This window comes from Falco peregrinus, chromosome 3 (assembly GCF_023634155.1).
Source record: "Falco peregrinus isolate bFalPer1 chromosome 3, bFalPer1.pri, whole genome shotgun sequence".
NCBI lineage: Eukaryota > Metazoa > Chordata > Aves > Falconiformes > Falconidae > Falco > Falco peregrinus.
The window spans coordinates 55,513,001-55,657,179 of NC_073723.1; the positions used below are offsets into that span (position 1 = coordinate 55,513,001).

General features: G+C 44.1%; 1 protein-coding gene across 7 annotated transcripts; it reads left to right on the forward strand.

Annotated features, from left to right (window-relative positions):
- Positions 1–11,950: 11,950 nt before the first annotated feature.
- On the forward strand, positions 11,951–118,498 carry KCTD1 (potassium channel tetramerization domain containing 1). Of its 7 annotated transcripts, none has more exons than XM_027795180.2 (5): positions 11,951–12,064; positions 79,860–80,038; positions 107,702–107,846; positions 110,176–110,481; positions 114,334–118,498. In XM_027795180.2, exons 2-5 carry the CDS (start codon positions 79,875–79,877, stop codon positions 114,490–114,492), a joined length of 774 nt encoding a protein of 257 aa, XP_027650981.1. In that variant the 5' UTR covers positions 11,951–12,064; positions 79,860–79,874; the 3' UTR covers positions 114,493–118,498. The 7 variants fall into 7 exon arrangements, with proteins under 7 accessions (XP_027650981.1, XP_055655402.1, XP_055655400.1 ...); XM_055799427.1 differs by lacking the exon at positions 11,951–12,064 and adding an exon at positions 12,146–12,218; XM_055799425.1 differs by lacking the exon at positions 11,951–12,064 and adding an exon at positions 44,689–44,794.
- The last annotated feature ends 25,681 nt before the right edge of the window (positions 118,499–144,179 follow it).

The following is a 144,179-nucleotide window of genomic DNA, read 5'->3' on the forward strand; positions in this document are numbered from 1 at the left end:
AAAGTGGCAGGCATCTGACAGGGACAAGCTTCCATTATGCACACTGAGCTGTTTTCTTACACCAGGAGAATCCCTTCTTTTTTGGCTTGATTGTGCCAGTGCTTAGTGACAGCTGATGGTGCTGATAACCTTGTGCCATCATTGACATGAGCCAGGCATGAGGCTGTTCCATCCTGCAGGACTGTATCTTGTGCTTGCCATTACCCTGGAACATTTACCAGGTAGCTGGATCTTACTTTTATTTTTGGCATCCTGAAAAACAAAGTCATCTCATCACTATATATACATTTCCATGGAAGCAAAGTGCCTGTGGACATACACTGGTCTCGAGTTCAACTAATGCTGCTGTCCCTTTCACTGTGTTAGCTCTCTGCCATGTGAAGCTTCACAGTGAGTTCACGATGATTTTGTTGATTCCTGGAAGATATCATCAGTGCAGCTGTGGCAGTGAGGGAATGAGGAATGAAGCAACATTTACACATTCACATCAGGTGTATTAAACATCCAAAATTAAAGGTTGTTGACTTAGTAAACAAATCTGCTGAAGTCAGCTGGGTGTAATCAGATGAGACCTCTTCTCTCTCTTGAAAGCTTTGGTGTCAAAGGCACTCCAAGAGGTGTAGATCAAATTCATCCAAGACAAGCAAAATTTTCCTGCTTGCACCTTTTTCTCTTACTCTCTGTATCCACAGAGTTCAGATCTGTTTGTCCACCTTTTAGCTGTTTTCAGCTCACGCCATTTGTAAGGGGGTGTGGGTGTGTGTAGGTAAACATAAGGAGACAAGGATTGCCACTCAGGATACTCAGTTAAATAATGAAAAAAACAACACTCCCCATATAGGAAGTGTGGCAGAAAAGCAAAGAATTACATGATTAGAAAATCAGGTGAGCCAGTTAACCTCCCATCCCAGTGAGGTGGAAAGGATCAAAAGGCCTGCCCGGGTCTGCAAGGGACATGCAGTCCCCAGGAGTCCTGGAAATTGTGCCAACACCTGCCAAAATATGCCTGGGGTGGCACAGTGTTGCCTACCTTTTGGATTCCTCTCAAATATGAAACGAAACCCAGCAGAACCAAAACTAAATAAACCTGGAGGGTTTAGGCATTTGCTGTGTGAATGCACAGAGTATAACCAGGCACTAAGAAACTAAACAAACCCCAAAACAACAAACCAGGTAGGGACTGTATTTATTTAAAAAACATAGCTAAGGGATTTATGAAACTAGGTGTATTACAAACCCCATGCTCAAATGATGTAGCAAGTGGCATCAGGAAGAATGCTTTTCTGTACAGTGAAAGGTAATCTGGTACAGAATTACCTGCAAAATTCAATATAGCAGTGACAGCAACTATTTTATCTACTCCCAGATTATTTCGCCTGTTCATACATGGCTGGCTGGGAGAGACGTTCTTCCAGACCCTCGTGATACAGACATTCTGGAAACACCAGCATCCCCACAAGCAAGGGTTTTCCCTTTTGCTGCTGCTTATTTTCACTTTGTGCTGGGGGAACGTAACATGCGCTTCTGTCAAGTCATATGGTAGCAAGTATGCTCAACTGAATGCTCATCCTAACAATAATGTCAGAAATAACTCATTTTTCCAAACGGCAAAGTTTAATTGCTGGGTTAATCTAGTATAATAACAATATGGAGGGTTTAGGCCTCACTTCATCAAAGCATTTAAACATGTGCTTAAGTATCATTGCACTTAATGAGACTTAAGTCTCTGCCTAAGTGCTTAGCTAGTTCTGTGACTTGATACAGGGACTGAGGAGTAAATGGTCGCTGGTTAAGTCAGACCACTGATAATATGATTTCAGAAAAAAGTCTGTATAAAAACTTCTGAGTGTAAAGTTTAAGAGTGCAAGGGAATTAAAAGGCTGAAGGGCAAATTAAACTCTTTAAAAGTGAATAAACTTGTTGCTATTACAAGCAGTCTCTCAAAGGAGAAGCTGATAGACATATTCCCCATACAAAACAGCAACAGTAGAAAATCAAATACCATTACACAGCAGAATCCAGCAAGTCAAATTAAGAAAACAACCTTTGAGAAGATGAGATCATCTCCAAATGGCAATCAGGAAACAGGTCACCTCCCGTCACTGGAGTTCCCATTGCGTACATGGATGGCTGCCGTCTGCAGTCACCCAGAAACACCCGTTGGCTGAGCAGGGAGACGGGCACCTGGACTTCAATAGAGCCTTCAGGCAGTCTGTGATCCCACCCAGCAATTTCAGGGTATGGCATTTACATATCTTCCTGCAAATCTCTCCACGGTCTGCCCAGGGATCTCTCCAATTTTCCCTCTTTTTCTCTAAAAAAGAAATTATTTTAGGAAACTCAGTAGGAGAAAGCCATTCTGAATAGAGCGCTGATTGTATAGCTCATCGTTTGAAAATTAGGAAATACAGAAGTGGTTTGTGCATAGCTTTGACTCTTACTCACAGATAGATAATGTATGTGTATACATGCACACGCAGATATAAGCAGAAAAGTATTCAGTACTATTACTACTCCTGTAAAGGAGTTCCTGTAAAATAAGTTAATGTTTAAAACCTGAAAAAAACACAACAGATTTGTTACCAGTAATAAAGGTAATTTCAAATTGCAGTATATTTGCTTCCACAAGCTTACACTTTGGATCTGTGATATGATCCCCACAGTAAAATTAATTTAGAGATCAAAATAGAAATGAGAAGTACAAACCTGGAGTATTTAAATCTAGAAGAACTTTGCTATTGACTTCAGCTTGACAAGGGGCACAGTTAGCATGAAAATTATTTGGGGGGGGGACACATATAAATCACAGAAGTGCACCAAGTAACTCTCTGAAATATCCAGAAGAGTAGTGTGTGGGACATATCTATTTGTAAGTTCCCCATTCCCTGAAGTGCTATGATTAAAAAGCCAAGCATTCACTGCAAGGAAGTTCACAACTTAAATCCGCCAGTCGGTAAAGTTTTGCAACTAAATTAGTTACAAATAGAAGATTCAAAAGACATGTACAGCAAAATCCTGCAGCTGCATAGCTAAAGCCATAGAGGGAAGCTGTTGTATTAACTTTACTTGAGAAAGCAATTGTGCCTTTGTGATCTTACAACATCATCTCTCACTGAAAGCTGGCAAGCATGCAGGTTCCTTTCACAAGCATAAGTCATCTGCACCAATATAGGATACTTAAGATGATTTACTTGGTCTTCCTTCAAGCTTTTGACAAGATCCCTCACTAAAAAAATTCTGTAAAAGCTGTACAGCAGAAAAGTAGTGTTGCTCTCTGTTCTAAAAAGTGGACTGGAAGACAGGAATTCCAGAGTTCTCATTGTATTTCCTTTGATCTATATGCCCTGTTCACAATAAGCCTGACATTTATTCCTTCTGTGGCTTTGGGCAAGTCATATAATCTCTCTGCCTCATGTTCCTATCTTGGGGGGTATTGCATGGATTAGTTAGTCAATGTCTGTAAAGCAGCTGAAAGAGTATTGACCCGATTCTCCCAGGGAAGCAGGGACACAGCTTCTTGGGAAGTCATGACCAATATATTCTAAGGCGTGCCACAGAAAATAAATACCAGAAGAAAAATGAACCTAGCCTTGACACAGACTACACCTGGTTTAGTTCAGCTTGTTCCTGAAGAAGGCTGCACACACTAACTTCCCTTCCACAGCTGTCAAAGGAGCCCAGGACCTCCCCAGAAGTGTTTGGTAACCTTCAGGGTTTGAGCTGTAGCTGCTGGTAAGAAGGGAGGGAGAATGGCATTGAAACCTCTCTCAACAAGTGTTTGCAGTAGTGAGCTACCAGAGGAAAATAAATAGTGAGTGAGTGACAGTTGCTGATGGTACTCATTGTTCCATGCAGTTGAAGAGGATTGTGAGAAGCCTGACATGAATTAAAAAGCATTGGTGTATCCTGAATTCAGGGATGATTGATGAGCAAATGAAATTTATCTTGGATGAGTATAAGGTAATAAACATTGGCAAGGTTCTCTCTGTGACCTCATTGATTTTACTTTAAGTTTGGCTTGAATTTGCTCCACAGTCACAACCAGTATGCTTCTGTGTCTATCTGTATGATACCACAGAACAATAACTGAGAGAGAATTGCTCCTGTGCGAGGCATCAGTGTGGATGGTTTAGCTGACCATTGAGTTAAAAAGGCAAATTGAGAACACCATTCTTTAAAACAAAGAGAGAAATCAAGAGAGACAATATCATGACCAAGCCATTGATAAGTGGCAGCAAATCCCCAGACAAAGGCAAAGGCATATTTTGCCAGTGTTTGTGACCTTTCCTGATCATTTTGGAAACTGTTTTTCTCTGTAGGCTGATGTCAGGAGAGCAAAGATGTCTGCTGCCGCATTAGCAAAACTCTGCATTTACCGCTGGGGAAGAGAAGTACAGGAGACAGAGGGATAAGCCAGTTTTGCCAGTGTGAGTGCATCCACAATAGTCACTTTTCACTTTGGAGTAGCTATTTGTGTGCACAGGTAGCGTAGCTGCAGAGAGAGGAGAAAGCAGACAATTGCCTTGACACAGGGTCCTATTCCTTTCTTTGCACCAGCAACTATGCCAGCTACATCAAGCCACTGACTCTTTGCCAGGACTGTTTGCTATTATATCTGTCAGGGGAGTATTCCTAGCATATATGTGGCCTTGGCAGCAATGCTCGCTTGCTGGTGTGTACTTCCGAGATGCCTCTTCCATGCCACCTACCCTGAATTGTCTTTGGATTTATATTTGGTGATCGTCATGTCCTTTCTTTTGTAGGGACTCCCCTTTACCATGTACACTCCACAGTTCAGCCACTCACAAGAAGACTGGAGACTGGAAAAAGCACAACAACAAACCCAAAAGCAGTCTAGCAAGAGGTTGGTTGGCAAGGTAGGACTTCTCTCAACATCTGTCTTATGCTGGTTGGGATAGAGAAAGGTTGCCTGGAGGTATATGTAGGAGTACTGCCTTTGCATGAACTAGCACAGCAATTTTCAGTGACTGTGGCATGAGAGGGAGAGTTTTGCCGGATGGGCGTTTTTCCCTGGCAGACATTTTCAGCCTCTGCCTGAGGAGATGACTGTCTGTTTTCACAGGCAGTCAACTAAAATCCTCTTTAAACTTGTAGGTCTCTTCATGTCCCCCTAGCAGCTGTGACAGGACCAGCAGGGCATGGATTAAAATATCGACGAGCTTCTGGCAAACCACTATTTTTGACCAGGAAATGAACAAATAAGGATTGTGATGAGGCTGCAGGATTCATACCCCTGACTGCTATCGCTACCCAAAAAACTACTGTTGTCTATCACTGCTTAGTGTCCACAGGTTCCTTGTATGAAACGAGGTACTGGGACATTACTAAAACTTAAAACTTATAACTGCATATATATGCTACACACGGAACCAGGAATGAAGCACATTGTAGCTTAACATTTATGCACCTTTCCTCCTTTGCATAAACTCATCCATCAAGTATGGCCAGAGTAGCCCAGCTCCTATAATTCCTTGCAAACCTGGGAAATGACAGTGATGTAAAATCGGTATGAGGTGAAAACCTGCTGCTTTTTAGGAAGTGGCTAGGAGAAACACATCATCGATTTGAAAGTGGATTTATCCGAATTATTCCAAACAGAAAAGTACAGCTGCTTTCTGTGGACTTGTGTTCCTACAAAGAGAGAGCAAGGAGATGTTAGCAACATCAGTTTTTCAAAGCTCATGCATAGCATTGAAAGCATAGGTTAATTTCTGTCAAACAGAAATATAACAGAAAGTATAATACATTTTTCCTTTGGAAAAGAAACGTTCCAGACTGTTGCTGCTTCTTTAGCAGAAAGGTAGAGAGTATCTCTTTCAAATACCCTTTTTAAACAATATACTTGCTCTACAAGTAGTCTAGAAAATTAGTCTGGTTCCAAAATCTGCAAATCACTCCTTGCAATCAGTATTTGTAGGTCTAAAACCTTGGAATGGCCTGTTTCTGAAGGGTGGACGTGTTAACAGCCCTGTTCAAATTCTGCAGTCTGCCCTTCTTTATCCCAATGTATGACCAACTCAGACCAATATATGCACTCCCAGACTTCGGGCTATTCAAACACAGACACAAATCCAGATTTCACAGCCTGAGTTTCTCTTGCAGCTGTATTGTGTACCCCTCTGAAATATTCCCTCAGCTGAATAAGATGGTTTATTGCGTAGATCCATGCTTCAAATAACTGCCTTGTTGTATTACCATATTATGCTGGTATCTCACATTTTCTGGAAGAGTGTGTTTAGAAATACAGCTATACTGAAAGAGAGTACTGTAACATCAATGTCAATTTTCTCTCTGAAAACTCATGGTACAGTTGAGTAACACTTTTGAGAATGATGGTTTTAATGTTAAAAATCCAGGCAGGAAGGTTGTTGGTGTGTTTTGTTATTTAACAACACCAAATACCTCTGCTCGTTTTCTCTGTGTATATAGGTGTGCTCAGGGAATAGTTTTTATAGGTAGGAAAGCAGAGATATTCTGACACCCAAAGGATGTGCAAAGAGATACACTAACATAAATTTTTGTGGTGCCCTGAAGGTACTTCTATTGTATTACAGGGCTTCTCATGAGTACTTTTGGCTCAGGCAATAGGACCATGAAGTAAAACTGAGTGGTTTTGGACTAGATGAACTGAGAAACTAGAAACTGTTGGTTTTGTTATAGGATATTGGAATATAAAATAGCAAAACCAAGTTAATCAAATGCTTATTTTTCTCCTTACTGATTTCTCTTCTCCCACAACATACGCACACATACACACACATGTATACTTTACCCTCTTTTCTTCAGTTTAGTCTTTAATTAGAATGAGTTGAGCAGTAAAACTGGAACAATCTTAGAGCAATTTGTACAATCTCATGAGGTACATTACCAGTTATGCCCTGAATTCTGCACACTTTCTCTGAATGCTTCTGACCAACTGAAGTTTCTTCCATGCTCAGCCCTGCTGTTATTTCACATGACCTAGCCCAGAAAAGCTTACAGAGACCGTAAGGGTGCATTAGTCTTTTTTGCAAAGTGTACTGACTAATCCAAATAAAACATCTGGCTTGCCATGGGAGGAGAGGTTTCAAATGGGCATAGGGGAAATCCAGTCAAAGTAAAAGACAGCAGGACCAGAGGCAAACTCTGATCTGTTCTCTGTTCTTACAGGTTGTACAGACTTGGTCCTTTCCCAACTGTTCTGCAGCAAAGACAGATTTTCTGTGCAACAAATGTCTGAAGGCAGGAAACAAAGCCAGCGTGGTACTGTCCCATTGTGCACCTCAGAAAGCCTCTGCAATCACCAAGCAAGCAAAGGAGCACTTCCCAGGGGAAGGAATAACTGGCAAGGGAAAAAGGAAGCAGAGAAGATCATCAGAGAAATGTAGACAACTTCCTAAAGTCCATTATAAGTGCATATAGACATAGGAGGTGATGACATCAGGGTTCAAATATTCAATCCTGCATGCTCAGAGGCAATCTTGTTACGACCTCTTTTCTCACCTGTCCACAAGTGTCATGATTTCCTAGAGGTCTTAGCATCTTCAGCTCCCATTGTTGGCAAAGGGATTTAAGAGTGCCGAAGGCTTCCGAAAGACACCCATGGAAAAGCCCCCAAACCCTGAAGAGAAGTGTTTTGTCAAACTACTCTGTGATCCCTTGATTACCTCTACAGTCTGCAAGATTATCCGTATCTTCACAAGGAACCCAGAAACACCCAGAGGATTTGACTACACTAAAAATTTATATTTCTGGAGAACAACCTAGTTCCATCTGGGAGTTTTCATACAATGATAAAATTACATAAATGAGCTTCATGTCCCACTCCAGTGATGCTGTTTCTCCTTAAAACAGCTACCCACAGACTCTGGTCTTATTCTTTGAAGCTGGCAACTGAGTGAGCTCAGAGTTGGAGAGATTTTGGTGACGTTATGCAGAGAGAAATATCACCTCCTCTGCCTCTCTGGGCAGCTGAGGGCAGACCTAAGGGATTGACACGGAAATCCATTACCACATCTGTTTTCTGTGTGCATTTGCATTGCCTAACACAGAGACAACCTCACAACCAGGAACTGTAGTGGGATATGGAAATACTCTTATTCAGCTTCTGTTTTTTAACTAAGAGGTAAGGGGTGCAGGTGGCATTAAGTGCAGGCAGCACACAAGGACTACTTAGAAACAGAGTAGGAGTAACTTGTTAGAGGCATTAGTTCAGCCATCTTCCTATAGTAGACCTGTGTCTTGGTTCCTCATTATTCTCACAAATGCAGAAGGGATGCTATTGCTTAGGCTACTTCACTTTTTGGTTTGGTTTGCACTGTTCAATCCATTTCACAGCTAAATAACAAAATCTATTTCTTCAAATACTGCATCAAAATGTTACTGGTAATAAAGAAAAATACATTATTTTTAACACTCCTTGGGGAAAACAAATCTGGAGAAACTGTGTTCATAAATCTTTCCCTTCAAACACAATGTAAAACCCTTTCTATTTTTCTATAAAGAAAAAAAAGAGCCACTGACAAAATATCTAATGCAGGCAACTGTTGCTAGCTTTTATTTCCATGCTGAGCTGTTCTTCTTAATATTTTTGAAACAAGATTGCAGCACATACCAAGCCTATGGACTGCAGGAGGGAACTTTCAAAAGAAGGTCAAGCTGACATGAGGGCCTTCCTGAGAAGAGCCCCTGTACTTGTTTCCAGACAGGATTACAGCTAAATCAGAAATAATGCCCTTTAGCAAGTGGACACATATGATCTGCAGCCGTTGGAAAAGCTGCCTCTTCAAAAGCCACAATTTTCCAAACTGTTAACATTGACAATGATACAGAAAAACTACTATAGTTTTCCAGAGGCTAATTATGAACAGGTGATGATTTGAGGAAAAATTCAGAAATCAAATATTGAGCTCAGTTTGAGCTCATTAAGGTTGCTATTCAGCATCAGTAAAATATTCATAATGCACCAACACAATGTAGTTTTATGTAAACCTGTTTAAAAAAGGATAACTCCAAGTAAAAGAGAACAGAATTTTGTTTAATGTGTTCTCCTTTGTATGCAAATCACCTCCAAGCTGTTAATAAAGGTAAACCTTGCTAACTTATTCAGATATATGTGACAGCCCTCATGGGTTATATTGATACCTTGTGAACACTACCAATGTCAAAAATACTTCCCTAGATCAGAGTATGGCCACACCAGCAGTAAATTCAGGCCTGAGTTAAGGCAGTGAAGGCTGCGGATACTTAAAGCTGTGAGGAGGCATAATAAGCAAAGCCAGGGTCTTTCTGTTGTCTCCTGGGGAAGTACTATGGAAATGTTTAATTTGCATGTGAAAGGAGATAGTACTTCAGTGTAGCAGTTAATATCGACTTCTTTGAGAATACCTCCATTTTATTAATTTATATTTTGACCACCGTGTAAAGAGAAGGACTAGGCAGCAGTCCCACCACGATATGGCAGTGGACAAACAGAAGCAACAACATCTGCCCAAAAGGGTCTGCAGCTACCCAGGTGGGCATTTGCCCTTATCTCACGAGTGTGATGTGAGACTTAAGCCCATGATTTTCTGACTCGGAGACAGAAGTGTAAAACTTAGTAAATTTGGTAAACAAATAAGCCTTCTTGAGGTAATAAATACATTTCCTTACTTCTTAAGAAAATACACCTTTTCTTATCTAGTGCTGACATCATTTGATAAACCCTTTGCTGCAGGTAAAATAACAGCACAAAGGTATTTTCCCACATTTTTAAAGGATGCTACATTGCTATTTTTCTTCACCTTTCTCCATAATAGCCACTTGCTAGCTTGAAATTAAAATTTGTTCCTTTACTGATTTTTGTTCTCTGTATTATGCAGGTCACTAATGAGTGCCAGGCTGCTGGCATTGCTTTATTTATTTATTAGAAAGAGAAAAGCAGTGAACCATTTAAAAGTCACATACGAAGAGCCATAATTTTTTTTTTTTTTTTTTGCAGGGACACACTGTAAGACAGAAATAAAGTTAGGTCAAGACACAGGTCTGCTGAACTTGGGAAACCATTCATTCCATCCGGATGGAAAACTGAAAATTTTCTTGACTGTGTTTTAATTGACAAACCATGAGATTCTTTAAGTTATTAAACCAGATTTAGGTACTTAAAAATTACTCTGTTGCTAAAGCTGCATGACATTAGTAAGGGTTGCAACGACCCTGTTCCACACAAACCCACCCCGGGAAGGCACATATTGTTGAGGGGAGTTTTTCCTCTTGTGTGCTACTAATTTTTGGAAGAATATTGAAGAAGAAATTTGAAGATGAAGCCATATTGAGTGTTTCTTGGGGCATGTAAAGTGTGTGGTTACTTGAACTTTCTCCTTTTAATTTGTCAGCCATTCCTGGTTAATTAACCTAACATACTTGTGTTCGTTATATGGTGATGACAAAGCATTTGCAAATGGTGTGATTCCTACGTGAGAAGTCCTACCACCTTATTATGGTTATCGTTTAAAGATAAGAGGAAAGACAAAAAGGATGTCTTGGGTTGGATGTATTTTTAAGAGAGAGAACTAGTCATTCCTTAGGCTGCAGCAACTGCCTTAGGAGAAAAAGGCAATTGTTGTATTTTGCATTACTTTCTTTAAAATACCAAAACCATATAATAAAGAGCTAACCATAGGTATTTGCTGGACACCTCTGGTTCTATTCAGGGGCTTTATTGGGCAGTTTTGGCCTCACAACCTGGTCTTTTTCATCAGAAGTGTCAGCAAAGTCTCTGAATTAATGGACTGTGAAGTACTTAGAAACATACCATTTCACAAAAGTATACTGTGAGGATGTGACACTAATGGGAGATGACCCATGGGTTTATGACAACATAGTCCACTCTAACAACGACAACAAAAAATTAATACAGCTTCTGTAGACAGTGGCTTTGAACAAAGCAGCATACAGTGGAGTGGGAGGTGAAGAATGGTAGAATAAGGGAAAACTGATCAAGAAAAACATTTGTAAAATATTTGGCTATCCCCTCTTTTGTTTTCTTCAGAAGAAGGGAGCTGCAGACTCCCAGCTGAAGAAAAGAAAAAGGGAAGGCTCCATTTCAATTGGAAAATTGGAGAAGGAAAGTTAGTAGCATTTGCGAGCAATGTCACATGCACCTAAGTGGCAAAATCCTGGATTTGCTTAGATGGATTTGTTTTCTTTTAATTTTCCTGCTTTAAAAAAAAAATAAAAATAAAAAATGCAGCGCAACTCCTTCAATCTTTTTGCAATTCTGCATGGCTGAACATTTGAAATGAGTTTGTGTATCACCCCCAGGCATTGATTCAGACTTGATTGGGGCAAAGCAGGCTCCATGTGCTTATTTTTATACACGTCATTTGGGAAGTTATATAGCCAAGGGAACAGAAAATGTGTTGCTCCACTGCCAAATTATCCCATATCCCTCGATCAAAACGGGAGGTGATTGTAATCAACAAGTTGTGCGACCTCAGTGCGATGGCAATGTCAGGTCAACTCGGGAAAGTGAAGAGACAGATCTAAATACAAATAAAAAGAAAGAGAGGCACAGAAAGAAAGAAAGAAACAACCAACAATCCTTATAATTATCATCATCTGCTGCTTTTCCCTCTTCTGGCAAAGAAACACTCCATCCATTTGCAGAAATCGCCCGCGGAAACGTTACATCAAAACTAATCACAACGATTAAAATCAGCTTTTCTGTGCAAGAGGAGAGTAAAAAGCAAGTTGGAGGCTGGAATGAGACTGTTTTTTCTACCAAAAAAATCCTAAAAAAAAAATACATGATATATATATATATATATATAAGCACGTTTCGAAGGAGATCAATTTTATGCCCGTGTGATCAGTTAATTTAATTTAACTTTTATTTCGGAGATTGATTCAGACTGGAGGTAGAGACATGAGCTAATTGTATCCTGATCCTTGCCTTGAGGGGTTTCAAAGCCCTGGAGCAACTATTCTCTGTATTTTGCTCTGTCTACCTTAGCCAAGCTATTGCATTTCTCTCTGGTGTAGCGAGGAGAGCAGACCGCTGCCGGGAGAGAGAAATATCGGAAGTGTGAGTTGGGGGGGGGGGGGGGGGGGGGTGCGGGGGGGCGGGGGGGAAGGGGAGAAAGGGAGAAGGGGGAAGAAAAAAAAAAAAAAGGAGGGGGTAGGGGAAAAAAAAAAAAAAAAAAAAAAAGAGGGACACTTTGGCGGCTCCGATGTTCCAGGTAAGGGCTGCTCGGGATTGTTGTTGTTTGCAGCGGAGGGTGCGGAGGGACTCGGGCGCCGCTCGCTTCCACGCATGTGCCGGGCGCTCGCACCCCGCGCGGGGACGCGGCGCGGCCGCCTCGCTCCCCCGCGCAACCCGCGCCCCCGCGCAGCGCCGCGGGGAGGCGGGAGGGCGGGAAGGAGGGAGGGGGCGCGCGGCGGGCGGGGGGCTCCTCCTTTCCCCACCGCCTCTCCGGGGGGGCTCAGGGGGTGGTGTGCGCAGGGGGAGGGGGGGATTTATGTATTTTAAATGTGTGTATTTTCGCGCGGGGGGGTGTGCGGATGGCATTGTTCTCCGCCGGGCTGCAGGAGGGGGCCGCCATTGTGTGTATGTGAGGGAGGGAGGGCGAGCGGGAGGCACCTTACCGCCACCCCACCCCCGCGCCGCCGTCCCTCCGCGGCGCGCCCCCTCCGGAGCCCCCCGCGGCGCCCTTTGTTGCCGGGGCGGCGAAGGGAAGGGCGGCCCCGCGGCCCTTCCCCCACGCGGGGTGAGGCGGCGGGGCCGCGGGGCAGCGGCCGCCCTTCCTCTGCGCCGCCTGTCTGCCCGCCGGCCCCCGGCAGCCGCGGGGGATGAGCCGGCTGAGGCGCCGCCGCTGTAGGCGGCGGGACTGCGGTGGCTTCCCCCCCCCTCACCCCGGGGCCCCGCCGCTTTGCCCCGTCCCTCAGTGCCCGCCGCCGTCCCGGAAGAGAGAGAGCCGCGTCCGCCGTCTCAAAAACGAAAAAAAAGGCGCGGTGTGTGTGTGTGTGTATGTGTGTGTGTGTAGAAAAAAAGCCGTTCGCTGCCTGTTTCCAATCAGCGAGATACAAGTTTATTCGAGCATGCCCCGCGGGCAGCGAGTGCGCTTGGATTGTTCGGGCAAATTAAAAATGGGCGAAACGCTTCTCCCTCCCTCCCTCCCTGCCTCCCCCCTCAGCGGCGCGGGCTGCGATACCCGCCGGCCCTGCCCGCCGGCCGCCGCGGAGGGACGGGGCAGCGCCTCATGCGGTGCGGGAGGGCGCCGGGGCCGGCAGCGGGCTGCGCGGGCGCTTTGGGGCTGGGGACCCGAGTTGCTATTTTTGTGCCTCTGTCAAACAGCGCAGTGGAAAGGCTGCGCCTGAAACGCAACTTTCCATCTTCATCTTCCTCCCCCTCTGCCCAGCGCCGGGGCGGGTCGGCGGAGGCGGCCGGGGTCTGCGCGCTGCGGGAGGGGGCTGGGGGGCGGGCGAGCGCGGCGGGAAAACTCCGGGATGATCCGAGCAAGTTGTTGCTTTCCGCAAGCCGAGTCCGGGAAAAAAACGGTGGCAGTTTAATGGGTGCCGGTCGCGTTCAGCAGCGGCCGCGCAGGGATGCTCGCCCCGCAGGTCGGCGGCACTGGGCGAAACTTCCCCTCGCCTATTCAAAATGACTGCGGTGATTTTGGTGTATTAATTACGCCCGCAGCACAACACAAAATGTTCTAGCACACACTAGAGGTCCCTCTCAGAGCTGTCAGACGCCCGGGTGTTTTCAGGTTGCGTTGTTCTAAATTTATTATTTTTTTCCCTCCCGGTTTCACTGTTTGAACGACGTTGACTATTGCTGCCAATACCAGCGCCGTGTACGTTATTCAAATAAGGGTGAGGAAGGATTTGCGACGTTTTTGTTTGTGCCCTTGTTGTTGGGGCGTCAGTGGGTCAGTTAATAACTGCGCTCTAAAAAACGAATGTAAACGGGATTCATTTCCTGCAGTGATTTCTGAGTTTTGTTTGAAATATTCTTGCAGTTTGTTGTTGTTGAGGCCAAGTTCCAAATTTTGGACTTGCTTTTCTCATGTGAATCCTGCCATGGAAGTAAACAGTGTAAAACTTGAATAAGGATTCTAGGCTATGGCTCATGGTTTTTAAAAGAAAATATGCAAGGAAACAAAAACCCAAGTATGAAGATCATAAAGAGTCAATAAAGGTGGTGGAGGCAACCAAAAATGATTGATCCCCAGCAATTTTTGTATCCAAACCACGTCAGGGAATTAAGTAGTCCCCCCAACCTTCATGTATTACAAGCAGTATTATCACCATTTTATGGATGGAGAAACTGAAAAATAAAAAGAAGGTCACTGACTTGCCTGAAGCCATATAGCAAATAAAAGATAGATCTGGAATCAGCTAGGACAGATTTAGATCTCTTGCTGATTTGCAGTGCTGTAACCACTGATTTCAGTGGAATTCTTCTGGATTTAAGTCAGATTCGGACTTCAGGTGTTGCTCTGTCCCTTAGAAACACTGCCTTCATCTAAATTCCATTTTGAACATAACTGAATTAGATGCAAGATTTTGGGAGTAATATTTGGTGTACCTCTAACTTTTAGAAGACAAATTCCTGTGAAATTTTAGTGACTATGTTGCTTTTGATTCTTCTTCCCACCCACACCCCCACACACCACTCAATTCCAATTTCATCTGTCACATCAGTTCCCTAGTTGGTTTTTGCTATTGTTATTTTTAATGAACAATTTCCTCATGCTTAGTGCAGCTTTTGTTACTGATTTCCAAGAAGCACTTCTTACTATATGTCTCTGAATGAAGCCTTCAGTTTTATGTAGGAACAGCCTGAGAACAAATGATTTTGCATGAGGAAGACTTCCATTCATTGTAGATGTCACCCAGGCAGAAATGAAAAATTGCATGACCATCGTGTACAAAAAAGCCAACCTTTCCACTGCATAGAGGAAAGGCTGCATGTAGATGACTTGCTCACATATGCTTTTTATTGGATTATGATAAGTTTATGTATGGAGAAAATGCGATGTGAAGGGAAATACTCGGTGATCATAACAAATGTGAGTACATTATTCAAAGTGGGGTCTCTCACAATTAACAAAATATCAAATCTGCCAGTCACAATCAGACAGCATTTCACATGAGTCCAGCTGGGAAGGAATGATAATTTCTGCTTTCTGTATTCCAACTACTTTAGAAACATTTTCAGGATACCATAAAACAGACACAGATGCACAGATTGTGATTATGGTGCTTTGCTGTTCATTTATTAATGTGTGCTGGTATATACAAACTGCCACCACTAAAGCATAATAAAAAGTTCCTGCTTTTGTGTAAGTAGTCATCAGCTGGATTTAGTAAAATGCTGGTACTTCAGCGAGTTGATAGTCCCTCAGTGTTGCTAACACTTCTGCAATGAGGGTCTGACCCTGCATCTTAATGTGTGGGGAAGCAGACACAGAATGTGGGTGTAATTAAGACCGCCCCCCCCCAAAAAAAAAAAAAAAAAAAAAAAAAGAGTTTATATGTCTGAAATGGAAAGGATTTGGGTGGGAATTGGCCCCACAAAGTGTATGTGATTTGTCTAAGACCATGTACTGATGCCCTGGCTGAGCCAAGTTTTAAATGCCAGAGCTTTGGCCCCCTTTCTCATGCTCTGTGCAGTTAACTACTGTGCCTCACTTGGAGTATGTGTTCAACTCCTCTCTGGTACCAGAGGAAAAATAATGTTGATCAGAAGCAAATTTTAGCGGAGATGCCTGCTGTTACTTATTTTGGATCCTGTTACACTGCTGCAGCAGAGCCAAGTTGGATCTCCTTCCAGGAAACAAATTTAGTTAGTTGGTGGTTTTTTTCTGATAGAAACATAATTCTTACTTTAAATGGAATCTCTTCTGTTGGTCTGTGTTGCACTTATGTTTTCTTTTTACAGCCTGGGTAAAATTCATCTCTGGTATAGTGCCATTGACTTCTGTGTTGTTTCACAAAGAATTCATTTGCCTTTCTGTGTTACAGTACAGATTTCTGTTGTTCTACCTTCCACAGAATACATTTTCATGTTTTTAAGTTTGAAGGAGAAAAATCTAAAAGGCACATCTTCATTTTTACGTTGTCCACCTTTACTACTTAGGCAGGCAAAGGTACCTTCTTTTGCTACTTCCCTGGTAAATTAAGTTGAAAAAAATATGTACACGTCTGGAGAATGTCTATAGGTGGGAGGAGGGAGTGACTCCTATCTTCCTAGCTGATAACACCTTCAAAAAAAATTTTATGTGAAAGCCATTAGCACATTCCATATTGATGATCTATGTTGTGGCTTTAATAATCTTGGATGCTCTAATGTGCATTTTAACCATGCTTTTGATCCAGAAATCAAATAAACAACATCCCATATCCAACTGAACCAAAGTTGATGCTGTTGCGTGTTCAGTTGTTGTAAGCCCATGTTTATGAAATGAATGGCTCACCTGATAACCTTTTCCTGATAGCTTTTCATCTGGCTGCCTACCCCACTGGCAGTGGAAGTTACCGGTTTGATGTGGTTGGCAGGTTAGCACAAATGCGGCTTTGCAGGTGGTTTCTATGTAGCCAGAGTCTATGGGTGAGGGAGGGATGCAAACCTTAGCAGTGCCTGTTGGGGCAAAGGACAACTCATCCTGACAAATTATTTAGTGGCTTTTACTCAACTGGTTTTCCTTGCCCAACACACTCATGAATAAGGAACAGCCATTAAAAACCCAAAAAACTAACACTGCACAGCAGGGTTGCCCCAAGATGATAGGGAAACAAGTTCTGTCTCACCAAGGTTAATGGCTCTGCTGCTCATTCTCAAATGAGACCTTCACAATTGCGGTCCTTCCACCTTAGCCAGCATTTATGACTCAGTTCTGCCTCAAACCTCAGGTTCAGTATAGGCATCTATGGGTTTTTCTTTGTTTTCTCTAGTGTAATTCAGGGTGATTTGCAGGATAGCTAACATGCAGGACAGCAACTGGTAGTATGTAGGCTCAGGCGTGTGCACCCCACTCCTGACTGTGATTGTGGTTGCCACTGTCAAATAGGCAGCTGGTGTGGAGACAAAACTGTCTGCTGCTGCTGTAGTAGGTTTTGCCAGACCTCATGTGTCATAGCTTTTAGTTCTTATGGAAGAACTGTGAAGCCACATGATTGGGTCAGGCAGAAATGATGGAAGGTTTTCTTAGGGGAGGTATTTCTAGCAGTCATGAGGAAATGTTAATACTTCTGTGTAAGGCACGGGTGAAACTTCATCTAGAGCAATGACTGTTCCCTATAAATGCACGCAGGCATTGAATCGCAGAGAGAAGAGAAGAAACAGTTCAAGCTAGATGACAATAAACATGGACGTAAACTGGCCCTGTTTAGGCAATAGTTGCCCAGGACACTTCGTGATACATTGTCTAGAAGATTCAGCATTGAAAGTGAGACCTTGAATTTGGTAATACTCTGCTTTGGGCATGTCTTTAAGATCTGGGCTACTTGAAGAGTGTTTACAAAAAAAGCACTACCAACCCTTTACCTCAGTGCCCTTACCTGCACAGTTCCAATAGACTATGGTTGACGAAATTTTTTCATCAACATTTATGTCAGTGGAAAAAACATTTAGTTTTTTAAAGAAAAAATACATTTTATTATATATTTAAACAAACAAAAAACCAAACAAACCTGCCAGAAAACAATTTGAGATTCTTTTACAAAATTGAAACCAGATCTTTTTCACACTAGAAACCCACTTTTTATTTTGAATATTCATTAGATGGAAATTTGAAAAAGACCATCCTGACAGAAAAATAATTAAAAAAAAACCCAACTGATTTTTTCCCATAAAACAATCCTCAGTCAATGTCCAGTTTTATGATCAGTGAAAATTTTGTGTGTTTGTTAGTGAGATGAATTTCCAATTTGCTTGTTGGATAGGATCCTTCACTTCTTCTCATTTCCAGCTGCACAACTGTTACTCTTTCTATAGTTGTTCATTTTCTCCAAGTTAGAATTTTAAAGCTTACGATTTTCATCAGATTTATTTAGTGGCATTCACTTTATTTTCATCATACTCTGTAACAGGGAGAGGAGAGATTTAATGGAGAAACATGAGCAGAGAACTCTTCTCTCTTTTCCTCACCTTCTTACAAACATCAGCTTAAAAACATCCTCTTCATCATCCAATCACCTAGCAAATTTTCTGTGTACTGGCTTACTTGTATACCTAGCTTTTAAATCTTGGTGGGGAAGGACTGTGTTTCCTGCTGCAGCAGAGCACTGCAGGTATTCAACAAGTAATTAATAATAGCTCCTGCTATGAGTGTTGCCAGAGGAGCAGGGGAGCGGCAGACATTGAGAACATATAAATAACTGTTGGAAACTAAAGTATCTGGGGGCTGCTAAAGTAGCTCAAAGTTAAGGCAAAGTGCTCTTAAGAAATAAAAACAGCTTTATTGCCCTGTGTGAACTGAACTTGGCAGCGGTGTTAGGTGGAAGAGGTACTGTGCGGGAATACAGGCCCATCAGCATGATCACAGAGCCAGAGACTCTGTAGGTGTCAAGGAAGGGAGGGAGGGAGGGAGGGAGGGAGGAGTGTTGTTGCCCAGACCCAGGGCAAGGAATGAAATGGGGGTCTCCCCACAGTGTACTGCTTTCTAAGTAAGCCAAGAATCACCTAGAGGTTTAGTTAAGGTGTCCTGAGAGAGGTTGATGGTCCATCCATTCCGCACCAGGGACCAGTGCTGAATAATTCAGAGAATCATTACCATTTCTGTAGCCCATTATGTACCCATTATACCAAACTTCTCTAAACACTGAAGAGAGATAAGCCATGCACTAAGGACCACTCACACAAGGTGAACAGACCTTGCTAGCTTGCCAGTAACAGGCAGATTTGACACCAGCCTGTTTCACTGTAAGTGCTGTGACAGGGAAGGGGTTAGACAGGCTTACCATCTGTATCAGACTGGGACTTATAGGTGATGTCAAGGCAGCTGTACCAGCTGGTGACTGTAGGTGAAGGCATGAAGGCCCTTACAGGAGAAGATGAGAAAAGGGCAGGCTAGATTGACAGAGGACAGTTAACACCCTGATTATCAAAGAGAGCTCACAGACGCAGGGAAGTTAGGGAGAGCCTTGAAGACTGGTGAAAATTGGCAGATGCAGCACCAGTGGAGGGATTCAAACAGAGTCAAAAGGGAAAGCTGGACAGTTAGGGCTCCATTCTGTGTAGACAAAGAAAAGGCTGATGGATTTACCCTAGACATCCAAGAGGTGGTCACTGATGAGATCCAGGTGGGATCTTATATGGATCTGCAGCTTGGCTCTGGAGAAAGAGGGAAAGAAGCAGTGGAGTTTGGAGGTGACTGCGGATGGGAGTTGAGGGGGAAAGAATGGAGACAGTGCAATCTTCCACATCCTCCAGCTTTTCTTTACATTGGCCTCTGTGGTGCAGACAGCTTGGGATTTCTGGAGGCAAAATGAGGACATGATTTTTGGTATTTGCAGAAAACTGAATTTCTAAGGCTGTTGATGCTCTTCTGAGGAGGAGGATTCCTGAAAAATGTGTAGGCAGGAGTGTTCCTGTTTTGGGGATGTAGGAGAAAGCAGCTGCAGTTTTTACTGGGCTTTCTGCACTCTGGCAGGTGAGACTCAATCAGGAATAAAAAAAGCGTCCTTTCTTAAGTAAGGAGTGGTTCTTTCAGGGGAAAACTGTAGCTTTGAAGAAGTATTTTCTTAAGCTCAGAAATCTGTATTACAATCTGTATACAATCTTTCCTTTTTTCCTTAATCTTCTTGAGCTATTTACATCCATGTCCTGCAACTGAGAGTTCCGCAGATTGCTTAGAGATAAGCTGGAGAGTGATACCCTTATCCATTTATAAGCTAATGCCTTTTGAAAGTCTGTTAGGTGCCCTCTTGTTTTATGAAGGGCATCTGATTTCTCCTTCACACCATTCATTATTTTATATACCTCAATTCTATCATCTTTTACTGTTTTCCTTTCTAAATGAAATAGTTCTGGCCTTAATCTTTTTGTTTAGAAATACCCCCACATGTCTCTAATAATTTTTGTGGCCTCTGGCTATCTAGCGTAGCTATCTAGCACTCCCATCGTTGTGTCTCACTGGATCTTTTCAAGCTAGTTCCAAAGTCATCAGCGTGAAGGAGACTGAAGGATGGTCTTGTGATTAAAGTACATCACTGAGAGCGCAGAGTTCTGCTTCCAGATCTCCTGCCCTATGACCTTGGGCTAATCACTTAGCTGCAGAGATCCACAGTTCCCCTTTTAGACCCCGGAAACGGTATGGGGAAATTTTAAGCAAAATATGTTAAGTGTTTCTCCATGGCTGGATGGAAATTATTATAGAAGCACAGCAATATTAAATGCAGTAGTTTCAATTGGTTTTCCACAAGGCAGCTGCATGTGTGTTGAAATTTGTAGCTTCTCCCTAACTGTTTGATTGTATGGCGTTTGACTGTTTTCTATTTGCCACGCCCCTGTCGATACTGGGTTCCAAACAAATTCAATTAAGTCATTTCACTTTGTTATTCTATGGTGAACTTCATATGGAAAGTATGAGTTAGAAACAATTTGGGCCAAACAGACACATGACTTCCATGTGTCCTTGGGGACTTTCAAAGCCAGTGCAGACCTACTTTAAGTGAAAAACAGAATCAAATTCCGACCTTTTACATGTAGGACATGGCCTATTCCTGCGAGGCACTGGGTACCCTTCATTCCCGCTCATACTCCCCACATGTGGGATCAAGACCGAGGTATTGCTGGCTTGTCTAGTCTAAATGAACTAATTAGCCACAACCTGTCAAGACTCTTACAAGGAGTGTAAGACTCACCCATCTGGTTCCCTCCTCTGATGTTTTCAGCTAGGCCTGGCTGCTACATATTTCTAGCACCTCTGTCACTCCCCGAAAGCCGGCTTCAGGTCTGGGGCACCTCACTGCCTTGGCATCTCATTCAGTGCCTCGTCGTTTCTGGCACACAGAAACCCACAGCACTGCAGCTGGGTGTGCACTGCTGTCACAGCCCCGTGCTCCAAGGGATCTCACAAGCAAACACGTTCCCAGTCATCAGTTGCTGCAAAACGGCCATGTCTCAAGCACTGGAGATCTTTGAGGTGTCTGAACTATAAACCCTACTTTTTTAAAAACATCTTAAGCCACCAAAGGTGCTAAAAGAATATACTACGTTGATAGGACACTACTCCAGCAGAATAGCAAAAGCAAGCTGCACAGATATTTGTAGCATAAAACTAAGGATAACTAAATTCTGGGTTAAACTGCATTTCTTTGTCTGCTTGTTATCCCCCTAGCCCTGCACCTCCTTTTTTGCCTGATGTCCCCCTTTCCTTTTGTAAGCAGATAGTCAGCTACTGCTCCCATGAATACCCAGATGGCACTGCCTGCTCCTTTTGCTGGCTGGCTCAAGCCTCTGCACACATTCCCGTGCAAGCCTGGGAAGCCTGGTGCTCTTCTGGTCTCTTTGAAAAGGGGCCAGACCTACAAGACTCTCCCGATAACACCGATCATGTCAATAGGCCTGTTTGTGCCGTTAAGGATAACACATAAGGATGCTCAGGAGTGCTGGAGCGTCAAGCATCTTTGCAGCTTTAAAAGAGGAAAAGGGTGGTTTGGCCTTTGGTGGGGCTTGGAGGGCTTTGTTTCCCTGATGCCTTATAGCTGGCATTTTGTCAGAGCCTTCTGCTCACTAGCATTCCCATGACACATGAACATGCTCAAAGAAATATTTCCTGTGAGAAATCAGTGGGCTTCATTAAATTTTCAAAGTTTAGAGCTTTGATCCTCTTTGCCCCTCTCCACGGGCAGCTGGCCCTGCCAGATTCTGATTGCTTGTGTGAACATTTGATAAATCTCACTGTGGACTACATTTGCTCTTTCACCCAAGCAGTTATCACATACATTTCCCTAACACTTTAAAATTATGCCTGCCAAACATTTTCTGATGTAGAGTTAAAAGTCATCTATTACTGAAGTGATTTTTAAGCCCTTGTGGGCATGTTTTTCTTTTTTTAATTTTTTTTTTGTGTGTAGTTCAGATAGTTTCAAGCTCTTTTAAACAGGCTGCCAAGGGTCAGTTTCAAAGTATATGTATTTTTTTTTCCTTTTCTTTGCCCTAAAAATATGTTGGTGCTATTCTTCTCTTTTAAACATATCCTTTTAAAGCCGAAGTCAAATGAACATAATGTTGCCTTGCTGCCAAGGCCACAGAGAACTTAATATAAGACTGGAGGGCTGCTTCATCCTTCCCATTGAGGTCTCAGTCCTGCACTTACATCAGGAAGGACACTTTTCCCATTGACTTCAGTTAGCCACAGCCAAATATGCCCCATACCACTATGTTGAAGTCAACGACACTGCTGAAGTGACCTCTGCTCTGTGTGGTGGCACTGATGCTTGCTGTTTTCCCAAGACATCCCAACCAGGAATGTGGCTCGAAGGGTGCGCAGCTGCCACCTGGCTGCTGTGCCAGCTCACAGGGAAGGGAAGCAGGTTTTTGCCCAAAGCAGAGCTGGGGTGGGATTGGGTTAAAACATCTAGATTTGAAACACTCCCAGGTCCTCTGCTCTAAGATGGACCTGCATGGATTTGGTTGCAGCTGTGCAGTCCAGATTTGGTGTTGTTTATGGCCTGCCTTTATATGCAAACCTTTTGTTTGTATTCAGAGCCTTGTCTGACCCTTTCCTCATTTTTCCTCCTTTTCACCTCCTGTACAGATCATACTCTGATTTTCAGTGTGTGAGCAGAAGGCAAGATGTCACTTCTTTGCTCCTAGATCCTCTCGTTTCCCCCCTTCTCAGTGATCTTGGCATTTTCCTTTAAATGCCTCTTCTGTTCCTCTTGGTTCCAGAGCTGTGCATGGTTTTTGAAACTGATCAAAGCAGTGTGTCCTACTATGCCAGGGAGATGCTAAAACAAAGCATGTGTGTCTCTTGGGTTTAAACCAGGATTTTTCTTACTCTTTTCCCAGTTTCTTGTTTAGCAGATTTGGTTAAACAGGATCATGGTGTAAAAAAAGCAAAGCAACTCCTCCCTTCCTGGAAAGCACCAGCCTGATAACACATCCAGCTTTTTTCCAAAACCCTGCTAGTGCCCTTGAACTTACTGAAGAATGCTTCAGCATCAAATGGTCTGTCCAATCTGAATTTGTCATTTCCCTTCAAAGTGCTTTGGAAGGACCTTTATTTGAAATTGCATTTGCCATTTTGTTTGTGTCACAACTGCATTTTATGCGGTTTCTGGAAGCGTAGACACTTGGGTCTGGGCCAGTCTTAAATAAAGAAGCTAATGCAAATACCCCCACCCTGGTAAAACACAAGAAATGCAAAACATCATGCAAAGCCTCCTAGGGTGGAGACAGAAATCTAATAGCTATCTAACACTTAAACTGCACTGCAATTAATCCTTTAAATTCCTTGGATTTGGAGGGAGGAGAGGGTTGGAAAGAGGTACAGAGCAGGAAACGAGTCAGAAGTGAAGACATTACAATCCTTAGCTTCAACATGGAACTACTTAAGCATACCATAATTGCATCACAGAAGGTATGCATACCCCGAAACCAAAAAGGAAGCAGGAAGGCAAGAAAAAACAAACACAGTAGGATGATCCAAACAGGTAACCTTCGGGAAAAGGAAACCTGGCCCTGGCTAACCCAAAAGAAAGGAACGTAAACTGGCAAAGAAAAATGAAAGATGGAAAACAGGAGGACTGAGAGGAAATTTCAAGTGCAAACAGACATATTTCTGCAAACAAATGAGAAATTTAAATATCTGAAAGAGAATTAGTGGATCAAAGGGGCAGTTAAAAATGACAAGGGTATTACAGGGACTGCATTTTATCCTCCCATCTGTCTTTGCTGATCGGAAATAGATTCACTCTCTACATATTTTATTTAATTACTAATGATGGCAGCCTGTCAAACGAGGTATCCGAACAGAAACTGCAAGATTGACATGCTAAACTGCAGGGGTCCTCAAACTACGGCCGCGGGCTGGATACGGCCCCCCAGGGTCCTCAATCCGGCCCCCGGTATTTACAGACCCCCCGCCGGGGGTTGGGGGGGAAACCAAGCAGCCGCAGATGGCTGCCTGCCACTGCATCCGCGCGCCGGCCCCCTGGTTAAAAAGTTTGAGGACCCCTGTGCTAAAGTAACAAACCTCCCAGAGCAGATGGCATCAAGACTGATAGCTGTTAACAAAATCATGCAAGTTTTCCTTAAAAATAGACTATTCTGCTATACCATATCAATGGAACATGGCATGTATTTTACTTCAAAATCAAGGTCATCTCAGTCAAATGAAAAAGAAAAGTTGAAATATGAGTTAAAATGTGCACATGAGCTTAATGCTAAGCATGACTGATCCAGTAACAGAAAAACATGCCTCTTTTAACTTCCTAAAAAACCTTGAAGTATCTCAATGAAGCCATTTAATGCAGAACCATTTAATATAAATTCTAGAGGAAAGTTCAGAAAGTCTTTGATAACTTTGCTCAGAAGATGCTGTAAGAAAATCTAGCAGTCATGAGGTGACATGCAAAATTCTGCCTTAGCATCTGTTTTACCAAAGAAAGCAAGTGTTGCAGAACAAAGAGTGAAAGGTTAGAAAGGTAGGCAGTAGAATACCCACAGATAGATCCTAGGGGTGATTGTTAAAACATTGATTTATTATCATATAACAAATAGCTGGAACATTTGGAGGTAACAACATTGTCAAAATTGTCTGGCCCCTTGGTCACCCAGGGTGAGACAAGACTGGAAAACTTGGGGACCCAAATGCAGTTATGTGAAGAAGAAAGTGGCATTGATTTTGTTGCTTTACCAACACAGAAAATGGCAAATGTGAGAATAAATATTTTAAGTTCTCTGCATACACGCTCAGGTTATGAAAAACCTCTTGAAGCCTTGTTTTATGTGTCATGTGAGAGCAGAGCAGCAGTGGAAAGGGCAAACTGTGGCTGCTGAAGGGCTGCAGAGGCTCCAAGCAGCACTGGGACCTGGAGGGCAGTGAGAGGGGGAGCTCCTGTACCGCAGCTGGGCTCCTCGCCCTGTGCTGGGGGGCTGCCCAGGACCAGGGGGGTACAAAGCCTGGCCTGCAAGGAGAGAAGCTCCGACCTGAGTGAACTGGTCTGGTCACTCTTGTACAAAAGTCAGAGTAAGCACAGAAGGGACCCAAAATGCACAAAAACAGAGAGGCTTGGAGAGTCACCATCGGGCTGTGTGAGAGCTGGTTTGTTAGAGAGGAGGCTGAGAATATGGTAAAAGTAGATGATATAATGAGTACAGAAAAGAAATTATAAGTTTCATTTTACTCTTTCATAATATTAGGAAAAGGTTTGTCTGGCAGTGTTACTTTGTAACAAAGAAATTGGTGTTATTCCTGGAAGACGCAGCTTTTCTAAATTTTTGCCCACAACTGGCTGCAGTGTCACTCCTGCCTATTTCCATGTGTTTCCCTGACTTCACAAACTGAAACAGCCAAGGCAATGTTCTCACAAAGATCCGAAATAGAATAAAACACAAAGCCAGCGAATCTAAAGCTGGTAAGATGAGTTACATTTTGATACCAAATGGAAACTCCCTGATGCAGGATGGACTAGATGACCATTAAAAGTCCCTTCCAACCCAAACTATTCTGTGATTCTGTAACTGACAGCAAGTACCATTCAGCTTAGCATGGGCTGGCATAGCAATGCTCACTTGGGCTGGTCCTTGGGAGAGAGACAGGAGAAAAGGCTGTGCAAAGACTGGACTTCGTGCTTTATAACAAAGCCGTGATTAATTTTTAAGAACTATACTGGACCCTTCATATTTTTTGTCTACAAAATTTACTAATTTTTGTAATACAAAGGTTCCTTTCACTGTTCTTGTGTGTTTTCCTTCCCTTACTCCTGCAGTGGTCGTGTTCTGCTGCAAAATTACTAGCGAAAAATGTTCAGTTCCTTGTGGGTTATTTGAAATGTTGTCAGTCCTGGGGTGGGCAAGAAAGAAATAGAGATGCTTGAATAAGGAGAAATTCTAGTTTATGGAAATGAATAGGACATGATTAAAGCACAGAATAAGCTTCTTTCATCTCACAGCAAATACAATATTTGTGGAATGTCAAGGTTATGAGTTTCTTGTGAATGACTAGAGTTCAAAATACTCCTATTTGTAATTTTGTGGCTAGTGGCACTTCAGGGTTTGACAGTCACCAGAGGAAATTACAGAGAGGGAAATAATTTAGGGAAGAAACTAAAAGTTTATTATGACACAAATCACAGTGGAGAAACGGAAGATTAATTTTGTTCCAACACACAGTATATGGTTTAGTCTGCAAGCTAAGAAATGATAATACAAAACCTCTCTGCCTAACCTGGTCTACAAATAAAATCAGTTTAATTCCTCCACCTTTCCCTGACAATAAAGAGTGACAGTATAGGTAAAATGTAAGTGACTCCAGGGTGATATTGCCATCACTCATTTTTTATGTTATTTAGCTGGGGAAAAAAAAAAAAAAGAAGGTCCCGTTTTGTCCTTTGTAATCAGTGTCCCCAGTGGATGCTTCTGTTCTTGCTCTTACAGGGTATTTTATAAGAAACTGCATTTGAAAGCCCAGTATTTGACTTCTGTTTTTGTCTAACAGGACTGGTAACCTTAGGTGCAAAATTGCAGCCTGTGAGAGTGCAGAGATGCCAGGCCTTACAGAAGCCACCAGAAAATAGGAAGCATTCAATATGTGATGAAACTTCCCACAAACTGATGAACTTCCCACAAACTCTTTTACAGAGACTCCTAGGGTAACACCTATTGCTGTGTGTACGTGAGAAGGGGAAGGGAGGAAAGAGAACAAGCTAGATCACAGTTTTCTGTTCTCAAGGCCAGATTGTGTAATCTCCATAGGTAGGTGCACATCTTTAAATACATTCTGAGTATTAATGAATTTGGCATTTGTATCTGCCAGCCACAAAACAGCAATCTGCAGGCTGCTCTGAGCCTCCCTCTCTGTGCCAGCATTTCCGTGGAGATGGTCAGAACCTCACAGGATTAGACATGCTGGACCAAACCTGCTTTATTTAGCTATGCATAGGGAGTTCCCCTGTTTCCTTGGTTATCTATTACATTTGCAAATAAATGTTCTGCTGAAGGCAAAAATAAGTGCTATCAATAACTTTTCCAATCCGTAAACTGATCACAGAGCAGGGTAAAACTAGATAGAGAGTGCAACTATGTCCCAGGAGACTGGCAAACAGAACAGCAGGAGTCACTGTCCTAAGGCAAAGAAATGAATACCAGCATCTGTCCAGAAGTTAGAACTGAGCAGGTGGAGCATTCCCTGGTTACCATGGAGGAGGAAAGGGTTGCTTGGTACACCACGCATTTATGAAAGGTTAGGGTCAGCCGTTATACAGAAAGTGCTTTTTGTGCTCTATTCTGAGTGAAATGAGAGAAAGAACTTCCTAGAGGACACAGATCAACCTGGAGAGGCAGCCATGGAAGTTGTGGACATGTTTCCACTGTGCTCAGGAGAGCCTCTCTTTTGCTATGAGCAGATGGACACCAAAGGTTAATGTAAACCACTGAATATTTAAATAGAATAACCACAAAGTGAGATAATGATAGTAATGATAATGGCCACATCTTCCATTGCATTTTTTATCAGAAGATTTCAGAGTTTATATCAAAAGAGGTGTTTAACTTTGGATGCATTTTAAAGAGACAGAAAGTGCAGCACAAAAGATGGAGTGACCTGTCCAAATTGAGCCAGGAGGTATTTGGCTGAGTCAGGAATAGAAACCAGAGTGCCAGCCCAATGGGGAAGGCTTCCTAAAACAACATGGAACCAAGGAGAAATGGGAACAAAGGCTCCACATTTCATCAGTGAGAAGCACCAGCTGCCTTATTCACCATTTCTTTAGAATATTAGTACACACATTTTTTTAAAAAATGAGTATTTAATTAATTACTGAGCTGGCTCTGCTGTTCCTCCACAGGATGAAAACAAACACTTAAACAAGCCTCTCCTGCCAACCCCACCCAACACCTACTCAGTTACAACAGATGGATGGGTGCCACAGACCAGATGTCAAAATGATACCAAATTTGACACTGCACAAGAAACTGTAGCACACTGCAGAAAAGAACCACTCCCACGGTAACATTATTTAAATGCCAGATTGCACTGATCCCTGTTAGAAGTGATGTGCACAGAACCCAGACAGCAAAGCCTGTAGTCGTTGTCACAACCTCCTGAAATCTTTCCATCTCTTTTAATACTCTTGCCTAAATTTTGTCGTCTTCCAAGGATGGGAAGCTTTGCTGAAAAAGGATATGGAGTGCTGGCTGGAGTGCAAGAGGAATGGGATGACTGTCTCCTCTCGTTGGAACAGCTTTGATTACACATGTTTTTGCAATGCCTAGTAGGGCCAAGGGCCACTCAAGGTGCTCCTTGCAGCCCTTGGACACTGGCCTTGAAGGACAGGTGATCTCTCTTCTGAGAGATTGTCTGTTCCTGGAAGATTAAGAGATTCAGATGTAGTGTGGACAGGGTCATATATATATGAAGGTATAAAGCTTTGACATTTACAGAGGTGGCAGCTTCATTCAAATGGTTTGTATGAGGTTGTACCAATTGACTACTTTAAGTCTGAAGCAGTGTATCCTTCCGAGCAAATCTGAAAGCCTTGAAGGTTGGATAGATGGCTGAGAGTTACAGGGCTTTCTAAGGGGATTGATCACCCTCTGTGTCTGCGTGGCACGATGGCCTGAGCCAGGTGAGCAACCCTGGAGCAATGGAGCATCTGTAGTTGGTACAGCAGAGTTCAGATGTAAGAGGTGCCTTTGCAAGCCTAATTTGACTTCACCCAGAGCAACAACCTTTGGAAACAGAAGTTTATGCAGTGGGACTGGTATACTCTTCCCAGAGAGTCCTGCCATAGTTTTGGCAGTCCAGACAGGAAACATGTACAAAACAGTTGTCTGACAAGAAATGTTCTGTAAAAATTGAAGCTTTTTGCTGGAATTTTTCAGTTCTTATGAATGTCAGTTCCCCTGACTGGGAAAGGTTTCTCAGTTAAACTGAGTGTACAAATGACCTAGAAATGCTGAAAGTCTGCTGATTTGAGCATCTACATAGAACAACCTGAACACCTGGAAGTTGTATGAGAGATCCTCCCCTCAGAACTATAAGTGGTTTTCTTTTTGTCCTAATGGGGATTTGAAACCTCAAAACCACCATTTCCCAAATACGTACTTGTAATTGTCACACTGTCCATATGATGCAAGAAGTTTTTTGCATACGGGAAAGGAAGTCCATGGAGATCATGGCTAAAACTGTCTACTGAGTTTGTTTGAGCTGCTGAGTGCCTGTCTTTTTCAGAATATTTAGCATTTTTGCAGCATTCCACCCCAGTTGCATGCAATGAGTGCTTAGCTCTTTCACAAATGACATCTGAAGTGATTAGAGTCAGGTGCCCACAGCATAAAAAAGAGGTTCTTGGCATCCACTTTGGTTTGGTTTAAGTAACTGGTCCAGTATCTTAACATAGGAACTTTGTGGCAGAGCCAGGGATAGAATCAAAGGCTGTATCTTCAGCTCCAGGCAAATCTGCAGACAAACTGTCAGACTACGGATGCCTATTCAATGAGTTGCATCCATCCTGGGCACTGAATGAGGCAGAGGCCCTGTAGAAAAAAGAGGATGTGATTAGATCATTAAGTGCAAAAGAAAATGTGGCAGTAGGAGAAGCATAGCCATGCTGACTTTAATGTAACTAGCAGGGAAATGGTTTTATTGTGGATGTGACTGCATGGAAGACTCGTGCTGGGTGACTTGCATTAATGTCATATCCTTAGTTTGCTGAGCAAACTTACCATATTGTCTTTGGTGCCCATGAACTCTTAGCAACGTAAGAGAGTCAGGATCCATCCTCAGATCAAAGCTTAATCATGTTCCTGCTGCCTTATCACGTTCTCTTTATTTGCAGCATGCATGTGGGATCACACAAGGCAGACATGAGCTGAAATGCCAAGGCACTACATGTAAAATAATGGCTTGTCTTCAGCAGCAAAGTCAGGAATTATACACATTTTTAATATTCTGTAAGGTTTTTGCTTTTTACCACTCTGTAGCCTTATCATCTATTTCAAAATCCCCGCAGTATATCTGTGTATCCCTGCATTTTAGAGAAACCCTGATACTATGTCCGTAAGGCACAGAAGTTAATCCGTGTTAATCATTAACTGACTCCAGAACAATAGCATGTGAATGCAAATTCTTTGTGGATGTTGGACCTCATTACTGTGTTCCCATTGGAGCACTGACCTCACCATTTTGGCTTGTATTGTGTTAGCGCTGTCTAACACTGTCGAAATGGAGGTACCAGGGGTTTTTAAACATGTTTATTGAATTCTGTGTACTTTAACAGAGGTTTTTTATGTCACACAATTTTGTAAGACAGACGTTTGTAGCATGTCGCTCTTAATTCCTAAGATTGAAAGCAGTGTCCATGATATATTCAAGATCAAAGAAGTGATGCCCACTTGTAGCTGCACAGCACTTGGGTGGTGGTGTTCTTATCAGAAATGTGGCTTGTGTAGGTCATCTTTGCAGCAATGCAACTGTGATTACGGTGATGAGACACTATCAGTACAAATGTTGGTCAAAATAAAATGAAAACTCTTCCATTAATCCGTCACACTTGCAAAACCGTCAAGGGTTCAGACAGTCCTGAAATGGTAAAGGAAGCCTAGTAACAGAGAATGGAAGGGACCTGGGAGGTGTTTTTGAATTCTATAGTTGGTCATTTTGTACTAGTTGTTTAGCAGATTGTTGTAATTTCTTGTAGTAAATATTTTCTGTGTGACAATTATGTTTGATGAAGTGTTGGCAAGGACAAGAGAAAGAAGAGCACCAGGCAATGGATAGTGATTCTCCAGGTCTTGGTCATAGAAGTTGAAAGAGGAGGCAGAGAAGAAGGATGGTCTGAAAATAAACAGAAGGAAGAAAACACAGTGGAAGTTTGAGGCAGAAGAGAAAAAATCAGGGAGTTGCTTGACAGCTGAGGTAGGTGAGAAGTGCCAAACACACATCTCTAAGACCGCTCTGAGTTCCCAGTGGAGCCTCCAAGTAAGGGTGCAAATCAAAGTTTCAGATGTTTTGCATCGATGAACTTTCCATCCCATAGTCTCTGTCCCCAGAGCCAGTTATCTACCCCCAGTAATCCAACAGCCCTTCAGGAGCCCTGGTAGATGAAAAGGGGAAGGAGCATCTGAGGCTATGGTTTCTGTGGCTGAGAAGACTAATTTATCTTCATTTAAGGATTTATCTTTTTCACAGTTCTAAGGATGACTGCTCAAATGTTCCTAATCGTGTGTGTGCTTGCCTGATGGGAAATGTACAAGAGCATTTGGGGACTGTGGCTTTGGTACATGGCAAATGGCAATTAACAGAACAAAATCTGCCTCTGGCAAATTAGCCTTGCACAGAATTCTAGAGGTTTGGGTTTTTTTTTTTTCATTGGTTTTGTTTTGAAGTGACTTTATTGTGTGAAATGCAGGAAATCGAGGTTAGAATTTAAAACGTTTGTGGGGATGGGGTCCTTCTTCCCCACCACGTGTGCTTATTTTTCAGTCCTTCTTGCCACTTCTATTTGCCTAGGCATTGGCCTGCGTCCTTTCGTGTGTATTGCCTCTGATGTCTGACTCATTATGGCAACAGAAGTGTTGATGCCAGGCCCAGAAGCAGTATTTAAAAACCTGCTAGTCTGTCTCCTTCAAGCTCAAAGCTAACCCAGTTTGTGGCAAATGAAAGAAATGCAATCATTTGGCACTTTGTTCATGCATTGGTTTGGAAACACAGGACCTTTCTCCTCTGTTTTTCTGAGTCTTTTTCTATATGACTAGGCTGTCGTAAAGTCCACTAACTCTAGGGTGCGGAGTTTAATGCTTTGAAAGGAAATGACTGGTTTATTGCATTCTTTCTTGGACTGTCAAGTCCCTTCCCGCACCTCACCTCCCAGTATACTTCCCCATGCTTCATATACAGGAATGAAAGGATTCTTGGATTTCAAAGGGAGAAACAATCATCCTTAGCCCATATGTTTGGAATGGAGGGTGAATGGATAGGGCAGTGGGAGAAGAGGAAGGCAGAACAAGACTTGAAAACAAATGCGATCTGAAAACTTAAAACCAGAAGTTAAGTGAATATTCCCAAATACACTGTTTAAAAAACAGTCAAGGCTTTTTATCTTTCTTCATGCTTTGTTTGGGAACATCTTGTGGTCATGAATATTTGAGATTACCCAAGGCTGGGCACTGTTGTACCCAAACACTTGGAAGGACACATGGCTGAAAGCACAGAGATTTCCCTACGCATGGCTAAGGAGGTCAGTCCTGGGAGACAGCTGCAGTGATTGGTGCCACCTTGAGTAGAGCATCACAGTTGGTTTGTGCCATGTGCCAAGGTGAGGAGTTGGAACCTCCTGAGGAGGCAGGCAGGGTTACATAAAAACGGAGGAACTTGGAGAAAGGGAGGGAAGATCATCCTGTCTTTCCCACAGATACTAGCACTGTTCAGCTGTTTGTATGCCCACACAGGAGCAATGGAGCAGCCAGGGTTTCTCCCAGAGAAGGTGGGAAGTCATCCATCCTGAGATATAATCACAGCTCAGAGGGGAAGGGGTTTTTCTCTTCTCCTGCTTTCAAGCTAACAGGCATGCATTTTTTTCCTGCCACTTTTCAAGAGACTGGAAAGGAGAAGAGATAAAGCAGAGGAGGAGATAGCAGAAGAGATGTTCAGGGTAGCTTTGCATATCAGCTCAGTGTATTTTCTGCCCCACCTTTCCCTGTCTTTCATCTTCCCAGTCCCCACTAACAGAAATCTAGGAAACAGTTCAGGCATGTACCTTTGCTCATTCCCAAAGGAAGAATAGGTGGTGAAGGAGAGGGGATGGGAGAAAGAACGAGTTGGTTTGGAGAGAATGGAGAATAGATGAGGAAAGGAAGCACTGTCTGAGCTGGGACTGATGTGCAGCGTTTCTGTTACCTGGGTGTGATGCACAACAGAGAGGGGGAAAACTATGGAATTTCTCATGGAAGAGTAACAGCATAAAGAAGAGTGCCAGGCCCAGGATGTTTATCAGCCAGTTTTACCAGCCTGAGACTGGTCTGCCGAGAGTGACATCAAAGGAGGAAAAACAGGAGAAAGGGCCTAAGATAAATTTCTCCACAGTTGCTTTTAATTGGAGTGAACACAGAGGAACTAGTATATTTTGTGCCCCTTTGGGGGTTGCGGAAAATGCTATTGCAAGAAGCCTTGCTATGCCTCAAAACCAGACTTCTTGTTTGCTTTCAGCCACCTTTGGGGTGAAGTGACTCTGCCAATGGCAACAGTTGCATGACCTCTGCAAGGTATGTGCTGCTTGGCACAACTGTCTAGAGTCTTTATCAGTGTCCAAGGAGAAACCCTCTCTTGCCTCTGCAAGCACGGCAAATTTACTGAGGCTTTGCTTGTGATTCCAGCAGTTTGACTTGAGAGAAAGTTGTTGGAGGTTGTGAACAGAGCTGACCTGAGGCTCGAGTAATGCAGAAGCTGCTGAGGGCAGCAGGTGCGTTGAGGAACAAATCAGCTCTGGCCGTAATTCTACGTCACCAGTGCCAGAGCCCTAGAAAATTACTTTCTCCTCCTGCTGCCTTCACCAAGGGAGAGTCACTGCTGGGAGGGAAAGGAGTCAGATGCCACCTCTTGTCAGCTGTGGGATGAAGGAAGTCTGGTTCTACAGCACCCTTTTTCTGGCTCTGTCACATCTGTACCCTCTCTTTTCTGTGTCAAATGTGCTCTGGCCCTCAACCTTGCCCACCACTGATCCTTCGCTAGAACAGCAGAGTTCAAAGTTAGTTAGGTTACTGAGAAGCGTTCACCTGTTCTGGGTATAGAGCTCATGAATATGCCTTTACGTGCCCGAGGATCACAGATGGGTAAGGGCTATAGGAATATTCCCACAGTAACTCTTTTTGTCCCTTGGGACTGCTGATGGGAAGAAACTGCGGGCAGCCAGACCACATCTTCTGTTAAATGCTCCTGTCAGCAAACTATAGGATGAATTGCACACAGTTTGACAACAGGATGACTTTAGGGCTGTAAAGGTTCGGATAATTGCCAACAGACTCAGGGGGCATGCAGGGATTGGTTGGAAGAATACGCAACCTGAGTGGAGTGATTTCAGAATGATTTCGTATTCTTTTATAGTCCAGCTCCAGCCTCCCACCTTTTCCTGTCATTCACCGTTGTTTCAGCTTATTTTCCTTGGTTGCCCAGCCCTGACATCCTGGTATCAGATCTTCTCTGATACAGCTGTGGCAGTGGTTCAAAAGGAGCAAGACATGATGCTAGTGAAGGAAACAGCCATCTGTTTGGTCAGGATTTTTGGTGGGTTTTTTTTTGAGGGAGGTCTTTATTCAAGAGGAATGCCTGTGATGAAATTGTACTTCTATCTGTTATGACTTTGCAAGTCATCATGTGTCGGACTGGTTGTCCCTGAGTCCAAGATGAGCTCCCCCTGATACTGTTAGTTTTGCAAACGTGTTGGGAGATCTTCTAGAGTTCCTGCTGTCTCCTAGAAAATCTTCATGACTCTGAGCTCTGTATTAACAGGGGAACATTAAGGTCTCACATATATCATTAGGGCACAGCAGCAGTCTTGTCATCCTTGCTGTTTACTGACAATGTCCTTTAAAAATATAATAGTAAGTTGAATGACAGTTGATTGCACAGAGCAAGGGGGCTTCATATTTCTTCCATGAGGAAACTAAGCCAGATATGTGATGCAGATTATTCTACCGGAAAGTCTTTAGCTTTTGTGCCCAGATTACTAATATTCTCCCCCAAGGTGTATACATTTTGCAGCGAGCACAAACAGAGTTGCATAGATCACCACAAGCTCTCAGATGACTGCAGACAGCTGAGACTGAATTCTCCTTTCCGCCGTCTATTTGCTAAGCCTTACTTTGTTGGCAGATTGAACAGCCAACCCAGCCTGTGTCAGCTCAGAACAGAAGGATACTCCTCGTGGTAGGATGCAAAAGAAGAGGTACAACCAGTGGTCTTAGATTCGGGGGTTTCTCTTTTCTTGCTTTTGGGGTGCTTCTTGAAGTACTTTGCAGTATCAGGTTTTATAGGTGCTTTGTAGTAATGGGTGATTTCCATTAATAACATATGTGTCCTCTTCATTATCCAGACATTTGTCTTCAAATACAATACAGTTACTGCCCATTTCTGCATACTGTTCTGTTGACTCAGTGACATTTTAGATACACTTGAGGGGAAAGATCCTCTTTTAGCACTGTGTAAAACTCTTGTGTCATGCAAGCCAGAAGTTTTATTAACTGTTTTTGTTTCCTTACTTACATTAGTCTGTTTTCAGCTTAGGTGATCTTTTTTTTGTTTAGGTTAGAGGTTTTTATTCTGGTTTAAAACATATCCAAAGTTGTATAACGTTAGAATCTGTAGAAAGTGTAGAATCTTTTGATTGTTTCATGTCCTTTCTGCAAAGCAGAAGAAAATGAGAGGAATGGTGTTCTCTCTGAGGTTAAAATGAAAGGTAAACCTGTCATACAGGCAAGTGCTAGCTTGTCTATTGCCTATTAAAATAATCGTTTATGCATAGGATTTTAAGAAACTACTCTAGGGCCAGTATTTACCACCTTTGATCAAAAAATGTATTATTACTGATCTACTGTGTATAGGAGACTTGCCTAATATAAATATCATGGTGCTTACGTTCAAATTATGATAAAAAATGTTGTTTGACTTTTCTGAAGCTTTCAGAGGGTGACAAATCTTCTTTCTTTTTTATTTCAAAATTTATTCTCCTATTAACCAGCAGATAAAAAAGTACAAATACTGTAAGGTTGCAGGTATTAATCCACCAACATATCAAAAAATACTGAAAAAGTATTTGGATTAGATATATTTGTTGTTTTAACAACCGTCACCCAGCTCTAGATAAAGCCTAAGAGATGGGACAGCCCTTCAGAGAGCATCCGTAAAACCAGAATTCAGCAGCCTGTCCCTCGGGTGGGCTTCTGAGCAGGACAGCAAAGAGGGGTAGTGACATTTGGCCATGGCATTAGGGAGAACCTTCATGAAAGCTCAGTGTTCATTGCCGGAAAACATGAAGAAATGAGGACCTGACAGACGTCCTCAATATGTAGTTGGTTTTGTAGCCTTTGTGTGTTACTAGTACTGCTGCTGAGACCTGAAATTCACAACATGACTTCCCAAAATAGTGCCAGGCTTCTTGGACCTCACATTGCTTAAGAACCGGCAGAGAGATACCCCTGCAAGGGGCAATCTTGTTCTTTTGGGTGGCCAAAAAGCCTCTGGGCTTGTACTCTCTGTACAACAATATTTCAGCTATGCCAGTAGGTGAGAATGATTATAAAAATCCTGGGTGGACAGGTTAGCCCATGAGCATCCCATCATGTGTTTCTGCCTGATATAGCACCAGAATCATTTTCCCATGAGGTTTTGGATGTGGCCAAAGCCAGGAAGCACAGCAGGCAGGTTCAAGCAGATTTCCTGTCCATGAGTGCTAATTAGTGCTGCTGACCTCAGTGGGACACCAGGATTTTTCTAGTTTATTCAGCAGCATGTGAGGTTCTCTCTACCTGGCCCTAATTAGTGCAGGCACTAGTGGCCAAACTGGTATTCAGAAGACAAAATCCTGTCCCTCCCTGTTTGGGATCTGACGAGCTCATTTGAAGTGATGGGTTAACAAATTGAATCTAGAACTTCCTTTCAAATACAGTGCCTGTCCCAAAAACATTACAAGTTAATCCAGATACTTCGATCCCTTTAGCTTCACAAAGCTCCTGCAATCCTGCCTCTCCACTTTACATATGACTGAGATTCCTCAGTACTTAAACACCAGTACTTTCTGATGGAACTTTAGAGAACATTGCTAAACATTTTAGTGTAAGCCAAGCCCAATATATCTTGCCGAACAAAAGTAAAGCTTTAAAATTTGGGAACTTCAGTGAAAATAGAGCTAAAATGATTAAATGCTGTATCTAGAGTTGGGCAGAACTGCTGCAAATGCAGTGAAATAGTGGGAGCTTTCAGAGAAGGATCCTGAAAGTCACATCTAGCTAGTTTTAGAGGGAAAAAAATGTGGTACAGAAGATGTAAAGCACAGAAAGGATGTATTTTCCTTCACTCTTCTACCAGTGTGCCAGAAAGACCAAAGGTCAGGTTTTCAGGAGAACACTGTGTTCACTAACTCTAATTTAATTATCTACCCAAGCAGCCATGTTTGCAAATGGCTAAGCACCAAGCTGCTCCCATGGAAACCACATCAGGTGCAAGCATGTTTAAAGGCACATCTGGCTTAAATACCTATACAACAGTTTTCGAATGCAGAGACCTTCTAATATTTGGAATTATTGGTTCTGAGAACTCGAAGAAATCAGCATATGAATTTCTTGCAGCAGTTCCTAGTGGTTCTTTGACTCTTCTAAACTTATTGCCAAAGAGGTGGAAAAACTGGCTTGCATAAGATTTGGATGGTGATTTTTTTGATAAAGAAATCTTGAGAGGAAAAGAAGTCAGTAATTTAGAGACTCATCCAGAAACCCAAGTCAGGTTACCAGCTCAGCGCTCATAGACAAGTTTTTTCTGGGAAATCCCAGGAGTGACAACCACCATCTTCAGAATAAGAAGTCTATCTTAAAAATCACAGGGATTTCTTCTTCCTAAAATTACAAAACTGTGGTTCTCCACCTGATTTCCAGGTTTTTACAGAGCAGTAATTCAAGGTTTCAAATTTGTCTTCCAAACACTCATTTCCAACCCCTCCATTTCCAGCATATGGAGGAGGAAACTCCAAACGCACTGAGTATCATGAGGCTGTGAGAATTGGCAACCCTGTTATCAGGGTGTTGCTATCAAGGCCAAATCCATAGGAATGACCTTGAAATAAAGGCCCTATTGTCTCTCACCTGCTCTTCAGTCTGTCCAACCCCCCCAAAACTTGACAATTGGAATAGGATGCTGGGCTGTTTGGAAAGAGATTAAATTGTTCACAGCTGCCTGGGAATTAACAAACTTCCTCCTCTTTCCGGTGGAATGCAGCATATTTCTGAGCCAGGTGAAGGATACCATGTGAGGTTCTTGGAGGACCTGGAGTTGGCACAAAGAACAGCATTTTCAAGTCTGCACATATATCTGAGTTACCAGGGCTCAATAATAATTTTCTGGCAGATTAGTCCTGCCCTACAGCAGGTTTCTATGATCACTAAAGCCAGAAAGAAAGCAATGGGTCTGGATTTCACACTTTATATCCTTCCACACTGAAGCTTTGATTTTATAAACTGCTTTTTTTCCTTTGACATCAGTCAGCAAGAGCGAGTCAGAGAATACACAGGTAAACAGCAGAGTAAACTGTAGGGATGGGTCATTAACAGGCCAAGTGACACACTCATAACTTGGAGGATATCATTCAGAATAACTTGATAAACCTTTGCCAAGATTGCTGATGGAGAGACTGTGCACTGCAAATTGCAAATGTGACCTTGTTTTGTCCAAGGCAAAAGAAGAACTTACAGGGTTTTTCTTGTTTATTTTAACAGGGCTCATTGATCCTAAAACCCAGGGTCTTTATTAGCAAATAACTACCTGCTTGTAATTAAATAATTCAGTCCATGAATGTGCAAAGTGTTGGCTCTGAGGGCTTTAAAATGATTTTTCTTTATTTGATGACACCTTTAGTTCTGTGAAAAGAAACTGAATTTTAGCCTTGATCTTCAAATAAGGAAACATTGAATGAAGCCCAGCTTAATCTTTCATGGATGGGAAAAGGCAAGGCTATTCAAAGCAAAGTACAACTCGGGGATGGACAAAAAATTTTGCACTTAAGCATTCTTAACAGTTGTAGAAGAGTTTTTTTTAAATGCCAAACTCTAACAATATACTGATGCTTACAAGCTGTTAGAAGGTATTTTTCATCTGTTTTAGTATTAGCTGCTACTGAAAAAACAAGAGGTACATCCAATGCATCCAGTCTTTCACTAAACTGTGTAAGTTTTCTTTATCTTAACTCTGAACCATTTCAGGTTTTTCTACTTCTCCAGGCTTTACTGTCTATAACTTAAAATACAGGTGCAAACTGCAAAGAGACCTTTCAGGTCTCTTTTACTTCATGGCCTCTGGCTTTAAACCTCAAATGAAAGTCCTGACAATATCCTGAAGATTTCCCCACAATTTTTACCTGAAATCCCATACACTAGCAACATTTAGTTTATGAGAGGCCTTTTGCATAAAGGACCGGTCAAATAAAAATCAGTATGCAAATTTTCTTTATCTATTAATATTCTACCACATGTTCTACCACTTTTTTCTTGCTATGAATCAAATCACTCTCTGATAAAGGATGTGACAGGGGCTGGCAGTAAACGTGCTATACCTTTTTATCCCTGTACTCTTCTTCCATATGACCTATGAATTTATTCCCTTCTACTCAAATGCTGCTTTACAAGTGAGTGTAACCTGTGATGCAGATCTCATTTAGACGGTTTCTGTGTGTTCAGATCTCAAGGGATAACTAAAGATGCTTTAGCATCTCACACATAGAGAAGGGAATGTGGCATTCTATTACTAGGGCCAGAAAACATCATGACCAGATAATGTTTGAAAAGAAAATAGGTGCAAAAATTGCACAGGTCAGATTTGCAAACTTCATATGAAAGAAAATGGAGGGAGAATGAAGGGGAGGCGTACAAAAATTAAGAAAGTTGTGTTTAATTTTAAGTACTGCTTCAGCAACAGAAAGGTGGGTCTGGGTGACAGCCAGAGAAGGGCTCTGACACTGTTTTAACAGTATGGTTACACCCTCTGTGGGCTTCGTTTGAACTCACTGAGTTTTAAAGTTGCTTAAACTGGGTTTGTGTCAACCCAGCTGAGATAACTCAATTGAGAAAAGAAAATCCAAGTAGACAGACCATTGGTACTGGGGGTTTTGCTACATAAATACCTGAAAAGGAATTTCCAAATTCACTATGACACAGACATAATACTGGTGGAAAAGAGGAATAATCAGTTTATTTCAGTCACTAAGTCAAAACAAAAGTATATTGACAGTGAATTCATGGTATAAAGAGGCTTTAAAGCCACTAGCCGATGGTCAGTGGAAGATTCCTTTTGCAGGCTGCACTGAAGGCCAGCTGTTGCCCTATCCCTTAAGGACCCCCAGCTCTGAGAAAAGCCTGGTGTGAGTAAGTTGTGCGTGGTGTAAAGCCCTACCTCTGGCTCTACACGGCAATGGGCGCTCAGCATACCTCATGGCAACACAGAAGCTTCAGGTCACGCAGTGGGGACAGAAAAAGCAAACGATAAAATCATGCAGAACAGAAACAAGGTGGAAAGTGCATTTCTTCAGAATCTCATTACATTACATTTTCATTAAATTGTAAGAACTCCGGTTTTTTTCTTGCTTTTTTCTTAAAGGAATGTTTAAGGAGCCTTCTCAGCCAGACCCTGTTGTCATATAACACTCACACCTCCCTGCATTTCTAAACTTCTTCCAGGCCAGTGTGACTTCCAGCCTGAACTTTTAGTTCAAAATAAAGTTTTATAGGAGGATTATGGACAAAAAGTAGGATTTCAAGAACTACATATCCAATACAGCATTAATTTATGTAGTAATTAAGTATTTCGTAGTACTAAAAACACTGTATAAAGTGAAAACTTGTACTTACACAGACCTACACCACCTATAAACAAGGCTTTGTGGTTTCACAGGGATCTCTCTTTGGAGGTTCCCTTCTTGAGTTACTGGATTGGTCCTTCTAAATTTCCCTCCCCTCCATGTAGAATTTATGGACCCAGCTGAAAAGAACTAAAAACTAACTTAAATTGTCAGCCTGGATGGAAAGAGCTCTTTCTCTCCACACAGGATAAATGTTACGCAATTAACATGCCAGGTTGCTCAGTGTCAGTAGTTCATAGAAATGACGACAACTGCTACAGCAACTATAACCAGCTACTGCTGTGCCACCCGGACCAGCCAATTTGTTTCAAGTGCCCTCATCACCACAGAAGCAAAAACAAACATAAACTGAAACACAGCTAAATAAAACATTAATATATCTCCTGGCAACTTACCTCCAGCACATTTTAAAAGACCCTTGAAATCTTTATGCAGTGCAATGCAATTTATTACCTGTCTCTCTCCAAGCTGTCTGACAACATAGCTCTTCTATATTTTTGGAAGCAAAAATGCTCCAGCTGCTTGACTCTGAAAATAATGATAATTCCTGAAGTCTTGACTTTTAATTTGCCAAGCAGTAAACGCATGCTTTCTTACAAAGATGATGACTCAGTTTTTCTCTGGTTTGTTTTGAAAAAGGAGCAATCAGGAAACAAATCATGGCCTCAGCAACAAAAATATTGCTTTTGTAAAAGAAAAAAAAAAGCAGTCAAGTGACTAACGGCAAATACCTGTGGGGAAAAAAAGTATGAGCATACTTTGGAAATGAGCTTTCGATTGGCACTGTGGAGCTTCATGAGGGGGCTGGTTTGATGCTACCTTCACGTTTCACAACTTGTCAATAGCAGCTGGTGCTTTGATATGAGCAGTTACCGCTAACATTTCATAATATGACAATCTAAGAGGTGAAATAGCTTTTGTATTTTAAAATTCATTAAGAAGAGCTGCAACTTAGCACTGATGGATTACTTTCCTAAATCAATGTCTCCTCTGTTGAGTTATATAAAACCATTTAATTGCCATGCAGACAGGAGATGCTAACTTGAAAAAGCAAAATTTAAAATAAAAGAGATTTAAAATCTATTATAGCACATTATATGTCAGCATCAGCTGTCCCTAGTATCAAGAAGTGATGGAACAACTAGAAATATCATATACACAAGTAAAGGAATAAAATTAAAATTGAATTAGCATTTTGAAGCCACAGTTCTCAAATGCTAAAAAAGCTTATCTCAAAACTGCATGTTTCTGGGTGGGAGAAGGATTTCTAGGACATGCTTTTTTCCTAAGTGAATTTTCCAAGAGTCCTAGTGTTATTTGCCTTCTAGTTCTGTAGTGTCAATATAGATTTCTCATACCAATTTCGTCATAGCCTGCTTCTACAGCGAGAATATCTTGTGTTTGGAAAACATATTAACACATTTTAAGAACATGTTTATTGCATTTAAACTAACAGTAAAAGTATACATGGAGAAAATGTCATTTTCTTAAAAAGATGCCATGTGGTCAGCCTTAGGGTTAACCAACAAGGTTGTTTTAAGCACTGTTTTTAAAAATATTTTCTAGGTGCCTAGACTGGATCCTGGGGAGCAACTGGGAGAAACCCAGTGGATTCTCTTTGCTTCTTGGCTTTTGGGGGATATTCCAGTTTACTTCCTAATGAAGCTTCATCATGAAACACCTACCAAGAAACACCAAACCAGGAAGGCTTAGGTGTCTGTAAGTGAAATAACCTCTTATAGAGGCTACAGAAGTAGCCTATGTTAGTCTGAAGGAGAATAAGGCTGTGGAGACCTTTAGCACAATAGTCAGGTTGTCAAAGAGCACAGCTCTAGCAGGCTCTCTGCTTGCCAGGAAAGAGATGAAGGGCCAGGGGGAAGAATAGCTTAAAAAAGAAGTGAGGAAAGGCCTGAAATTATTTGGTAACATGGTTACAAGCATTACCTCTATTGTAAAACAACTGATTCATGGAGAAGGTTTTTTGGGTTTGGTTTTTAAGCTGGAATGTTTATTCTGTGGTGTATGAACTGATCTCCAGGTATACAGAAGGAAGGATAATCCAGTCCAGGGTTGCAACCTAGTGGGGCAGGTGCATCATTAGTGTTCTGTGGGTATTACATCTTCTTTACTGACAGCAGTAATAAAATGTATTCTCCAAGTGTGGACAGGACCTATATGAGAATCAGCCAAAAACCTTGAGTCCTAGAGGAGAAGCTGTCTATGTCTGCACGGAGCTCTCAGCAGGATAAAACTTTGATTAGTGACATGGAGGGTGGAGTGGATGTAAGTTTAATGTTATTATGCCAGCTTGCATTAGACAGCCTTGTGCAACTCTGGCAGTTTCGGAATGCAGTTTGATTACCTTGTCTAGCTTGAGAGCCTGAACAATAGGATTTAAACTTCTGGAATACACCTGACTAGGCTAAATCTTATCTTTAGGAATGTAGGCAGGTAAGTTAACATATATATATATGATTAATTTTCATATACATATATATACACATACACACACATATATACAGATAGGTTATATAGGTATATATACACCTTAAGCGGGTGGCTTCCCAGTTCTGGGCACCTGCAGCACACTGAACACCTCACTTGCTACTCTCTGAATTCCCCCTGGCTGCTGAGGTGCTTCCAATTGATGTGTGTAATATGGATGCTTCGTATACATTTTTCCCCTCCAACCTCACTGCAAGTTCTTTATGTCCTTTATACTTACTAGTAGTATACTGGGCTCCATATTCATCTCCAAGTCTGTCAACATAGTTCACCTCCTGTAATCAGGAAATGGTGATTAAATGAACATCCAAGTACAGAAGCTGTCAACCTGGTGTTCATCTTTTCTAAAGTTAAAAACCCCAAATGTTCAACTACCTTTTGCACTTATGTGGCTCTGAAAAGCTCTTCTTAAAAAAAAGAAAGTGGCTTCGTCTCTCCTATGATCTGAAGACAGAATCAAGTTCAAAGGTCAATACCAATCACGTCATGTTTAGCATTTATGGGAACAATAAAGAGGAAAAAAAAAAAAAAAAGATCTCCGTTGAGAAGGTGTGTGCTGCAAGCTCTGCGGTTCTCTGTCTTCTGGGGTGGGTTGCTACAACTCCTAAAAGGAGCTTGTCTGGGGCGTTTGGATTTTAACCACAATAAGGCTTTGCTGCTTTTAGCTATGGTTCAGCATCTGGTCCATCTCGTTGGAAGCTCTTTGAGACTTTGTTTCAAAGTTGCAGATAGGGTATGACGGGGGAAAAATGTTATTTATATCCTCTTTATGTGCATAGGAAAAAATTATCTAGAATGAATATATATATGCCATTGACCTGAGCGGGAACATAATCCGCTCTCAAACTACAGAGTGAACACAACTTCTTTAGTGCGTGCAGCGTCTTTGACCTCCGTGTAATTACTTCAGGCTTACATCAATATAACAGTGCCGGGTTTCTTTTCAATTATTTTCTGGGAGTGGCAAGCTCTCTGCCCGGAGTGCTTATTTGTTTCGAATTGGCCTAATTTGCTGAACAATTTGCGCATCCTTTCTCCGGGATCCCACGTTTGCCCGGACGGCAAGGGCTGGGGCTGGGGCTGCCCCAGACCCCCGGTCCGTGGCCGCCGGCGTCCGCCCCGGGGGGCAGCCCGGCACCGAGCCCCCTCCAAGGCAGCCACAACGGCAGGGGCCCGGCGCTGAACTATTGCCTACGGATGAGTAAGCAGCAAATGTGGGTTATAACTCCGGCCAGCAGCTCTGCAATTAAGGCGATAATTTCAGGTGTAGCCAGTAGTTGTAATGAATATTTATTTCAACGTACCAAATAAAAGAAATGGCCCGGTTGGGCGGCACGGGGAGGTCTGTGGGTACTTGGTTTGTGTAGTGCGGGGAGCTGGCAAGGCACGGCACGGCACGGCACGGCTGCTTCGCCCTGTCCCGGGTGGGACAGGGCTTGTGCCCTCCGTCCGGAGCCCATCCCGGCAAAGGGCCCTTCCCGGGAAGGAGGGGCGAGGCGGTGGGCTGCGGCACCGCTGGGTACGGCTTCCCCGGGGCAGAGCCGGGCGGCGGGCAGGGGCTGTACGGCGGCGCGCACGGGGTGGGGGGCGCGGAGCCGACGGAGGGCAGGGCTGGGGCTCCGCGCCGGCTTCCTCGGGGGCTCCCCCTCTGCGAGACACCCCACAGAGCGGCCTCGCCGGGTCCGGCGGCTCCGGACCCCGTGCTCGCCGGCGTGGTTGCGGGAGACCCCTCGGTTTTCTCCCCGCCGCGGAAGGGGCTATCTGAGGGGGAAGCCGGGCGCCCGGGGAGGCAGCGGCGGCACGGGGGGCCGAGGGCCTTCCAGCAGCCCTCAAGGCTGCAGCCGCAGCGAGCCAGAGGGCCGCCCGCGGCGCCCGGCAGCCCCCCGAGTGCTAATTTCTCCCTCTCTGCAGCCAACCTCGCCGGCGCTCCCGCAAGCGGAGCGAGCGCCGCGGCTACCAACTGGCTCTTCCCGGGCGGGCTCCGAGCCGCACGGATGCAAAGCCCCGCGCAGCCGCCTCCTCCCGAGCCCCTCGACCGAAATCCAGGCGCCTGGCTAAAGGTGCGAGGCCGGCGGCGAGCGGTGCCGCGGGAGCCGGGGCCGCCCGCGCTCCGGTAGCATCCTGCCGGGGTAGAGCCGTGCTGCCGGACAAGCACAGCCCGAGTTTTTTGGGTGGGGTTTTTTCTTTCCTATGCTTGTTTGTAAGTTACTGTGAAATGAGGACGTGCGAGGGTCCAGGAGGTGCGAGGCGTGCCGACCTCTGTCCCAGCTGCTTGGTGGCAGTCGGTCGCCACCGAGAGCGCCGCTCCGCACACAGAGTGCCTTGTTATTTTGGGGTTTTCTGGGGGGATGGAGAGGCGGGACGGGCGCCAGAGGCGGGGGGGAACCGCCGGGCCGGGCCGTCCGCCCCGGCCCGGCGGGTCCCCCCCACCCCCGGCGCCCATCTCCGTTGCTCGACGGGACGGACCCGAGGTGAACGGCGGGCGCGGTAAGTACCGCTCCCTTCCCCGCGGTTCCCCCTTGGCGCGGCGCAGCCTCCTCCCCATCCATCCCAACCCCTCCCGCCCCTTCCCCGCCGCCGCCACTGGGAGCGCGGCCCCTTTAAGAGCCCGGCTTTGCCTCCCGGTAGCTGAAGGTCATTAAAACACAAAAGCGCTCCAGCGCTGCGGTCCAATATAGCGCATGCGCCCTGCCCGAGGACTGGCAGGGAGACGGCAATATGGCGAGAATGCCTGGCAGCGGCGGCGGAGAGTGGAGCGGCGGCGGGGGAGGCGGAGGCGGCGGTGGGAACAATGCGGGGGACCGGCCGCCCGGCCGCGGCGTCGCCCCCCGCCCGCACCGCTACTGCAGCGCCGGCGAGGAGGAGGAGGGCGAGGAGGAGGATGAGATCCAGGAGGTGCAGATAACGGGGTACGAGGAGGAGGAGGAGGAGGAGGACGGAGCCGATGGGGGGCTGCTGCTGGACGAGGAGGAGGAGGAGGAGGAAGAGGACATGGGTCTGGAGTGGGACGGCGAGGAGGAGACGGAGCCGCTGCCGCCCGCCCCGGGCCGTACGCCGGGCGGCAGCGGCGTCGGCGTCGGGGCGGCCCCGGGGGGCGCTGCGGCGGCTGCCCCGGGGGGCGGCGGCGGCGGCGGCCCCGGGGGGACGGTGGAGGACGCGGAGCTGGAGGCGGCCCTGCTGCTGCAGCGGCCGGAGCGGGCGCGGCTGAGCGAGAACACGCGGCTGGCCACCCGCTACGCCGTGCGCATCTTCCGCGAGTACCTGAGCGAGAAGGCGCAGAGCCCCGACTTCGAGACGATGGACAAGGGGGCGCTCTGCCGGGTCCTGCGCTCCTTCTACGCCGAGGCGCGCTCCAAGAGCGGGCAGCTCTACTCCAAGTCCTCCCTCATCAGCATCCGCAGCTCCCTCAACCGCTACCTCAACGAGCCGCCCTACTGCCGCACCCTCGACCTCACCAAGGACCCCGAGCTCCGCGCCGCCAACCTCACCCTGGCCGCCGTCATCCGCAAGCTGGAGGAGCAGGGCGCTGGGCCGGTGGTGCAGAAGCAGGCCATCACCCGCGCCGACCTCCGCAAGCTCTACACCTGCAGCGTCTTCAGCACCCAGAGCCCCTTCGGGCTCCTCAACAAGGTCTGGTTCGAGACCTGCATGTACTTTTGCACCCGGGGCCGGGAGAACCAGCGGGAGCTGGAGGAGGACTCCTTCGGGCTGGCCGTGGATGAGGATGGGCGCAAGTTTGTCTACTTCAAGGCGCTGGGGCCCTACCACAAGTCGCGCTCGTCCTCCTGGAGCAAGAAGCGGGCGGAAAGCAGCGACGAGGAGAACCTGCCCCGAATGTATGAGACTGGGACTGAGTTCTGCCCCTATGCCAGCTTTGTCAAGTACCTCTCCAAGCGCAACCCCCTCTGCAAGGCCTTCTTCCAGCGCCCACGGGACCACTGCAGTGAGGGCGATATCACCTGGTACGAGAACAAGGCCATCGGCAAGAACCTCCTGGGCACCCGCATGCAGATGCTCTCCAAGGCAGCCAAGCTCTCCAAGACCTACACCAACCACTGCATCGGCGCTGTCTCCATCGCTACCCTCAACAGCATCGCTGGCATCGGCACCAAGCTGGAGGGACCACAGCCACCACACCACCACCCCCCTCACCACCACCACCACCACCACCTCCTCCACCACCCCACCGGCGGGGGCTGCTACACCCCTGCTGCCCTGAATGGTGGACCACGGGCCCGGCCACCCGCCACCAACCCCTATGTGCTGCCCAAAGACGGTGACGCTGCGCCAGTGAAGGCAGAAGTGGCCGCGGTGGCCCCGGCCAAGCGGGCACTCTACGAGGCAGTGTTCCCGGCGGGGGCCGCAGCCGGTGGTGACGCATGCGGACCCTCCGCCTCCCCCAAAAGATTCTGCCGCCGCCCCGCTGAGCCCCTGGACGCTGCCGCGCCTGCCGTGGTGGTGGTCTCAGTGAAACACGACCCCCTGCCTCACCTCCTCCCCGAAGCCAATGGGCACAGAAGCACCACCTCACCCACAGTAGTTTCACCTGCTATTGTTTCCCCCACACAGGTAACTGGAAAAAGAAAAAAGAAAGAAGGAGAAAAAAACCCCAAACAGGTGGCACCCCTGCACCCTGTCCCACATAGCCCCCACTGCACCCCTCCTTTCTTCCCCACCGCTCCCAAGGCTGGCCACCGATACACACTGCCAGCCCCGGGGTGCCTCCTGGGGTGACTCACTGTTCAGGCACCCGACGAGCCCTGTTGCGAGTTATCCAACTTCCTCGCCCCCCAGTTTCCTCACCCCCCCCCACCCCCGCCACCGGTCTGGTGGCCACTGGCTTGCCTGCGTGCCAGTGGGTCAGATGCGAGAGGTGCCTGGGTGCTGCCATGCGCCCCCTCGGCGGCAGCACTGATGGCTGCCCTGCAGGCTCTCTCTTTCCCTCCTTTTTCTTTCTTTCCCCCTTTTTTTCTTTATCTTTTTGCGGGCGATGTGAGTTACGGGCCAAAATCGTAGATAAGGGCATCAGGTATCATTAGTGTGTGTGGTGTTCTTGATGTGCTAATGAACTATTTGAATAACCTCAAATGCAGGAAACAGCCGGGAGAATACTCAATTACACACTAGTAATGAGGGTGTAATTTTAAACTTCAGAAGTTAACAAGAGGGTTAATATGGCAATTGCATTCATCTTGTATTTGTTTATTTAAAATTGCTCTGTTTCCTGGCAGTGATCCTCTTCTTTTTTTTTCTTTTTTTCTTTTTTCTTTTTTTCTTTTCTTTTCTTTTTTTTTTTTTTTTTTAATAAGGCAAATTGGCTTTAGTTGCGTTAGTTACCATAGTGGCGAAATATACAGTAAGAGCACAATTAAACGGGTTTAGGTGCAGCTGAACTGTGGAACGAGCCCAAGTTCATTAGATGTGTTGCGTTGAGGTAAAGCAGTCTTGTCAAAAACGCGGTTGAGCTGTGCCTTAATGCGTGCCTTGGGGACCCCTTCTGCTGTGCGCCGGCACAGTGCTGGTGCCTGCTCCCCATCCCCTCCGACAGAACCTTCATTTTGGGGTGTCTGAGCGCCGGAGCTTAATCACTTCAATTAAAGACTCGCTGCACCTCTGCAATTGGCTTGAAGTTTGGATGTCATTCTAACTCAGTCTGTGAAGCGTATCCAGTTGCGTTGCGCCCCATAAAATACCACGTTTCAGGCAAGAACTTCACTGCTGGCTGCCCTGCACGGTTACAAAACTCTCCTGACATTCTTGTGTCAAGTAATAACAGGGATCGCGGCTGTCAGCCCCAGAGCGCGGCGCTGGGCGGGCACAGGTATATGACATGCCTGAGCTGTTTCCCAAGTGGAAATACCAGTTCTGGACAGACTGACCCTTTCAAAGAGTTTGCCAGCTAATCAACCCGCCTGAAGGCTGATTGGGGGGAGGGAGAGTGAGGCTTCCAGTGAATGCCTGCATAAACCTCTATGTTCTTTAGAATACCTGTGACCTCTCCTTTCTAGCAGGGGCTTTTTTTTTTGGACCACTTCAGTGCAGTACTGTAGTTTGATCTCTTGCTGTGCGTATCTGGTGTCTCTGAATGGCTTAGAGGCTTGATTATGTGCAGATAATGTTTTTGTTCTAGCTCATTATTTCAGGTATAAGCTGGCGCTCTTCGCTGTATTTAACCCTAGACTCCTCTTTGCCTCACTTTTAATGACCTTGAAAGTAATTTTGAAACTTCAGGCATAGTTTAGCACTTTTAGGGCAGCAGTGCACACGAATATGGGAAGGGGAAGAGCAGTTCTGATCCAGTTAGCGGTAACGGCGTATGCGTGCCTTTAACCTGTTAAATGAGGTGTCTTGGTACCTTCAGTCACCAGGCTGGAGACCTTGATCTCTACCCCAGCCCACAAATCTCTTCACACTTGCATAAAGCTTAGGCGACGAGAAATCCAGCTGCTGTACTGTTTGTTGCAGAGCTGTGCTTCCTATGTGAAGCATTCGGAGCTGTAATTCTCATTAGTGGCGGACTATGGGGAGAAAAGGAGAAATATCTGAAATAGATTACAGAGTACACAGGCATGCGCTGTTTTCTTAAGTGTATCAAGAAAATGAGCAATCAGCAAGGATACTAGACAGTGTGAGGTTTTTGCAGCAATTACATGGAAGTGTTCATTGCCGTTCACAGTTTAATGAGCAAAACAAGCTGCCCAGCCACTTTTGTAGTTGAATCTTGCCTTTTCTTCAAAACTCATTAATTTAAGTCTTTAGGAGAAGGAAAATTCTCTAATTTTTTTGTCTTTTTAATTGCCGATTCTTGTCATCAGTTTTAACTTACACACTTTTTCTGGGATGTGACAAAACGAAAAAAATACAGGCTGTGGAACAGATTTCCTTGGGAGAATGTTAATGCTAAACTTTCTCTCCTTAGCTACATTTTATAATAGTTACACTAATCGAGGTTCAGGGCATTTCCTGGGGAAATTAATGACTGGCTGGGGTTAATGGCCCAAGGCATTGCCTGAAGCCATTGACTCTCCCAGCCAGTCATTAATCCCCAGGAAATGCCCTGGCCTTCAATCGTTATTGCTTAATTATAAACAAAGACTTTCCAGGCCATTTTACTGAATGCATCTCATCAAGTAACGTGACACTAAATTCCGCTGTTGACAAATATTACTGATTCCTGGAAGACATGAAAGTCCTAAGTTTGTCGTTTATTGGTTGTCTTTGTAATTATTCTTCCAGGGAAGGATTTTGCTGACCTCATGAACTTGGTGAAAAAATGGTAGTGTGATGAGTGGTTTTCTTAGCATCTCTATACTACGTGCATGCATGCCCCCCCGCCTCCCCCCCCCCCCCCTTCCGTTTTTATAGCATTGATAGCATTAAGCAAGGTATGGAAAAGGTTAAATGAGGGCACCAAATGGGATATCTTCGATTTGCAGTGGCTACAAACTTTAGGTGTAAAGAGTCTGAGCGAGGATATCAGTTTTATGCTTGTCTGTCGTGGTTGCTGCCGCCTTTTGTTTTAGCAAGATGTCTTTTCAACACTGGGTTTGTAGGAGCCTCCTCCAGAGCTAAGGAAAGGTACATTTAACATACTGTCTTGATCCAGCTATTGTTTTAGGTTGCAACCTTGAGACCAGCATTTATAGCAGGGGTCCTCACACTTTTTAACCAGGGGGCCGGCGCGCGGATGCAGTGGCAGGCAGTCATCTGCGGCTGCTTGGTTTCCCCCCACAACCCCCGGCGGGGGGGGGGGCAGGGGGTTCTGTAAATACCGGGGGCCGGATTGAGGACCCTGGGGGGCCATATCCAGCCCGCGGGCCATAGTTTGAGGACCCCTGATTTATAGCGTGTATTTTAGAGCATACAGCACTGTGCCACCATGGCACAACTTTCTTTTCAGTCCTTATTTGCTCTGAACTGTAGCAATTTTCCTGCTACTGACAGCAGTACTTCAGTTCAAGCTGATGACAGAGGGATGTAATTTGGCTGTTGTTTGTCTCTCACGTTACTGAAAGATGAACAATAGCTAAAGTTTAAGCTTTTGATGCTACAAGGTGATGGTGGCTGTTGAGATTTATAGATGTGGTACATGCTGAACTTCCTACAGTAGTAATAACCAAAAATAGGTGTAGGAAAATACTGGCAAATGCCATGAGTGAGGAGAGTTGGCATGTCATGTGAAAATGCTTCTGTTACATTGGTTCTCTAACTCAGTCAGGTTTCTCTGGGCTGCTTGTGAAGAGTTTCATCAGCTGTTATCTACCAAACACTCCGTCATTAAAACATGAGCCACGTGCATTTGTCTTAGCTGTTCCAGGGAATCCTTAATTTTTTCACTCGTGCTTTAAAGTCAGAGCTGCCCTTTCTGTTTTCTTTTTATCTGGCACATGTCTCTTCATTGCCTTCTGCTCTCTTTGAAGGGCTTGCTTTGACCAGAACCAGAAATCTACTTCTGGCTGCAGGTTTTGCAAAAGGAGGCAAAACAGTAGCACATGACAAATACAAGTAGACAGCAGGCACAACTGAGAACAAATCAAAGTAACTATTAAGTTACTCTAGCTCTTTTTACTCTTTGTTTTTGGAGGTGGATAAGAATCTTTCTACTTGATCCTTGATCTGGGGACATCCTGCACTTCCATAAAATGGCCACAAAAAGGGCTTCCGTTCTGTACAAATATTTGTAGTACTCTGATCAGAGTCATCGCTAGACTTTTTCCAAGTATACAGAGTAGGAGAACTCATCAGACAGCTTCAGGGAAGGGTGCTTAGGATGGCAGCTTTAGGATGCTAGGCTTTATTTCGATACAGATAATAGATGGGGCAATATCCTTATCTTAAAGGCTTAAAGTACAGTAGCTATTAAGACTGATGACTGCTAAGTGCCTTGTTAGTTCTTGTGACAGTACTTCTGTTGATCTAGTTTCAGAGGTTAGTACTGGCTGCCCTACTGCCTAGTTAGTGCCATCCTCTTTGATTAATGGATTATCCCAGGCTGCGAGAAAATCCAGGATTTACTTAGTGTCTTATTTAAAAGAATCACTGAGGCTGAAATCTTAAAATGTGAAGGTTAAAAGAACTTTTAACCTACAGTTAAAGAAACTGTACCTACCTTAGAGGCTACTGTTTGTTTCTTTGTGGTTGTTTGTGGTTTTTTTTTAGTGGGAAAGGTTTTAGTCTTCTGCTAAGTTAGAGATGTGTAAAGTGATTAACTGTAGAAGGGACCTATTGTACCTGACAGACATCAGAATTGCTTTGAAATCATCGGGAGGCAGGGGATAGGTTAGCAGGGGTGTCAAATATGGTCCCCAAAGACAGCTTTCTTATCAATCTCCATAGCGAAACACATGAATCCTGGCTATTGCTCTCTTCTGTAAAAGTCAGTGTTGTTTGTAACTAAGTGCTTCTAAAGATCATTGAACAGAGATGGGTGTTTTTTTGAAGACAGTAGGATATCCCGGGCTATGTTCCTTATAACTAACATGAGGTTTGGTAGGCATGTGAATGTTTCCCAAGATGAGTACAAGAAAAGCAGAACAGAGATTAAGCTTAGTGATCTCGTATACAGCTTTGGGAGCAGTGTATGCACTGGAAGGAATGAAGGGAACTGCTTGTTCTGTCCTAGACTGAAGTTTGTCCATTTTGGATCAGCTGTTGGGGAGGAAATTGATTTAATGTGACTCAGGAGAGTGTTTTACAGATGTGAGAATGGTGTTTCGATACACACGTTTAGAATTGTGGTTATGAAGTTTAAAGTCCAATACTGTCTTTGCAGGTCCTCTTAGTTGCATTGGCATGATATATTGGAGGTACCAAATTTTGTAACTATTTCAGATGGTGATTTCTTCCACTATTACTTTCATTTTCAATATATTTTTACTTTCTAGAAATTAAACTCCTTTCATTTGGTTGCATCATGTGAGCTAGTCTGAAAATTTCCTTGGTCCAGCCTTCGGTGACGGTAAGAATGCAAGAGGCGATCCATTTTGTATAACTCAAATGAAGATGACCTTTTTAGTACAATTGGGAGGAAAAAACAGCATCATTGAAGCACTGCTGTATTTTGACACTTTAGAAAATTCTATTGAATCTGAAATGACTATGTTGGTACTATTCCTCTGTGCACATCAAAGATAAAATGCACAAATGTAAAGGCAGCAGAGAGCTGCTTTTTTTTTTTTTAACAGAAAGTCTTCTGTGTATCCTGTAAAAGATTTCCCATTGCCCACTGCTCTCCTTCTAGAGAGCAAGAGATCAGAAACTGTTCAGTCTAATTGGTGAGTCTGTATGACAGTGAGCTGCCTTATTTCATGTATGGTGTAGAAATAAATGAGTGCTTAAACCCTTTGAAACACACCACTACTGCAGAAGCCATAGGCTGTAATTAAATTGAATGTGGGGTTGTATTGTCTTGTGCCCTTGGCTATAAACTTGATAACATACCATGGTACACCCACTATTGTGTTAGAAGCTGGAACCTAATTAGCGATGTTGTAGATTTTCAGTCACTTTCGAAGCCCTTCTGTTCATCTTTTTCCCCGTGTCCTCTCTTTCTTATTTTGTTTTTCTGTTTCTGAAGCAATAAATGCACCCTTCTTTTCAGAAGGAAATCATTAAGGGCATGTAGCCAAATATGTATGTGCAAGATAATTTTTTATCCAAGGGACAAGTGTTGGTAACTGCATTTTATCTGATGTAAAAGAGATTTATTAGTGTTGTGATAGTAAAAATATATAATCATGTTTCCAGGGAATGCTTTCTAAGTTTCTTCCAGGCATTTTTAGGGGGGAGTGAGGAAGGGGTTGAAACGTCTCATAATACCTTGATCTAAAAGTAACATTGGAAGACATGGGATTGAATTCTGTTGTGGTTGTTTTTTGGGGATTATCCACAAGGAAAAATGGCTCTTCTGGGCTTTTAGAAATTCACATGCTTTTGCACTCAGCCAGTTTTATTTAGTTGATCTGAAAACCTTCAAACTTGCTAAAGACTTAATCCCTAATGAGAACGAGTGCCTTTGATGTGTTCTTAATGCCATTTTTAGTTTGGGAAATAATCAAAGTTGTGGTGCACAGATGCAGGATACACATTTTAATTGCTATGCTTACCTATGCATCTCTACACTTTAGGACAGATCATTTTAATTGAATTGAAATTTAGTGAAAATTTTAAGCCCTATTCGCTTTACCAATGTATGAAAACATTTTTTTCACTGTGTACTTAGGGTACATCTGCTCCGTATAACAGTCCTGTGCATGGATACCTGAGCTAGCACCTCCTCGGGACTTCTGACTTGCTTCATGTGGTAGCTGGAGTGGTGCACTGTGCTGATGTCATTTGCGGTGTTTGTGGTACTTAAACTGGGTGATGTGTTATCATGTAGCTTTTGGCAAGGGGTATTTGCTTCTCTTCAGTGACACCAGCAGTGTGAAACTGATTTTTCTCCTGTAATACTCTCCTGGTTTTCCATTGGGGAACAACAGGAGTCCAGGAAGACAAGGCTGATGGGATCTACAGGGAGGAATGGACTATAAATCCTGTGGTGAAGCTTCCCCAGGGTGAGGGTAGGAGAGGAGGTTTGAGAGTAGTTTTTTTGGTAGTGGGGGTAGCTCATGGGGGTAGGTAGAATGTTTGGTAGGTGCTGTTCAGGTAACACAGGCTGGAGGACTTGTCCTTGCAAAAGGAGGGCAGAAATCTCATAGGAGGTGAGGGGTGAGGATGAATTTTGGCTTTCCTTCTATTTTCTTGTCCCAAAGATCTTGTGGAGGTGCCAGGGTGATTTCTGAGCTGGCTTCTCTCTAACACAGTGCTTCATTTCACCCTCTTCTTAAAGTGCCCAGGAACTGGGTCTGATGATGCTGTCATTTGTTTTAGTTTGGTTTCGGTATGGAGACTGAAAGGAAGAGGATGCTGTGTAGCTGGGACTCATACTTTGTAGCTCCAGTGAAGGTGCCACAGTTCTTGGCTTCCCTGCAAATCAGCACCTGTGTACGCTGTTAGTACTTTCGCGTGTCTGTCAGAAATGTGATGCATAAATGAATGACTTCCCTAAAACATTGTATTTTAAGCTCTTTTTTTTTTTTTTTTCCATATGTGTGTTTATGTTTAAAATTAAGGCTTGCTGGGGAAATTTCAAGAGCAATTTCTCAACACCCTTCAGCTGAATCCTGAGCTTTTACTCACCGTAGTAGTATATGTAGCTGATTTTTTCACCATTGTTGGTTTTTCTCTCTGTGTTTCTGGAGGCTTCAGAAGTGGCAGGGAGAGGTTGATCTGAAGTGAGGACAGCATACTGTGTCTGATGCTTTGACTATGAGTTATTAAGGTCCAGTGTAGTCATCCTGAGCTCTCACTCTGATCCAGGGTTCCTGGTTGCGAAGCCTGTGCTCGCTTTGCCAGTCTGAGCTGGTTGCGTGGGTGAGGTATCCGCAGTGCACCCGAAGGAGCAGCGCCGAAGCTCTCAGGTGCAGTAGGAAATCATCAGCAGTTAATTACCGAGCATCCTCTGGCTTAAGTCTCCCCTGGAGAAGCAGCAGTGGAAGCCTGTGGTGTGTCTGGCCAACGTGGGGATGGGAACATGGGGTATGTGGGTTTAGCACGAAAGAGGGGAAATCCGGTCGTGTTGCCCTTCTCATCTCAGCTCTGCTTGGGGTGGGTTGAGACTGTTTCCTCCTTGTGCCTGAAATGTGAGGAAGAGGAGGAGCGAGGAAGGTGAAGTAGGCTAACATAGCTTGCTTCCTTCCTTCCTTCTTGCAAGGGCTGGCTGTTACCTGTGACGTGCCTGATAAATTCCTTCTGTTGAAGTCACCCTCCTCAGAAGTATGTGAGTCATCCGAAGTGCTGTAATTAAACCCGTATAGTTTTGATGCCAGATTAGGAGGACCTAACTGTGAGAGTTGGATTGACAAATTGGAAAGTGTAAATGGGAACACAGATGTAACAGGCAAACCTACAGGTGTAGTATGAACAGTGTGAATGTCAGATAAAGAGGGGAAACTGCTTGATTTGGTTGCCTTTCTGACTGTTTCCCAGTGTTTCGAACAATTTTGTGATGAGCGGTGCTCACGTAAAGGATGCTTGTGTGCTCTTCCTCCTTTTCTCAGATACGACAGTGATAGCAGCTGCAGTTGTTTATTACAGGAGTTAGCTAGAAAATTATAGCAGACCACATTTGTGGTGATTGGGTGATGATGCCTTGTGTACGCTTTCATCAAGTTTATCAGTACTAGTTTCCATCTTGGGTTTAGAAAACATGTTGTCTTTTTCTTGTCCTCATAGCACTAGTTTCTGGAAGCTCTCCCTGGACTGTTGCAAGAGCAGGTTCACAATTCTGTTCAATTCTTCAAAATGCTTTTTAAAGAGGGGGAAAATGTAAGATGCTCTAAGCATGTGGATTTTGGCAAATAACCTGTTCAGAAAGAACTGTTTAGCCTTTTAGTATATTTTACACTTTTTCTGGTCTCTTAATTTGGTAGTGCTGAATCTTGCTGGGTTTCTCTCTTTGAAAATACAGTTTATCTGAAAGAAAATTGAAGCCCCTCTCCCTCTGAAAATGCACACTAATCAGTGACTGGCAAACTTGGGAGTGGAAAAATAACTTCTTGGAGGCAAAAGGGATAATGCGAAACTCTGTGGTCCATGAAACCACGTGAGGAGAACTAAGTTCTCTAGAACTGGCTGATGTTTGTAGGAATATGATTTCTTTCCAGCACAAACACTTTAGAAAGTTACATTCTTTAGCAGGGATGGCAATGCAAATCCGCCAGCCTTTCACTCTGACTCTTTTGCCCGAGTACTGTTTGAAAATAAAATGGGCAGAGTGGGACAAATGTGGTTTCAGTGTCAGACGCAAAAAAAAAAAAACTGCTGCAAAATCGGCTTTCTGAAGCTGCTGCCAATCCAAAGCAGTATGTGTAACACAGTTACAGTTTGATTTTTAAAAAGCAGAAACAACTTTAATTCCTTTCAGAACTTTGTAGTTTTGCCTTCCTTTTAGGGTTTTTGACACACTTGCAAAGCAGCCTTATTTCTGGTTTTATCTTTGCAAGTTACCTTTTTGGGGAGAATGTTAATGTGTTAATTTTGAAATGCACCTGCATTTGTCAGCTGGTTTGAAAAAAAAAAAAAAAAACCCCAAACATTATCAGTCTTTCTGATAGGGCATTCAGAAGACCTGAATGCAAATGTTTCCACTGAAAGTACTTTCAGATACAAGCTTTTCCCTTCAGTTTTATGTATTGAAAAGCATCAAAAGTGAGGAAGTAAACAAAAATAAAAGCTAAGGAAAACCAGGTTCATTGTAACTAGCAAGTACAAATGTGTCAAAATGGATTTTGAGTTTAAAATGTACAATGAATGACTCAATACTAAATACAATAATTGATATGCTGATGCATTGTACTGGTGTATGGACATAGCACTACACTACTATGTAAATGTGTGTATGTACACTACTACGTATCCCCATGGTACAGAGGAGAATTCAACACGTCTTTGTTTTTTAAAGTTTACTATGATAATTCAGTAGGAAAAGAAGCCTCCTGTCTGTGCTAAAGTGGAATTTTAACCAGTCTGTTTTCCTCACACAGTATATTCATTTCTGAACGGCTAATAGATATCTTCAAGATCATGAATATAATAGTAGGCTACATTTGTAGAACAGGATAATGATGTGGTAGCAACTGTTGCTCATGTAAAGTGTACGGCAGACACTTTCAGAAGTTTGTGTAGTGTTTTAATTGTTGAGAGGTATCAAAGCATCAAGTCAAATCCATATCTTTCTAGGAAAAGATATAATAGCTGATAATTTATATTTTTTTTTTAGATTTTGCAAGCCCATGTCTGAATTTTTGCTAAAACAGCAAAACACACTTACCCCCTTCTGTGCTTAGTAACTTAGCTGAATATTCTTATTAAGGCATTTCTGTTTCTGTAAAATGCTGGATGGATTCCACTGGACACTTGTTCTGCCGCAGGGTTATGATCTTACCGGTTTTACTTGCTGTAAAATGCTCTGGTGTGGTGTTTTTCTGGCATTCTTCTGTGAAGATTTCCAGTGACAGCTGCAACAACTACGCAGCTACCCTTACCTTCACAGCAGCGTCCCCTCGCACTGCGCGTGGGGTGGCAGAGTCCTGCGTGGCCCTGTCCTTCTTGCGAGAGGTCGGTTCGGGCTTCAGCACAAAGGAACGGTGCCGCTGGAACCGTGACCGTGCAGCGCTGCCGCAGGAACGCTGGGCACTGCTGCTGGCAGCCCGCGCCTCTGGGCTTCTTGGGTCTTCTCGGGCTTTTCTCCAAACAAGAAGACTGAATACTGCAAGGCAAAACTGAAATTCCTCATCCGTTCCCCCCCAGTTCTTTTGAAACCTAAAAGCTTCAACACAAGCCCCAGTCTGAAAACCCTTTGTTCTCTTTAACATTAATGACAGTGGTCTGAAATAGCTGTTGCCTCCTTTATCTGAAGGGAGTAGATTTTTAGGAGGGGAGGAGAGGAGAGCAGAGATGGGCTTATGAACCTATCCAGAGGTCAGAAAGCAGGGGTTAAATAACTGTAGTAGCAGGGTTTTGAAGGCAGAACATATGAATTTTGTGAGAAGGAAAAGATGTGGAAATAAGTTGAAATGGAAAAGAAGGGGAGGGAAAGCAGGGTGAGCAAACTTTACCAGCTATCTTGCTACAGCACATCAGTTTGGAAACTAGATGAATTTCTGTATACAAATGTGCTTCTGCCAGATTAGTTCAATGGATTCAAGGGGTGGGAAATAATGCTTCTGTTTGGAGAGGGGCTAAAATTGGAAGAAGAAATTAGGATTAAAAAAATTCCTTCTCTTCTAATGCTAAATAACAAATGTAGTAGGTACACTGAAGAAAGATTTGATCAAGGAACAGACAGACCCAGAGGGATGGCAAAGAATAATTGTGGTTTTTTTTTTTTTTCTTTAGAGTAGAAATGCTAGAGGAAAATGTAAAAGAACACTGAAGGGGTGGGGGGGGGCAGGGAGTCTTGGTTTTCTTCAACTTTAAAGTTAGTTAAAAGAAAATTATTATGACTTAATTTAAGTACGTTGTATTATTGCCTCATATGGAAACGAAAATCTAAAGATTTTTTTCCTTAACCTTAAAAAATGTGACATTTAAACCAGTGGTTTCCTGTAGAGTTTTGTATCAGAGTAAGCATTGGTTCTTGGATATGTATCCCAAAAGAAAACCATTTCAGCGCTGTGGTAAAACAGCCTCTAAGCATTGTGTTTATTTTTATGCCTAATGGACAATAAACTGGTTTCCTCAAGCTACTTGAAATACTCCTTGTAAACTAAAGTGTCCGAATCAGTTTCTCATTCACATCTTATTAAAACTCAGTGAGGAAGTTGGGAAAACATGTTTTTGATCAAAGCGCTGTATAAACTAGTCATCTACTCCATTAATTTTCAAGCTACTTCATAAAATTTCTGAGCAGAACCCCGGTGGATTCCTGCTTTCAAAGACAGCTTCATCCCACCTGGATGCTAAACAGAGAGAGCAGCTCCGCTGCGTGATGGGGAGGCACGTGGGAAGTTTTCAGGGTTTAGAGGAGAGGAGACAGTTGGAGAGTCTTTTTTTTTTTCCCCATGTCTATCTGACTCGCAGTTTCCTAGTGGAATCCTGAGTTTGTTGAAGTATTTCCATGAATAGCTGTCTGCATCCGAAATGACTTGTGTATGCTAGTCTATTCTGTGTGCACTAGTGCCTGTATTTCTATTGTGTGGTCAGTTCATGTTACATATGACGACCTTAAATGCCATAGTGGCGTGTTTGATCAAAACACATCTTTTTCTCTAAGGAAACAAATATAGGGTCATATCTCTGAGAAGTCAGGAATTTCTCATTGGTTCTGGTGGTAGGTGGCTGGATGCTAACTTTCAGTAACCCATTCTTGAGAAGAAGTCGTGCTGCTATCATATTGTACCCCACTTTTTCATAAATATATTCTAAACTTCTATACAGGCTCTTTTCAGGTCTGTTTCTATGAAGTTTCTGCCTCTGCATCTTAATGATAGGAGACCTCAGATCAGTATTTACAGCGTCTGCTTCCAAGCTTTATATATGCAGCTACATCAAGATACATGGTTACGCACTTTATAAGAAACTTATTCAAGAAGTGTTCACCTGATGAACAATATCTGCTTGTTGGCAGTGGTAGGGGGATACTTTGAGCACTGTTGTAAAAGCAGTAGTATTGTGTTTTGGAGAAACGGTCAAATTTGCTGGCTTTGTTTTGACTTGAAAATTAAACCTCTGTTTTATTAGGGGGTGGAGGGGTGGGGATGTATGTGAGAAGTGGCCACCACAAGATAAAGCCTCCCTGGAGCAAGCACTGTGCAGCCTGCATGCCAGCGGGACAATGCCAGTAGCGTAAGAAGTTGTGCTGCAAGAGATAGGCGATGGCAGTGTTGGAGATGAGGTACCAGCTGATTAAAGGCTATAAGGAGGAGACAGGCTACATGGCTGAAAAAGCTAGTAAAAGGTGTTAGTCTGGTTGCACCAGCATTCTAACCTGAGACTGGGGCAGAAAGTCCTCATCTTAGTAATGGAGAGTGGTTAGCTGTTCTTAAAGCGTTTGCTGTTTGGTTGGGTTTTTTCGGTGACTTGTGCAAGAATTAGTCTCAGTCTGGATCCTAGTGGACAAGTATCCTGGCAGTGCAGGCCACCAGAGCTGACACTGATTGTCACTCCTGTTGGCAGTCTGAGTGATGAGGCGGGGGAAGAGCTGCCCTCACCCCAGAGGTGAGCTCCTGACTGTCAGGACAGGCTGATGGCCACGTGAGAAAGCTGGCTCTGCCAGTGGTGCACTTGCTGTCTGGATGGTCTGCTGGGCTGTGGATGTGATGTTATCTAAAAGTAGCAGACTCCTGTATCAATTTAAGTGGAAAAACAAGACTAATGGCCAGTTTTGCACTCTCCGTGGCTCTCAGTGATTGTGAAAAATAGCAGTTTGCTTCTCCATCCTCCTGGCTTTACCGTCTTCTTCATATAACTGAACTGACTTTTACTGATGGCATGTTGTGTCTAATCATTTCTTAATGAAGCAGATGAGTATATCTTATTTTATCCTGCATGAGCTTCTTTTTGTCACTCGTTCTTGTTTCCCTCCACTCTGTTTCTGCTCCAGGCAAAAATTATTTCCAGCTGAGAAGGGCTGGATGCATGTCATTCCAGAGCAATTGTAAATGACCCTACAGATTCGCTACAGATTTCCCCTCAGTGCACACCCCCGTTTCTCACCTAGAATTCATGCAAGAAAGGTCATATGGGGCCAGACCTGAGGGGTGTCTGTCTCCGTACCCCATCCCTACATCAGTGGCCAAGAGCAGATGTCTGTTGAAGAGAATAGGATTGGACAAGTAGGTGATGCTTCTCGTGTGGGTGTTTTAAAGATGTGTGCCAAGTCCCCCTCTGAAGTGTAAGTGATGTGGCAGAAGGACATTAATCATTAAAAAGCAGCTATTAACACAATCACGTTGGGTCTGTGGGATGAATGGACCTTTTTGCATTTTCCTCTCAAACTGTTTTGATGGGAATGTTGATTACAGACAAGGTAAACTTGTTTGTACTTCATTCATTAATAACAAACTATAAGCTGCCCTGCCTCCCCTCCCCACAGGCAAGGCACTTGAGGAGATGCCAGGCAATTAAAGTACTTAAGACAGTAATTACAGTCAAATATACAACAAAAATAAAATCACTGCACATGATTTTTTTTATGCTTGGTTTTGTTCTCTGCATTTATTAAACCACAATTCTTGCCTCACAACTGAACAGGAATCTCTCAACTGGTAATACCAAAGTGTGTGACAAGCTTGCTTTGGTTCAACAGGGTATTTAATAACCTCTTTGACGGTCTTATTGCTGAATTCTTCACAGCTCTGAAACTCCTGCTTTTTAGATGGATGTTGGTATATAAAGCTCCTCAGTCTTGGCACTGATCATTTGGGAGGTTGTACCAACGCTCTCTTGAAACTGTTCCTTTCTTGCTAGTTTTCTTATTGTACAAGGAGTAGCATCCCTCCAGTTACCGTGATGCTTAGGAGGGGAAAACTGAAGTAGGCTGAGGTGTTCAGTTAATAATCCATAGTTGGCTTCAGATATTTAAATATTTAAATTTAGCTGATGCATTTTAAACTTCAGAAATAAGTGTACACAAACTGGACTGGTTGTGAACCTATTTAATGAGTTAGCATCCTGCAGTATAAACTTGTGTGTATGCCAGCTCGACACATTTTTAAGTGAAATTCACAGTAACTTCAATATTCCAGATAAAGTACACTTTAAAAAGACAGAAACTTAGCTGTAATGAGATCCAGCTGGTGCGCATAAACCTTTCACATTACATTACATAATTAAGTTGGTAAGTAATGTATGGGGAAAAGTTCTTGTTGCTTATTCTTTTGTGTTGGGAGTTTTACAAGGCTGTATAAATACTCTAAGTATGTAATGGTGGAAATGCAGGATTAAAAAGCAGGAGACGTATGGTAGATGTATGGTAGAAAATGTCATAAATGAAATGTGTAATATTACCCTTTCATTATTTAATATTAAACAACTGAAACTTGACAGTGTTCTGCATGTCACCTGCATTGCAATAGCTCTCCTAAGAACAATTTCCAATTGATTGATTTGATAAGTGGGACTAGTTTAAAGGTAGATAGTTTCATGCTGTAGGATATCAGAGCATGGATTCCTTCTGAGTAGTGTTTTGACTGGTCTTTTTATTTGGTAAAATCTACATCGCTGTGGTATTCAAAGCAGGGTACGGGCTCACGGACTTCTTACCATAACTTAACAACCTGTTCTCCTTTTAACAAGCTGTAATTACAGAAACATAAACTACATCTTCATTTATTTTGATGGTAGAGTATGGGAGAGGAATGTGGGAAGGCATTCTTCGTGCCACCATCAATTTAGTTGCCTACCTTGCAGTTGTTTCATAAACATCCTAGAAAGCTCCTGAAAATACCAAATGTGGAATGTGCCAAAATGGTTAAAATGCAAGACATTGTCCTCTGACAGACAAGCCCTGGCAAATCTCTGCTTGATGTTACTGCCCTCAGCTGTCCGCCTCCTTTGCAGAAGGCTTTTGCTCCCTTGCAGAGTCAGCAAAAGGTACCATGTGCCTATGCTTCAGCAGCTGCAGCAAACCTTGGTCAAGGGATAATTAATTTTTGGGTGCTGTCCTCATCACCAGCAGTTTGAGTTGCCATGTTTAGTCTGCGCATTGGAACACAGAAGGCATGGGCATATGGTCTGTTCTGCCAGCTCTGCAATGAGGGTGGTAGCCTTGGGGAGAGGAGTGGTTAAAAAAGAGCAGTCCTAAATGGCACAGCTATTTGCTGCATGATGGTGAGTCTGAGCCCTCAGCTGTCCTCATTTAAAGGGAACGGTCAGGCAGGTATCATAATGTATTTAAAGCTTAGGCTGTTGTTCTTGTCTCTGCCCACTAAATGTTAAAATGACAGTCTAATTTCAAGATGTTGTTACCAATGTAAGTCTATTGACCTTGGGCTTTTCAGGGAGGGCAGGTATTGTGGGGTGATTTCCATAGCAAAGGTATATTACGCTTAGGCTCCCTTCTACAGAAGGGAAACAGAATCTTTAATAGAAATAAACTTTCACTTGCCTGAGATTTATTCAATGAGAGGTGAAAGGAACATTCAGAATGTAAGTGAATAACAAATATCTTTTGGTTTTGTGGGTTTGTAAGTTCCCATAAATCAGTCAGCAAGTTCCTAGTTGTGACAACCACATGTCCTGTGTTCAACGCTGCAGCCACCGCAAAACTCAAGTGAAGAGTGGAATCAACCCATAATAAGAGTGGCAAGCCAAATGAGTGGCGTTAAAAAAACAGGGTGCTGTCTTGCAGATTTCTGACAATTTTTGCAGGCTGTCAGTACTCCGACAGACTCTTTAAAATCACCTCCCTTTCCCCTATGGGTCCCCACCTTGTCCCTTGCTACTTGGTAAAGCAGCAAGCAAAAATCCATTGTGGGACTTTGCAGGAGGAAGAATGGGCTGAAGGCCTTTGAGGGCTTGTTCATCAGGATTTGACTTGGCTCAGTATTTTGTGATCCTTGTTTTTAGGGAAACACGTTAATGAGCATTTCTTGTAAAATGTGGAAAAGGAATGGATTAAAGGTTGAAGCAGTGTTGATGAGTGATTTTCTGTTTTTCTCTCTCTGCTCGGGGGGGCTGAGGTCCCCGGTGCTCCTGGCCAAGCCAGCACAAGGAGTGGGGCTGCACTGCTGGGTGACTGGTCTGTCCCAGGGTTTCCAGCAAGGGTGAGCCCTGGACACGCAGCCCGGTGCCACCCAAACATCCCAGATTAAAAAAATTAGGATAGGAAGCATTGCTGCCCAGCAGCCTCAGATTGCTTGACAAGGCTGCGCTTCAAGACAGCTTCTTGCTGACTATAGGACTTGTGAAGAGCCGACGGACCTGCCAAAGCGGTGGGAGCAGTGGTTGAAGGTGCTGGCAGTCTGTGAGCACCCAACACCTTGTGTGCTCCTACTGGGTGAAGTGGCCTCACTGGGGGCGAGGTGCGAGCCCCCCTCGGCCTCGGAGCAGCCCATTCCAGTGCTCTGCCGGCCTCTCTCCAAATGCTGGCCTGAACCAGCCCTGCTTGGCCTGAGATCCAGTGGGCTCACAGTGCAGCAGGAATAAGAGGCACTTTGTTCTCCATTGTAGATACACTGCAATTAAACTCGGTAGTCATGAGGCTAGACTTACTGCTGTGCTCTCGCTGTTTTGCATTGCACAACAGTACAAACATCCAGAGAGCAAGTGAATTTGATCTGTTTCCTAAGGATTGTGAAATTCTCCTTCTGTATAAATTTGCTGGCTGAATTTTAAGCATGATTTATAAAAGGAGCCTTTCCTCTTACAGTAAACATGATTTCCTCTCCTGTAGGATTGTAAGACAAATGTCCTTAGTCTGCAAGGTAACTTTTTCAGCGTTCTATCCTTAACGTGGTTTTGGCTCATCTTCCGTGCTGTACGCTTACTAACTGAAGCTATTTAACTGAGATGCAAAAGAAAAATACTGTTTCTTCAGCATTTGGACCAAATTCTGGCTTATGAGAAATGAGGCAGGCATTTGGTTTGCACTGTTCAGAAGCTTTCTAAAATCCTCTGAAGTGTGCTGTGGTTCTTATTTCTGATTCTTTTCCTCCGTCTGCTGTTAAGTAGACTTTCTTTTGCTAATCTGCTGCCTGAAATACTCTTTGTTCAGGAAAGCAAGTCTCTTTCTGTTGTAATCAGGGCTAGGAATTCAATTCAGCTGCAGGGTCACTCTTGGTGCTGTAGAGTTCACTGACCATGTTTTGCTTCTGGCAGTCCTAGCTTTGGCCCCTTTACACAGATCAATGCCAGGCTAACCCCATTTATTGCTACTACTGAATCAAAACTCTGCTTCTCCTATTTAATTTAGCTCAAAATAGACATAATGCAAACAAGCGTCAGCAGGGCAAAAGAGCCAGAAGAAAGGGAAGAAGAAAAAAATGCACTCAGGTTGTTGTTTTTTTTTTTTTTAATTAAATATACCAAATGCTGCCAGGCTTCAGATGGGATGAATTAGTTTGCACTGTATTGTTAGACCCTTTATAAAAATCAATCATCATCATTGATTCTCATTTGCACATGAGTATTAGAGTTTATCTGGTTGTCTTCAGTTCCTTTTTTGTGTTTAAAACCATTTCTGATGTAACTGTTACTACTTAAGGTGAGCCATGCATTCAGATTTCTTCTGGGTTTCTTAGTCCCAGATGAATCTCCTGGTTTGCTTCACTGTGTCCCTACTAGGTGAACCTCCATCCTTATTACTAGACGCTTTCCACCAGTTACCACAGCGTCAGCCTCCGAGAAACTTCCGGATTTGCTTCTGGTCAAGTAAAGTTGCTGTCAGCAAGAGTGTATTGTTCTCGGTGAAGCGACTTGGTGCTGACCATTTCATAAGGCTCATTCACCGTGAGATGGGTTAAGAGGTTTTGTTACAGCAAGTGTGTGGCAGGTGAGATTCCTGTGGCTATCAAACCCTGTGGCTGCAATGTAATTTCTTTCTTCTGTATCTGTGGCACACCTCAATATGAGAAAGTGTCAGGATCCTCACGAGTTTACTTGCAGTTTAGATGACAAGACCTTCATGGCGTGGTTGGCGTCCAGCCACCTTTCCTGACCAGGGCTGGAGTTACAAATTCCTCTCGCCACACCTCATTCCACACTGCTTGTCAAATATGTGGAATAAGGCGCACACATACCCTCACCTGTTGTTGTCCTCTGGGCTGAAGCTCTGTCATTGTGCAGGGCAGCACAGGTGGAAATCACGAGGTTTAGTGTTTCTATTGAAAAACAAAATGATCTTGCCATGCATCCCTCCACTCCACCCCTTCTGTTCCCAAACTATTCCCCTTTGGTTCTTCAACTCCAGAGTGGTATCCAGCAGAAATCACTCAGTCGAGTGTGTCTGTAATGGCATGGAAGATGGCTGCCATGAGACAAATCTGTAATTCAGGAATTGTTGCTGAAGCAAATATCTGCTACCTTCTACTAGATGATCACCATAAGATCCTCAAAACCTTTCCTGTTTGTTTCAAATGCTTTTTTATTTCTGACATTACAAGTCATCTGTTCCTGAAGGCAAGCTTTTTGAGTATTTGTTCCAGAGGGGAGACCAAAGCCTGTCATCTTAAATGTTTGTTGTTTTGTGTTGGGTTTTTTTTTTAATTTCACAACCCTTCTCCCCACTCTTTTAGATTAAATGCTGCCTTCTTCTTCTGTCTGCCCTTTTTCTTGCAGAGCTTTGTGGTTTCAACAGGGGATGCTTCAGTTTCCCATTCCCAATATGTGCTTTGCATCTCTGTTCCTGCCTTCCCTTGCCTCTTTCAGGAATGGTCGTGCTTCAGCCTCTCTGCTTTCCTCCCCTTCCATGCCAGAGAGGGAGCTGATGGTCTCCTGCACTGCTTCTCTGGGCAGGAGACAAGCACCAAGTTAAGACAAGAAGCTCTAAGACCTTCCTGATGTTCTCCTCAAATTTACCTTGTTCCAGATAAAATCCTTTGCAGATGTTATCTTCCCAGACTTTATCTGGAATTGGTTTTAAAGACTTGGGATGTGTCCCTGTGTATCATTGTCCCTTTATCTGCTCCTTTACTTGTCAGTTCCGCCTTTTGTGATGTTTTCTTCCACTTTTTAGGTCTCTACTGGCATGTGGTGGGGTTTTTGCATGTGATTTTTAAAATTGCTGTGTCATCATAGTGGATATTTTCTCTACCTGACATCTTCACCTTCTTATACTTTTGATACTCAAATTCCTCTTTAAAGAGTTGTTTGGTTTTTTTAGATACTTCCCGATCTTGTAGTCTTGATCCTTCTTGAAAGTTGTTTTTTCTCCATTGCAGAAGTCAGGTGTAGTTCAGAGTAGTTAGTTTGGACCTATAGAGGATGTTTCCCCTTATCGGCATGGTCTTACTGCTTATTACTACTCAAGATACTCAGTGGGTTTATTTTTTCTAGCTTTAGTTAGGTGAAGTCTTCTGCCCCTTCCACACCAACTCAACAAAATATTTCAAGTATTATTTTCAATGACGATAATTTCATATAAAGCTTGCTGCCTCATCAACAGTTAAATTAGCCAAGCCTCTTGGCAAGAGCCCTGTTAAAGAACAGCCTACCGAAAGAGAAGTTTCATACCTAAATGCTTATTCCATAGTGGTTGGTCCAGCTGTGGCAAGTGACAGTGTGTGACTTGGGTTGTCTCATTTCTCTGTGTTTTAAAAATGAAATAACTGTATTTTGTTTAGCTTTCATTTTCTTTGTGAACCTGCCGTTTGTCTTTTTAATTTTGAGCTGTCCCTCGGAATCATCTAATGATGTGACTCTTCTCTGTCGGTTTAGGTGTCATAACACAACTATATATGCTATCAGTTTATCTTAATGCATCTTTATTTTTTGCTTTTCAATTTTACTGAAATGTGTTGTACATTAGAGGTAATAAAAGCCCATAGCTAGAAAAAGTGAGATAGAAGTTTCTTGTTGATTGACAGATGTAGTCTTTTCTGCTTCTTTAAACATTTTTTAGGTCCTTTTGTTGTCCAAGCACTGGTGCTTTGCATGGTAGTAATGAAAGAGAAGCACAAACGCAGACTTAGAAGCAGGTCATGCCATCCAGAGAAATGTATATTGTATAAGATTTCATCCACTAATTTAAGATTATGTGTGTAGTCTGTTGTGGTGTTGGGTCAAGTAAAAGCCTTCTAGTAAAAAATTAAGAGTTTGCTGAGCTAATTAGCAGAGGTCATTCTGTCTACAACTAGATAGTGGATTGCTGCTTCGTGGGGTTGGTGGTGGCAATGATAGCTTCTGTTAGCATATAAGCACGTGGTTACATATGTTCAGGGTTAATCCATCCTTGTCGGCAGAAAACACTAAAATTAGCTGCCAAATGGATGTTTTTATCATCTGAGGCACAGTGACTATTTGGAGATACCCCTACAGGTCTGAAAATAATAATACTAATACTAATAATCACAATTGTATTTCTTAGCCTTGGTTCCTAAAGTGTCTTTTACACATAATGGAATCTAATGAACCATATCTAAAATATGCTTTGTTCATGTGCCATACGGTCATCGTCTTGCCAAGCACTCTTCTTGCCTTCCAGAGCAGACTCCTGTGTTCTCCTTTCCTCAAATTCTGCTCTTCACACTAACAGAAAAAAATTGCCATCGACCCCCACAGTTCCTTTTCTCCCTTAATCCCTAAAAGATTTCCCAGCATTTAAGAAAACGTCAGACACCAGAAAAAAGGTAAAACGAACTAAAAAACCTTCATGTGGTACTGCATTGAAGGAGCCTTTTGAATTTAACCACAGCTGTATTTAGCTTAATTCAGGACTTCAGCCCCTTCGTACCAGCCACCAAAAAGCATACCTACTCCCCTGAGGGATTTAAAATCCAAAGATGGACACTTTTTAGTACAGGGCGGGGGTAAGGAAGTATCTGGGTCACTGATAGTTTTCGGTTCAGGTCCTGTGCGCCATGTGGATAGCCCATTTCCAGAGCTCTGGGGAGGCCCCTGTCATCGCGTACTGCCTCGTGTGTGTATTTTTAGCAGGAGGCAGTATCCTGTCCCCGCATAGGGAGCACCTCTGTGGTGTTATGCTGCCCGTCCTGAGGTGTTAAGTAACCCATGTGTGTTTTGAAATAGCTAATGATAATGTGATTTTTCTCATGATAGTGTTCAGGCTTTTTTTGTTCTCCTGCTTGTTATGAAATCTGTAGGCTGATAATTTTAATGGGACTTACAAGAGGAGAAGACAAAGTCCCAGCTGGCCCTGGAAATGCATGGGAGCATGGTAGAGCCGAGTAAACGCTCCCTATTGCAGTCCGTCTTAACAAGGTCTTCAAAAGAGCCTGTCATTTCAGTAAGTTCAGCTTTTACCCTTTCCTCACGCTGTCCTCCCACTTGGCAGTCTCTGTCCCTCTGGTGGGGTTTCAGTAGATGATAATTTTTGAGAGAGAGGGTCGTTGCTTTGCTAAGTTCAGCTTGGGAGTCCTGCTGAGAGGGAAGGTGGATGGGAGGGAGGAGGAGAACCCAGCAATGATGCAGGTCTCCTGAAAGTCAGTCCTTTTTGCCCACAGTTGCATTTATACTGGATCAAGGGATGTATAATTTAAGATTACGATTTCACACCTTTCACACCATATTTCTGATTCTGGACCAGCCTGAACTGTAGCTGTCAATTGCAGTTCTGTTTGCATCTTCATCATAAATTAGGTAATTACAAATGTATGGCTTTAAAGCCCCTTTGTGCCTTTTTTCTGCAGTTAGGTTATAGATGAAGCTGTCTATCGGTTTTATTGTCTAGTCTCATAATTACTAAGTGGACACAGTGTCTTCGAAATGATGATTCTGTCTGAGAATATTTTATTATTGGTTGCTGCAAGAAACATCCGGAGAGTGCTTAGAGCTCTTGTGTTTACAGCATTTCAAAGACAGGGTTTTATTGGACCCTTATAATTTGTCCCTTTTTCCTCTTTATGTGGCAGGAAGAGCTAATAGAGGCTTTCTTGTGTCTGTCTTAAGCCTGGTAAGGTAATTCCAGATATAAAATTCTTCAGATAGTCCAAAGGTGGGTTTTTGGTTGTTTGCATGTTCAGTCTGAAGTAGATAACGTTCTGTTGATATGTCCAAAAACACATCTTCTCTAGATGGGCCAGTATTATCTTCTTCTGCTCCCAGGCAAATTAATAAACCAAATTTTAAAAGTGCAGAGGAAAGCAGGCGGCTGGCTGATTCAAAGGGAGAGGCTATGTTTTTCATCACCACTCTTTCAAAGCCTCTCTGAATCAAAAGAACCATTGGATTGCGAAGGCAAGACCTATGCCACACCAGAAGCTCCCAGTTCAGCAATTTTCCCAGGGTAAAATTATAACTCATGTTTCCTCAGCACAGGCTGTAACTGGCAGCGTTCCTTCTACTTCTAAGGGTGAAATTGCTGGGGGGGGAACAGACATCTAATGTGCCTCTGGAAGTTTTACAATGGGTGTTAGCCTCCCTTTGTGGAAAGGTAGATGTTCTTCTGGAACATACCCAAGGGCAGGTGCTATTCAAACTGGAGTGTAAATTAACTTCAAATAAGGCAGTACAGGCTTATTTTTGTTCAGTTTGTGAGTCAAATCTAAAGAAGAAAAAACCATTTCTCAAATTCTGACAGTTCATGATGATCTTCCAGTTATCCCACTGAAGTCTGCATTCTTATGGGTCTTTAAAATCTTCAGATAGGACTGCAATTCAAGATGTTAATCTTTATTCATGTATTACTGATAGGATCTTAACTCGCAAACAAAACAGACAGATTTTAGCAATGCTTTTCTTTTTGGTGTTGCTTCTCACCAGAAGATTGTTGGACAAATTGCAAACTCGGTCCAAGAAGAATGTAACTAGTTGGTTTCTTTCCCACTCAAATTTTGACACCATCTTTAAGGATTTGTTTAACTTTGCATTCAAATTGTACCAGCATGGTTCTGGCAAACAGAAGTCCTTTCCTTCTAAGCTCAGGAGGGAGTGGTGTTTTTTTCTTGTCCTTTTCTTATGTAAAAACTCTTACAAAATATGTGCGGAGGGCCTCCTAGAAGTGGATAAAAGGCAACAACACTTGAGAGAGAAATCCGACTAAAAATCACCTTGTTAATATATCTCAACCTACAAGATGTCCACCTGGGAACAGCTGGAAGATTGATTCCATTGTTCAGAGCTCCCCGATCCCTTCCCGTGTCTGTTCCTGGTCTGAACCCCAGGTACGTGCATGGGGTGGAGGTGGCTGTTGCACACCTGCCTGCACTGGTGCAGGAGATGAGCTGGGAGATCCCCCATCCCTCACGGAGGCAGCAGGAGCTCTTAGCTGCTCTGTGCTGGGCGATTCCCAAGGACTGGGGAAGCTCCCCGAGCAGCTGCTTCTTTTAGGGAGAAGGTATAGACTCTGGATGCAGCCCTGGAGTACGTAGGTACATTTATCTGCAACGGTGCTGGCAGGCCACACCTCTAGCGGCAGGGATGAAGTGGTCCAAGGTATTTGGATCAGTCGCTGGAATGAATGAAGCTTTGTACAGAGGAGAACTGGTCTGTCACCTCTGTCCCTTGCCAAAAGGTGAAACTCCCTTTGTGTGCTTGCTTTCCTGTGAAGTACAGGTAAATTCATGTTGTCTCTGCTACCTGAGGTTTGATAGAGGTAAGAGACAACGAGTGACCTATTTTCCAGGTTTAAAAGAAAGTAAATGAAACTGTCCTCGGGGCAGCAGAAGCAAAGACTTCTGTATCAGCTGTAGTGTTGTAGGCAGGGCTGCCAGACTGCTGAAGGTTCTTCAGATCTGGCAGCCGCTTTCCCAAGGACTGCTCATCTTTTTAATAGGGTTTTGGTTTTTTGTTTTTTTTGTTGGTTTTTTTTTTAAAGTGTCCACAATGACTGCAGCAGAAGGAGTTATGCTTCCTTCTGGTCACTCCTAAATCAATTTTATTGCTAGTTTGAGTAGAAGCTGGTGCAGAACAGACCAGCTTCTGGTGGAGAAAGTAGCCTGAAATGCCAGGTATCCAGTCCGCTCCTCTCGTAGGATGCCATTAAAGCAGCACAGCAGGTCTGTTGACCTTTGATCTGATGTCCTGCGTTTAAACACTGCGTCCTCCAGCATGGTTAGGGGATGTTTTTGCCTGCTGCATCCTGGGGTAAACACCCTGTGATTATACAGTGTCAGGTGGGCAGTGGTGTGCTGTGCGGTAATTGAGAGCAGCTTTCAAATCCAGTTTTGCTTGTAAACTAAATGGCTGCTTTTACCAAGCGAGGATCAAATCAGCACATCTGAAGACCATAGAAGTCATCTGTTTCCATTGTGAAACCCAAAGTGGCTAGTGGAAGTGTATGTGTTTGGGACTAGTGAATCTGGGCTGGACCCCCAAGTTATGTGTAGAATTTTTATTTTTTTTTAATAGTGCAATGGGTTGGAAATACACCAAAGATCCTGCTTGTATTAAGGGCTTAAGTCCGATCCTGTGTTAGCCACATTTACCACTTGCTTTACCAAAGCAGATGGGATGTGTACAGCAAGAAACGGGTAAGCAGTGCAGAACAGAGCTTCACTTGCAGGACTTGATTGTAGTAAATGAAAACATTTGGGCTGGCCTCAGCACTGCTTTCCCAAAGAAGCAAGGGGCTGAGTTAATCTCCCATAAAGAGTACAAATTTATAGGATATCTTGGGGGAGGTATTAAACTTTTGTCTGCAGTTTCAAGGCTTAGGGGAATCTCCAGAGGAAGTTTATAAGGATTTGAGAAGATACGTCCTGTCTCTGTCAACTTGACCTATTCCAGGTTTTGGACTCACCTTTACTGCTGTAATGGTATAAGCCAGGTCCTCGTTTGACTCCTCCCTTACCCCTAAATCCTTTTTCTCCAGGTAATTAGACATTTTTCTTATGGCCTCAGTGGCCAGTTTCTGAGGAAGGTATGGTTAATGCTGTTCTGCTGAAGTCAGTTGTGCCCTGCAGACTCAGCTACTGGGCACTGGGATTCTCAAAGTGTCTTCAAGCTCTTGTCCCAGGGCATTCTTAACTGTCCTGCATCTCCAGGTAGGCAGCTCTCTCCATCCAGCACAAATACCTTGCTTCCTTCAACCCCTTGCCTTGCATTTGGTTCTCTGCACCTGTGGCATTTGTTCTAGGTCCTGATCAGCTCTGATGAAATCCCAGCAAGGCTCATTTTACCGAGGAAATGCAGCGATGATCTCTCCAGCACTTGCAGTGCTGAGCGGGTGTACAAGCTCAGCAGCGCCAGCATCAAGAAGAGGAGGAGGCTGTGAGTAGCCAACATGCAGGATGTGGAGCAAGGGACCCCCGTCTCTAGGGGCTGGATCAGTGCTCCACCCCGGGGCCAGTGCCTCTGTGGGCCAAGGAGGATGTAGCAGTTAAAATTGTCCTGCAGGTAAGTGCTCCCATCACCACTGCTGTAGCCACTCTAGTGTGACAGGAGGTCCATTACCACCTTTGTAGTCTTGATCTGTGTGTGGACTATTGCAGGATACAGAAGACAGCCTAGCACTGTTCCTGGCACTTCCAGGAAAGGGTGTCAGCCAGGTTTTAGCCAAGGTTCTTTTTCATGATGGCCTATACCTTACAAACTGACTACAATGGACCCCTCTGCGTACCTCTGCCTCTCTCAGGCAGCCTTGTGGCACCTGCCTTTCTAAAATACGTTGCTGCATGTGGTTCTGCAAATAGCAGAGTGCTGCAAGCATGGCACTTGTGGTGGGCGTAGTTAGCAGCTGCTTGGGATTACTAGTAGGTCTTCTGCTGTGCTTGACTGCCTCAGCATCTCAAGAACACCTTCCTACTTCTCAAGCTCTCAGTTGTATTTGACTGTCTTGCATAGGATTATTTGTCCTTCTGTCACATATTGACAGGCATTCAGGATTTAAAATGAAGCTTTTCCTCCAGAGGTCTAACATAATAATTGTAGTACTACTGCTGAGTCTCAGAGGACCTGGTGTCTTGGCTTACTGTGGCACTGCATTGCAGCTGATAGTGTTTTGGGCCTGTTTCTCATATGGCACTCAAACACAATTGTTTTGGAGTTTTCCTTTATAAACATAATTCGTAATGTTTGGAGTCAGTAATCCTAAAGCTTGCAGCTGCAAGGGAAAGAGCAGTCGGATTATATTGATGAAAGGCAAAACATGACAGTGCATCAGCATGTTTTCACTGGGGAAAATGATGTGCTATTTCTTTGTTTTGCAGACCCAATGGCACCAGCACCGCCATGTCCTCAGAGAGATATTGGCCATCGGTGTATGGGTGAAGAAGCAGAAGAAAGGGCACGGATGTGCTCACACGTAAAGACCTTTTGCCAAAGATCTCAGCAACTTCTTTGTGCTTCTGGGCCCTTCAGAGCAAAGGAGAAGAGAAGGCATCACAAAGGCACGCATGTCTCAAGAGACCAAAATGCAGCTTGCATGCTCCATGTTGTGCACATGGTCATCTTCAACCACCTTGAAGGGCTCTGAGGGGCCAGCACAATGTGGTGTCATCTGTGGATGGAGCATACCACAGCCATAGCCAGAGAATTTGGTGTGAGGATATCACCAGCCCATAGAGCTGCCAGGATTTTCCCCTTCCAGCAGGACGAGCACCTGGGCTTCCTGGACATGTAGCTCTGTACCTCTGCCTGCTTGCTGCACCTTCCAGAAGTGCTGTTTGTACTGTACTGGTGTTGTTTATGTGGAATAAACACTTTCTCCAGCCTCTTTGTTGTGGCGACTGTTTTTGCTGAATTGAAAAAAAGCAGGGGGTACTTGTTTAAGCATTGTGGTGAGACATGATCGTGATTATTTTTTTAATCTTTAATGAAACGTTTGTTTTGAAAAAGTGCATCCTCAAAATGGGGACACTTCTATAGGAGCCAAACCTTAGAGTAGTCCTAATGTTCCTGGTTTGGATGCGGGACTTGAACTGGGCTTGCCTGTATCCCGCAAGCACCCCTAAGCATCAGTCTGCTGTTTATTTCAGTCGGGTGCGTAGCTCTCCGTGACACTTGAGTGATTCTGCTTTGTACTGAAGGGAAAGGGATTTGTCTCCAACTTCTGAAGTTTTTTCACTGTTTGGATTCATGCCCCATCTAGTGGGATGTATGTGGTCATAGGAGACTTCTCTGCTGGAGGTGGCTGATGAGGGTGTGCTAACTGCTGTTGCTAGCTGTTTCTGGGCTCCAAGGTTTTGTGAGAAGGAACATCTCCCTCATGGCTTTCTGTTGTGAAAAAAAGATAAGGAATACAGAGAGATTTTATGCTTTAGAATGAACAACTGCATGATTATTGTTTCTAATGTCTCAACTAGGTAAGACAAGCTTGTCCTCACCTCCCCTCCAAAAGTCCAGGAGAGTGTGAAATATGTAACTTTGAGTTTCTCAGCAGTAATAATTGCTTGGACAGTGACAGGGAGCACCTGGTTTGTTTGGAATTTGATACAAAGGGTAGAGCTACAGCATACTGAGTAGCGCATATATATCTATATATACATATATACATATATATATACATACATATATATCTATATCTATATCTATATATATACTCCTGCTTGAGCTGGACTGGCTGACAGGGAAGATGTTGGCTATAATAACCCTAGCCAGCAATGTCTTGACCTGCAACCTAAAATGATCCCCACAGTCCAGTGAATCAAATAGATGTTTTGTACTTGAACATTGGTCCTCCTGTGAGCGAGATGGGGTTGTCTTGTAGTGACGTGGTTTTGTCAGGGTTTCTGGCTTAAGAAGGGAACTGAAATGACTTTACTCAAGACCGCAGGGCTTGCCTAGAGCAGAAAACGAGAAGCAGGTTCAGATATACTGGGAAGGCCTAGGCCTATAGGCTGCCTGTTGTTGAAAGGCTCCTTCAAATAGCAGCAGCAAAGTGGAGGAGCCCCGAACTTCTCCAACAGAGCTGTGTTTCTGTGTGCTGAACAAAAACTGAAGTTTTATGTGACCTAAATGCCTTGAACTTGCCTAGAGCACAGATGTTAGCACTTTAGAGTATGTAATCTCCGTAATGCATTCATTCTGATTGGAACTCAGAACTCATGGAGTTTTTTAGAAGTTATTGGGGGAAAAAAAAGTATCATTGAATACTAATAATGATATTTTTTTTACGGAGTATTTGAATTATTTTGGTGCACAGGAACTGTTGTAAAACCTGGGATTTCCTGTTCCTATTTAATTTTTTGTAGGGTAAACATTAAAAAGTTTGAGAAGAAAAGGTACCGAGTGAAAAATGGGCTGTTGACAGATTAGGAAGGTCACTGCCAATCCAGCCTGTGCTTTGTATCCCACTTGTGAATGAAGTTGGTGCAGTTCCTGAGGCAGACAGCCACCTCTGTGATCTCCTGCGTGGGAACAGCCATGGCTGAGCTATAAACTCTGGGTGCAAGTCTCACCTGCCTGACACCAAGCACACCATGCTTTTGGAGAGCTTTTTGGTTCTTCTTGTTGTCAGCTGTTCTAGATAGCTTGCTGGATCCCATTGAGTTCGGTTTCTATGACTCCTTTCTTTCCTCCAATTGTTTTGAAGGATTTATATTTGTAATCACTTCAGGTAGTAGAAGCTTAATATACCAGCAGTGCCTTGTTCTGACCACGTTTTACCTAAGCTTGTTCACCTCCATGTTTGCAATAATCCAACACAAGCCGTGTATTTCTGCAGAGAGGCTATTTGCCCCCGTGTTGTTCTTTCCATAGCTGAACCAACAGAGTGATTTAACTAATGCAGTGATTTTACTCTGATCTGTTAAATGTCTGAGTGGTCTTAATGCCATACACACTGGATGGTGATCTGTGCTGTGGCTGCGCTAGTGGGTTGTGACACATAAAAGAAACTGGGTTTTTTAAGCACCTGGTTCTCTGAATCCTATTTCTGCTTTAATTTCTCTGGGGCAGCTGCAGTAGAAATACCATTGCCTAATTTTAAAGTGGTCTCTAAAACAGTAGTGAATTGGTTTAATCCGGGGAAATGTGCTTTGTGAGCTAAGGCTGGAGCAAGGTTAGCATTACTGTATTTAATATCTAAACATGGAGCAGATGGGCATCGTTCCTTAAGGCACAATAAATACAGGTAACTTGAAGGGGAAATGTTGAAAAAGAGGAAGGTGAAATAAGATAGCAAAAGGTTCTGTTAGAAAGTGTTTATTTCCTGGGAGTTTTAGTAGGTAAACTGTGTAAATGGCAGCTTGGTTACACCTCGTTTTTGGAAACTGGTTTCCTTTTCTTATGTTTGTTGGGGGGTTTTGTGGGTTTTTTTTTTTTCCCTTGTAAAATGCCCATGGTCCTTTGACCTGTCTCCCATCCTGGCAGTGATGTTTATACTACACATTCTTCTACCGTTTCATGCAGCCGGCACTATCACAGCTATGCTGAATGAGGTCCCAGCCTAACTACAATATTAACCCTGCAAATCTGTTCATTTTCTCCTGAGCAGCCCCAGGCAGAGTGTACAGGAGAATGTGTCCAATTGAAAAACTATTACAGACTCGGTGGTGCTGCAGTGTGCTAAATTGCAACAGGGCTGTGTTTTTCTGCCAGAGAGGATTCGGCTAGGGGAGGAGGTGGTGTCTGTCTCATACTAGTTGCAGATTTTTTTGTTTCAGTCTCAGCCTTCTTTGATGATTTTTTCCCCCTCCCGAAGTGTTTGTCTGCTTTTAAGCACTGAAATGTGTTGCCTTCCTCACACCTGCTGCTGTCCTCCCGCTGATCGTCCAATGCATTTTTTCCCACCCCTTTGGTTTGCGTCACTCCTTGCATTCTTACTTCCACCTTTCCAGATACAGTTTTTAATTTTTTCTTCATTATTTTACTAAATTTCATACTGCAGATCAGTAGCATCTTGGGTGGTGGTTGTACCACATAGCATTTATAGCAGACATTAGTTTTGCATAGCGTGTGTACCTTATTTTGTCTGGACTTGTCTTCATTGTGCTGCAGGCACCTCCTCAAGCAATTGTAGTGATTAAGCGTGGTATTTCTGCAGATTTATATTAACTTCTGCTTAAAAAGAAAACGAAGTAACCCAACCCTCCCCACCCCCAACGTCTAAACTAGATGTTTTTCTTCATCCTCTTCATTTTTATCAGGATTTGACCTAAACTTGCTTTTGTGTATGAAGGAAAATTAGTTAAGTACCTTGTGGTTTATAGATGCCTTTTGTTACACGTTACTTGGATTTATTGTGCAACATTGGCCCGTAAATCATTTCAGTTAGATGTTTACCTGGCTTGTGTTGCCTTTAAGGTTTGAGTCTTTTAACAGCCGTGAAAAATGGAGAAATTATGTTTTTGGCAGCGGAGGACTTTGCTCGTCCGAATACCGGGTAACATTGTTTCACGGCCATGCTGTGCTTCTGTAAGGTTTTCTGCCTGGCTCTGTGGAGATGTTTACAAGGAATCCATTACCTTTTGCAGCTGAAAGACGTGTCGAAAGAACAAAGAGAGTTTTGTGATGAAGTGTATCTGACTTCTAGCTGCTTTGCTTACCTTTTAAATGTAAAAACTGGTAATTTGCAAGGGCTTTTAGTTCTCAGGGCATCCCTGTAAGATTCCACCCCGTGTGGAGCTTTCCTTCAGTCGAAAGCGGGATTGTCTCAAAACCGCTCTGAAATGCATTTCTATTTTAATCCCCCACTTTGAATGCAGCCTGCCTTACTGGCTCCAGCGGATCGCCCTGCCCTGCCCCACCCACCGCGCGCGCAGGCTGCGTCTGCTGCTCGCTGGCGTTACATCTCTCCCTTTGTGACTAAAAGTTGGTTTCATCAGCAAAGCATCGGCTCCCGCTCTGCTCTCCGAGCTCGCCTGCCTGGGGAAGTCGCTCAGACCTGCAGCCTATGCGGGGCACGCGGGGGCATCTGTCGCCATACGTATAACTTTTAAATGGAAAATGTCTTTCTCAAAGGCTGTCGATGTCCAGTGGTCTGCAGTCCATGAGCAGTTGACTAGTCCAGGTGTTTCTGCTTCTGTTTCCGTGCTATGTGAATTGGGAATTCGAGAGAAGAGTGTGCAGGATGGAGGAGTTGAGGGTTTGTATTTCTGTTCTGGCTGTACGGCAGTGATGGAGGGCTTGGGAAGGAACAGAAAGTCTACCTGGGGCCGTCTTAACTACGGAAAACAGGAACTGTTCTTGAGCTTTCTGTCTGCAGCTCTTTCTGTCAGAGCCTTTATCAGCTCTTAAATTCAAGAATGACCTTTTTGTTTGGTATGGATTGTCTGTCACAAGCAGTGTTCAGGAGGAACTTGCTTTATTGCACATGATTTCTACTTTGTGGTTTTTATCACTGCATTTTGCCCCACTTATTTAAATAGTAGCCAGTTAAGACTCTCAGAGCTGGATTGATTTGAAAAACTTGCCAAATATTTGTCTGTGCTTTACTAAGATAAAAGTCATAATCTGAGGCTTGTGAGATGGTGCTGTTGACTCAAGACTTTGGGTTTCTGTGAGGTTTTTAAGGAGATCATTAACCCAGGTCTATCTCTTCACAGGACAGTCGGCCCAATATGTCAAGACCTCTCATCACTAGATCCCCTGCATCTCCATTGAACAATCAAGGCATCCCCACTCCAGCACAGCTCACAAAATCCAACGCACCAGTTCACATTGATGTGGGTGGGCACATGTATACCAGCAGCTTGGCCACGCTTACAAAATACCCCGATTCCAGGTAACTTTACAAAGCTTCTTCTGCATGTCTTCGGCAACTCCTTCCATTTCATGCTTGGACGTCCTGGGGCTGTCTTAGAATGATAAATTTAGTTCCTTTTGTTTCAAAATCAAATTAGGCTTCTTTGTTTGTAGGAGGTTAGACTGAGTTTCCTTTCCCTGCTTCGCTATATTTCAGACAGATGGAACTTCTGTAAATCCCTGTGTGTATGTGCTAAACCAAAGTTGATAGTAAAGAGCACTTACTTTCTGCCACCTAGAATTGTGGGTTTATGCCACGGCACGCATCCTGTGGTTTATTACATTCAAAAACTGTAGCCATACTGCATTTAAGTCCCAAGGTGGGGGTGTTGGGGTATTTGTTTTGTTTCTTTTGGAGCAGTAAGGGCTCTCCTGTACTGTCAACAGGTAATCTCGGATATGTCACTTGAGGTGAAGGCAAGGTTGAATGTAACAAAATATAGGACAGCATAAACTGAACACTTTTTATAGAATCTTAGGATATTTCAAATAATTAGGCTTTTAACTCTGGCCTTCTGAATGAAGCATTCATCACTGTGATAGCTTACTGATATTAAGCAGTTAGAAAACTTCTGCATGCATGGGCAAATAGTGTATGTAGAGCGGGTGCAATAAGAGTGCAGCTTTGAAAAAACAACAGTGCATTGAACACAGTGTGTGCAGGAATTACATGGTGGTGATGACAGATAAGTACTGTAGTGATGCTGTAATTCTAAGAGCTGGTTATCAGTTAGCAGGTGTTGATTGTGTCCGCAGTGTTAGTCTGTACCTTGTCCTTCGCCACCCAGTCCTGCTCTAGAGGTAAGGTAGTGTTATCTTTGTGGTCTTTACACCATTTGAGGGGGTAGTTTTGCATTTCTGGATCCCGCAGCTCTGACTTGCCCTTCCAAAGAGTACCAGGCACACTTCATGGGATGTGATTTTGTCCTAAGCATGGTTTCACTAGCACTACTGCCTCTGCAGCATTGCCTGTGTAGGTTTAGGTGGGACTGGAGTAGTGCTTCTGACACTAGGAGCTGAGAGGGCTAGAGGAAGGGAACAGTAGATAAAAGTGTATGAAAGAGAAAGAGCTGGGCACATGGCCTTTCTTATGACAACCTTCTCAAGGAAGGCCAGGCAGAGGGAACTAATAGAGGAGTGCCAAAGCACAGGCCTGCCAGGAGAGATTGAAGAAGTTTCTGGAAAAGCTTGAACTGTTCTTTGAAAACCAAATCTATCGTTTTGGGGAATTTTTTTTAGCACCTGTTTGTGTTCAGCTACTAGGAGTTGTGATTACTTAGCTTTTTTTTTCAGTAGTTGGAGTAGTGATGGTGTCTGAAACTGTTGTGTATGCAGTATGAGAGGCTGCTGCTGTTAATACATGCAGCTTCTGTTTTCATGTTAAATTCACTGGACAGAATATTACTTTAAGTGAAGAAATGCTAAAATGTCTTTCATAAGTGTGTATGGCGGCAGTGGAATTTAAGTTTAATGTATTCTATGTTCAATTGAGCCATTGTAGCACTTGAAAGTGAAAGCTATGCCTGTAGTATCAAAGCCTGTTTAATAAATTAAACATTTTAAAGCTCTTCAAACATAATTTAAAGAAAATCCAAACTCTGAATTATAGTCATTCTGTTTCAAGTTGTTCTGACATGCGTTTGTGTTTCAGTTCTGACAGTAAGTGTCTTTTGAACCCCTTGATGAGTGAATATTTCCAGCATAGCTGTTAGAACCTGGAATTCCCAGCCACTTCCAGAACTTGATAGTTTTAGGTGGTTTTTTTTTAACATTAGCAGCTTCAAAAGAGCAATTATTAAACTCCTTTGGATGTCAAGACAATGGCATGAAGCTATAATGCAATCACGATGCAGTCATTTGGATTTTGTCTGTGAAATTTTTACCTTAACATTTTTTTTCCAAGCGGAGAGTGTGTGTGCACGTGTGTACATCTATATCTATATCTATATCTGTATCTATATCTATATCTGTATCTATATCTATATATATATGGTGAGCACTGGGTACAAATTATCCAGTAATATTTGGACCTTAACACAAATTGTTCTTTGGGACCTGACGCAGTCAGTCCATGTCTACGGTCTAACTTTGTTAATTAAGCCAAGGTTTTGGTCGACATTGCTTGAATGTTTCTTTTTCTGCCAATATCATGTGTGTGAATGACATGAAATCTAAGGCAGGGTCTCATTGATATCTTTGGGCCAGCTGAAGACTCCTGAGGCTTACTGCCATACAAAGTACTGTCTATGAAAAATAAGGTCTTGATTATCTTGCCTGAAAGAGCACTGCTCCAGGGATGAGTCAAGGCATAGGTTGCAGGCTCCAGCATCTAACAGGTTGAGACATGAAAGTCATTAGGTTTCTGACTCGTATTACATGTAGTCTAAGGGCTAGAAGCCTAAAATGAACCTTTCATCTGTGGGCCAGGTACCAGAGTCATCTTTCTTTGTGAGATTGAAAGGGTGATATCCAAACCAGCAGCTCTGGAGTCACTGTGACTTGCTGCTGTGAAGGAGACCTATCCTGATAGAGCAGTCTCAGCTTTGAAGCAAGTGTACTCTTTCTTCTCTTTTTGGGTTTAATAGCATCTCATCTTGCACCTCTCTATTTTCTCCTTCCTGAACAGTAGAGTAGGAATTGGAAAGAGTACTTTAAAAAAGGGTTCCTTAAATTATATCAGGTAAAGACTTGTAGCTTGCAGGGCTCATTTCCCATAATTCTTTTGTTAGATCCCTCCGCCTGGTCTGTGCCTTGATATGTAACGTGCCTACTGACACATATCTATTTATTCCTCCAAAGAAACCTAGGTGCAGCTATAAAAGTGCCTGGCTACTGATGCTGGGTCCCTGCCTTTTGCTATGGAAACACCACTGAGAGCTTGTCTCAAATGCTCTTGTGACTGAAGGAATCAGAGCCTGTCTGTGTTTTGGCCAAAGGCTGACACAGTGAAGCAATCCCAACAGACAAGCAGTTTATCTAACAGATGCTTTGAATTGACTATTCCTAGAATTTTAAATTCTGAAGCTGAAATAATGCTGAACCCCTCCCTCCCCCAATTAATTTAAAAATCTACTAGCATAGAAATCAAAGGAGCCCAGTTATATTCCAGACCAGGGAGAAGCTACTGTTTTCACAAGGAAGATCCCGTGTTATTTTATGTCATCAACAGGCTTCAGGTTCTTCCAAGACACCAATGAGACCATGCCTCAGACATGATCTCATGCAGCTGAATAATACAATTTGCCAGACTTAGGCTTCAAGAAGAGGCAATTTCAATCAGTATATCTACCAAGAAGAACTAATGTAAGGTCAGTCTGCTGAAAGAAATATTAATTTTCTTTAAATGCCTGAAGAGAGGGCAGGTGTCCTTCTGTGCAGCTGTCGAAGACCGTAGACCTTGATGCATACACCCATATACAGATAATTCCTCCTGATTTTGAGTTGCTGACTGACGGTTATTCATATGTCCATGTGAATGGACCAAACAAATAATTTCTATTCTGTGAAGTCTTATGGTTTTGGAATTTGTTCTGTTTTGAACTAGGTCATGACCTCCTCTTCTCAACAGCCTTTAGTTTAAGTTACCAGATTTGCAGGATGATGCTTGCCAACAGTTACCTGTTAAAGATTTGGGTGCACTATTTTTTTTTTATTTATTTTGGTTTTGCAAGTGAAGATTTTAAAAAGTAGGTTTGCTTTCCACTGCCCAGAAAAAAACTCAATTTTTTTATTCCAGGGAAGACAGATACAAGATGAGGGTCTGCTAAAGGAGCCTTTCTCCCCAAGAGCTGAGGCACATGCATGCTGTCCCGTTGTTCCCTATGGTCACCAGAGAGTCTGAGGAAAATGCGTTGAGGTTTTAGCATTTATGATTATGAGTAGAGGAGGCGCAGGCCTGTTAGTTCTGATATTTGAACCTCAGCAGCCTACTCTTCTTCTTGCAGTGCATTATCATCTTGCAGTAGGATGGAACCCTTTGCTTGGGGTCGGCATTCCTACATCTCTCAGCCTTAATGCTGTCTGTATGGCATCTACCGAAAATTATTGTGCACCAGGCTAAGGCAACCTCAACTGACTATCAGAACTAAATGGGAAGATGTTTAACTTTGATCATATGAGCATCAGCTGTCTGATATCTCTGATATCAGCAATATCAGCAGTGTCGTCTATCTCATACGCTCAAAGCATCTGGATCATTAATAAATTCTGTCCAAGTCATCTGGTACAAATATTTGCATAACCCCATGGTATTTGATTGCCACATCCTGTATTCCCACCATAGAATGGGAAAATTTCATTAAAACCCTTGTACTTCTTTGTGGACCCTTTTGGAGATATCTGTGTTGCTATCTTACATCTTGAGTTACTCCCTGCATATGAAGATGGATTCTTTTTACATGGTATTTCACAATACTTCCAGATTTCTGCCCAGGGCTGTTTCAGGTTTTCATATGAACCAATCCATTCATGTCCCAGTTTTCTTACCCAATCTTCGCCCTCAGCCCTCAGGGAAATTAAATTTCACACACTTGGATCCAGTTAGGACACTGGTATTTTTTGGTTGGTAAGGGTTTCCTTTGTATCAAGAGCACAGAATTACTTAGGAGAGTGCCCAGAGTGTCCTTGGCTTTTTTTGACAGTTTGTGAGCGAGACTTACCCTTCATGGGTTACGTAGGTAGATCTCCAAGGACATGCTATGAATTAGGCAGGTTAGGACTGTTCACCTGTTTCAGAGTTTTGGCATTTTGTGGTCTGCAGACTGTCCTCAGTTCCAAAATAAGACACCAACGTGGCCCTTAGTTCAAACTTGTGCATGTTGCCACACCATGCTGGAGACTTCTGGTTCGGTAGGAGATGGGTTGTGATTAGGGTGTTCTGTGCTTTGCATAGGGCTCCCTTTGTAACATCTCCCACTAGAGCAGCTCCATTGCAAGTTTCGTACTCACCTTGGATAGTATCTCTCAAACTGCTGTAAGTGATGCCAATTGTTTAAAGAAATAAATCCACAGTTTTCTAACTAATGACCATTTGGGGATTTATTAATTATTTTTTTTTTTTAAGGAAAGACTGACAGAGTGGGTGTCAACTGTATCTTTATGTCCCCTCTCCTTGTTTGGATTCATTTTTCTGAAATGTACATCTCTACCCGTAGAGGTATTTGGTGAGCTTTCTAGAGTAGCAACATCAAAGCCTGATGAGGTGGTAGGTCTTAAATCACTGCGACACTACAGTAGTTAGACTACAGTAGGCTTGCACTTTCTGAGAAGAAACATTGTGTTGCAAGTTGTAAAGAGCAGTCTTCCTTGGGAGTTTTCAGTATTGCTGTATACTAGCTTCGTCTTCTGCGTTAGCATGAATGATCCAGATTGCAGATTTTTAATACTTTTTAACGTTCTGGCAGAGGAGGAAAAGGCAAAAGAGGTTGGCAGAGGCTCAGTTTAGTCTTCATTACCTATTGGCTTGCTTATCTAGTTATTCACCTTTTATATTTCGTCATTTGATTGCTGCATGGTTGTGTGGCAAGGGTGAGGGAGGGCTTGGGACAGGGAAATACACCGACTGTCTTACTGCTGTGCTGTGACCCAAGATAACTGATTTAACTTTGAACTTTGGTTGCTTCCTACCAAGGTTAACAAAAAAACAATTTGTACAATGCTTTGGGATGATGATTGAAATTTTAAAAGATTACTATCTTTAAGCATAAATATTTGTAGATGCCAGTAACTGAGACAGAAACAGTTGATTGTGTTGGTAATCATCAGTAACTCTTATGTAAAAGTAAAAAATGAAATGTTGATTCATAAGGACCAGACTCAACGCAGTTAGGCATTACAGTTGTTTCGGCTGATGTAACCACATATACAAACTTGGGAGAAAAATAGAAACAACTGTGAGTGACAGTGTCCTTTACGTCTATTTCAAGAAATGCAGAGAATTTACACAACTGGTATTGAAAAGAGAAATACTTTGTAACACACATCTGTCAATAAAGAGCAATAAAGGTATTTTCTGGTCCTGGCTGAACCAAGATTAATTGTATCTCTTAAGTGTGTATATTGAACTTAGGGTATATATTGACCTCATTTTGCCTCAATTAATGATCACCACACGTCAGTCATCACTGTTGCCTCAGTAGAAGTGAGTATTTTCTGAATCTTAGTCCTGTAATGTGTCTGACTTGCAAGGTCAGCAAGTCATTGCTGTTGCTTGTGGCTGGTGACTAGGTGAAAGAAATAGCACGATCAGATTAGCAGGTTCTCACATCATGTGGTCAGTAACTGGTGGTGAGTCATCACTGAAAGGGGCCACAGAGTTGATGTCTTCCTGTTCCGAATGTCAGTGAAAGTGGTTTTGTGTATTATTTATTTGGAGGATCAAAAACAGTGTTTTGTACTTGTTCAATGCTTTTATACTCGAATGTGTAAAATGACAGCACAATCAAGATAGTGGGTTGTTAGGGTACCCTGCACATACGCAGACCCGGAGAAAGTAGATGTGCAGACTTGATATCACAGGGGTTCATGCCATGCGTAATTATGTCTGCACGGCTGTGACTGTATAGATGGAAACACTCAAGGGATTAAATGTCTACATTCAGGAGTGTTACAAAGCTAAAGGCTTCAGCTCCTTATTTCTGAGTCTAGTAGTCCTCTGAAGTAACAAATGTTTTTCTTGAGGGGAAAGAAAATCCTTGTCATCAGTATGTCTCACAGATCCCTTTCCCAGTAGGTTTATGTGAGGTTATGTGGGCTGGATCAACCTGTAAGTTAGGAAGAGGGAAGTTGTCAATAACTAGTTGAAGGGTCTGTGCTCTAAGAAATTCTTATATTGCAAAGGCTGCATGATGCCAGCTCCGTGGATGGAAATTTGTCAATGAGAAAGTTTGGTGGTGTAGTGTTTGCACTTTTCTACCCAGTAGCACGGCTGCTTAAACCAGGCTGAAGGCATCCAAGCAGTATTTCTCATTCTAACTGACCAATACTTGGGAAGGAAAAAAGGAGTGCTGAGTCTGTGGATCTTGCTGATCTGATAAGGAAAAGCCCATTAGAAACTGCGGTGGTGCTGAAGTATTCTGCTTTGAACCATAGTCCTGAGGTTCAGTGGTTTGTTTTGCCTTTTGCTGTACTCGGTCATTGCACTCAGGAACCTGTCTATGTTAGCACTGGGTTCTTGTCCTGCTCCCACATAAATTCTTTGTACTTCATTGGTCTTTCATAAATTGCAATGTAGCTGCTAAGCAAATTGGCATCTAGTACGGACATAATTGCAGAAGTAAACATTTGGCTTCCAGTTTTACCGTCAACACCCGGCCATCTCTTGGGTGTGTTTGGAGCTTTAGGATATAGATTCCAATTTCTGGCTTACTTCTTTCTGGTAATGATCAGCCTTCTGGCTGGGTTTCACATATACAAGCCTGCTTGCCATTTGGGGATATATTTGCAAAGGTTGCATAGGAAAGGGTGAAAACTGCTTAGGACCCAATGATTATCTGCACTCATTTTAATGCAAATACTGCATAAATGCTGTGTTGGCCCAGGAACATCACCAGTTCCTGTTACATGGGCATTTCCTCTAACTTAACTGGTCTGCATTTTATTCAAATGTCATCACCATACAACTGTCATCTGGCAAGCCTTATTTCTCCTTTGTCTTTTGTTCTCAATCATTCTTTCCTCTTAGTCTACAACTCTCAGGATGTTGCTGTCTCATTGACTCCCACCCTTCAGTGTCTTTCTTCTGGCCCCTTTCCACTCTGAGCATTGACCCTACTTCCATCATCTGAATTCCCTCATTGTTTTGTCTTCATTTCTTTTTCATCTACACTTTTCTGTCTCTCTTGGAAGGAGTCAGAGCTCACAAAGGTCACAAGTGATCAAAGATCCAGGCACATTGCTTGCTTGCTTGTTCTCTTCTCCCCACACATCCTTGGTTTCTGGCTGCTGTTAATGGTGAGCTTTCTTTAAATAGTTAAGCAGCCAGCGTATTTTATAGATATCTCAGATGATGCTTTCACCCTTAGAGACATGGGTTGAAAGGATGCTCTAAGACTCATTGATATTGATCTCTTTCATTGAGTCGAGTCTTTGAATCAGTAATGAAGTAAACTATTTCCAGCTGTGATGTGTATATTAGCTTGGGTCTGTAGGACTCTTACAGCACAGTTGTCTCTGTATCTCATTTGGACAGTTTTCTAGGCATTTTAAGGGAACTTTCTGCCTGCTTCAGGGAACTGAGGCTCCTGCAACAGTTTGAAAGCATTTAATCTGAGCTCATAGCTACTTCTCATGGCACACTTTGTAGAGACACACTTTTAGGAAAGCAGTGGGCTCACAGTCACCTTCCCACCCAGTATTTCCACTGTGTAGTGCTATGTGCATAGACACTTGGGCTAGCTCGGGTGCTCAGAGCAATATAGCGCAACACTCCACCTGGACTCGTTTGTCCTGCTTCTAGCTAACTCAGCTGTGCTGCTTCTGGTACCCAAGCTAATTACTGAAGACTGATCTTTCATATTTCTACACACCACTGCATTTTGCAGAACAGGCACTCTGTAAAGGAGAGCAACACTGGCAATTCAGTTTCTGTGAATCAAAAACTTTCTGTTTGTGAAGGATAAAAAAAGGTGGAAGGGGAGAGTAATAGAAAGATTCAGGGGTTTTGTTCATGAGATGAGATGCTTGAGCATAGTGGTGTGAAATGCAATGGGCTATACTTCAGTACTTCATCAATTTATAAAGATTAATTCTACCTCTTAGACCCCAGTGGGGGTTTCATGTTAAAATGTGACATGCCTATCAGTCAAATGGTAGACGTAATTGTTCTTTAAGTGACCTATTAACATCCTATTCCTTTTTAATTAAAAGTTGTGTTTGTGTTCTCATGCAGGCCATATTTGAACAGTAAAAACTCCTTTCATACAAGGCGTGTTGCAGGCAGAGAGCTGTCACAAACTGTGTGACACACATGTGAAACAGGAGGAGTGATTGAAGTCCCAGTGCAGCAACATGTGGCTTGCCTTCGGCTGCCGCTGACATGGAGGGAGATGGAGGGATAAGCAGCATCTCCCAGGACCACACCCAAACCCTTTGCATTCCTTGCCTAAGAAATGTCTTGTAGTTGCTTATTGTGGCATAGAAAGTTATAATATACAGCATTTGCCATAAGTGTGTCACTTCAGAGCAAATGATGGATTACGTTCTTCCACACCCCAAAAGTTGTCTTTGTGCTGTAATTAAAAAATAAATGTTGCAATGTTGAATTGGAAATATTTTCTTCCATACAATGAATTTGTTTTGTTAGGTTGCCTGGATGTAATTGCAACAATGTCAGTGTATTAAACCCTTGTCACAGGGTAATGGTTTCCTGCCGCTACGCCAGTGCCAAGGACTGCTTTGCTTAACAGCTCTATTGCTGTTTATCAGCAGTAGCGATTATTTTGCTTCTGCAAAACTTTTTTTTTGTTTACTTTGTTCCCTGTGTGCATACTATAAATTACAGTTCTGTGCGAATGCTAACCACAAATCCTAGACAGTAGGAAGCACTGCCATGCCAGAGAGCAGCTCTGCTGGGAGCTGGTTTTAGGTTCACCCAAACTTGTCAGCGATCTGAGGGGGGAAAAAGGTGTTCCAAACCATGAAGGACTGCTGGGCCCTTTCTACCATTGAAAATTGATCCCTCTTAAACAGTTTAGAGGGCCCTCGGGGTCTTACAGCTTACATAAAAAATGAAAGCCCTTCCTGTCTTAGAGCAGCGCAAGCAGTCAATACAAAAGAGAAAAATTATCTTTTAAGTGTATCCCATTGAATCCATTATCTTGAGGGCCCATGTGTGATGCTTCATCAAAGCATCATCGTCTTGGTGATACATAGGAGAGAGGGTGAGGTGGCTTTCAGGGGATTTCAGAGAAAATGCTGCAGTACTGTCAGTGCCACAGGACAGGCTAAATGTGATACAAGCCAGAAAATGAGAGTTGCAGAAAAACTGATCTGTTCCTCCTTATAACAAATTGAATTCATATTTTACATGTTTGAAACAAGCAAATTGTTCAGGAAAAGTTTTCAATGTTTCTTTTGTAAGTATGAAAGTCCCGTTGGACATCTCGCACAGTAATTGCTTTGCTTTTGATCAGAATACGAACTTTCAGATTTTTTCTGCATTACAATGAGAAAGAGAATAAAGGAGGAAAGAAAAATCAGTGCTTGTACCATCAATGCGTTCTAGCCTTGTTTTGGGAGGTAGTGAAAGGACTGGATTGATATATCATGAGTGATTTGGTGTTGAATTTCTGGTTCTTGTGAGCGAGTGTCAGAACTGTTAGTTTTTAAACACTGAATTCTTCAGTCTTTTGCATGCCAGTGCTAATGTTTTGTATGTTTTTCTTAGACTAGCATGAAAGGAAGATCTTTGATTTCTGTTGTTCTGAGTTGGCAGTATTTACTTAACAGCATAGTGGTGTTTGCCAGATCATGTGGTTAGGAGCTGATCTTTTGCTGTCGGTGTTTCCTTACTCCAAATAAGTAAGGATGTTGCTCTTTGACAGATTATATGCAATAAAATGGAGAATAAATCAGATTTGTTGCCAATAACCAGTAATATCGATAATTCAGAAGTGCTATTGAAAAAATGCATTTTTGGGGGGCAAAAGGAAGAATGAAGAAGCAGTATTTTTGAATGGAGTGGTGTTGTCAAACACACATCCTTTGGGGTATCTTTCATTTCCTTTGGTGAAAGATTTGCTTAAATAAACTGAGCAGTAGGCAGTGGGTGTGTGCCTTTGCACAACAACATACACCCAGCTGCTTTGCTGGCCAGGGTGATCCTAAAGGCAGAGCACTGTCAACATTCCTAATGGGTTATTACCCAATAACGCACACCCTCCAGTGTCTTGGGACTACGAAACACTTTTTACCTAGCCTTCCTACATGAATAATGAAGCATTTCAAATATTCATCCAATCACAGTCAGCCTCTCTCTTGACTAAGGGTTGCCAAATGCAATTGGACATACTTCTGACATAGAATTTCAGGCTATAGCTCCGTTGGAAGAGTTTAGTCATATTTCTCAACTTCTGGGAAGAGATGAGATTAACGCCGTGATGGTAATTTCTCCAAGCTCAAAAGCTATTGTTTGTTTTTGCTATTAAATTCTAGTTTACCAGCAATATAATTCTATAGTTTTAGAAAACTGTGTTTTATTTTAAATTTATACTTGTAGTTTGTCACATGAAACGGCTCACATTCTGTTTGAAACAGTAAGATGATTGGCTTGCTCTCAAAGTGCTGTGGATACACCTGCACATCACTGAAGTCACCACCAAGCATATGAAATGCAGTTAGCATGTATACTTTTGAAATATGTAGACTGTATTTGTTTTCCTCTTCTAGTTTTTCAAAACATTTTGCTGCCCATCATGATTGTCTCCTGACATGCCAGTGTCTGACTTTTATATAGGTTTTTCTCATGTCTTGCTAGTGTACTCAAAACCAACATCCTCATCCTTTGCAAAATATTAAGGTTTAATTTTACTTTACTAGCTTCTCCTGTGAATAAGTTCCCTTGAATGCTAATCTCCCCTCTGGCCTCCCAAAACCTGATGAAGGTGTGCCATCCTCCTGCTGGTGGAAGTTGCCAGCCCCTCTGCAGTAACGCCGCAGGGAGTCACGCTGGCTCCAGCGTGCTGCCTCAGAGGAAAGCCCCGTGCCAGTGTCCGTCTTTTTGGTGCAAAGGAGATACACAAGTGATGAAGTGGTGGGAAATGTTGTTTTAGGAAGATGTAAGCTGGAGGAATGGTGGCAGGAAAGATGCCTCACTGCTTGTATTTCGCCCACGGAAGACCTAATTTGCGGGAAAGGGAGAGGAGAAAAACTGCTGCTTTTATGTTGCTGAAGCGTATTTGGAGGCTCCACTTTTAGCGGGCATTCTCATTTTCCCAGTTTCTAATATTGCTGTCTTATAAAGCTGGGCCTTGGGCCATGCCTTTCCTACCAGCCTTTTCTTGCTTAGTGGCTGATCGCAGTAAATTCATCAGCAGAGCTACAATTGCACTTTTCCCGCTTCTGCTTCGGATTAATGGTGTAGCTCTCCAAAACTGAATGAATGGATGCTGCTTTCCAGACTGCAGAGGTCTGGTTCCAGGTGTGCATTTAATTCCCTGCTTGGGAAGAAGGAATAAAAGCCTTCATCAGGTTTGTTTCATGCTTCTCTCTTTGGTAGGCTTAACGAAAGGAGGGCTGAAAGGATGCTATTCGAAGTCACTGCTTGTCTGGTATCACTGCAAGACAAAAAGCATTGGTTTAAAAATAGAAACAGCTGGTATGGCTGTGACTTCCAGTTGTGTTTAGCTTCCATGTGGGTCCCTTTATTTCCTATTAAAATGCTAAGTAGTTAAATCAGAGGTGTGAGTCCTTCTTCCTTCCCTTTATTAATGAAGTCCTGGAAACATGACAAACATGAAGGGCCCTAGGAGTGCTGGCGAACGTGTAATAGGCTTCTGTAACATGCAAAAAGCATAAAGCTGGTAGCACAGTTCTCATTCAAAGAAGAAAAATCAGTCATGTTGTTCTTCCAACCTGTCCCCAAGCCTGCAGAAGCTCTGCCTGGGCATGCCAGGCTGTTCCCCATTGGGACAGGTTGGCTGCATCTCTTCTGGGAGCATTTCTTCCAAGAGTCCTTTCTGTTGCTAGGAAGGACTGTGGGAAGGATTCTGTCCTTTGACTTTGCATGCCTGAATATTTTTCTTTGCAACATGGTTCCGCTGAGAATGAGCAGTGATGAGAGCTTTATCAGCTGGAAATTGCAGAGGCTGTGGACAGAACAAAATAAATGGGGTGAGGTCCCCAGAAAACCCAAAAACCATTGTCAGTGAAATCTAGTCCTGATAAAGTTCAAGTTTGTTGTAGTGCATGACTCATTAAATGTACGTCTGAAATGAGGGCACTTCCATCATAACAGAGAGAGTTTATTTTCCTCATTGCCATCCTAATATTATTCTGCTGTAGTAACAACTGTAGTGGTGGAGTGGGTTGGAAGGGTGGATAGTGCAGGGGAGAGCCGGTCCCCCGTGTAAGAAGTGACTCCATACAGTTCAGCCAGCAGGAACGTATTCCTGTCAGCTTTCCCCGCTTCAGAGGTTGAGTGGAAACCCCTTCTTTGTCTTGTCTAAACGTCCGGTGATAATAAATAATAAGCCAGTGATGTGCTCCCAAAATTAGATTTGGAATTTAGTTTTGCCCATTTTCACAGACTCTAAGGAGCAAACATGTCTTGTCTGACTTTGATCCTGCAAAGAAGCCTGAGCTGCCATCCGCAGTCATACACTGGCTGTTTCTGTACCCCTCAGTATTGTTTAGCAGAGGATTTTCCACAAAGATCAACCAGCACTTGAAGCACAGTGGAGGAATACCCCTTCCTATTGACAGTCTGCAGTGAGGCTTAAGTCTTGGTCAACACTTCTCACTGATCACTGCACATCCGTCACTAACTGCCTTTGCACTACCGATGTAGATGTGGCAGACTACTTCCTTCCTTACAGCAGTGTAAATCATAGAATCATGTAATGATTTGGGTTGGAAGGGACCTTAAATATCGTCTAGTTCCAGCCCCCCTGCCATGGGCAGGGACACCTTCCCCTACACCAGGTGGCTCAAAGCCCCGTCCAACCTGGCCCTGAACACTTCCAGGGATGGGGCATCCACAGCTTCTCTGGACAACCAGTTCCTGTGTCTCGCCACCCTCATGGTAAAGATTTTTTTCCTAATAGCTAATCTAAATCTACCCTCTTTTAGTTTAAAGCCATTACCCATATCCTATCACTACATGCCCCTGTAAAAAGTCCCTCTCCAGCTTTCTTGCAGGCCCCCTTTAGGCACTGGAAGGCTGCTGCAAGGTCTTCCCAGAGCCTTCTCTTCTCCAGCCTGAACAACCCCAACTCTCTCAGCCTGTCCGTCCTGGGGACTTATCCCTGCCAGAGATCTTTTAACGTCCAAGCAGGTAGGTAGTGGCCAGTGGCAATTAGAGGCAGCAAAGATCCACTTGTGTGGTTGTGCCACTGCTGCCCACTGAGGCTGGAGCTCTGGGTGGGCTGCTGGATGCAGGGATGGAGTAGGGCTTATGGGCAAGCATCTGACAGGGGCAGCTGCAAGCAAATCTCAGTCATCTTGCTGCTTTTCTATTGACTGTATCACTGCAATATCCACGGTCATATCACAAAGACCAATTGTACCTCAGGTGCCTTCTCCCTCCTGTTAAAACCTATCACGAAGCTGGGGTTCAGCAGCAGGTTCTGCCTTCTGCTTCACAACTGGGTCCATTTCACCTCCTGTGATTTTTTTGGTAGGCATCTCATGCTGTACACTGGGGGAAGAAAAGCTGTGTAAAAGTGAGTGGTCAAGGACTGCGCCGTAGGTGTCCGTTACAGGACTGCTTGGTTGATGCAAATAAATACAGACTTCCACTTACATCTATGCCTTGTGGTGGTGCAAGCAAAAGAAAATCAAAAATCTACCAAAACACCTGGATTTTTGCTAAATTAAAATTTTATTGCATTCAGATACAGAGCAAGAAGTATTAAGTAGCTACACAAGTGGAAGGGGTAACGAGAGGTTTTTGTAACATGTTTTATCTTCAGCAAGCACAGAGCAGAGGATAACTTTTTGAAACAGTTTTCTGCCCCTGAAAATGCGTGCATTGGAACTTGCACTATTCTAAAAAACTGCAGTTTTGAAATTTTCAGGCTTTTTCTCACTGAATGGTTAACTTGTTTTCTTCTTGTTGGTAAGGGAGTTGCGGCCTTTTGGCATACATAGCTGTGTTCATCGTTTCTTTGCAGTATGAGTGCAAGCTGTAACTTAATCTCTTGCTATGAGAGTTGTGCAGTAGTACCAGTGTCTGGGGACCAGGGCAGACGCAGTATGGAAAGACCCTTAGGGTATGGCTTTTTTCCCCCTCCTTTTTCATCCAAATGTAGTTAAATTTGTCTCTGTCTTTTTAGAGAAAGTTAAGTGAACTTCAAAGCGAAGTGAACAAAATAATGAAAATGTACAAACTCAAGTAGAATGGGATGCTTCATTATCAACATCTCTCTGCTAGTTTAAAAGCAGTGCTCAGCTTGGTAGGCGACTTCTTGTTTATTAGCAGCCTGGAATTGCCACAGGGGAATTTTGGCTGTTGGGTTGTGCTGGTTTCTACCAAGAAGATCCCAACAGATGTGAGATATATATCCTCACTATTGTAAATCCTCCAGACTGGTGGAGTTATGCTTATTTGACTGTTTCTCCACAGATCATTTCCCACTTGTTTGTCTGCATTCAGAATTTATTAGTTGCCACATGACAGAGCTGTCGTAATTTTTCAGCTGCATGATCACCAGTGCAGTGGTGCACAAGACGTATGTGGAATGAGATCCAGCCCTGTGTAGGTGGGCTGGGCTGCCCTCCATAAGTGTCTGTGGCTGTCCATTGCCTGTAGCTCAGTCCTAGAGTCAGCTCACTTCAACACTCTGCTAAAATACTTGGAAGTTGACTGCCTGCATTTAGGAAATGGGGATCCTGACACACGTGCAGTGTAATACTTCAGACGGCACAAAGAACAGTCAGCTCCTCCATGTGAGGATAACCTGGACTGCAGGATAAAATAGCTCTTAAATTAAAAACATTACAAATTCCTGCACGTTTTAGGAGGACTACAAACTGTCGCTCACAATATCAGATCGTATAAATTTGTTATTTTTTATTTAATAAAGCCTGATTTTCTACAGAAATGAATATGTAGGAAGAATAGTGACTTTGTTTAATACATGGATTTTGCTACAGTTAGTGTCTGGTCATTTTGTGACTGGGATATACTTGCCTTAACATGGGCAGCTAGTGCCTATGCACCCTTCCTGCTTGGACCCCTGTGGCTGCTCCAGGAGAGCACAAGTCTTCAGTCACGTCCCTGTGCCATCCCCCAGCCCTTTGGGAGTCCCAGAGATGCCCTAGAGCATCTTGAGTGGCACCAGACACCTGTATTTAGGGAGCTGAATCACATCCTGGCTGTTGTGTATTAAAGGCACCATGATGTAACATCTAGTTTTGTCATGTGGCATTTTTGATTATTTCACTGGCTGCAATTATAGTGTCTGTTTTCACATACATGGATTAATTATTCTTTATGCCACTATTTATGGGGGCTATATTGCTTCTGTATGGTATCTCAGTTCTCCTGCTTTCTTCTCTCTCTCTGCCTCCTCCACAGAAATACATCTGACATACTGTTGGGTTTGGTATGGCTGCAGGGATGATTACACCATGACAACGTCTAATTTAATAAACAATAAAGCCACTGTTTTGTATATGTAAAGTTTTTCAATGGAAATAATGTTATCTGTGTGTTTTTTATCACCCCCACCACCAGCAGAATGTGCAGGTGTGGCTTTGGCATTTCTAACCTGTGCGTTAAGCATTATTTATTGCTCAGAGCCACTGTCTAAGCTGTTTTAGGTGGACTTTCCTGTCCTCTTAACTGATTAGCACACAGGTTTTATATGGACTGATTTGGTTAATGGTGTGATTTTTCTAGTTACTGAAGTGCTTAAATAATTTCAACCTCTAGCATGGAAGCAGTTAAACATGTAAATGTATGGGAATGAGTTATACGGGTATAAACTCGTCCCTCTGTGTAGGCACATGTGCGTGTCCACACTAGGGAATCACAGCAAAGTAATTGTAATGTATAGAAGTTAATCAGTGCAAGGGCAGTGTACAGTCCTGTGTTTCTCATGCTAAATTCAGTGCTCATAACAGCTGCATCTTTGTTGCCTCTTTGGTATGCTCTCATGCTGTCTGGATTGCCTTTCTCAAAGAATTTGTAATTTATGATATTAGCCTGGAAGTACCATTTTTGGTCTAGGTGGAGGAATCTGTAGGCAGGTGAGCTAAGTAGTAAAGCTGTCCTGGTTTCAGCTGGGATAGAGTTATTTTTCTTACTGGTAGCTGGTACAGTGCTGTGTTTTGGATTTAATATGAGAATAAGGTTGATAATGCACTGATGATTTCCCTTGTTGCTAAGTAGTGTTTATACGAAGTCCAGGACCTCTCAGTTTCTCAGGCCCTGCCAGCGAGAGGGCTGGAGGGGCACAAGAAGTAGGGAGGGGACACAGCTGGGACAGCTGACCCCAACTGGCCAAAGGGATGTCCCTTACCATATGTCATATGCTCAGTATGTAAACTGGGGGGAATTGGCTGAGGGGACAGATCGGTGCTTGAGGACTGGCTGGGCACCAGTCAGCAGGTGATGAGCAATTGTATTGAGCATCACTTGGGGTTTTGTTATTGAGTTTTATTTCTCTTTCTCTTTTTCTTATCTCCCTTTTCATTACAATTATTAGTATTAGTATTGTGCTTTATTTCAGTTATTAAACTGTTCTTATCTCAGCCCATGGGTTTTACCTTTTTCTGATTGTTCTCATCCCACTGGGTGATGGTGGGGAGTGAGCAAGCGGCTGCGTGGTACATAGTTGCTGGTTGGGGCTAAACCATGACAAAAGCAAACCAAAAGCATTTGAGAGAAGTAGAATAAATGTGTTATTGTGTAGCTGGCGTTCACCTTCTCTTGCTGCAATTGACATCAGCTTTGTAGGAAAAGAACATTATTAGGGCAATGAGAGCGACCTTAGCTTGTCGTCTTCATGGTGTATGAGTGGTAGTGCCATGTCCAATACATGATTGCCTGCTGCTGTGCCCAGAGAAATGTGGTGCTTAATTACTAAACAGGTCATCAGCATCTCCTGTTCCTCCTCAGTTCAGCCGGTGTCCTTGGGCTGTATTTTCTGCATATTATTTGAGTACTGCTCTGAAGAGTCATTCTTGCATGCTTTCTTTGCAGCATTCCTTAGAGTAGTACCTTCTTGCTTCACTCAAAGTAGCTCAAACAAATAAGGCAAGCATTCCTGGTGGTAGCATCGTACAGATCTGGCACACACTTAGACAGAGCTCATTTCTCCAGGGCAGCCCCCATGTGCCTTACCTGTGTTCCCTTTCTGCAGCCCCTTCCTCATGCATTACACCTTTTCCTGCTTCTCCAGCAGATGAAGCAGGGGTCCTGTGGGCAATAGTCTGCTGCGCTGTATGACCCTGGCTTATCCCCAGCTTGCATGCTGGCTTGAGTGTGCTGTGGGAAAACAGCAGGTCGTTGAAGACCAAGTCTAAAGTGTTCCATGCAGAGGAAGGTTTGCAGATGAAAGTTGCAGGGGCACCTCTAGTATCTGACATATCTTGTGACGCTTGTTTTGACTACCTCAATAATGTTCTTTATGTGTGGGGGTTTTTTTTATCTATTCTTGTAGGGCTTTAGAAAAGCAGTCTGAACACCCTTTCCACCTTTCCTGACAAATTTATCTTGTGACAGTCCAAGCCTGACTTAAGCAGCAGGGTTTGAAACCTGTTAATCTTTTTTACAGGCTTCTGCTGCACAAGCTAGCAGTAGCAAATTGTTGTCCTCTGCATGAACTGCATTTGAGAAGGACGTTACAAATTTTGCAAATTACTTTCATGGGTATTTATTGAAAGCCGAGGAGCAAGGATGTTAGGGAATGCTTTAGTCCATTCTAGGCTTTGGAGGATGATCTTTTCTGGGGACAGAGGCTCACTCTAGTTAACAGCTAAAGGTTTTAGAAGCACTTTCTTTCCCATTAATGGGAAGCTTCTACTGGGGCTTTAATGTAGAAATGTCCTCTTTCTCTCTTGAGAAGCAGTCCCCGTAGGATCCCTGTACAGCACGCAGAGGTTAGGTGTACAGTCTCTTGCCTTTATGGGCTGCAATGCAGGAGGAGTTTGTGCAACTCTTGCAAAGGGAAGGGCAAGTGTGTTCTTGTCCTGTCTATGGAAACATGTTGTCCTTTCTCATAGAGGAGGCAGCATTTGACAAAACAACATAGACAGGATTTCTGGCTAGCTAGTCAGAGCTGTGAAGATCTTGGAAAGCTTGATTTGTTACAGTCTCATGGCAATTCACAGGCGCACAGGCTCCAGGCACATGAAGAGTGATGCCTGGTTCCCCAAGTAGCATCCTGGAAAGGGGCAGAGTTAGTGATACCACAGCACTTCTTACATAGCGTGTATGTGCTTAACTAGCGTATCTATTGGTTATGGGTCGAGAACTCATTTTGCTGCTACTTTTCTAAGGGATTTCATGGAGAATCGCAGAGTGTTTCCTAATTTCCAGTGATACATACTTGGAATATTGATGCTGAGTCTTCTCAAGGCCACAGAGGAAATACTGAGAGCTAAGAATGGTTTGAATGAAATTCATAAAAGCTGAGAGGCAAACTTGATGTACGAAGGAATACATCAAAGAAATTCCCTCATTCTGAGAAGGTTTTTTTTGTTGGTGGTTTGGCTTTTTTTCAACATCCAGATTTTCAAAAGGGAAATGGTGCTGGTGGCTTTTGCTAAGTTGCTTTAACAGTGTTCTCTCTTTGTGGAATCTGCATTTACAGGTTTATTGATAAGGATTTGAAGGGTATTGCTAACATGTCCTTTTAAGAAAAATTGACAAGCACAAAGAAGAGTGGTTTTGAGCCAATATGTTTTTGACTTTAACTTAAACATGATCTTAAGACACAGGTTCTGCTTTTTCACATTGCTGCCTGTAAAGGGGCTCAGTGTTCTCAACATACAGATTATCATGGCCTTTGGGATGTTGTGCATGCACTGGTTTAGCTACTTTCTGGCTTTTGGTATTGAATGATAAAGACTCGGGTTCTGCTCCTGTCCTTTATTAACTGTACTCACAGCAAACCTGACCATCTTAAACATGATTAAAATATAATTCAAAAGTTATTAGCTAATTATGACGCAAAGTACTTAATTTGCCATTGCACCCTAATAACTTAAAGGTACTCCTGATAACTTGGTAATAACCGTATCATAAGCAAGAGGACACGGTTGCTACTAACTTAATAGGCAGCTACCCTCAAGATAAAACATAAATAATGTACCTCAATGAAATCGGATTCAAGCTTAGTAAAATTATCTTGGCAAGCAAAGAGAATATTTGTTAATTTTTCTGTGAAATGTTATCATTGCCAAGAAAACTTGGTTACAAAAAACAGAGATGGAAAAAGTATTTGCATGAATAATTGATTTAACATTTCATTGGTTTAAATGATTTTAGGAAAAGTGGTTTTGATATGCTCTGGAAAACTAAAAAGTTTTTAAGGACTTACTTGCAAGATACCAAACACTGTAGGAGATGTGGGGCTTAAAGGCTTGCAGTCTGCTCTTCAGTATATCCAGTGCATGAATGAGCGTGAAAGAAAACAGCAAGGAGAGATGGCATTGTAAAGCATAAAACGCCTCTCGTGATTAGAGGGACGACGGCAGGGACCTGCAGCCTCCTCCCCTGCTCCAGATCTCCCTGACTTGGCATGTGGGGTGGGTCGATCAGAGAGCTGGCCAGTTGGAGAGGTGTCTCAGGATCCTAGAGGAAGGGAAGGGCTGTGGTACTGCTGTGTAGATAGTGGTTTGGCTGAAGAAACAGCCTGTTTTGGGTTTACAAGACTTAAGTTTTCTGGAGATGGGCCTGTATGGTAGCAAAAGGGCTTGAGGGAGTGCTTGGCATCTGGAGACAAGCAAAACCATGAGGCTCAGGGGTTGGCATGCTGTCTTGTGAAGTGTCAGCAACTTCAGGATCTGTCAGGTGGAATAACCTCACTTTGTCAAAAGTGATGGGGATTGTGGGGATGAGGATCCTGGTTTTGTGTGGGGGAACAGCTGGAGAGCAGAGGACAGACCCCTCTCACCACATCTGAAGCCAGTAATGCAACCTAGAGGTTCAGGAGGTTTGGCTGCCATGGTATTGAAATTGCTTTTTAAACACTTACTTGCCCAGCCTTGTGTGAAAAGATGCAGATTTGGGTTGCAGCCTGTTCCTCTTATCTGTCTGTATCTCTTTGGTGTACCAGAGGAGAGAGAGAAGTACATGGTAAACAGAAACTCCCTGGCCCATCATCCGCAGTCTGGGGATAGTGCTGTCCTGGCCTCACCCTTGCTGCCGTCGTGCAATGTGGGAGATGGTTTCCATCTGCCCACATATATAGTTTTCTGGCCGTGAGTCACCAGCTCTTGAAATCCCATCCCAACTATTTATTCCTTTCTTTTCTAAAATGTCAGCATTTCTCCAAGTGTCATTTGGTCTGGTTGGATGATGGTCCTGAGTTTGGGAGCGGGAGGTTGACCATCCCGGGAGAAGGCTGTGACAGAGTGTATTTTTTTGGTCTGCTTCTGTTAGACATTTGGGCACCCTGCACCCACCGGTGAGGCTATCAGCCAGCATGTTATGTACATCAGGGGAGTTACTGTATTAGCTCTGCTTCGTAGTGTAGTTATTACTTCTGGTGTGAATCTCCTGGGTAGCTAGATCCCCTGTTTAGTGGGGAAAGTACAGGTTTTCATTTTGCTTGGAAAAGCTTCCTTTTCAGGCAAACAGGTTAAGGTGTTGCTAGTGACTTCTGGAGCCTTTGCCATCCATTTTTTAACTCACCCCAATGTTTCCTGTGACCCACATATCCTCTTGTTCAACTGTCATTTAGTTACACATCTCATCATCTCCGTGCTCATCTGTGGCGTAGAAAGCTGTAGTTCACTCTCGTGTAAGTAGCATTCCTGCAACATGACTACACAGTGTTGTGCAATTTATTCTTTTCTAGTTAACGTGTCAGTTTGTCCATGAGGGTTAGATCCAATGACTATTAGTTCATTTTGTAATATGTCTCATTTGCTTTCATCTCTGCTGCTGGTGCTGCCTCTGATCAGGCAGGTTGTAGCAAATCCCATGTTTCTTTTTTTTTTTTTTTTTTTTTTTGTCTCTGATGTGCTCTCTGACAATACCACCTCACTCATCGTTTCAGATCCTTCCTGTCTCCTGCTCAGCACTTCTTGTCTATCTCAATTTCTTCTAAATGTTTTATCAGCCCTCTGAGCTTGCCCTTACCTTTTCTTCCATGCTCAAATAACAATCTTAAGCTGTTTGAAATGATCTCCATGTAAATGATTCAGTTCTTTAATCTTTAGCAAATATTTCCATAAAAGTTTGACATCCTTCTTGTCAGTATCTGGGATTTATCTGTTCTTTAAAATGCTGTGTAACATTTTCTTTTAAATCTCGTAAGAATCAGTGTTTTAATACCTCCTTCCGTACATACTTCTGGCTCTGTCATTTTGGCTCCTATATAAATATCTTTTCTATAGAAGGCTTAATGAAATTGTAGGTTTTAATACATTTTTCCCCTGTTACCTTTGCTTTATAATCATTGTATTCATGCTTTTTCTCATAATGTAGGAACTGTCTGTGCCAAGGAATTCCTGAGACTCATGGACACAAAACCTTAAATTAAATGTAAGGAGGAAGAGATAAGAACAAATTATAATAGCACTGAGAGCAAGAGATTACAACAGGGTATTTGGTTAAAATGCGGTTTTCATAATATATGTTCCTGAAAATTGCAAATGTATTCTGTTATATCATGCTTATGAGCCGACTTTTGTTATGCAGAGGTATAAAGGTTGCTATGTATTCAGTCACTGTGGATCCAAATGATGTGAGGTATTCAAAAAAGAAGAGCAGGTTGTTACTGTCAAAGCGGTCCTCTGAAAAAAAGATAGAAACCTTGTCATTCTCCACTTAGGATAGCATTTCTCCTTGGTGTGGATGCCTCTTCAAATGTACTAGCTTCTAGGGGACAGTGCAAAATTATGTAATTTAGATGTACGAGGAAGTAAAATTAAATAGCCATGAGATGAGCATACCATTAAACAGATCTAATTTATAATGGGCTCTTATGCAAATTGCCTTTGAGCACTCAGTAAAAGAAAATGAAAAGAAATTAATAAGGACAATGTGGACTAAGAAGTTACAGAGGAAAAAAAAAAAGTAAAAGCCTATTCCAGCTCACTCTCCACACACCCAGAGTGTTAAATAAGCGTTCCTATTAGCCACTTAAATATAATGATGTGATAATAAAACTTGCATTCACTCATACTTTTAAGAACCAACTCCCTACTCACTTTTGACATAGTGGCTCCAACCAGGTGAGTAAGATTTTGACTGAAATACTTTTCCTTTGCCATGTGATTCATTAGTGGAGGGAGAGAGACGTGTTTTCATGAGCACTTTGCCCCTTGCCAGCCACTGAATATCCGACCTCAGCATAGTCCCAGGCAGTTACTTGCCTTGCTGTTAGCATGGGATTGCGGGTGCCAGGGTATTGCTGATGCTCCTCCTGCTGCACAGTTCCCTCTGCCAGGTTATTAAAAGGGATTCACACCAGGAATTTTCCTCCCTTTTTGTTGTTCTGCGAAAGACACAGACAGCGGGGAAAGCTTACAGCTTAGAACTGGTAGGAATGGTTTATTGCAGAAGGTTTTCAGTTAGTTTTGAGTTCATAGCGTCTGCTGATAAAGATGATAATACGAGCAATAATATACCGAATATATTCAATAATAAGAAATCTATATTTTCTCAGAGAAAAAAAAAAGTTTATTTCTACCTTAGTCTGAAACTAATGCACTGTTCTGCATGCTTGCACACATAAAGGCTTACAGTTTTTCCATGTTCCTTGTTGATCAGTTTGATTACAAAAGGGAAGAGGTTTAGCTGTGTCCACTGAAGCCGCTAAAACAATCTGCAGACCCGTGTCATTTTTCTTAAGAAAGTTGTGCAGTAGTTTACTTGTTTAATTAATATTGGCCATCTTGTTCCTAATTATTGCTGTTTTCCCAAACTCCCAACAGAGGCAGGATATACTAAAGGGCAGTCTTTCTCTCTATGTGTATAGTAATATATATAAATATTTATACACTGAGAGAGCAAGGTTATAAACACACGATGTATACAGTTTTGCTGCAGACTGAGTATATTTTTATGCTGGACAAACAGGACTTGTTTCTGAAGAATCTGAGAAATCCTGTGAGCAGTGTCACCTTCCTGTGCCAGCTCTTTGGTCTAGCAATGCTGTTACAGGTCAGTGGGGAGAAGGATCCATCCCTGTAGTATTTTATGGAATTAAAACACTGTTCCATGTCCACATCCCATTGTTTTCTTTCCCCACTAAAACCAGGCTTGAAGCTGTACCTGTTTTGTGTCCTTAAAGTAAAATTAAATTCTCTGAGAGAAGCAGAGTTTTCCACTGGTTGTATTTTCAGCCCTTGAAGCATTCGATTTCTGACAGTGGAATATGATACTTAAAGCCACAGACATTAATTATTACCCATTGGAGGTCGCACTTTCAACCCATGGGACATTAATTTTCCTGATACACCGAAAATTCCAGCCTGTTAGTTTTAATTAAATATTTCAGAAATACATTTTCTTGTAAATGGACTATGGTTTCTTATCCTTTACCCTTGATATTTGACTAATTCTGCATATAATTATCAGCTTATTTTCAAGCCTCCTTCAAAGCACTTTCATGTTTGGAAATCCATTCAGCTGTTATGCATTTGTCATTTAAAAAAAGCAAAAAGTTATCTTTGCCTATCATAGACCAGTGTTGTCAAGACGGAAAGGGGGAATAATAATAGTTCAGGTTTTCTTGGGAAGTGAAATTATTATAAACGTGCCTTAAAAGTCCCTTCTGGTGCCAGCAGGCTGATGGGTCTTCAGCATTTATAATTGCAGTGTGAGACCAAGCCAAAGTAACAGCAGAGCTATGGGTGTCAGGGGGGATGGTTACTCAAATCGGATTGTATAGAGAAGTTGCCAGGGCACAGAGAGCTTGCCACGGTGCTTCCGGGAACCCAGGAGTACAGGGAAGGGCTGGAAGGTGAAGGTGTGGGTCATTCCCCAGGTGCTGGCATAGCCAGGTCTCCTCTCCTGGTGGGTGTAGCAAATGCAGCTTAGGAGAAGGACCAAGCCACCAGATTTGGTCCTGTATTATCTCAAGTCTTTCCATGGAGGCCATGTGAAAGAAGCTGGAACCTAAGTTTTTCCATCTGAAAAGGAAAAAGGCTTTAATTTTGTTTACAGAAGTCTCTCTGCTGGGGGTCTGCCCTTCCAGAGCTGTTTTAACACGTGAAAGTGCAGTTGTGTATTGCAAAGTGATCCTGGGAGGGGAATGGGAAGGGAATTGGGACTTTGCAATTCCTTGGGTTTTCCTGCTGCTGCAAAGCAGCAGTGCCTTCTGCGAACTGATCCAGCCCAGACCCACAGCCCTTCAGGTCCCAGGCAGACCCCTGATGGCTGCGCGCTCTTGTCAGCATTATGGTTTTGTCAGAAGGCTCCATCCTCTGATACTATCTTGTTCGTCTCCTAAACAATTAATAAAATGAAGACAAAAAGCCTAGAGGTTTAAAATATGTAATTATAGTAGTAATTTAGAACTAGGAAAATGCTGCAGAAACCAATTACAATTATACATTTCAGTAATGACTGACTTAGCCAAATATATGTTTTGTGTGTGAATTCTACAATGGATTCCAAGATGACATGCTTGAGTATAGGGGAAAATTAATTCTAAGTGCCGAGTGCATCCATATTAGACATAAATGTTGCTCATCTGCCTAGTGAACAGGAGTCTTGTCGCAGCTCAAATTTTGAGCAGCAGGGCAGGCATTAACCAAGTATCCAAGGAAGAAAGCTTGAACAGTTCTAAGGGATGGCTTTGAAAAAAATTGATACCTGATCATTCTGCAAAACACATTTGATTCCTTACATGTTACAGATTTCGTGCAACTTGAATTGATTTAGACATTTCCTGCAGAATTGTAGATGGCCAGCTGAGGTTAATGAGGTTTTATTTCTTTCCTGGTCTTCATCTCTCCCAGCTGGTGAGAAAGAATAGATGAGACTTGTAGTCTGCTCACAGCTTCTTAGTGGGTGTACTGCTGCTGTGGGTGCAGACGTCGCTCCAGACTCCATTGGGGTTGCCGTTGTCGAAGGGAGGTGGTATGGCTGTGGGTGCGACATGGTGTGTGGTCACCTTGACCCCTGTCCCTCTGCAGTTCCCCAAGACCCTGCTGCAAATCCTGCTGGCTCCCCTTTTTTGAGAACCACATCTGTTTTTTGCCTCTTGAACCTTTCCCTGGAGATCCCCTTCTGCTGGCTGATGAATGGGGCGTCTCTGAGCCTGGGATGCTTCATCCTGGAGGAGGGCTGGTTGCCTTTCATCTCGGTTTTTTTTCCCTTGGTGGTGGTGGGGAATGGTTGTTTCTTCATGTCTTTTAAAACAAAAATAGTGTGCCATGACTGTTTGTTGTGCTCACTCTATCCTTTTCGTGAGAAGACAAACTTGTACCTTAAGTATGCCACCAACTGAGTGTGGTCTGGGAATAAAAGTGCCCGTCGGTCCCCTAGCTCCATGCTGATGTCTGGGGATACTGTTGTGTAACCTGCAGAGGTTTCACTGTGCTGGGTCCCAAGCCAGTTTGGTTCTATTAAGATAAAAACTACATATAAATGAGCCTGTTAATTAAAATACTGAAAACACAGTATTGGCAGAATATGGCAGAATGTAACAGGTTGTGACAAGGCTCTGAAATCTCATCCCACATTGTCGGTAATATTTCACATGGAGTGTCTGTATGACATATTGCAAGTGAGCTATTTCAAGACCATTTTGTTTACAGTTCAGATGTTGGAAAGGATCAAAAAGTACTTCCACGTTGCACGTACAGATGTATGAACAGGAACAGAGAATCAAACCTACCAGTCGCTCCTGCTGATTTCATTGGGAAACGACCAGTGACTCAGGAGTGTTTCGCAAATGCCCCAGCGCAGAAACAACATATATTTCATGTTGCTCTGGTGAGGGTTTTGTTCAGAGTTATCAGCCCTTCCTACTGCTCTAACTAAAGCTGTTTTGTGAGGCGCACATCTAGAAAATGTGTGTGTGCACACCAGTTGATGTTGCAAGAACTGTTGGCAAGCGGAGGCTCTCTAGGTGACTGCGTGGTTCTGGTGGTCAGTGGGTGGTCTCTAAAAACCAAGGCATTTTTCCTGATTATTTTAGAGTGTGGTAATTGATAACCTGCTACAAACAGTTAATTATTACTGTGAAATCATTATCTTGCATTGAAATGTTACAACCTTTGTATCCCCAGCTTCTTTTTCCCCCAATGTGCTGCCCCCTCAGCTGTACTTGTCCAAGTACTGGTTGCAGTAAATGGCATCCAAAATATGAACTGGCTTTAAAAACACACAAAACCCAAAGCAAGCAACAAAAAAGCCCCCTGTTTCCCAAGTGCAATTTCCAAACTAAATTAGGTCCATCGCGCAATCCTGCGGAAAGCAGAATGGAGTCAAATCAAGGGGTGCATCCGGGGGGTTGGGGTCTGCTGATGGGGGCTATCAAGAGAGGTGTCCAAAATGATTGAGGGGGTGTCATCTCACACGACACGCGTTTGGACAGCCAGGCTGGTGCAAGAGGCTCCTGCCCCAGCTGCTTCCCCTCCACCTCCCCAGCTGTGCTACTTAGAAGTTTCTGAGGCCACGCTAGAAAACATGCAGCTTAAACTGTGGTTTGAAACCAGCCCTTTTCTCATGGAGCGGAGCCACAGAGCTGCTTCGGTGAAGTTGGTGCGAGGGGGTTTTGCAGTGTCAGGCCGTTTGAGCAGCTGCTGAGCCAAGCTTGGTCTGACCCTTGCTGCTTGTCTCTTCTTTCCTCTCCAGAATCGGACGGCTTTTCGATGGCACGGAGCCCATTGTCCTCGACAGTCTCAAGCAGCATTATTTCATTGACAGGGATGGGCAGATGTTCAGATATATCTTGAATTTTTTAAGGACATCAAAACTCCTCATACCTGATGATTTCAAGGTGAGATTTCAAGCGACTTGGGTGTTTTGCACCTACTTGGTAAAGCCAAGTATCTGGTGTGTAGTCAAAGCAGAGCCCTAGATGGTGGAGGTGGGGGAGGGGGGGACTTGTGGGGTATGTCTTTAGTTTCAGGTACATGGCAGAAATAAGCATGGGGGTGCAAAAGTGGCACCTGTCAGCCTTTTCTAGAGTGGCATCAGTATTAAATTTTCCCCTCCTGGCTATAGCGTAATGGAGCAACCTTGCCATGTTTGACCTAAGGAAATTAAATATCGTAGGATGCTGATGGAAACGGAAAGGATGTTACAATCTGCAACCGACTGCTCGTGAGCTTTGCTGATTACTTGTCCTCCTATCCACTTTTATGCTTCCCCTCTGATCGCAGCAGCGCTGGCTTCCACTCCCACGCTGAAATTCAGAGAATAGTGTGGGAATCGAAGTACTGACAAAATAAACTGCACACATGGTAATATTTGACCATTAAGTCATAAAATATTTTCTCCCTCAGACTCTTGAATGTATACTGCAAGCTTAATTTTGGAGTTTTAGAGAAGTCAGGGATGAACAGTTCTACATTTATTATTTAAACTTTATTAAAGAGCCTGCCTTTTTTTCTTTTTAATAACAAATTAAATTTGTGGTAGTTCACCACATTAGACATTAGCTTACAGAAGCAGAGTTTCAGACTCCATGTGATGTTCTGTGTTTATCTGCTTGTAGGTGTGTGGGTGTATGTGTGGTGTCAGTGAAGAAAGCACTGGAGACCGCGGCTGCAATCAGAACAGATCTTTATCATTACTTAATGAATGCGTATCAGTGTAGCTGGCTGTGCCATTAGTTCACATAGGAAATGCAGCAATTCAGATTAAGCAGGAAAGGGGATGGGGAAGGGTTAGAGCAGCTCACACTCGTGTACAGTCTTTTATCCCTCGTACCTAAGAGATTTTCTGAGATCTGAGAGAGGGGCGTATTAGCTGTGAGGTTGAGTTTGAGACCCATATTGCAGCAATCTTTGAATCATCACCTGTAGAGGCATACTTAGTTCTCCTGTGCATGATTATTCAGATCTACCTGAATAATGTGGGAGTTTGGAACTAACCAATATGCATCATGTCCCTCTTTTGAAGCCTTAGCGTGACTTTGCGCTGCTCTCGGCACTTGTCCTGAAGGTAATCAGAAATACAGGAAAAGGAAACGCCACTTTCCGTGCAATATTAAGAAATTATATATGCAGAGCCTTTTAAACACATAAATATACTGTAGCTATGCTGAAATTAAAAATGTAACTCCTGGCAAGTTCACCCGACCAACATGACGTTCAAAGGGGTGTCTTTCCCCAGTTATGCTGTAAGGTGTCCAAAGATCAGTGCTTAAAACGAACAGCAGTCCTTGTTTCATATGGAAGAAGTGACTTCTTTGTTACATGTTAAATGTAAGCAGTATTTTGAACATGACTTAGATGTCCCATTCTCACAAAGTATTTGGTTTCTAGCGCAAATTCAGGGCCGTATTGACTGTTAGCAGTCTTCTCATGTCATTCTGTTCCTGTCTTCCCTAATTCTCATGTATCGCTTTTCTCTGTATAAATATTTTCCAAATGGTCTTATGCTCTTAAACCTAGAAAAAAAAGATATTTTTTTTTAATTTAAAAAATGGCAGTAGCAGACTCCAGATCATCAGTTCTAAATTACTTTTGTACTGGGTATGCTTAGAAATGCGTTTGCTCTGCTCTGGCATTTGAGATGATGTAGTAAACAATACTGTTGGCAAAATGGGGAGGTATTAAAAAATACTTAATTTTTAAAATGCAGTAATATGTGCAATCCATTATGCAAATATCTGAATCATTTTACACTAAGAACCATTGCAGGCTCCCTCATTTACATTCTTATACCTGTTACAATGCCTGCTAGTAATGCTGTAAGACGTGATGGATCCTAGTGATGAATTTTCTGAGTCCTGATTGAATTCTGTTCCATCTGTTCAATGAGGTCATTATTCTATGACATCACTATGGGGATAAAGTATGGGGAAAACTAAGATTTATTTTTTTTTTTCTCCCTGGATTATTCCATAGCAGGAGGGAGTTAAGCAAGCATAGCCTCCCCCTCCCCTCACTAGTGCTGCTATACCCAGTCTGTTTCAAGTGGCTGATGGTTACTTTTTGCTTGCACTGTTGTTTTATTACACCTTCCTACACAGTAATTACAAACTATGTCTGAAGGGTTCCAGATCTAGAGCAGCGTTAGCCTGCATAACCGTATACATTAAGCGGTACATTAGCAATGCCTCTTTCTTAATTGTGCACAGTGATATATGTGTCTTTCAGGACTACAGTTTGTTATATGAAGAAGCAAAGTATTTCCAGCTTCAGCCCATGCTAGGAGAGATGGAAAGGTGGAAACAGGACCGGGAGAGTGGCCGCTTCTCAAAGTCTTGTGAGTGCCTGGTGGTGCGAGTTGCCCCAGATCTTGGAGAGAGGATTACGCTGAGTGGTGATAAGTCATTGATAGAAGAAGTGTTTCCAGAAATCGGTGATGTGATGTGTAATTCTGTCAATGCCGGCTGGAATCATGACTCGACGCATGTCATCCGATTTCCACTGAACGGATACTGTCACCTCAACTCAGTTCAGGTAGGAAGTCACGTATGCACTTCTTGGAAGGGAGCCTGCTGGCCAGCTACCAATGGGTTGACATTCTTCCCTGTCACTGGGAATGTTTTGGTGAACAAAGCCAGCTGGAGGCTTTGAGCTAGTTATTTATTTCTGTGGGTCGGGGTTGCTTTCTCAACTTAATTTACACATATCATCACCAAATCTCTTTGCAAGCAAACTACAGTAGCGTTAAAAACTTGCTTTAGGAGATACATGTGTGCCTCAATGTAAAGACATTGCATATTTGGAGAAACATTTTTTTTTGACATTTGAATATAGGGCGAACATTCAGGCCTGCTTCCAGTCCCTTGCCCTGCTTGTTACAAATTGTCTTCTGGCTTGATGAGAGGGCACAGGGACATCTCAAACCAGGGAAGGAAGAGGCCACATCCCCACAGAACCTGTTGTGAGGACATCAGGAGCTATTCCTTCACCTGAGAAAGGCAACAGAGATGCTCTGATTTGCCGGAGTCTATAGAAGCTCTGAAACTAAATAGGAAGAATGGAGGAGCAAAAAAGTGAAGCCCCAGTCCCTTATTCTGGCTGTGAGACCTGAGGGGGAAGAGGAATTAATGTGAGAAAGAGATGATGGGACAGTAGCGTTGGCCAGCTACTGAAAGGAGGGCCACACTTCCACAAAGGGAGAACACAGCCAGCATCCTCCTTCTTCCTCCTCCCTCCTCCTAAAAGAGGACCCAGTATTACTGGAGAAGGGAGCAGTTTGCAGCCACAGGAGAAGGCATCTGTTGAGTTTTTACCTTCGTAGAGGGGACTTTGTCTCAGCCTCCTCTGCTGTCTTTCAGACTGGGGCATCCTAGGAGGACTTTGACCCTTCCAACAAGACTGTCAGGCAAGGCATGTAAAAAGGGGAGAGTTACCATAGATGTGGTTAAAAGCTAGTTGTGTCCTTTTTCCAGCGTTACCCATGTCTTCCATATGCTTTTTACTTTGGATAAAGAAAACATGTTCAGTCTTCCTCCTTGCTGTGGTAACAAAACCAAAGGCATGCCTGCTTATTGCAAATAGAGCCCATCCATTTCTGTGGTCTCAGGGAAGCGCCTCCTTTTTCACTTTCAGCAGTTTTTCCTGATTTTTTATGGCATACTAGAGGCCTGTTGCAGTAGGACAAGGGGTAATGGTTTTAAACTAAAAGAGGGTAGAATTAGAATAGATAGAAGGAAGAATTTTTTTACAGTGATAGTGGTGGAACACTGGAAGAGGTTTCCCAGAGGGGTGGTAGGTGCCCCATCCCTGGAAGCCTTCAGGGTCAGGCTGGATGGGGCTCTGAGCAACCTGATGGAGTTGAAGATGTCCCTGCTCATTGCAGGGGGGTTGGCTTAGGTGACTGTCAAAGGTCCCTTCCAACCCAACCCAATCTATGATCTGATGTAGCAGTATCTAAAATCAATAGCTCTTATGAAATGGATAAGAAAAAATCTGGGAGACAAATGCAGGTAATTTCTGGAATAAATATAATAAACTTAATGAGTCACACTGTTAATGGTTTTATCCTTCGGTAGTTAAAAACAAACATCACACACCTATCTTTGCCTAGTTAGCGCATCCTGCACAGACAGCACTTTGGAGTTAGAACACTTCTTCACATCTGGAATGGTCATTAGCACTGTTGATTCTGTTTGGTTTAGGTACACCTCCTAAATGCTGCAGGCTCAGGAGCGAGTTCTTACGCAGAAGAGACTTGCAAGCTGAGCTTGGTGTCTTTCCATCTGCCGGGCCCTGCTGTCCAGGTAGAGCAGCTCTGCTGTGCTCCCTCCCCAGAGGAAGAGAGCTGAGTGCCACAGTATGCACTGAAGGCTCGCTGGGCACTCCATACGTGCCAGCACTTAACCCAGGAGTCTGGACAGACCTATTTAGACCTACCCAAGTCTCTTACTGGCCTTTACTGTCAGGCTGAAACATTAAAGTTGTTTTGTTGTAGTGACTAACGCAAATTTAGACCAGCCTTAGATGTAAGATTGCAACTGAAAAGGGATGGGACTTTCAAGGAGGATGGTTATTTAGCCACATGTCATGTGATATGATGTCCCTGTTGTATCAAAGCAGTTGTAGCCTCTAACCGTTTATCACTTACTCTGATGCTTACGTTTGTGTCACATGAATAAGAATTGTCAGACATATTTATTGATGTGAAATACCCAAGTCACGGCGACAAAACATGCACAGGCTTCAAGAGAGGTTATGTTGCCACATTGGTAATGCTGCATCTTCCATTTCTGAGGTCATAAGCATCTCCCAGTGCTAACAACAATGTGGGGCAGGACAGGGTCTGCCAATAGACCCAGGGAGTGAGGTACAAATGGTTTGTTCAGAACTGGGCTGGTTTCCTGACCAGTTGCTTCCCCTGGGTTTTTTCTCAGGACCTAAGTTCTCCTGCTCGACTTTTCAGTAGCTTGCACCAAGACATTCTGGGGGCATTTTGGTTTATATTGTTAAAAGCTGAAGATCAGGATAAATAAAAATTGCACAGATGTTTTCATGGTTCCTTCCAAGTCTCTTTTCCTACCCCCTCCTTTTTGAGATTTGTCTGCTGTGCAATTAGCCATGCTCAGGTATTTTGGAAAGACATTTGCCGACCTGAAGCAATACGTGTAAAGACGTGGCATGTCTTGTTTTAAGTGTTTTTAACCCACAGTTCGCTTCTCCCCACACCCCAATCCGCTGCAGCCTTCTGCCACCCTGCTTGCCCTTGCTGTCCCAGCACACACGCAAGCCAGTTTGCTAATTGGTGAGATAGCTGGGAAAGACTTGGTCAGCGCCTGCTCCCAGCACAACTCCAGTGAGATCTGGTCACGCTGGACAGAAGATCCCATGTCCTGTGGGGTGCAGGAGCATCAGCCTATGCCTTGGGGCTGGTGGCCATCACAGGTGACCCTGGTGAAGCCGTGGAAGAGTCACCTTCACAAGGGAGGTGAAGGAAGCCCAGGCAGCGGAACAGATAAAGACGATGAAAGAAGCAACAAAGAGTATAAACAAGGGAAAGAATACCTTAGCCCTGCAGTTACAGTAGACCTGCATGAACATGGGCAATTAAAAAAAAATAAAAATAGTGGAATAGTGGTGTGGAAGGAGACCATGTTCTTAGCAGCCTGGAGCTGGTGTTGGGAGCTGAGGTCTTTGCAACATCGTTTGTTGGGTGAGCTGTTGGGCACATACCCCTCCTGCTCCGAGAGTCCTGCCTAACTCTTCTTTTATCCTTGTGGGGGTTTTTTTTTCCTGTTTTTTTTTCATTTTGCCATCGTATTTCCCACCGGAAGCAACAGTCAGGTTGTGAAAAGGGAGGGAAGAAGGTGAATAGCCAGAACTCGTTAGTCCCATAATTAAAGTTAAAAGGTCCCAGGTTTAACCACAGGTAACTGTAGCCACAAACCTTCATAGTCATGCTTGTTTTTTTCTAGAAAATTTGATGGTAACTTTTCTGAAATTATGACCGCAGTATCTGCATTGTCACCATTTAATTGAGGTGTCTGCTCAGTGTCTTGCAGTATTTGCTGTGCAATCCTGTATTTGCCCTTTTGCATTGTAAATTTTGTGAAGCAGAGAATGTGTTTCTCCACGCATGTTTCTGTGGCTAGACTAATAGTGGATTTGCTGACAGTACTAAAAAATAAATAAATATCTTTCTTCTTAGTGCTCAATGGCCAAAGTCAGCAGAAATCAGTCCAGTACAGTGAAGATGAAGGAACGAGTTACAGGATCTTTGTAACCACTGCTGTTTCCTAGCTGGATCCATTTGAAAGCAGCAGTTATCATCCTTGGACAAAACCCAGTCTATTTACTTATACATCGGTGTTTGTCTCCTCTTTTTTGCAGGTACTTGAGAGGTTACAGCAAAGAGGGTTTGAGATTGTTGGCTCATGTGGAGGTGGCGTGGACTCTTCCCAATTCAGTGAATACGTACTGAGACGAGAACTCAGAAGGACATCTCGTGCACCCTCTGTCATTCGAATAAAGCAAGAGCCTCTGGACTAAAATGGACATGTTTCTTTATGACGAAAAAAAAAGGAAAAGAGAAAAAAAGGGGGACGTTTCATGTGCAGTTTGGACTCCAAACAAATCCTGGAACTAAAATTGAATAAAAGACACATTTATATCAAATATAGAGACCACACCTGAATTCATATGGGAACATTTGGAATAGTAGTAATAATAATAATAACCTCAAGGTATAAAAGAAAAGACACACACACACACACATATATATTAAAAATATGTATGTATATGTATGTATGTACATATATATATGTATATATATGTCAAAGGGTAGGAAATGCAACAACAAAACAGTGGTAGATGAGGTTGGTGCTCTGATGGCCATTAAGTGTCCTAGGCCTTACTGGGGCCCACTTAACGGTGTACAAGCCATTACCATTGGGGGATACATCGACTACTCTTCACCCATTTTCCATTGCCAAACAGCCATCCACTTTTTAATGTGTACACACCTTGACTCAACTTTATTTGCATATGGAGGTTTATGGTCTTTTTTAGAGGTGGATGGGCAGGTGTTCAGGAGACGACCATCCATTGCATTGGAAAGCTAGTTGACTGAAATTTTTAATGTAGTTTGTACAGAAGTCGCACACTTTTTGTCTGCCCTCACAGATGTGAAAGGTTAACTTTTCTTTTGAATGAGGATTTTTGTCGTTTTTGTTTTGTTTTGTGTTTTTTCAAAGGGGGCCAGAATAATTAATATTTGGTAGAGATGCTCTGGTTTGAATCTGCTGCTTTCCTACAATTTTTTCAAATTTTATAATGTATTAAATAACAATAAACTCTGTTTAAAATACTGAGGGTCTGATTTAAGCCAACAGGAGCAGAGAGGTGGGATTTAGCTCACTGCACTCCAGTGCACGGAGTGGCGGCCACTCCGGCAGGCAGTGGGCAGGCAGCGCTGCCCACACACGGTGGAGTGAGTTAAAGGCAGCAGACACCGTTGCGCAATCTGTCTGGTGTGCTGCACGTTGCTGGTCTTCCTTCAGCGCTATCCTTTTTAAGCTTTGTCCCTGTTTGAAGAGGGGCTGTTGGTCAGGCTTAAAAATGACACCAGCTCAGCCCAGGGAAACCTGTCAAAAAATGGCACCTGGTTCTGTAACCTTCAATGTCACAGTGAATAGTTGCATCCTTCCCTCTTGACTAAGGAGTTGGCAGCTCCAACTCTCCAAGCCCTTGCCCTACTGTGTGTTAGTCAGCCTGTTTGTTTTTAATGTCGTTTATTTCCCTTCTAAAGCTAGTGTTGTTCTGCCTAGAGAGTGAGATGGTCAACCCCTTGTGCTACACCATTGGCTGCATTGCTCTTGGTAGCAGGCAGTAAGCTGATGTCCTGCATTAGATGTCCTGCGAGTTGTTCTCTTGCAGAGTCTTACTGAGGCCACCTCTGCAGCTTGGTTCGGGCCGGTGAGATTTTGCAAAGGCGCCACATCATGATAACACTGCACAGATTTGTTCACGGGTTGATGCTTTCACCACCTAAGATGCACCAGCAACTGCCACCTTTCCTCCAAAGTATCTTTTTATGCAATATTCCAGAATATGACTGTGTATTCATCCTAGTATGGAAGTTTCTATCAACGCAATGGTGCCAGTGTTCCATTCATTTTGGTGACACTTTGCTATTTATTTAAGAAAAGAAAAAAGAGAAATTGTTAAATACATGTAACAAGGTTTTTAATATAGTCTGATAACGAAAAAAAAAAAAGCTTTCTGTTTTTTATTAAAAGATGCCCTCTGACATCTTTTAATAACTTTCTGCCAGCACATATCAATGGTTTTGAAATTACTGAAATGTGGAAATGGGTGAGGGAGGGGGCTCTGAAAATTAAGGTTCATTAGCAGGTTATTAGATCTTCAATGTGATGCTGATCTGTCTATTCACAGTACTGAAACAGCTGCCTCATTGAAAATGCTTGTTTTCAATTAGCAGCAAGTAGTCCTCTTAGAAAATAAACAAATGCTTGCTCTTACTGCCCACAATTTGGTTGTTAGTTTGCAAAGAATTTGGAAAGCTAAAACCCTGGGAAATAAATATTTTTAACAGATCTTCAAACTCTTGGAAGTGGTATGAAATTTGTGATGTCAAAAAAGATGCCAGTCCCCATGGGTTGAGGGTATGTGGGTACCAGTGTAAGGCGACGTGATGTTTCAGAGACTGTTTGCTGCAGAAACCCTCCCTGTGCTTCCAGGTGGAGCCTCACTTTCTGGGACCTCCACAGTGTACCTGGGGATATGTTTACACTGTCTGTTAAGCCCAAAGGTACTCTCACGTCCAGACCTGTCCTGCAAGCCACGGTGTTTATGTACAGGCATATGCCCCGGTGCAGGCTGGAGCCAGGGGTGCTGCAGCTCCGCTCCCTGCTGCTTGGCCAGCAGGTACCCCAAGCTGCCTGGCCAGGAGCATCAGCAGCCTCAAGATTTGTCCCCCGGCACTGGCAGTGCCCACACCACCCACAGCCTTTGCGTAGGCTGGGTGTGGAGGCCAAGGAACTTTGCCGCTAATGCTTTTTGTTGTGTTGCTCCCAAAGCCAGCAGGTTGTGCTCAGCTGGTGGTTTTGCTTGCCCAGCGCATACCCCTCTGACTCAACGACACCGAGGATACCTCTGTGCTCCTCCCAAGTCCCCAGCTGGCTGACCACCCTCCCACCGAGCCTGCGTTCGTTGTTGATGGAGTCAAAAAATCACTTCGAGACCCCGAATGTAAATGTCTCTGCCATTATGATGTAGTCATGGAGTAAGAGGTCATGAATAAACAAAGCAATGGCTGATGAAAAATATATGCAGGAATAAGCTAGATGTAGATTTTTAGAGAGCAAATGAGATTAGTCCTGTTTGCAACTGAGGCTTGTAACCGTGTGTTTTTAAAATGTTCTTTAGAAAAGCTGATCAGCAGACAAATGAGCAATATATCCAGGAAGGGGAGAGTGGGGAGAACCAAGAAGGACCAGATTATGGTCAGCTCGTTTCTGGAGGTTAGTAATTTTGACATGTACAATAGCTTAAATTTATCTAATTTTGTATTAAAAAGTATGACTGCATTTCATGCTATCAGTGGTACTGTATTTAATAACAAGAGGAAGAGCTGCAGTGAACAGTAGCTGCCAATATTGTACTTCAGCAACTTGGTTAAGCCGATGCCAGGAGAGCTGCTGTGGACATGCAGAGATTGCAGATGCCACCTAACACCCCTTCCCACAACGAGACGCAGGCAGAGGACCTGGGTCTTCACCTTTTCTTTTGGTAATGTGAACACTGGATTGCTGTAATAACCGCGATCCCAGGGTTTAGTTCTTCCTCTGTCGCCTCCCTAGTGTACCAAACAGCTACATAATGTAAGTATGGATCCTGGCACGCTTGGATGAACCTTTGAACAGCGGGTGTCCCATTGAAGACTGAGTTAATTTACCCTGTGCTAGAGAAGGTGAAGTCCTGCTTAGTCACTAGGTTAATCTGTCTTTCCAGAAGCACTACTTGTAAGTATATGCTGATGATTTATTCTTTCTCCAGGTAGTCTGGCCCGGTGAATGTTTTTCCTCTTCATTGCCACGTGTCCAGAAGAAAACTGATCATTTCATTGCTTAACTGGCACAAGCAGGTGCTTGTGATGTTTTGATGCTTTTTGATACCCAGTAGAATCCATGACGAAATCCAGTGGGGACAACGTACTACCCTCTGAAAACATGAAAGTTGAGCCACCCATTCAGTTATTTTTCTTTATGCTAAACAGACACTCATTTCAATTTGAAGAGAAACATTTTGTTCGTGAGTGTAATTTTTTGCAGCAACCTTTAAAAATTGATTGCTATACTAATTACAGGGTTTTTACTGTCACCCAAATGACTTGTCAAGTGTTATTTTTCTTTAATGTTCAATTTTTTTGGGGACTTGGGGAAGGAAGGGTTTGATTTTGGGGGGTGAGAAAAGAATTTTTATTGACCAATGGTCGGTTTTTCAGAGAAATAAAAACATTTATTTCCATCTGTCATTTCTTGACTGCGGAATTCTATATTATGAATTATTTCTAGGGACAACTGGTATTTGTATGTCGGCATTCATGCTGCCTGAGGTTTATTTACAGTGGAAATGAAACCAAGACATCCTTAGGGCTGTAGACCAGTTGCTTTTTCTCAGACTTCAGTTTGAGTAGTTTATTATTTCTTGAGGGTCTGGAGGGATCGCCACCACCAAAAATCAATACGTTGTATCAGGTCTCTGTGTTGGCTTTGGCTACTACCGTGTTGATGTGGTTATTGAAGACCCCAAAACTGACTTAGCATTTGGGATCCTCTATTTGACATGGAAACCTCTAAAATTGTATTCGTACTCTTGCAAAAAAAGATGCAGGCACATAGTACAAAGGTTCATCCCCTTGTAAGCTGAGCTAGCTCTGCTAGTAGTAACCAGCATGCTAACATCGATGCTGGGGGGAAACACTAGTGCCTACCTGCTGAAGCATCTTCTGTTTGTGCAGATGAGCTCCAGAAATGGAAGTGTCCTCTGACAGATGGGGGAAAAGTCCACTTTTTTCTTGAATCCGCGATTTTTTTTTACATTTGTTGACTAAGGGCTTATATACGTTACTGAGCTCTGTGACCCTAAAATAATGAAAAGCATATTATTTTTTAGCTAATGTCAGATATTATGGGCCACGTCCCATCTTCTGCCCTCTGTATTCATGGTGAACTTGCCTCACACCCAAGTTATGAGCAGAATTACAGATTAGTGTAATTCAGGGATTATGAGAATGGCATGGCCTGGTGATCGGCTCTCAGTATCATTGCATCAACAGCAACAGTATGTCATCTCTGTTGCTTGTTGTTGCTTCTACCAAATACACCATTTTCCACTGCAGGTCAGAGGAAGTGTGGTTTGATCAGACCCGTCTCTTGGCCCCATTGAAACTGTATGTCCGTGAGCTCTTCTCTCTGGAGAGGCTGTCGCTGGTGTGAGCAGGCTGGGTTTGTGCCCCTTGGGGAGTGTGGGGTGTTGGTGGCCTTGCCCAGCCCAGTAAGCCCTGTCTCCTGGTCCTCAGAGCACAGCTGTGGCTTGCTGGTCTGAGGAGAGATGGAGGGAGGGAGATTTGTTTCTGTACTCTGGAGTTTGGACTGAAACGATCTCATCTACAACCCCAATGGTCATCTAGTTTCTGTTCTATTATGTGGCTTGTCAGTGTTATTAATTTTCCTCAGGAAAGTGCATAACGTGGGATGGCTGGCCTTGCCTGCTTGCTGTTAGGATGCAGTCTAAAGGGCAGGGCAGCGACCTGTTGGGTGGGCATTGATTTAAAACAGAAACTGCATGGGCTGAAGTCCCTTAAATGCGTGTACTGCACTTGTTCTGTCTCCAGTTCAAACCAGAGGGCTTAGCGAGTATCACCAGTGGATGTTTGATATTTCAAGAAATACCAAGAATGCCAAGAAATTGCAAAAACAAAAGACAAAACAGGCAGTGTGGACACTCCTTCTGAAGATGTGGAGCCATTATTTCACTAATCCCTGCCGCTTCTGAATAAATACTTCAGCTCTGAGTGGCTCACAATAAAAACACTTATTACCAGAAAATAACAAAAGTAGCTGTGCATTTTTGCCTTGCTTTCTCCAGTTCAGGAAGCTTGGGTTTTTTCTGCTTAGGGCTGTGCCTGGGCAGCTCAGGAGTGAGAATGTTGGCCATAACAGTGCTTGGTCTCTTCAAAGCATTGTACAAACCTTCAATTAAGCATCTTTCTACCTGTAAGGGAAGAAGGTAGCAATAAGCTCATCTTGCAGCTGGGGAAGCTGAAGAGGCTCGACTTCCACCCAGCTGGGTGGCAAGCTGCGCTTCAGGAATCATGCTTAGCTGCCACCCTCTTTCACAACCCCTCTCGTAGTATGGAAAGAGGTTGGAATCAGTGAGGTACTATGACACATGGGTTTTTATAAGCCGAGGCTTGCAAGCTAGTTGAGCAAATACAAGGCGTCCCTGAGATGTCTGAATAAGCTTAGAAAGCAACACTACAACTGTGTTAGGCTTGATGTACCTTTGGGAATTTTTTTCTAATTCCTTCCCAAGTGAGAGGAAAAATAAATTAATTAATATTCCCTTCACCTTTCATGTTTTAAGTAGCGTCTACTGATGTCTTCATCTCCTTCCTCTGGCTCAGCTCTTCAGTAGTGACTAATTTTCTGTTTATGATGTTTCGGTTCCTTAACACAGAGTTCAGATATTACAGGGGAGGAGGGGAAATAGCAACAGAAAGCTCCAGTGCATTTTATGAAAAAGGTTTGGTCATTCATGTAGTGGTCACAATAAAATTCTGATGCATGCCAGGATGGTCAGTGACAGGATTCTTCAGGTGTGGTTGCTGAGACAGGGCAAGGCACGTTGGCTCCCAGCTTCAAATGCTCCAAAATAAAAATGACAACAGCAGAAAACTAGGGCTCCAACCCTCACAGCTTATCTTCTGCCTTAAGCATCTGCTCCTCTTTCTTGCAGTTGTAGCCTTTAGATGAGTAGTTTAAAAGCTGTGCTATCATCTCCAGTGTAACCAGTGCAGCTATTCCAGGAGAAAGCTGCTTGGCTCAGACGGCTGTTCCACAGAAAAATTCTCTTCTGATGCATTATTGATAGATGTAAGTTAAAGCCATAAAGCTCGCAGCTTTATCGGGCAATATCTACTAAATCCTGGAAGCATGTAAGATAACCTAAATGTAATCTACTGCATACCAGCTCATTCAGTGATGGATAGCACAACAAAAGCAGAGCTAATGAAAAATTAATGAAAACAGTTACTTCCATAAGAAAAATGATCTGTTTTCTCCCACCTTTGTATTGATTTTAACTGGCCCTGTAATTGGAAGTGTATAATTTTTTCCTAAGGTAAAGAGGATTGAGGGCCAGGGAGAGTGAGCATATAATTCTATTCATGTTTGTGACATACTTTCAGGCTACAAAAACAAAGCATTTTCCTTAGGATGTTGAGGCCGCCTGTGAATGCAGACTTCAAGCATATTTTCTCAGCTCAGGCAAACTGCCACGCTGGTTTGCCTGAAACCAGATACTGCATGAGCAGAGTACTTGCAGTACTTTGAAGGCTAGCAAGGAAGTAGAAAGAAACTATGTTTGAGAAAAACCAAATATAGTGCATGTAACTTGGTAGTTTTAACATGTTTCATGCATTCAAGTTCATTCCCTATTGATCTGCCACTTTCTGAAAAGGAAAAATCCTTCAGTCCCTCTTTAGAGAGTGAATGAATGTTAGGCTCAGAGGAAGGATCTTCTGTGTTGGACCAAACCCATTGCACCACCTTTTGTGTACTGGTTTGGCAGTGAATTGGCTGTCACATGTAGTCTCACCGCCTTCTCACTAACACGTTTAAACACAACTGTCTGTTCCTCTAAATTTAAAAAAGCATTTCTGTCTTCTTCACCATACAGCAGCAGAAATCAGTCAGACCTGTGACCGCTGTAAGCTCTATTTAAAATTATCCTTGAGTCTTTACCTGCTTAATGGTAATACATCCACTGAGCCCAAAGGGCACTGCTGAGATAATAAATTAATCAGAGTAGTGTATAGTTTGTTTTGGAAGGGAAAAATTGCATTTCTCAAAGTGTTTAGGAAATGTTTCTTTCCTGTTCCCTGTTGTGCATGGGTCTTTTTCTAATCTCTTCCATCAAAGACATGATATGGGGCCATATTGTGATGACAAGCTAAGAAGCAAGATGTTTCTGCATACATTGGTAGTAAATGTTACTCTTTGTCTTTTCCTAGCATCTTTTAGCTACCATGCCTTCATTTAAAATCTATTTTTTAACTTGAGAGATTTAGCCACATCCTTGTTGTTGCTTTTTTTGTTGTCTTTCTCATTGGCATGATAACAGCTGCAACACAAGATGAAACTCCTCTTTCGATGCATGTCATTAAAAATTAGAGCATTTCCTTGTCCTCAGTGTTTGGCTTGGCTTTATTTTTGTTAGCAGTCTCAGCTGGCCCAGTCTCAGCTGGTGCTCCACACAGCAGATGTGGTGACTGATTGGCACGAGTGAGCAAGGGCCCCTTTGTAACGGTGCCCTCCCCGGCTCACTGGGCCTTGCTGCATGAGTGAGTGCTGCAAAGGCAGCACCAGGGAGGAGAAACCACGGCTGTAACCATCCAGCAGCGAGGGAGGGCTGCAGGCTGGGTCAGCCCCTGTACCTGCTGCTGGGGTCTGCCCAGGCTGCAGGGGTGGGAGGGGTGCTGCTGGCAAGGAGGTGTCCCAAGTGCCCAGCTCCCTTCTCCCTGCTCCACACTCAGGCAAATCCTCCGGGTGCCCTGGAGATACTCAAAAGCTGTCTGGACACAGTCCTGGGCAACTGGCTCGAGGTGGCCGTGCTTGAGCAGGGGGGATGGACAAGATGATCTCCAGAGGTCCCTTCCAATCTAAACCATTCTGTGTTCCTGTCATTTCCAGGAAGATTGGACTGACTGAGATGTGGAAGGTTTGTCAGGGAGAGTGCAATGCAGCCCTACCCTCCTACTTGGTGCCATCAAGGTCCTCTTCTTTTTGCAGAGTGATGCACCAGTAGTGCAAAAAATTTCCAGAGAGGCAATGCTGCTGGCTACAGAAGTGTGTGGCCAGGCTAGGAAAAGCACTATCTGCATGAAACAGCATTACTGTAAACTTGGTGCTTACAGCACCTTGAATAAACCAGCAAGACTTGTCTCAAAAAATTACACTGGGGAAAGCAGGCTGGAGAAGGGTATCAAAGCTTGTTGTGGAAAGGTGCGGGGGCTCCAAGGGTGCTGGGGAAGCACTTAAGGGTGTGAACGGGGCATTACTGGGACAGGCCAGCTGTGTCCCCGAGTGACAATTAGTGCATGCTTGAGTAGTTGGCTGGATGGAGGGCTCAGCCCTGGGTCCCACTCCTGCCACTCTGCAGGGCAAGCTCAGCTCTGCAGTGGTGGAAGTAGTGTGTGGAAGGAAGAACGCTGTGAAAACAGGGAAGGGTCTTAGTGTGGGAAAACAGAGCTGTAAGCCAGGGGTCCTCAAACTACGGCCCGCGGGCTGGATACGGCTCCCCAGGGTCCTCAATCCGGCCCCCGGTATTTACAGACACCACCACCACCACCACCCCCCCCCCCGCCGGGGGTTGGGGGGGAAACCAAGCAGCCGCAGATGGCTGCCTGCCACTGCATCCGCGCGCCGGCCCCCTGGTTAAAAAGTGTGAGGACCCCTGCTGTAACCCATCAAAAATGGTTAACAGCAGTGTCACAAGTGAAGCATTTAGGATCACTGGCAACTCTGGTATTAGGTCTGTATTTGGTGTGCTCCTTGTTAATTCAGGTTAGCGATGGCGAAATGTGGGAAAGACAAAATGATGGCAAGAAAAACGCACATGCAAGGTAGTGATTAGCACATACTTTTCTCGTAGCATGCCAGACAGAGAAGGACAGTAATTTGAGTGAAAGTGCATGGAGAAGATTATCTTGCTTGCTTTCATTCTTTGAAGAAGAAGAACTTAACTGTTACACCTGTTACTGCAGTAAAAAATAGAGGCCAGCCACCCTATGCTGGGCAAAACGGAAGAGACATCCTGAAAAAGACTGTTCTGCTACAGATGATGTTCTTAGTATTTTCTGCCATCATCTGTATATTAATTACAAAGTCAGTCTTCTGCCTGGCTGTCACTTTGTTCTGCCTTGCTCAACATGTGCTATGGACTGTAAGAAAGTTCATCAAAAGAAATAGAAACAATATATATATATATATATATTCAGAAACATTCATTATTTACACTAACACCTGGATGTTTTTCTTAAAAATGTATATGCAGTCCATGTCTGTCCATTCCCCGACTTTGGCGTTCACCTGAGTTTTGAGAGAACCTGGGCAGGGCAGAGCCTGAGTAAAGGTTTGCTTTGGGAAGCGTGGGAAAGGAGAACTTCTCTGCTCCACGCAGAGGCATAAAGTGGATCCTCACTTGCAGGAAGAGCTCTTCTCCCAAGTGACAACTAGGAGCTCTCATGAAACAAGCATAAATAAAACCATAGCCTTTTCAGCAGCATCAGAAACAGAATAGTCTGCCTGTATTCCCTCAAAAATAAAACACCAGCAGGGCAAAGGGCTTTCATGCTTCCTTGCAATTCTCAGAGACCCAAAGAGGCCACAAAGGCATCTCTTCCTCCAAGTGTCACTCTTAAGTTATACTGTTTATTCTTTCTGGAGCATCACAATTGTCTTGCATCTTCTTAAAAGTAAGATATCACTTCATTCTGCTTTCCTCCTCTTGTCATATGATCAGGGGTTTTAATTCTGTCCCCTTGTTTATTTCAATCACGATAAATCTTTTACAAATTTTTGTCAGTGGGGAACAGAATGGGAATTCAGTCCTAATGGGGGTTAAAAGCCATTGGGTGCCAGTGATGAGCTGGATGTAACAAACTATATTTAACATATAACTCATAGAAATTCTGTGAGCAGTGAAGCTGCAGTTCATAATTACATGACGTTGTTGCTGAAGAATGAACAAATGAACAGCAGAGCTCTGAGAAAGGTAGACCCAGTGCTCCTCACAGTTCCCTTGTGGGGCCCTGATTTGGGAAGGCATTTCAGGGTGTCCTTAGCCATTGGTGTGGTAGAATTTTAGTCTTCAGTTCAATGGGACACTTGCAATAATGAAACAGAACACGTAATTCCATAACTCACCAAGATGAGACACAGATGCCTAAAGGAAAGAGGGGGTGAGAAGACCCCAAAGTTCATTCCTCCTGATTTTTTGTTGTTGTTTGTTTTAATGATTGTAAGGCTCAATATTGATTTTTCAGCTCTGAAAAATTGAAGACATAGCATCTTCTTCTGCCATGTTCTCAATATGCTTAAAAAGAAAAATCACTCCATGACCACGTTTTTTCCCTATAAAAATGTGAGCAATTAACACAGCAGGTTCTCAGTTCAATATGTATAAGTTCTTGTAAAATATATATAATTGGTTTGGCAGACAGCAAATGCACCAACACAGGCATAAACCTTTTTATGAATCCATATGTAATACTGGATGTTGATGGATTATTACTACAGCAAGATGTCATGTGAAATAACTGATGCAGATGTACAGTAGCAAATTACTGGGTTTGCCATTTTCATTAAAAAGGGAAACAAACAAACAAAACCCCCTATTCACATTTCCATTATTTATTGAAGAACTTTTTAAATGCACTGGCTGCTGGAGCATCTGGGTGTATTAAACAACTGAATTCAGTATCACATTAAGCTAAATTGCCCACAATGGGCAGCTGCCTCTTTTCACTGTTCTTAAAAGTCCAAAATGTGTTTTCTGAACCCGAGGCATTTGTCTCCTTGCCGAAGTGGTGTGCTGATGAGTATTCCACTGAAGGGAGGGGGAAGCAGAGGTGAAGCATGTCGCTCTGCTGCTAAGACCCTGCCCAACCTGTGGCCAAAAATTTCTGAGTGCAGGAGAGAGGACAGGAAGAGGAGGAGAGGTCAAAACTACACTCCCAGCTTCATATGCATGGACCTCGTTTAAAACCTGGCAGCCAAGGAGCATCGCATGTTGTCACTGAGCTGCCCTGCAGTTATGGGGCTGGGGCTGCGTGGAAAGCTGCCCTCCCGGGTTAGCTCAGCAACATCTCGAGCCGAGAGGCTCCCAAATACCTATGTGCTGTAGGGGTGTAGAGGCAGCACAGCGCTGCAGCCCCTCAGCTGCCCCTGCAGGCCATGGGTACCCCCCGCCACCGGCGCACAGGCTGGGAGCAGCAGGGTGCTGCAAAGAGGAGTGTGCATGTGTGGGTCAGGGCAGGGGAGAACATGGTGGAGGAGCTACTTGGGTCTGCCCAGCTCACCGTGCTGCACACACCTACCCTGTGCTTCTCAGTCCTGCAGGAAGCCCTGAAGTCCCTTTGGAAAAAAGCAGGGCCTCCCACAGGACCTTCCCAGGCTTGGTCCCTGGGGCATGTCCAGCAAGGTGGACAAGAAAAGGGGACCCTCATGTGTTCCTTCCCTGCCCCGTTACCCTTGTGTCTTTTTCCATAGAGACCACAAACAGCTCAGGCATTTTCCAGCCTCGCTGAAGGCATCAGTACTCCTCAGGGGTGTCTCTTTCTGTCATCGATGGGTCTCAGACCCTGATGTCAAAGCCCCTGGGTCTGTGTCCACACAGAGGATTTCCTGTGTTTCACAATGATGTTCCTCCACTTGTGTCCTCCTTTCATGTCTTCTTTGGCCTTTCCCTCATCCCAGAGTGGATTATCCCATTCATTTTCCCACCTTTTATATCTTCCTCCTTCCTTAGCCCATTTTTCATCATCTCTTTCCAGTCGTCTGTTTTCTTTCTTCTCCTATAATCTTGTACATTTGGATAATTTTCATTTGGAGTGTTTAGCATAACCACTAGATTTGTGTTTTAGCCTTGTTCAGCAGGTTAAAGGCTCCATTTTCTGTCTTAAGTTCTGCATTTTCCTCTCCCTCTTAATATGTCAGGGGTTACAGACTTGGGATCCAGCTCAACTTCAGTGGAAAGCATCACCAATGATTTCCATAGGAGCAGGGTGAAAACATTCAAAATGTTCCAATCTGAGAGGTTAAAACTAAGTGTCTGGGTTTGTCTATGGACAGATTTCCCAAACTATGCCATGCTTCTACCTTTCTAGCTCCAAAGGGACCTGTAAGTAGAAAGACCAACGCTTCTGAAAAGCAGGCCACGTTTCCTTAGGTTACAGATGACAGAGGCAGCATCCCACCTGGTTTGATCCAACACATCAGAGCAGGGACCTTATCTCCAGCAAGCCTCTGCTAGGCATCATGCCCAGTCCTTCTGACACATTTCTATTTCCCAGTAGTATATCTGAAAGGAAGGAGAAAATCCTTTTTGCTCTCCAATTTCTTTCTGGAGCAGCTCATAGAGGTTCATGTGTTTCAGGCAACCCAGAAATGTCTGTCCCACCACCCAGCTTACCCACTCACACATGCCCTGGTTGTGGTGCTGCTCCACGGTAGTTTTTCTAAGCACGTGTACCCGGTAGACATGCTGTGGCCATCCCAAACCAGTGGGCTATGATGGGTGAAGCCACGCATTCACATAGCTAATCTAGCAAAAAACCCTGTAATGTACATTCAGTGATTTGAATTTATGCTAGAAAATATGCTTTTGCTGGTGGATTTATTCCATGATCCTGCTCTCCTCAGTCAGCGAACCAGGGGTCGATGCGAGGGTTGCCCACAGGAAACCCTCTCAGTCTCTGCATAACCTGGGATGGCTGCACTGGCAAAGCACTGCTAATGCAGCCCTGGAAATAGGCAGCCCTGGCTGTTTCCAGCCTTGGTGTGTAGAAAGAAAGACTCCCACATTGTGCTCACATTCATATGTTCATATGTCAATGAAAAACATTCAGATGTTTTTTATTCTTCAGTTGCAAAACACTGCAGAAAAATAATCCAGACTGAATCTCAGGAGTGAAAGAAAAATGGAGCGGCAGCCGTTTTTGAGCGAGGCTTCTTTATCAAATGCTATCTGTTCAAACCCCTTCTGTTCAGTAGGAAACATCCCACTAGAAAAGGTCCCCCATTTCCAGCTTATCTCTTCTGCAGTTGTCATTGTACTGCTCATCGTTTGTGAAGTTACCGGCACCTGTGTCTCCCCACGATTCGATCTTGAGGCTCCCACTGTTTATTTCAATGTAAATATTTTTTTGTTGAGAAACAAAAGGGCTGGAAAAAAGGAGGTTATGGGAATATTCAGGATGAGATAAGGAATCTGAGGCAGAAAAGAACACACCAATTACCTCAGCTCACACGCTCATCTGCCAGATGAAACCAGTTTTACCGGCTGTTGCCCAAAGGCAAAACACCATGGGGCTTCTGATGTCATGTTGGCCTTTGGTTATGAGCCCGGGTAAATGGGTACCTGGCAGAGAGAGAAAAAGGGTTGTGCTGCTTAATGCCAGCTTCATCTATTTATGTTCGTCTAGCATCAATTAAAAACATCTCTGTCTCATTCTGCCTGCCTTCCTGCCCGCCTGCCTGCTAGCGTGGTATTGGTTTTCTTTCCATAACACTGTAGATTGCCTTGCCTCACAGTTTACAACAGCGAGAGTTGGCGTTCGCCTCTGGCAGGGCAAAGGACGAGAAACCATTTCACTCCCATACTACGTTTCCTCTGCTCTGTCTCCGCACAGCACAGTGAAGGTGTTTGATGTGCTGGTTATCGTGGAGGGGTGATATACAAGGCCAGGGCTGCTGTTAATTTGCAGTGCTTCAATAGCATTAGATTTTCCTTAGGATTTAAATTGAATTGGTGGCATTACTGGGACAGTATAGTGCTGTAGATCTGAACTGTGTTCCGTGCATTCATCTGTCTTTTTTCTTTATTATATTAACCTTCTTTTTCTTCCCTTTTTTTTTTCCTTTTTATATCAGCAAGACCCAGTGAAGCAGACTTTATGTTGCAATAATTCTGCATGTTTTGGTTATAAATATCCTGAAGCAAAGTTAAGGTTTTTTTTCATATAACTATCAAAGCAAGTGTCTGCTTCAGCACAGAGTGAAAGGGACGTTTTGCACATAAAAGCTCATCAGTGGGTGGTAAACAGCTTTCGTCCTAATACATATTGCAAATATTCTGCTGCAGCACAGACTGATGGCTTTGGTGAAATTGGTAGCATCTGACTGAGATGCAACAGTTCCCTGTGCTAGTTGCTATCGTGGGAGCCTAACCAGGGTCTGAGCACTCAAGGAATCTCAGGAAAATCAAGTCTTTTGTCTGTAGCACTACAAAAGGCACCTCTCGCGTTTTAAATTTCCAGTTGTCTCCTTGAGAGCAAATAATGCCACAAAGCAATTTAAAAACAGAGGAGGTAAAAATCAGTAACTTCAGCAATAGCAGCACAGACAGTTTCTTCCATCGCAATCTCCCATCTAGATTTTCTGAGCAGACTTGTGATTTCAGCGGCTGCCTTGGCAGGTGCCCAGTGTGATGCACCTGAAAGCAGCCAGGCTGTCTGAGCTGATGCACAATGGTTTCAGAAAATCAGAGCTCTTCAGGAGTTCTCAAGTCGATCATCAAAAACTACTAAATATTTCACATTTTTCTTCTTCCTCAGTATTGCACACCCTCAGAACAGCAAACGCTTTGAGATCTGAAGTCAACACAACGTCACTGGTGTATCACTGGATTGCGACAACATATATTTGAAGGGATGTTTTAAAGCAGTCTGCAGTGCTGGAAGGCGGCTTTTTCTGTACTGCTTCTAGCAAGGATGTGCTGATCTGAGCACTCAGTAGCATGATTTATTTATTAGAATTTCATACCTTTTTTTTTTCTCACCATTGACACAGGATTAAAATTAAACATCCTTAACTGCATGAGATGAAAGTGTAGCTTAGCTCATTCAGGTACGTCTGTATTAGATACATGTGCAAGCAATTGCTCTCCACTGGCTTGGTCTCGCCTTCGTGTACAGGCAAAACTCCTCCAAGACGCCTCGCCCAAGTCGGAGGTTCAGATGAGCCACGACTGTGCCTGGAGGTGGCAGCGACTGGACTAGGCCAGGGCAAACCTTTGCAGCCTTCAATTCCCCGAAAACCGCAGCAATAGCTGTCACTGATACTAAGGGGGGATGCCTTTAAGGCTGAGGTGCGGTGCTTGGGAATGCATCGTGTTCATGGTTCCGACACTTCACCTGCTGAACAGAGTGCTGTGCCAACAAGCATTAAAGCTTGATAACTCACCTCATTGCACACTGGTGAAGAGGAGATGTGTTTTTGGATCATGCACCTGCGTGGCTGCTGAGCGCTGCTCTCCAGTGCTGCCCAGAGGCCCCGGGAATGCCAGTGCTGGAGAAGCCTGGCCAGGCAAGAGGCACCTCCACGAGTGACTGTGGTGCAGTGGGGGTTTTAAAATCGTAGGAGCACTGAAGCAAAACTCAATGCATTGGCAGAGAATGGAGTTTGCGTTCAAAGACCTGTTAGAGGTGTGCTGAGCCGAGGACGACGCTTCAGCACGCGCAGATTTTGCACAATCTCCCCGGGTTAGCATGGGAGTGCCAAGGAAGGCTGTGCTGGAGGCACAAGACAGCCACTCGCAGCACAGCCTGTGATCATTTGGGCTGACTCTACTTCACATTAAGACGTTGCTCATAGCAGTTACTAAGTCTTAGGCTGAGGGAAATGGTGGTACCTTACAGTGGTGTCATTCCTTGGTGCTGTCTCCCCTGCAGACAGTCCAGGCAGGTGGAAAGCATCTAACTGGGTGTCCTACTGCTGGTGCACAGCGACACCTCACAGGATGACATTGTGGGAAGCCAAAATGCTGATAGCAGCCCTGGAGACACACAGGACCTGGGAGAGGAAAGGGAAAGCATCCCCCACCAAAGGTTCACTGTCAGGGAGACACCGCTGACTGCTTTGGGTGCTGGGAAAGGAGCAGGCACATGCAGAAACCTGGCTGGCAGGGAATGCATCAGATGTAGAGTGAAGGGTCTCCTTGCCTCATGCCACTGCCATGGGGACCCAGTGAAAAACACTGCTGGGCCAGACTGTGCTGCTGCAAGCAGGTTACATTCTACCGCTCTGTCATTGAAGTATCTCTTGCTACATCGAGAGCACCTACTTGAGCGTCTGGGCTTACAGGCGTGAGTTTGAGTTTAGGGTTTGAATAGGACAGATCGGGGAAAAGGTCTCCAGGAGATACCACCTGCTTTCCAGGGAGGTGGTTTGCCTGAGGCTCTGCTTCCCTTGGGGCTTCTGCCGCCCTTGCAGTGGGGGAGAGGGGTGGGAGGTGGTCACCCATCCTGGCCATGGGTCAAGTGTTCTGCTAGTCTTTTGCTGATGGATGTGGTATGGAGAAGTTGGAGTCAGGCAAGCTGGTGTAGTGGTTTGTGATGTACTACAAGCACGCATGGTGCAGAGTTACTTGGACTAAGTAGAGTCTGAAAGGGCCTTGTCAGGGATGTAAAGTGTTTTTTTGGGGGAAAAGTGTTGCCTACAAGGGCCCCTAAGCTTTGCAAAGCATGGAGGTGAGCACAGTGCTCTGAAAGGAGCAGGAGGGACTCTGGTGGAAAGTGGGCTCTGCTCGCTCTGCCAGGGGACTACACAGCATCCAGCAGACCAGTGCATATGTGGGCATCAGGGGAAAGCCCCTGTAGCATTATCTAAAAGCTGAATGCTTCCCCAGCAAGGATGATGAAGGAGAGATGAGGTATACTTGCTGGAAATATCATTGAATGCACCTTGTTGCCTTTTACACCAGCTGCTTTGAAACACAGCCTCCTCTTGCGTGCAACCAGCTATAAAAGCAAGGTCTGCTTTATCCTTCAGACTGCCCAGTTTCCCTTCTTTTGAGACAACTAACTTTGTCGATTGCTGTCTATGCATATGCTATGTGGTGACATGTGATGTAGTGACAGCACTGAAACCAGCTGCCCTGTTCTCAAGGTTTTCCAAGGTTTGGAAAAGTGGCCTAGAATGAAAGCTATTGTAGCAAAGACCTTCACACATGGGTTGGTTGGTTGGTGGTTACAGAGTACGAAGGGACGAGCTCAGGCAGTTTTATTGCAAACGCTGTGGTCAAGGTTATGGTGTAGATGTTGAGGTGTCCTCGTACATGAAGCACAAATCACACAATAGGAGAAGCAGCCATGTTACCAATGCTTGCAGAAGCGTAATGTATATGAAAGTACTTCTAGTGCTTCCATCTCCGAGAAGTAAACAGAAAGTAAAATGTGCTCTAAGTTTACACACAGAGAATCATTAACTTTGTATAGTTAGGGACTAGAGGGAGGGAGGGAAGGGGGATTTTTGGTAGGGTTTTTTTTCTTTTTTCTTTTTTTTTTTTTTTTTTTTGCCCTGGGCAAAATTTTCAACATTAACTAATTAATGTTTATAAAGCACTTTGCATATATAGTGCCTTTCATCAGGGGATCTCCAAGTATTAGATTATATTATCTTGAAGGCCCCAGGCCTGTGCATACTAGCCCTATAAAGTATTAGCCTTATAAACTTCAGTAATTCACTTTGGGTTTTTTCTGAGATATTTTTTTCATTGGGTTTTTAATCTTCCCTCTATGGAAAATGTGCCGAGCATTTTGGCTGTGTAGGTAAAAAGGCGGTAGAAAGGGTGGTGTCAGCCAGAATGACCATATGAAAAACCAGAGCCCCATAATGCACTTCTCAAATCCTCTAATTGCTGGAGTTGGGGAGTAGCAACCGTGCCAAGCTTAAACTGAACTGTAAATCCCACACGTCAAGTAGGGATCAGCAGAAGGCATCATCACTGGTGGGGGAAGCAGCTCTGATATTTGCTCTGTATTACCTGGTAATGACAGCTGGGACAGGGAAAGAAAGGGAGTCCTCTGATCTCTAGCAGCATCAGGAGGCAAACAAGCTCTGGCATGGGGGCAAGCTGGTGGTTCTTCTGTATCGCATTAAGATTCTGTTAACTGATGGCTGGGAGCTGGGAACCCAAGGATGGGCATGAAATTGTCCATCTTTATAGCCCATCTGGAGTGTCTCTGTTGCTGTCACCCTCCCGGGTGGAGGCAGAACGCAGAGTACCCCAAAGCCACGCCAACAGGAGTGAATCTCCCATGTGTTAAATCTCAAGAGCCTGCTTGGGCGTGGGCTCAGTGGATGACTCAGACAATTACTTAACAATAGCTGGTTGCGTGAGTTGGCAGGGATGTAGCCAGGTTCACAATGGAAAAAATGTGTGGGCATCTCGGCTTCAGTGAAACACATGGGGAGCAGACTTGCTGCTGCATGCAGGAACTACCAACAGAGAAAGCAGGGCCTTGGGGAGCAGAAACTTGACTGGGACAGCCTTGTCTTTGCCCTTACTTGCACAACTTACAGGTGGAATTCCCCCAGCTGAATTTAGCTGGGTAAGGGCTGCTGCTCTGAGGGCAAAGACTGAGCAACAAATCCAGTCTTTCGAAGACTCAGCGGTATTCAGAAATCAAGAATGGAGCCTTCCTCTCCAAGGCCATCTTGCCCAGACCAAAGTACCCTTGTGAGCAGCAGAAGTTCACAGCGAAGGGTGGAAAATCCCTCCCCTTCAAAGGAGAAGGAGAGTTCAGCAAGCCGATGGCACATGTAGCTAAAACCAGATAGGTATTTATTCATAAAAACAACCTGAGAGCTCTTCCAGAGCCTGCACACATTGAAGAGCTTGATGGGAAGCTTGGGCTGAGTAAAAGCACTCCCTGCTCATAGGCTGATATTTGGAGTTCCAAAATAACCACTGCCTGTGACTCCCAGGGAAAAGGCAGCTGGGAGAAGTGTGCAAGGGGGCTGCAGGGAATGGCTCACCAGCCGGGCCGCGGGCAGCGTCTAGACATGGAAAGTCATACCAGGAAACTGAGCAAGTAGGGTTCACTTGCCAGGCTTGCAATGCGGACAAGAGGCTTAGGAGGATAAGCCTTGCAGCCCGCACTGTGCACTCCCAGTCCTGAGGAAGAGTGGGAACCCCCGGACAGGTGCTCACTGTGCTGATCTAGAGCAGCATTTGGATGGAGATGCAGCTGTAGCACAGGTCTTGCTGGTAGGGAACAGCCAGAGATGGCTTTGCCGTGGAGCTCCACATTCCCTATCCCTGGAGAGCGAGTGCTGTGAGAGACTGGGAGGCCCACATGTTGTGTTGGCAGAGCTCCTAGGAAGCACAGTCCACGTGGACTGCTCTGTTGTGGCAAGCAGGAGAGCGTTGCGAGGGCCAGCTGTGGGCTGAGAGTGAAGAGAGAGCTAACTTTCCCCCTATGGAGACACCACAGCGCAGAGTTGGCCTGGGAGCAACCAAAGATCTTGTCACCTTGCTCCAACCAACAGTATAGGTTGATGTACCATATGTGACCACAGTGAGCATTAAGAAGGACTTCTGGTCTTCTACCTCCCTCTCAGTCAGCTGTGGTTGAAGAGAAAATGGGAGAAGCAAGAACTACGTTGTGGTATGGCTAGGTCTGTCCTCTTAGGCTTTGATGGTGCTCTTTTCCTGGGCTCTTCGTATGTGCTGGGCTCATTTTTTTCCTTTAGCTTCTCCTGCACTACACACACTGTGTTCGTCTCCCACTAGCAAGTGCATATTTATATTGGCAAATGAGGCCATCTACCAGATAAAGGGCCTCTAACAAGGCAAGCAGGCACATTTACAAAGCGCTGCTGCTGCTGGCTGTGCATGTACGTGTTATTCTCACCTCTTCTTTGATGTAGACAATTCAGTTATGGGTCAGGCTAATATGCCTGGTCCTTTGGGCCAGGATACTCCCACACTTGCTTGCTGTGCAGCAGGAGGGAGTGCTTGGTGCCATTGGCATTACCTCCAGCCTAAGGCAAGAGTGGATTAATTCATGCTCATCAATAGGGAGCGGGACATCTTTTCCCTTTCACTAAACTCAGGAAGCAGACTTTGCTGCACCAGGCCCCGGAGAGCCTGGAGCTGGGCATGACAGCTTAGTAGCTATAAAGAAAGCAGCCGTGAGTCATTCCTGCCTTGGAAGCCGACCTGCTCCTGCTCATGAGCTACCGTTGCAGGAGCTCCTGTTAGACATGAGTGGTTTCACTGCCCTCCGATTGCTGCGTCTGCCCATCGGGTTGGAAGTCACCTGCATTCCTCTTCCATGGGTGTGTGGGATAAGTGCTTTGGAGCAAAATACAATGCTTGGCTTTGAAAGAGGAAGGCTGTGAGGTCTTATCCGCTGCACAGCCGCAGCTCCACCCCTCACCAAAGCAGGTGCACTGCCAACTGCAGACTTCAGCTTCAGCAGGTTTGGGAGAACTGGGGCTCTTTTGTTGCTCTTCCCATTTGCATACAATTCCCTCCAACTCCTGAATCCTCTCCCTGTGACATGTAATTTGCCTGCCTGACAGGAGCTTGGGAAATGCCATGCAGCCTGGGATTTCCCCACGTTTCACACTAATGAGCCCTGATGGGTACACTCCTATAACTGTGAGCTGGGACGTAAAAGCAGCAAGGGGGCAACACACAAAGACGAGAGTGGCTTCTGCTGAAGCAGAAGAGATGTTGGTCCAGTGCAGGGAGGCAACGCTAGTATGCATAGGCTTGGGAAGACCATCTCATGGTACTGTGTAGGCAATCATCCTTGGGAGTCCTCTCCCACGGAGGCCATCCTGGTGGTCCTGCAGTGCGAACAGCTGTAGCACAACCAAAGAGTTTTCAAGGACCAGCCCTGTGGCCCTGACAGTGTCTGAGGGACTCCAGAGGGATAGACAAGAAAGGACTTGCAGCAAAGCTGACTCTGCAAGGCTGAGTTGGGCAACAGCAGTTTAGATCAGCTACAGATCTAGAGGCCCTCAAGTGAGGCAGGAGACAGGGGAAGCTTCCCTCTCCTGCCAGCACACCCGTATTTGGAGGTGTGGGTGAAGGCTGTTTGCTGCCCCTAGGGGCTCAGGCACCAACAAATGGGGCGACTTAGCACTGGCGAAGTTCGCCACAGCACTCTCTTCTCAGGTTTTGGGTGACTTTGGGGGGAGAAAGTATGAATTTGTACCCCCCAGATAAAACACCTTCAGCTCTGTCTTGTAGTGAGCTCTTGCATCATGTGGAAAGCAATTCATGTCCCTCCAAAACAGACGTTGCGGGCAACTCTCCCTCCCTCTGGCAGCGCTGCTTTGGCTTTATGGCCTCGGCTATGTACATCTTTGAACTATTCAAAGCAGTGGTTCTCTCTTACTAAAGCCTCTGGGACAAAATAGAGATGCCACTTCCTCACCATCTATCCATGGGGAAAAGACTGACCCTGGTGCAAGTGGCTGCTGTTCTCCAGTGTGGCAAGATGAGCACAGGGGCTTGGCCATCCTTCCAGGCAGCTCAGCAGGGACGCGAGGGAGCGGCAGCGATGCCCCACAGCATGGGAGAACACTGCAGTGAGGCAGCCTTAGGGGACTGGGAGGGTGGGATGGCTCCAGCACAGGGAGCATGGGTTCCTATAAGCATGTGTAATCCTCGACTCCAGCCGATCAGCACTCTATCCCCAGCGGAGGGCATGCAGCTTCCCCTAGAGCATTGAAAACACGGAGGGAAATACCCTTCAGAAACTGTCGAGATTCCATATTTGAAATTTAGACCACCAGTCTTGTGATTCCTGGAGATCTGATTCATGCTTTTTGAACATGTGGGTTTGGCAGTCCTGTGCTTGCACTTACAGCCATTTCCCAACTCCTTATTTTCCCCAGAGGTGTTCTTACTTTTCCCTTTTTCACTCTTGTATACATGAAATAAACTGCTTGGGGGTTAGGGGAGTTGTTACCAACAGCAAAACTCATCTATTAAATTCACAGTGAGCTGCTCACTAAACAACAACAAAAAAATTCCATCACAACTTTATAGTCTAAAATAACCACAGCAGATTGGAGCGACTCCTCCCCGCTCTTGCTTTGCCTTGGGGCAGGACGGGCTGGGAGAGGGCTCCTCTCCCCAAGGAACAGCAGGAAAATGCTGTCCCCCCACTGCAGCCGTGCTGGGGGTGGCGGACAAGCCTTGGGCTGTTACGGTGAACATGACCTGTCTGTCACCATGTGTTTCTGGGGGAAAGCTGAGCTTCTGCCCCATCAGCTGCTCTGGGGAGGGAGGTCTGGGGTACATGCAGGCACATATGCCCTAGGAGAGCATCTAAGGGCCTCTCCCGGGGTCACTAAAAGAAGATGGTTTTGGTTTGGGAAATAAAGTGTGATGGTTTTGGACCCATATTCAGTCAGGCAGCAAAACCCCCTGTTTTTACTTCTTAAAGACTTTCTCCATCCAGTTGTGGCAGGGACAGTATCTTTATTGCTGTAGATATCTATCAGGGGCATAAGTGCTACCTCAGCTCAAAGAAAGAGTATTAATTATCCAAAGCCTGTGCTAAGCACCATTTGCATTCCCATAGACAGCCTGCTACGGGCGCGATAGAAGGCAAAATCCCACACCCATGGGAGTGGAGACTGTTTTCCATTCCCTGCAAGGGATTCCTGCCCACTGGAAGGCAGAACAGCAGTCAGGGAGCAAAAGGGAGTCCCACTGCGAGGGAGAGGGTTTGCAGGGTGCTAGCCCTGAACTGGGCAGCAGCATGGTCTGAGCATGTAGGGCCAGGCACAGGAGGTGCTATGAGGTGTGGCCATGTTGGTAGGTTTGGGACTTGCAGCCAATTTCAGGAGAGGGCTTCATTATGGTAACTATTAGGGAGGTATAAATAGCCCCGGCTACTCTGGGACTCCACTGATTCAAGCAACGTGCCAAGGAGATCCCCAGAGGATGGCCTATCAGGAAGGGGAACTACCAAAACTAGATGAAGGGAAATCCCCAGGGCTTTAGCTGCTGAGAAGCGAGGGGTTCCTTCTCACAGCATTTATTGTGATGCTGCAGAAGCCCAACAACAGCAAGTTTTTACTGGCATTGCGGCAAAGGAGGCATCTGAAAGGGAACAGCTTAATAACCTAAAACCACTGCAGCTGCCTGGGACAGCCCGCCTCCTTTCTGCAATAGTCACACACAGGGGTCTAGGAAAGGAAAACCGCTCCACACCAGCTGTCCTCCCCTGTAGAAAAGGGAACCTGCATCTCCAACACCTTAGGAAGCCAGAGATGATGGTGGAGCTAGCAATCCTCAAGGCTTTCCAGAAGTCATGTTCACGATTTGGAAGCTCTTGAAAGGGCAAGGACAACAGGAGCAATGCTGCCTAGTCATAAATAAAGATCAAGGGAAGAGACAACAACTGAGCCCTATTTTAGCCCTGTTGAATTTGATTTAATGTCTCAGCACATCCAGAGGGTCTCCAGGTGCTCACAATTTCTGCCTGTGTAGAGGACAACAGGTTTGCAATCGAGATCTCTGAGCTATTAGCCCACACAAGTGGCAGCTGAGGAGCCGTTTGTGCAGGAGATGTCTCCTATGGAAGGCAGTCAAAGCAGTGAACTTGAAGAAGGCTGGGAAGAGATGGCAGTCATCTAAGGGAAACAGATTATTTGAGCGATGAGGAGGAGAACCGGAGCAGCCATGGAAGCTGAAGAGGAAGGCCAGCTTTTGGGAAGAGCAGAAGTGCCCAACAAGCTGTGCAAGACGAGGGTGGGAGCACTCGGTCTGGACGTTGCTTGGCCATGAGGACTTCACTCGGGTTTCACCTGAGTACAGAAGTTAAAGCCAGACCAGAGGGTGCCTGGATGAAGCAGATAGTTCACTCCATGTTTACAAACTGTTCCCAGGGCTTAAAACACTGAGAAAGGGCAGTGACCAGGGAGACCAGCAAGGGAAGGCAGGAAGTGCTACAGTGTACATTTGCACAAGCATGGGGGCAAAACGCAAAACTAAGGAGGCTGGGGGGTAAAAGGGAGGTGGGAAGGAGATCCAACACCACAGAAACCACTGGAGGGGATGAAAGGCAAGAGTGGGAAAGATGAACTCGGCCACTACACCTGCACCTCAGCCAGAGGCATCCAGGGATCTTCCTTCAAAAAGCCAAGGAGCACTTGTGCTACATCTCAGTGTCAGGAGCTTGAGCGCCTTACATGGCCCATGATGGAGACTGGCTCGTGAAGGAGACCTTCTCAACATGGGGCACGTCTGAGGAGGCTGACCATACAGTGCCATGACAGATCAAGGAGCACTCAGGGGGCTCGGTCAGCCCAACAATAGCTCGAAGTCCCCACAGCCAGGCCTCCCACCCACCCGCCTCCAAGGCCACCCTCTGGCCAAGGGCCACCGGACCCCAGCCTGGCGCGCCGGGCAGTCCCGCAGCAGCTCGGTGGGCCCCTGGCAGGCTGGGCTGGGCCAGGCATGCCCGGCGGCCCCAGGGCAGCAGGGCGGTGCTGGATCCTCCGGGCCCTCCGCCAAGCAGGAGGCTTCCCAAAGGCACCTCTGCCAGCGCAGCCCCACCGCCCTTCCCGGCACCAGGTCCCTGCGCAGGGGCCACGGGCAAGTTGCCGCCAGCTCCCACCAGCCATTGCCCCCATGCCACCCACCCTGCCCGAACCCTATGCTGCTTCGACCTCTAGGTGCTGAAGTGCTGCCCAAGGCAGGTGGCCCCTATACAGAGTTTTAAATCCCTCCTTGAGCAGAAACCTGTGTTTCTCAGGGGAGGGGGAAATCACCAAAAGAGGCAGCACCCTGTCCCTGGACCCTGCAAGGGCTGGGCTGTGTCCCCCCGGCTTCCTCCCTTGAGGGATGCTGACCCTGAGGTCAGCTCGGCTTCCCCGCTCCCAGCTGCTGCCGTCAGAAGCACAGCTGCAGCTCAGGACTGCAAAAGTGTAGCCTGTTACAGAAAAAAAAGCCTGAAAAGGCAGCTGTCTACCTCAGGAGGTGGAGGAGCCTCACCCAGGTATAGGGAGGTCTGGAACAGTTGGGTCCCTGCAAAGTTTTCTGAAGTTTTGACTTGATCAAGACTATAGAGAGAAAAAAGAAAAAAAAAGAAAAAGCCTCCTGACTCACTCTCTTCCCAACACTGCCCTAGCCCAGGGCATTTTCCCTGCCTTGGGAAGTGTTGCAAAATTTGAGCTTGCCCTGGAGGTATCTTTCACTAATTACTGGATATCCTGGTTTTGTGTAAGGACACAGGCAGAACCTTCCCACAGGTTCTTCTTTACGGCATGGGAAAAAAAACTCGAAACACTGATTTCTGTTTCAGCATCCCCAGCAGACTGCTGTGAAGGGCTGATGGCACACTCGAGGGGATCTCTTTCTGGAGCCATCCTCCCCAGCTCTGGGGCATCACTCACCAACAGTTTCTAAGAAGCAAGAAATTTCAAAGGCAAAACCAACCTTACTTTTAATATTTGCCCTCTGTGCCTGAAGTTTGGGTCACTTTCAATTTTTTTCCCCTGTAATAAAGAAGGTTAAAGCTTTCAAATTAGAAGCAAAGACGCTGTGTGAGATGAGGCCTGTTTGAGTTCGCACCACCTGCCAGCCGTGCTGCAAAGGGCTAATGAATCAGCTGGTGAAAGGCAGGGTGCAGAAAATTACAGGCCTGGCCCTGACAAGAGGGAGCACAACCCTGATTACCGTATCGGCTCGACACAAGGCAGGTGCTCACACGGCCCGTAAGCCTCCATCCGTGGTTTATTCACACTGGTAGCGGAAAATTGCTTCAGCTCTGAGATGCTGAATAGCCCATGCTGTATCTACGCAGCTGCTGGTATCTACTGTATCTACACAGCTTCTGCTCATTCCAGCCTCTTCTTTCAGCATCAGTCAGGCCACCGACTCCTGTGGACAGCACATGTGCCCCTGTCCTGCATCCCGCAGTGCTTCAGCGCTACGGCTGGACCTCAGCAGTGGGCTGCAGCTGGCAATAATCCTTCTTGCCACCCCTTCAAAGAGAGAATGAGCTGATTGCGGAGGATTTCTCCAAATTTTAAGACATGAAGTTAAGAATGAAAACTGCATTGAAAAGGCACCAATGATTCCAGGATTTCTTCCTTAATAAGCCTGCTTCATTAAATACATAGCATGCATACACATACCCACCTACTTTGATGGATTTCTTTTTTTTTCTAGAAGGGCCCTTTTTTGTAGTTTCTGTAAATGAAAGCCTCTGCCAGAATGCATGTAAAGGTATCACTGAAGCTCCTGGAGAAAGGAGCAAGCTCTGTCTTCGACCCTCCAAGTACCTTCTTCTTTTCCTACCCTCCCTTCTTGAGAAGTCCTGCTGATCAGCTCTTCAAGGGAGTCTTTATTCTCTGCCCAATTTTGCACAAAGGTATCAAAGGATTTTAAGATATTAAAACTTGCAACCTCTTCAGGAATTTGTCTTCTTCCTTCCTCTCTGCTTGTTGCTGCAGTTTCACACCTGGGAGCTGTTATAACTCAGTCTTTACAAGTGCTGTATTACTTTTTAAAAGTTACTTAGCCATTCTTATACACACAGAGTACACATACATTCATTCATAATTACTTGAAAAAAATACTCCCCCCTCCTCCTTTCCAGCTTCTAAGGACAGAAATAAGAAACACCTTCAAATAACTGTAAATACTAAACCCCATCATGCTAAATACTTCAAAGTGAAAGTGCAAATATCTCAAGAAGCTTGGGGAACTACATATAATTATGAATTAACTCTCAGATACAGATGATCTGTCAGATAATTCTTCCTTCCAAATAGATTTAAAAATAATATACCCTGTGATCTGGTGGAGAGAGGAACTGCTTCCCAATGACTGCAGTTCTTCAAGTAAAGCCTGTGGAGCAGGACCACGCATGCCAAGCTGCTGAGATGAAGATGACTTTTTGCCTTAGCAGTACCCACGTAAGAAGACCCCCTTTGCTCCCTCCCACCAAGGCTCAGACCCAGGGGGAGCAGCCTTTCAGTGACAGTACTGAGGGGCAGAGCCCTGGAGAAACAAGTACTGGCACCCCAGTGCAGGTCCTGATACCACCGAGCGTCCACCTGAATCGCGCAAGACACGGCTTTACACCCCTTCCTACTTCTGAAGAAGAAACAGACTGAAGAGGAGATACCTGGAAGAGTTGTGGGACTGTGAAATGGGGGCTGGGGAAGAGAACACGACTGGCTCTGATGAGGTCTCCTGCAGAAACCCTTAGGTGGCTCTGACAGTGAAACATCCCTTGGAAGGTAGGAAGTACCTACTGCTGCAAGGACCTTGCAGAAAACTCTTGACTGAAGTAGGACTTAACAGTAGAAGTCTTGGCCACAATGAAACACAAACTGCCTGTGAGGATCTGCTCCCTGCACAGAAAGTAGCAACCTCAGGGCTGACATGACCTGCACTACCACCACCTCCTTCCACTCCAGAATAGCCATTCAACTTTGAAGTTCAGGATGGAGATCCTCCTTTTCCTCCCTTCTTCATAGCAAAAACCCTTTCAAAAGCAGGCTGCCTGGAGGCAACCTGTGAAACGTGAAGCAGGGGATCCTGAGGAGAGACTGGGTAGCAAAGTTAGCAGCTGACACACCAGAATAGCTACAGAGCAGGCAAGGAGTGACCAGCTCATGCCTGTAGAAGAGGTGGCAGGAACAAGGGCTATGTATTTGGAAGGAAAAGACAAGGTGTCATGGTTTAATCCTGGCTGCTAATTAAGTACCACGCAGCTGCTCACTCACTCCCCCCTCACCCAGAGGGATGGGGAGGAGAGTTGGAACAGAATGTAAAACTTGAGGGTTGAGATAAGAACAATTTAATAATTGAAATAGAATAAAAATGAAAGAACAATAATAACACTGACAATAACAGTTGTAATGAAAAGGGAGAAAGAACAAAATCCAGAGGGAAAGGAAGAAAGGAACGTTGGTGCACAGTGCAAGGGCTCACCACTCACCACCCAATGCCCAGCCAGTACCCGAACAACGATCTGCCCCCCAGGTATATACACCAGGCATGCTGTCCTGTGGTATGGAATACCACCTTGGCTAGTCTGGGTCAGCCGTCCTGGCTGTGTCCCCTCCCCATTCCTTGTGCCCCTCCAGCCTTCTCGCTAGCAAGGCCTGAGGAACTGAAAAGTCTCACATCAAAGCCAAAGCACAGAACCATACTAGCTCCTATGAAGATAATTAACTCCATCCCAGCTGAAACCAGGACACAAGGTTTCTTGCTTACTCCTTCAAAGTGTTACAAAGCGAAAAGGGGCACTTGCCTCGCTTACAAAAGGCCTGCACCAAGAGAAACACTGGCATTGTGACCTGCAGAGATGGGCAGCCTTTCTACCAGATGAGTGTGAGACAAGCCACTGATGCGTGGTACAAAAAGTGGCAAAACAGAGGTTCAGTGTGCTATGTTCTTCAGTCTTGGCACTCAATTTTGCACTCATCAAAGGAGTAAAGCCTTCACTGCAGATTGTGCTTATCTCCAGTTGCAGTCTCCAGCCATTGGACTTTGGATAACAACGGCTGGAACCAGCTCAGGGAGCATGTGTAGACACCATGTGTGCTACGTGCAGAGGGAAGTGTGTGCAGCACTTGGCCTCCGAAACCCAGCAGCCCTCATTTGAAAAGTTGCTGGGAGCAAGCCCATTTCACCAAGTCCAATCACCTGGACTGTCTGCCCCTTCAGGACATCCTCGTTTGCTTTAGTCTTTCCTTCTTCACCCCAGTGATTACAAATTAAGAGGAAAGCAAAGAACAGAGCAAAGAGATGAACCTGGAGAACAGCTGACAGCATTTTTCCCGAGCCCAGTGCACTCACGTGGCAGGACACAGGTGCCTACAAGAGAGTGGGCCTAGAACAATTTGATGCAAACAGTAGCCTTAAGCTACTCGTGTCAAAGTGTCCAAGAGAATGCAATGGCTTTGAGGAATCATCTAGCAATGTCTCACAGTCCCCCGCTACCTTCCTCATTAAACCTCAAACAAAGCTGCAGGGTGTGTTAGTGCACTCCAGCTAGTCTTCCCTTGGGGGGGAGAAGGGAAAAGCTGGAGTCAAAGACAGTGCAAAGGGCTGGATTCAGTGGTAAGATTTGAAAATGGCAATAAAGGGAAAAAACAGCAGCTGGAGGAGAAAGAGTACAGGGCCCTTTTGTCACCACGTAACATACAAAACTTGGCATACTATGCTACTAAGATAGTAGTAGTCGGAGCCAGCAACAACAGCTTTCTCCCCACAGCTATATACACTGTTTTCTCTAAAGGCTGAATACGTGAGTGACAGGGGTAGCTGCCCAGGCAGCTTGGTCCATCAGAAATAGCCACCAGGCTAGTAGGCCATCTGGACAGCAAGAAGTGGCTGGAGCAAGCTTTAGATGCCTTGCAGCATCGGTGGCATAGGTG

Excerpts from the sequence above, each read along its gene's own strand:
- KCTD1 (XM_055799424.1), top strand. The coding sequence starts at position 45,994 with ATGGCGAGAATGCCTGGCAGCGGCGGCGGAGAGTGGAGCGGCGGCGGG. Across the intron at positions 80,039-107,701 it reads ACAAAATACCCCGATTCCAG|AATCGGACGGCTTTTCGATG; the intron begins GTAACTTTACAA and ends TTTCCTCTCCAG. Across the intron at positions 110,482-114,333 it reads GTCACCTCAACTCAGTTCAG|GTACTTGAGAGGTTACAGCA; the intron begins GTAGGAAGTCAC and ends TCTTTTTTGCAG.